Source organism: Macaca mulatta, chromosome 2 (assembly GCF_049350105.2).
Source record: "Macaca mulatta isolate MMU2019108-1 chromosome 2, T2T-MMU8v2.0, whole genome shotgun sequence".
Lineage (NCBI taxonomy): Eukaryota > Metazoa > Chordata > Mammalia > Primates > Cercopithecidae > Macaca > Macaca mulatta.
Genome location: NC_133407.1, coordinates 53073363 through 53217541, shown reverse-complemented (window position 1 = coordinate 53217541; position 144179 = coordinate 53073363). Strand labels below are relative to the sequence as shown.

Here is a 144179-nt window from a genome sequence, read left to right as displayed (position 1 = left end):
AAGAAAATGAAAATTCAGAAAGGAGAAGTGTTTGCCTTGGGATTTTTATTGATTTAAAAGATGTAGGCCTAGAGGTGGAGCAGTACTTTTGTTAACTTTGAGGAGCAAGGGGCTAAAAGTTGGAGTAAACGGTTTGTCAAGACAGGGCCTGTGTGAATATTCACATTTTGATTTGGGACCAAAAAGACTATACCTTGGAACTAAGAGTGAGCTTGAAATAAAGTATCACTCATAGACCTCTTGCAGGCTTCACACAAATAGTTCAGTGTTGCTAGGATCTCAGATGCTTGGCAGAGCAAGCCAAAATGCTCTCTGAAAAAAATATAATATCACTTTGGTCTCAAATAATTTTAATAAATAATTTTCCAAATGCAATGTCTGGCACACAAACAAAGAAAAGTGGGCATACAAGAAGGTAGAACAACATAAACAATAATCAGTAAAAATAACGGCAATGGAAAGAGACTTGTGGAAGCTCCAGATATTGGAGTTATCAGATACTGACATTAAATATACTGATGGCATATGGTGGCTAACATCTGTAACCCCAGCACTTTGTGAGGTCTAGGTGGGAGGATCACTTGACATAGGAGTTTGACATCAAGATCAACCTGGGTGACATAATGAGATCCTGTCACAAAAAAAAAAGGCCAGACGCGGTGGCTCACGCCTGTAATCCCAGCACTTTGGGAGGCTGAGACGGGCAGATCACGGGGTCAGGAGATCGAGACCATTCTGGCTAACACGGTGAAACCTCGTCTCTATTAAAAAATACCAAAAATTAGCCTGGTGTGGTGGCGGGTGCCTGTAGTCCCAGCTACTTGGGAGGCTGAGGCAGTAGAATGGCGTGAACCCAGGAGGCGGAGCTTGCAGTGAGCCGAGATTGTACCACTGCACTTCAGCCTGGGCGACAGAGCCAGACAGACTCCATCTCAAAATAAATAAATAAATAAATAAATAAATAAAAATTAGCCCATTGTGTTAGTATGCACCTGCAGTCTCAGCTACTAGGGAGCCTGAGGTGAGAGGATTGCTTGAGCCTGGGAGGTCAAGGCTGCAGTGAGCTGTGATCACACCACTGCACTCCAGCCTGGGCAACAGAGTGAGACCCAGTTTCAAAAAAAAAAATAAAGAAAATAGGCCGGGCGCGGTGGCTCAAGCCTGTAATCCCAGCACTTTGGGAGGCCGAGGCGGGTGGATCACGAGGTCAGGAGATCGAGACTATCCTGGCTAACATGGTGAAACCCCGTCTCTACTAAAAATACAAAAAACTAGCCGGGCGTGGTGGCGGGCGCCTGTAGTCTCAGCTACTTGGGAGGCTGAGGCGGGAGAATGGCGTGAACCCGGGAGGCGGAGCTTGCAGTGAGCCGAGATCAAGCCACTGCACTCCAGCCTGGGAGACACAGCAAGACTCCGTCTCAAAAAAAAAAAAAATATAAAAAATAAATAAATATGCTTCCTATGTTCAAGAAGATGAAAGATAAAATGAAAATATGGTTAGAGAATTGCAAAATTAAAAAATGTATAGCCAGCTAAACAAAAAAATAGAAATTTTAAAACTAAAAAAATACAAAAATGGGCTGGGTACAGTGACTCATGCCTTTATTCCCAGCACTTTTGGAGGCCAAGGTAGGAAGATCCCTTAAGGCCAGGAGTTTGAGACCAGCCTGGGAAACATAGGGTTTTGCAAAAAATAAAAATAAAATATAAAAATAAAAATAAAAAATAAAATAATAATATATATTATATATAATAATAATAAGAGACTGCAAAACATAAAAATAAAATATGATAAAATAAATAAAATCAAGCCAATTATTCACAACTGAAGAAAAATTAGTGTACTGGAAACAGGTAAGAAGAAAATATACAAAATGAAGTACAGAGATACAAAAGGATGGAGCAAAGAGAAATGAATATAAGAAACATAAGACAGAGAGAAGATCTAATTTACTGACATTGTTGGATGTTTGTTTTCTCCAAATCTCATGTTCAAATGTCATCCCCGATGTTGGAGACGGGACCTGGTGGGAGGTGATTGGATTATTGGGGAGGTTCCTTCGTGAATGATTTAGCACCATTCCCTTGGTGATAAGTGAGTTCTCACTCTGAGTTCACAGGAGAGCTGATTGTTTGAGTGTATGGCACCTTTCTCCTCTCTCTTGCTCCTGCTCTCACCATGTGACATGCTTGCTCCCCTTCACTTTCTGCCATAATTGTAAGATTCCTGAGGCCTTCACCAGAGGCAGATATTGGAGCCATGCTGGTATAGCCTGCAGAACTATGAGCCAATTAACCCTCTTTTCTTTATAAGTTACCCAACCTCAGGTATTTCTTTATAGCAATGCAAGAATGGCTTCACACATTTACATAAATTAGAGCTAGAAAGAGAAAAAGAGACAATAGGTAAAGTAATATTTGGAAAGATAATGAATGAGCATTATCCAAGACTAATGAAAGATATTAATTTACAGAATCAAGGATCCAAATGAATTCCAAGCAGAGTAAATACACAGGAATACATATACAGGCACCTAGCCCAAACAACAACAACAAAATCAAAAGAATGGCAAAAAACTTAGGTAAATTACTGAGAATACACAATCAATCTGAGTGAAGTAAAAAGAAGGATTATATGAGGGAAAAATGGTACAAGCAGTAACGGAGATAAAACCATGTATGTCTGTCAATTACAAGAACTATAAATGAATACATTTTTGAGTGAAAAAAATTATTAAATTGCCTTTAACAATAATTGTACTTCCAATTTCCAGATTGGCACCTAGTAGCTTGGGAATAGTCACTTGTCCTAACAACAGCTAAAAAATTGAACAAACTGAAAAGTCAGTAACTCTTTTTATATCTGTTGGAGAAGTGAGGTCACAGGGCAAGCCACTGCCCTCAAAGTTGTAGAGACAATTAGGTAAATACAGAAAATTACAATTTACCAGAGCAAAAACCCACAAGCAGAAACTCCCATGGAAACCAACCCCAGGTTCCTTTTACCTAGGATATGATATCTATCCATCAAGAAAAAAATTACAAGGCATACTGGGGGGCAGGGGAGCACCCACAGTGTGAAGAGACAGGGCAAGGATAAAAAACAGACTCAGATGGTGTTGGAATTATCAGACCAGGAATTTAAAACAACTGTGATTAACATGCTAGAGGCTCTAACAGGGAAGTAGACAACACGCACAAAAAGATGAACAATGTAAACAGAGAGATGAAATTTCTAAGAATAAAAAAATGCTGGAGAATAAAACACTAACAAAAATAAAGAATATCTTTCATGGGGCTGGGTGTGGTGGCTCATGCCTATAATCCCAGCACTTTTGGAGGTTGAAGTGGGTAGATTGCTTGAGCCCAGGAATTTGAGACCAGCCTGGGCAACATGATGAAATCTAATTCTCTACAAAAATATACAAAAATTAGTCAGGTGTGGTGGTACACGCCTGTGGCCCAGGCTGCTCGGGAGGCTGAGGTGGCAGGATCACCTGAGCTTGGGGAGGTTGAGGCTGCAGTGAGCTATTATTACACCACTGCACTCCAGCCTGGGTGACAGAGAGAGACCCTGTCTCACACACACACACAAGAATATCTTTGACGGGCTTATAAATAGACTGAAGACAGCTGAGGAAAGAATCTCTGAGCTTAAGAATATCTCAATAGAAACTTCCAAACAAAAAGCAAAGAGAAAGAAAAAGTCAAAACAAAAACAAAAACAAAAACCCAGAGTATCCAAGAATTGTGGAAAAAACAACAAAACGTGTATCTTATGAATAACAAGAATACCAGAAAGAGAGGAAATAGAGAAAGAAAAAAACCAATATTTGAAACAATATTGACTGAGGATTTTTTCAAATTAGTGTTAGACATAAAATCACAGATCCAAGAAGCTCAGAAACAACCAAGCAAGATAAATACCAATCCCCTTCTTCCATTCAAAACAAAACAACAAACAAACAAACACACAAAAAACCCTATACCTGGGCATATCATATTCAAACTGCAGAAAATCAAAGATTAAGAAGAAATCTTGAAAGAAGCAAGAAGAAAAAAATGCCTTACTTATAGAGGAGCAACAATAAGAATTACATTTGACTTCTACTCAGAAACCATGCAAGCAAGAAGGGAGTGAAGTGGAATATTTAAAGTGCTGAGGGGAAAAACATGTCAACCTATAATTCTGTACCTTGTGAAGTTATTCTTCAAAAGTGAAGGAAAAATAGAAACTTTCTCAGACAAACTAAAATTGAGGGAATTTGTTGTTAGTAGACCTATGAATGTTAAAGAAAGTTCTTCAGAGAGAAAAAAAATGATATAGGTCAGGAACATGGATCTACATAAAGGAAGGAAGAGCATCAGAGAAGTAATGAATGAAGGTAAAATATAAACCTTTATTTGTAAAATGTTAAATTGATCAAAATAATATTCTTGTTCAAAATAATAACAGCAACAATGTATTCTGTGTGTGTGTGTATGCTTATATACAAGTGAAATGAATGACAGAAATGATGCAAAGAACAGGAAGAAGGAATTATGAATATATTGTTATTATAATTTACTTGCATTAACTGTGAAGTGATACAGTGTTATTAGAAAGTAGACTTTAATTAGTTGTAAATGTATATTGTAATCACTAAAAAGTTTTTAAAAGAGGTACATTTGATTTGCTAAGAAAGAAAAAAGAATAACATAATATATATTATTTAAAACATTCATATCTTTATAACATAATACTTATATAAATACTAAATGTAAATATTATATATAATATATTTATTAATTAAAACCATAAAATGGATGCAAAGAGCAGAAGAAAAAAACAAGAACAAATAATAAGGGCCACAAATAGAAAGCAGTAACAAATATGATAGATATTAACCTAATGATATTAGAAACTGCTTTGAATGTCAATGGTCTAAGTGCACCAATTAAAAGAAATTTTCAGAGTGGATCCAAAAACAAGACCCAACTATATGTTGTCTATAATAAATCTACTTTAAATATAGAAACACAAATATATTAGAAATACATGGATGAAGAAAGATATATCATGCTAACACTAATTAAAAGAAAGTGGAAGTGGCTATATTAATTTCAGATACAGCAGACTTCAGAGCAAGGAAAGTTATTAGGGATAAAAAGGTATATTACATAATGATGAAAGGGTCAATTCTCCAAAGAGGATACATAAAAATCCTTAATGTGTATATGCCTGACAATAAAATGTCAAATACACAAGGTAAAAGAATAATAGAACTGCAAGGGGAAATAGATGAATTTCCTATTATAGTTAGAGACTCTAACACTCCTCCATCAGAAATGAACAGATCCAACAGGCAGAAAATCAGTGAGGACATAGTTGAACTCAACAACACTGTCAATCAACTGGATAAAATGGGCATCTATATACTGCTTAATCAAACAATAGCAGATTATACTTGCTTCTTAATCTCACATGGAATATTTACCAAGATAGACCACATTTGTGGGTCATAAAACACTTTTTAATATAGTCAAAAGAATAGAAATCATGTGATGTCTACTCTCATACCACAATGGAATTAAATGAAAAATCAATAACAGAATGTTAGACTCCAAAGTATTTGGAGATTAAACAACATGCTTCCAAATAACACATGGATCAAAGATTAAATCTTAAAAGAAATTTTAAAATATTTTGAGCTAAATGAAAATGAAAACACAACTTTAAAATGTGTGAGATGCAACAAAAGCAGTGCTGATATGGTTTAGATCTGTGTCTCCACTCAAATCTCACATTCAACTGTTTTCCCCAATGTTGGAGGTGGGGTCTGGTGGGAGGTGATTGGATCATAGGGGAAGATTTCTCATAAATGGTTTAGCATCATCCCTCTTGGTACTGTCCTTGCAATAGATAGTGGGAGAGTTCTCATTATATCTGGTTGAAGTGTTTAGCATCTCCCCCACTGCTCTCTCTCTTCCTCCTGCTTTGGCCATGTGACATGGCTGCTTCCCCTTTATCTTCCACCATGATTATAAGTGGTCCAAGGCCTCCCCAGAGGCCAAGCAGATGCCAGCATCCTGCTTCCTGTATGGTCTGCAGAACTGCAAGTCAATTAAACCTCTTTTCTTTATAAATTACTCAGTCTTAGGTATTTATAGCAATGTGATCACAGCTTAATACAAGTGCTTAGGGAGAAATTTATAGCATTTAATGTGTATATTGTATTAGAAGAGAAAAATTTCTAAAATCAGTAATCTAAGCTTCCACCTTAGAAAACTAGGACAAGAAGAGATAATTAATCCAAAGTAAGCAGAAGAAAATAAATAATAAAAGCTCTATCTGAAATCATTTAGATTAAAACCAGGAAGTCAAAAGATGAAATCAATGAAACCAAAGGCTTGCTATATGAAAGGACAATAAAATCAATAAGCCTTTAGCCAGGCTAAGAAAAAAAAGAAAAAAAATTGCTAATATCAAAAATGAAAGAGGGAACAGCACTACAGATCTCTTGTACACCAAAAGGATAATGAATACCATGAAGATTTCTATTCTGCAAATTTGATAACCTATATAAAATACACCAATTCCTTGAAAGACATAATCTGCCAAAACTCGCACAAAAAGAAATAGACAATATGAATAAGCATATATCTATTAAAGAACTTGAATAGATAATTAAAACCTTCTAGAATAGAAAGGACCAAGTTCACATGGGCTGACTGGTGAATTCTACCAAGCATTTAAGAAAGAAAGAAATCACAATTCTCTACAATCTCTTCCAGAAGATAGAACAGAGAAAATACTCCTAACTCATTCTATGGGGCCAGCATTATCCTAATACCAAAACCAGGCGAAGACATTACAAAAAATGAAAACTACAGATCAATATCTCTCATGAACACAGACACAAAAATCCTCATCAAAATATTATCAATACAAATTCAACAATATTCCAGGTATACAAGGTTAGTTCAACATTCAAAAATCAACTAACATACTGTATCACATGAACAGGCTAAAGAAGGAGAATCACATTGTAATACCAATAGATGCAAAGAAAGCATTTGACAAAATTAAATGCCCATTTAGAGTAGATACTCTCAACAAACTAGAAATAGAGGGGCACTTTCTCAATTTGATAAAGAACATCTGCAAAAAACCTACAACTAACATTATATATACTTAGGAGAAAATAGAAGTTTCCTGCTATAATCAATAACAAGCAAGAATGTCTCCTCTTACCATTGCTTCTCAACATTATACTAGAAATCCTAGCTAAGGCAATAAGACAAGAAAATAAATAAAAGTATACAGATTGGAAAGGAAGAAATAAAATTCTGTTTACAGATCACATGATTGTGTCTGTAGAAAATCTGAAAGAATCCATAGAAATCTCTGGAAACTATTAAGTGATTATAGCAAAGTTTCAGAATACAAAGGTAATACACCAAAGTTAATCACTTTCCTCTATACCAACAATGAACAAGTGGAATTTGAAAACCAGAACACAATATTATTTACATTAGCACCTTTCATTAAAAGGAAATACTTAGGTATAAATCTAACAAAATATTTACAAGATCTATATGAAGAAAACTATAAAACTCTGATGAAAGAAATTAAAAACTATATAAAAGGAAAGATATTCTATGTTCATGGATAGGAAGACTCAATATTGTCAAGATGTCAGTTCTTCCCAACTTGAATTATTGATTCAATGCAAATTAATCACAATCCCAGCAACTACTTTAAGGATATTAGCAAATTATTTTAAGGATATTAAAAGACCCAGAATAGCCAACACAATAGTAAAGGAGAAAAACAAAATCAGAAGACTGACACTACCCAATTTGAGTTACTATAAAGCTACAGTAATCAAGACAGTATAGTAAAAGTAAAAGAATGAAATAATAGATCAGTGTAACAGAATAGAGAGCCCAGAAGGAGACTCACTTAAAAATAGTCAACTGATCTTTAATAATGAAGCAAAAAAAATAAAATGGATAAAATATAATCTTTTAAACAAATGGGGCTGCAACAATTTGCACATCCACAGGCAAAAAAAAAAAAAAAAAAAAAAAAAGAAAATTCTAGACACAGATCTTTCACCACTCATAAAAATTAACTCAAAATGGATCATAGACCTAAATGTAAACTGCAAAACTATAAACCTCTTAGAAGATAAGATAGGGAAATATCTAGATAACCTTGGGCATAGTAATGAGTTTTTACATATAACACCAAAGGTACAATCCATAAAGAGATAACTGATAAGCTTGGTATCATTGAAATTAAAAATGTCTGCTCTGCAAAAGAAAGACACTGTCAAGAGATGAGAAGACAAGAAGACAAGCCACAGACAGGAAGAGAACATTTGCTAAAGACTAATCTGAGAAAAAGTTGTTATCCAAAATACATGAATAACTCTTAAATTCAATAGTAAGAAAACAAACAGCCTGAATAAAAATGGGCAAAAAACTTGAACAGACATTTCACCAAAGGTATACAGATGCCAAGCAAGCATATGAGAAGATACTCAATATCATAAGTCACAGAGAATACAAATTAAAATAATGAGATACTACCACATGCAGTTAGAATGGCCTAAATCCAAAACACTGACAACACCAAATGCTGGTGAGAATGTGGAGCAACAGAAATTTTCATTTATTGCTGGTGGGAATTCAGAATGGTATAGCCACATTGGAAGACAGTTTGGCAGTTTCTTACAAAACTAAACATACTCTTACCATATGATCCAGCAATTGCATTCCTTGGTATTTACCCAAAGGAGTTAAAACCTTATGTCTACACAAAAACCTGCACACAAATGTTTATAGCAGCTTTATTCATAATTGCTAAAATTTGGAAGCAACCAAGATGTCTTTTAGTAAGTTAATGGATAAACTGTGGTACATCCAGATGATGAAATATTATTCAGCGCTAAAAAGAAATGAATTAAACCATAAAAAGACATGAAGGAATCTTAAATGCATATTGTTAAGTTAAAAAAGCTGATCTGTATGATTCCAACTGTAGAACATTCTGGAAAAAGCAAAATTATGTCAACAGTAAAAAGATCAATGGTTGCCAGGGATTATAGGGGAAGGAGTGGTGAATAGGTAGAGCACAGAGGTTTCTAAGTAAGTGAAAATATTCTGTATGATACTATAACTGTGGATACATGTCATTACACAATTGTTAAAACTCTTAAAATATACAATACCTAGAGTGAACCCTAATGTATGGATTTTGGGTTGTAATAATATATCAATGTAGGCTCATCCATTATAAAAAATATAGCATTCTGGTGGGGGATGTTGATAGTTGGGAAGTTTGGGGGCAGGGAGTAGGGGTATGTAGGACATCTCTGTACCTTCCACTCAATTTTGCTATGAATGTAAAATTGCTCTAAAAGTATTCTATTAAAAATATTTACAGAAGCATAAAATATGAAATAATTAGAAATAATTCTGATAAAAGATGTCCAAGACCTCTATGTGAAAATCTTGAAGCATTATTGAGAAAAATTAAAGACCTATGTAAACAGAAAGACATGCCATGTTCATATATTGTATACTTAATATTATAAAGATGGCAAGTTTTCTCCTATAGTCTACAGATTGAATGCAAACCTGTGATTCTAAATTTTATATGAAAATACAAAGGCTTGAGGATGGCCAAGATACTCTTGAAAAACAAATGAGAGGACTTGCTCTCCAGGATATGAAAACATATTGGTTCTACTAATTAGGACAGTTTGATATGTTTTTACTTTATTACAAATTGACAGTTTCTAATTGTATATATTTATGGGGTACCAAGTGATGTTTTGATTTACAAATACAATGTGAGAAAAATAAAAATAAAGCTAATTAACATATCCATCACCTCAAATACTTTAAACTTTTTGTGGTGAGAACTTTTGAAATTTACTTTTAGCAATTTAAAAATGTACAATATACTATTATTAATTCTCTTCACCATGCTGTGCAATAGATATTTTGACAACCTTATTCCTCCCATCAAACTGAGATTTTGTTTCATTTGATCATCATCTCCCCATTTGCCCCATCCCCCAGCCACCATTCTACTCTCTGCTTCTATGAATTTGATTGTTTAGATTCCACAATTTTCTTCTTCTTAAAGGCTGAGTAGTAGTCTATTATTTATATATACTACACTTTCTATATTCATTCACCTGTTGATGAACACTTAGGTTGCCTCCATAACTTGGCTATTGTGAGTAATAGTGCTACAATAAATGGGAGTCTAGACATCTCTTTGACAAATCTTTTGGGTAAATACCTATAGGTGAGATTGCTGGGTCATACAGTAATTCCATTTTTAGTTTTTTGAGAAACCGCCATACAGTTTTCAATAATGGCTGTACTAATTTACATTCCCACTAACAGTGTACAAATGTTCCCTTTTCTCCACATCCTGGCAAACTTACTCTTTGTCTTTTTTATAATAGCCATGCTGACAGGTGTGAGAGCTGAGGTTTTAATTTGTATTTCCCTAATGATTTAGTAATGTTGAACATTTTTTCATATATCTGTTAGACCTTTGTATGTTTTCTTTTGAGAGGTATCTATATAAGTTGTTTCCCCATTTCGTAACTGTTTTTTTTTCTTGCTGTGTAGTTGTTCAAGTTTCTTAAATATTTTGGATATTCACCTTTTATCAGATGTATGACTTGCAAGTATTTTCTCTCAATCTGTAGGTTGTTTCCTTTGCTGTGCAGAGCTTTTTAGTTTGATGCAATCCCATTTGTCTATTTTTGCTATTATTGCCTATGCTTTTGGAGTTACATTAAAAACTCATTGGCCAGATTAATGTCATGTAGGTTTTCCCCTATGTTTTCTTCTAGGAGTTTCACAGTTTCTCATCTTACTTTTAAGTCTTTAATCCATTTGAGGTGACTTTTTGTATATGGTGTGAGATAAGGGTCCAATTTCATATTCAGTTTTCTAAACACCATTTATTGAAGAGATTAACCTTTCTCCATTGTAAATTCTTGTCACTTTTCCCAAAAATCAATTGACCATAGATGTGTGAGATAATTTCTGGGCTCTCAATTCTACTCCATTAGTCTAAGTGTCTTGATTTTTGCCAGTACCATGCTGTTTTAATTACTATAGCTTTTTGGTATGGTTTGAAATCAGAGAGTGTGCTGCCTCCAGCTTTGTTCTTTTTGCTCATAACCTATTCAGGTTTTTTGTGGTTCCATATGAAGTTTAGTATTTTTTTTAATTTCTGTGAAAAATGACATTGGAATCTGGATAGGGACTGCATTGAATCTATAGATTACTTAGCTTTATATTCAGGCAAGGTAAAACAATGGAACAGAGTAGATCATTCTCAAACTCACTCACAAATGAACACGATTTATGACAAGGGTGGTACTGTAGAACAGTGGGAAGAGGAGTGTCTTTCCAACAAATAAACCTGGGACAATTGGAAACCCAAATGGAAAAAATAAAACTTGACCAGAATCTTCTGTCCAATAAAATGCCAATTCCAGGGGACTAGGCCTAAATGCAAAAGGCAAAACAATAAAGCTTTGAGAGGTAATATAAGACAATGTCTTCCCTCAGGGTAGGGAAATAGTTTTTAAATAAGATACAAAACAAAAATCATAAGAGTTATACATTGGGTTTCATAAAAATTAAAAATCCCTGTTCATAAAGAGACACCAATTAAGCAAATGAAAAACAAGCCTTGACTGAAGGAATATATCTCAACATACGTAACTAATAAAGGCCTCTTAACCAGAATGTATAAAGAATGAGTACAAATAACTGAGAAAAAGGCAGACCTTGGGAAATTGGCCAACAGACTTGAATAAGTAATTCTCAAAAGAGGATATCTATGTAGCCAAGAAATATATGGGAAGTGTTTGACTTCACTAGTAACTAAGAAAATGCCAACGAAAACACCATGAAGAATCCTGACCCCACCCATCAGAATGACAAAAATGAAACTGGCTGACAATACCAACTTTTGCAGAAGGTAAGGAGCAAAGGGAACCATCACTTAGTCTTGATGAGAGGGTAAACTGTTATATTTCCCTTTGGAAAGCATTTAGTCATTATTTACTGAAGTTGAATGTATGTGAAACCTAAGACCCATGAATTACAAATACATGCAAAATGTCCCCAAAGTCGTAATGTACAGGATCCCATTTATGGGTCTCCCCAGATCGCTCTGGGCATTGTCAAGTCCCCAGATCTTGATTGTATAACAACAAAGAAGCCTGCGCTCCTGTCCTAGGAGGAAACATTTCATGTGTAGTTACTGATAAGCAAGACCTTAAGATAACTTAGTCTTCTTTCCGTTCCTGGATTCATTCCCAGACAAAGGTGTTGCCAGGCTCCTACTGTGCGCTAAATTCCCATAGCCCAGCGGCTCTGACTTTTTCGGTAACATTTGTAGGCGGAAGATAACGTGCGTTTTTCATTTGGTACTCGCCCTTCAGAGAGGACCTAACTGTTCAGGATGTCGCTGGTCTTGTTTCGTAACAACGCTAGATGGAGCTCCTTCTTTTCGTTCCTTCTTGACTCTCGCCAGCAGCGTGGGCCCTGCCGTTTCTCACAACGCTGAGCGGGTGCCCTTGCACTTCCCACAGGACAAGGACGTCGCCGTCCACCACCCAGGAATTAATTCGCGATGTCTTTACTGTGGGGGAGGGTGCCGTGCTCCTTTCCCTCAGGACAGCTAAGAGGCTTAAGGGGTGTTCTAGTCAGCTTCATTCTACTGCTTCTAGGCAAGCGTGAGATCAAATAATTTCGAACCTACAGTTCACTGCCTTTTCCTTAGAGACCGGAGGGAAGTGGCATCCATGAACTCCCACTTCAGCGACAACCTTGATTATAACCTTCTGAGTAGCAAATATCTCCCCCTAGCATACAAAGAAGAACTCAATACATTTTTTATTGTTCACTGAAAAAAATAACATTACATCATCGTAGGGAAAAGGAAGAGAATTAGCAGGAGGAATGAGTAAATGAATGGTCTGTAATCCACATGTACTGGGGTCACTCTGCTCCTGACCAGCCTACACCACCACTCCCACAAAGCTGATAGTAAATTTCTGATGGGAATAGTCTCCGCTTCAGTGCTGCCTCTGCAAGGCAACCATTCATTCTCAAGTAGAGCCTCCATTCATCATCATATCCTCTGCTTTATTTTTCTCATCTATTTATCTGTTCAGTTATTGTCTGTCACTCCACTAGATTGTGAGTTCCCATGGACTTTGTCTATCTAGTTCCAAGCATGGTCCTCATGCCCTGGAATAGTCCTAGGCACATATTGGGTGCTCAGTGTTTGTGGAGTGAATGGTCCTGTGATTCCAAGCTCCATCTGGATCCATTTTGTTTATGGGTCTTCTCCCGCCTGTATATGCTGTCTGCGTTCCACAGTTTGTCAACTTGTCTGTGGAACTGTAGCCCTTCCTTAGGTGCCTCTGAAAAACCTCCCATAGAAGGTGTCTTTGATGTGAAAACCTCCACTAAAAAATTGGGTAGACAGGGAGAGCTACATAGAGGTGACCAGATAGTCTAAAGCTCAACATTCCTGTTTCCTGGATGTAACAGTCTCGTCTCCCTCCCCATCACTGAGACCATCCATAATGCCCCATCCCATGGACCCCTCTGGCATCTGAGGATCTTGCTGTCACCTCTCTCTTTTCATGTCTTTACCTTTTTTCAACTCTCTTCATGCTTTTATGCTGAATAACTCAATTCAACTCTTCCTAGATCCTTCTCTGAGCCGAGGTTTGCCCATCTAAAACCCAACAATGTACTAGCCAAACGAAAGAGCATCCTCCCTTAGAAAACCTAAAGTTCAGAGATAGAACAGTGTTTTCTTATAATAGCGCCCCCTTTTCTTTACAACTAAGATGTTCACCAGTTTATCTGATTCTGTTACTTTACTTTTCTGTCCCCCAAAATAATTAGAATAAATACTCAGTGTCCTTCCTATCCTCCAACATTTTAGCTAGAATAAAAGTGATTTAAAAGATGACAGATGGAGACCTTGAGGTAGATAATAAACTACTAAAAGTCTGGAGCCTAAGGCTAAGTGTAGAAGTGGCGAGAGACAGGGAAATTTGCCCTTACCTTGCCTTGACGATTGCCTAAGACGTAGGTGGGCTGTCTGTATTTATCAGACTAAGATCTTTATTCATAGGTGGGAGGAGTTGAAAAGAGTCATCATGTAGATTCTTGAATTTCCTTTGCTTCCCATAAGCCTCCTCTGGCCTTTTATATGTGTTAAGTAAAACTAGCTGCTGAAATAGATACACCTAGAATCTCAGAGATTTAATAAGGTTTATTTTCTATTCACATCAGAGTCCAAGATACATTGTATGGCCTTCCATGTGAACATTCAGAGGCCCAGGCCCCTTCTACCTTGTGGTTCCTCTTCCTCTTCATCCTCTCAGTAGCGGGCAGTTAGGGAAAGAGACCGTGGGAAATACGTCTGCTTCTTACCCACTTGGCCATTTACAAAGCTCTTCTGCTTACATTTTATTGCGTGAACCAATTAATTGGCCCATATATGTGTAAAGGTTGATGAAGTTGGGAAATGTAGCCCCTGACTGGCTAGGAAGACCATGGCAGTCAAATAGCTATGTCTGTCACACCCCTGAAGGCAAATTTTCATCTGGAGATTAGTCTCACCTCATCGGACTTCTTACCTTTTCTAGCATCATTTTTCATTGTTGTAAGCGTGAGGCCTTTCTCCATCCCGTATAAGCCCCCCAAATGCTTTCCTTTCTCCCAGACTTGCACCCCACTTAACACCTTTCTTCTCCCTGAAAAAGTTCATTTATTTGTAGGGGGGACGTCTATACATTGACCTGTTTCTGGACTCTAGTCTTTCTCTCATTGGCCAAGATTGTGTCTCTCTGTTTCTGACGCCTCTTCATGAATGCACTGTCGCAGTCTCAGGAGTCCTCAGGACTCAGAGAATCCTGATTCCCCCCGCTCAGTCAGGGGCTACATTTCCCAGCCTCCCCTATCCATACACCCACTTATGGCTAGTTGGGCGATGTGACTGATTCTTACCAATGGAATGTGAGCAGAAGAGTTCTGTAGAAACCCACATAGTTATGAAGCAGATGTGGCTGGACGCAGTGGCTCATGCCTGTAATCCCAGGACTTTGGAAGGCCGAGGCGGGCGGATCACCTGAGGCCAGGAGTTTGAGACCAGCCTGGCCAACACGGTCAAAACCCGTCTCTACAAAAAATACAAAAATTAGCCAGGCGTGGTGGCGCATGCCTGTAGTCCCAGCTACTCGTGAGGCTGAGGCGGAAGAATCGCTTGAACCGAGGAGGTGGACGAAACGCTTGAATCCAGGAGGTGGAAGAAATGCTTGAACCCAGGAGGTGGAAGAAATGCTTGAACCGAGGGGGCAGAGGTTGCAGTGAGCTGAGATCGCGCTACTGCCCTCCAGCTTGGGCGACAGAGGGAGACTTGGTCTCAAAAAAAAAAAAAGGACAGAAGCAGATGTACCTTCTCCGTAGTCACTTTTCCCATCTTCCAGCCACTGCGAGGAAGAAGCCGCTAGGTAGAAGGGCGGGGGTCTGAATGGTCACATGGGCCATGCTAGAGCCGTGGCCTGCTGCCCCACTTTCACGAGGGCGGCTTCACAGAATGGCATCGGATATAAGAAAGTTAGCCTCTGACACCACCTCATCTCCTTTCTGACTTCTGTTCTCTCATTTGGCCACTGTCCCCTGTTTTTCTAGATTAACCACTAAAACCTTAAGGTATGAGCCTTTCAAAATTGTTTCTTTAATAAAAGACTTGAAATTGGAAAAGACTTCAAAACTCATTCATGATATGGAATTATAGGCACTGTGATAGGGAGGAAGATAAAAATATTTTTGAAAAAGGTACTGGCCATAGCCTCTTAAATCTCCTACAGTGATCAATATCTATCATTTATTGACATTACCATACACTATGCTAAGTACTACTACAAGCTTTAATTGAATTTTTTTCTACAAACTTACAAGGTTGATTTAATGTTTGTCTTCTCTAACCTTTGGACATCTGAAATGAGGATTATTGCTGGGAAATCTGCCAAGCTGTCTGTCTCTTCTTTCTTTACTTGGTTTAAGACATCTGCTTATTTTCCTCAGGCATCGTAGTTGCATTCTTTTCTCTCCATTCCACTGAACTATAAACTGGTGTTTGAGAACATCTCTGTCTGCCACCTATCTGCCTACCTATCTAGTTCTCTGTTCATGTTCAAAGGGATTTGAGGCCGTCTTCTTATACATATTTATAAATCCCACAGAACTTAACTGAGCCACTTTTCCATAGAATATGCTTAATAACCATATATTTGAATAATGGATGAATTCCAATTTTCTAAGTTTTACATTCAAACTACTCCTGTAGTTACTAAACCTAACTGGGTATCAGAATCAAGTAGGAGAATTTATTGCTATATCAAGATTTCTGAGGTTGGGTTTTAGAAATCTTTATTTTTAACTACCACCCCAAGAGTTTCTGAAGCAGCCAGCTTGTTTCCAGCCTGCAGACTGGCATTTGAAAACCAATGGACCACTTTATCGTTCCTCACCCCAGAATCCTATAATATCTCTTCTTCCCTCCAGTATCCATCCTGCCCTAGACTTCTCTTAGCAACCAAAAACCAGTAACTGAATCGGTTTATCCCGAGCTTCTCACCATGAAACAAAGATATGTTCCCAAAGTCTTCAGTAAATAGCTCTACTGGACATCAAAATGTTCCCCTGCCAATCAGTTCTTACCTGCAAACAGGTGACCATTTCTACAACTCAAATAAAAACCTGAGATCTATTTCCAGGATACTTTTCACCATATTGCTTGTTTTGCCCAGTGAGAGACTCTTTCAAGTCCCCACACTGAGCTTTGCCTCTAAGCTATCCTTCATATCTACTTAGTATTTGGGAATCCCGCATTCTCAGATGACCTGATTCTGCTGTTTTCTCATGCTGATCCCACCTGCAACATACTCTTCTGGGGAGCTTTTTGTAAAGAAGCTTTTAAAGTAGAACAAGCAGATTCAAGAAAACTGCCATCTGGTTTCCACGCTGCAGATGCCCACATGAGCCTGGAAAAATCTGGCTGGGGAGGAGGTGGAAGATCCTGTGGGCTGGCTGGTAAAGGAAGAAATGAGAAGGGGACTTTTTTCTCCCTTCATGTTCCTACAGTTGGACCTAATCACCATAATTTGAGAGAGAGAGAGAGAGAGAGAATGATCACTATTAGGTGAAGAGTGTGGAACATCTAAAGGCTTAAGACAACAACCTTATTTTTATATTCTATAGTCCAGAGACACACATTGTATGGCCACCTTCGTAGCTCTTTAGAGATCCCCAAGAATGGAATTCTTATCTAATCATTCCCATTTTTTTTTTCCTCTTGCTTTTGCTTTCTGGCCAAACTCCTGGTGTGACTAAAGGAACAAGATTTTCCAGCTATATGTATGCATGTATATACCATTTTAATTATATATATAATGTATATATGAAATATGGGATTATTTTCTACATTTGCAAAGAAAAAGTAGAAGTCAGACTATTAAAACTTAGTTTGATTCCTAAAATTTAGAATTTTAGAGGTAAATGAAATCCTAGCGATTATCCAATCCAACCAGGCCTCTTGTAGGGGATAAAGTTGAAACTCAGAGAGACAAGTACATACTTGTTAGGTAGGATTTGATACATGGTGGCCTCAGTGATGGGCCCCTCAGATCTCTCTTAAAGTAGGAAGATCGTTGCTCTGCCACTGCAAGGGCAGTTGGCAGACAACGTTCAACTGTCAGCCTCCTTAGGGTTCGCCTCAGCTGCAGAGAGTAGCCTCGCCCAGGATCAGGCGCTCCCTGGGGCAGTCCATACACAACAACTGATTGAGGTGAGAGTATAAAGGCCCAACATTTTGACGGAATGAGGGACACCTTTATGGGCCTTTTTATATCCCAAGCTCCCTGTGGGGTTGGCTAAGGCTATCAGGCAGTCAGTGGGCCTGCTTCATGGCTTGACTTCTCCCTGTGCTTTCCTCCCTAACCCCCACCCAGTGTTGATTGCAAGAGCACTACTCAATAAACTACTTGCACACCAACCTTTATCTTAGAGAGTGCTTCCCAAGGAACCCAACCTGGAATAAGAACCAAAATAAAAATTGTGTCTCCTAGCTCCTGCTAAAACGTTCGTGCTAGAAGTACGTGTGTGTGTGTGTGTGTGTCTGTGGGTGTATACATGTTCGTGTGTTTGTATGACTTTGTGTCTGCACGCATTCCCTGTCTCCATATTTCCCAAGAAACTTCCCATTTTGGGGGTGGAACTATATCTCTTATTTTTCTCCATCATTCACTGCCAGGCTTTTGCCTCTCTAGCAAGATGGTGGTCATCTGGTCTAAACGAATGATTCCTGTTGCTTAGCTCAGCTTGTACAAGATTAATAGCAACCTCACATCCTAGCAGTGAATGAGTGACTCATTGAGAAAGCAGAGATCACAAGAAGAGAACTGTAAGGATCCCTGTAGTCTTCTAGCTCATCTGCTGACAGTGACCCCAGAAAACCAGTGGATGGTCACCCTCATTGTAGCCAGAATACTCCATCAGACATCATAAAAAATGCTATATATCTTTATGTTTTCCCCACCTCTACCTCCTTCACGGTTTTGAAATTGCCTGTCCTCTCTATGAGCTAAGGCAGCAGTAGGAAAGCCGTCACTCCTTTGTGCCATCTTAGCTACCAGCCTCTCTCCTGGTTCCTTAGCTGCCCCTTGCCTCACCCCAAACAAGCTTGACTATGAGTCAACGACAATTGCCCCCACACCCCACCAGCTAACCCTGGGCAATACTTCTTACTTTTTCTTTATGCCTTTCCCATTTCACTGAGTATCATTGACTAGCTGAATGATCTCAGATAGTTTGCTTAAGTTCTCTGACCCTCGGTATCCTCATCTGGAAATGCGAATCATGGTACTACCTTGCAGGGTTGCTGTGAGGGCTAAACAAGATCATGGTGTGAAAGGTCAGGGCCCAAAGCTTTGGCCACAGTGGACGTCCAACTCCTGCAGCTCTTCCTTACTGGCAGGGAGTCTCCTGATCCAGTGTGTCTATGCCGTTAAACGTCCTTTCTCAAACACTGTCCTACCCTCTTCCAAACACCCCCTCTTAGCAAAGGAGGAATAATATTCATAATGCTTTCTCCATTTTCCTAAGTTCAGAAGAAATGCCCAGGTTATATGAGCAACTGGAAAATAAACATACATGTACAGCACATTACTTCAATAAGACCCAAAGTTATCCAGAATTCTATTGTTCTTAAGGGTATCTGTATCAATTATGCACATATAAAATAGCCACACATTTAAAAAATATTCTCACAAGTGTGAAAGGGAATTCTAAATGTTTACCACATTTTTAACCACTTTGCTGATTACTTAGCTATTTTCACCTCTGTCTGCTCTTGCTGTTTATTTCCCGTAAACATTACATCGAAAGTATATTGACACACAGACATTTTGAAGTCTTCTCATTTTAAGCCATTCTTCCTTGAAGATTTCTCACCACCATCCCCTGTCTACTCCTCTTAAGAATGAAAATATCAGAGGGATAAAGGAGCAAATCATGCAGCTAAAAAGAAAGTTACATATTTGATGAACAAATAGCATTGCTGGGTTATAGAAAAGACAAACTACTACTTTCAAATATGTGGCTGTATTCTATCTCTAGAAGGCCCTGAATCTGTTTTTCAAGTGAGAATAATGATGGAAAAGAAGAAAGAGAAAAATACTGAGGAATGAAACTAGAGGGAAATATTTTAAAATTTGCTATGTATTTTTGGAGTAAAATCATAAAACTGAAAGTTGATAAATATGTCAGAGAAGAAAAAGAGCATATTATGAAAGATTTTCCTATGGCCTTGGTAATGCCATCTGCCTTATCAAACATATTTTAATACTGGGACACTTTTATTTTTATTTCTAAGTTACTATCATTATATTATATGTTGGAGAATTTATTTAACAATATCACAGTTATTTTGGATCAAATCCTATCCTCCAAATTTCTAACAGGAACGTCAGAAAATAAAGAAATACGATGGTTTTGACAAAATCCACACAATGAGAATATAGGACATCCTTTTCCTATACTATAGAGTTTCAATGCATTTGCTAAGAGGAATGAACATTTATGGAACACTAACTCTGTGCTGAGCACTGTTCTAAGAACTTACACATATTAGCTCATTTATTTTTCACAAAATTCTTGTGAGCTGGGTACTTCACTTTACAGTTGCCTTACATTTTGTACATTATAGCTCTTCACTTGACAGTAGAAGAAACTGAGGTAGAGATGACTCTGATCTGGCAGGCAGCCATCTCTGCTTCTGGTTTTGACTCTGCCATGACTTGGGACATGACTTTGAGCCTCACGGTTCTGGACTGTTATTTTCTCATCTGTAAGATGGAAATACTTCATCGAATCATCTCAAAGAACTCCTCTTCCTTGAAAACACCCTGATTTGGGGCTTCTATGTTTTGTTGCTAGAAAACTACATTTTGGAATTCTTAAAACATTTTTTGTTTTTTTCTTTTAATGGAAAATTAAGACTATTGTATTAAAACCTCAGCATTTGTCAAGGTACAGAATGGTGTTGCCTGCAGAGTTTGTCTTGGGAATGATGAATTAATTTGTTTGTTTATTTTGCCCTATTCTACTATCCAACATTATAATTTACAACTTCTGGGACACTAACTGTATGGTTTTTCTCCCCATAAGTTACTGGGGTACAGGTGGTGTTTGTTTACATGAATAAGTTCTTTAGTGGTGGTTTGTGAGATTTTGGTGCATCCATCACCGGAGCAGTATACACCGCACCATATTTGTAGTCTTTTATCCCTCGCCTCCCTCCCACTCTTCCCCTCAAGTCCCCAAGATTCATTGTATCATTCTTATGCCTTTGTATCCTAATAGCTTAGCTCCCACATATCAGTGAGAACATACGATCTTTGGTTTTCCATTCCTGAGTTACGTCACTTAGAATAATAGTCTATAATCTCATCCAAGTCAATGGAAATACTGTTAATTCATTCCTCTTAATGGCTACATAGTATTCCATCATATGTATGTGTATATATATATATTCTTTATCCACTCATTGATTTCACAGTTTCTTTATCCACTTGTTGATTGATGGGCATTTGGGTTGGTTCCATGATTTTGCAATTGTGAATTGTGCTGTTATAAACATGTGTGTCCGAGTATCTTTTTCGAATAATGACTTATTTTCCTCTAGGTAGATAGCCAGTAGCAGGATTTTGGGATCAAATGGTAGTTCTACTTTTAGTTCTTTAAGGAATCTCCACACTGTTTTCCATAGTGGCTGTACTAGTTTACATTCCCACCAGGAGTGTAGAAGTGTTCCCTGTTCACCGCATCCACTCCAACATCTACTATTTTTTGATTTTTTGATTATGGCCATTCTTGCAGCAGTAAGGCAATATCGCATTGTGGTTTTGATTTGCATTTCCCTGATCATTTGTGATGTTGAGCATTTTTTCATTTGCTTGTTGGCCATTTGTGTATCTTCTTTTGAGAAGTGTCTATTCATGTCCTTAGCCCACTAAGGGCTAAGGGATTTTTTTTTTTTTTCTTACTGATTTGTTTGAGTTTGTTGTAGATTCTGGATATTAGTCCTTTGTCAGATGTATAGATTGTGAAGATTTTCTCCCACTGTGGGTTGTCTGTTTACTCTGTTGACTGTTCCTTTTGCCATGCAAAAGCTCTTTAATTAGGTCCCAGCTATTTATCTTTGTTCTTACTGCATTTGCTTTTGGGTTCTTGGTCATAAAATCCTTGCTTAAGCCAATGTCTAGAAAGGTTTTTTCAATGTTATCTTCTAGAATTTTTATAGTTTCAGGTCTTAGGTTTAAGTCCTTAATCCAGGAAATGATGAATTTATATTTCAAGCAGGAAAGAATAAGAAATTGGGTCAATGTACTTCAAAAGGGAAAATATATATAAAATCTTAGAAGAGGGTGGGAGGTGGAAAATATTTCAAGGATAGGTAAGTGAGGGATAAGGGAGGGGAGTTGAACACCACAACATATTTTTCCTTTGAGAAGACCATCTGCTGAAATTCTGAACATGAGAACAAAGTGGGATTTGAAGGATCTGGAATAAATGAAGTGAAAGAAATGCTGAGAAATCTTTAGACTGAGCAATTTCTAGACAAGTGAAGGGGAGTCATGTGACTTGTCCTGCTGGTCCACCCAAAGTATGTGAGTTCTTAGACAGCAAACTATGCTGAGAGCTCTCTGAATGAAAGGATGTGATCCAAGGACCACAGCAACAGAGAGCCCCACAGCAAGGGGCTTGAATGGATGTTGAGGAGTGTAGGCATTTGGCACGTAGGAACTGAAATAGGAGCAAAGAGTGTGGATTATATTACACAGAATGAAGCAGCATTTTGTACGAGTAAACTACAGAACATTAAAACTCCTGAGATCCTATACACCATTTACTTCTCCTGCTTCCTCTCGCAGATGAGAACACTGACGCCCAGTAAAGTGAAGGGACTTTACAAAGATTATTGTCCTTGAAACCGATGTATTGAGGATAAAAAGCGGCATGAATTTTAGGAACAGATTTAACGTTCAAAAAATACTCTCTTTTACTCTCTTAAATATAGGAATACATTTTTCTCAAAGAATGCACTAAGTGGTAATCCTTGGACCCTTCAGCAATCATTTTGAAGGTTATAGTATTAATTTATCATGTCTTCTAAACTGCCAATGTGTTTTCCTTATGTAAGGAATTATGAATCAGCTTAATTAACAAGCTTATCTTTATTGTTTTTATAATGCCTAATTTAGGGTAACAGCAAAAACAAAACTATTTTAAAACACAAGAATTAAAGCAACAGAAAAACATTTATTTGAAAAATCTACCAAACACAAAAACCTTCCCTAGAAGAAAGCAGCAATGATACAAGGGCCTGAGAAGCTGAAGAAAAGGAAAAGAAAATCTACCAATGGTTATTTTTAGCATTTGTAGTTTTAAAATTTTATGTGGCTAAAGTTAAAAAGTAATCCATCAGAATGGAAACTGATTAATCACTAAAAAATAAAAAATGAAATGGTTTGTGTTTTCAGTAACTTAAAGAATGTTTTAATCTAGCTGCCAGATCTACAACCTACTATAGTTCTTCACATCTCATGTTTTCAAAAATGGCCAAATCTGTAAAGAGGAAAATAAAAAATGCTTTGAAAGCATTTTTTTATAATCAGAAACTCAGATCTCAAGCGAGGCCTCAGAGTCTATCTCCAATAGCCAGTGTAGAGTCTATGACATGGGTCTAAGGGATGGAGCTGGGGCATCTTTCATTTCCTCTTCTATCTTAAATCAGACTGTCACTAACATTTGGTCCTTGCCTTTGCAAGAGGAGCCAGTTTCCATCCCTGGTTTTTGGCTCCTGATTCTTCATGAGGGCTCTTGAAATTACATGCTGCAGGCACTGTAAGAAGGCCAGGAATGAAGGGCTTTGGAACAGAAAAGGGGCCTTTGTGTTTGCCTTAGTTTGTTCCTGCTGCTGTAACAAAATACCCGAGACTGGATAATTCATAAGCAGCAGATATTTATTTCCCATGGTTTTGAAGGCTGGAAGTCCAGAATCAAGTGCCAGCAGGTTCCATGTCTGCAGAGAGTCTGGTCTCTGCTTCTAAGATGGTGTCTTAATGCCACATCCTCTGCAGGGAATAAACACGGTGTCCTCACAGGGCAGAAGGGATAGAAAGGCAAAAAGGACTGAACACTGTGTGAAGCCTCCTTTCATAAAGACCTTAATTCCATTAACAACTGAGGAGTCCTCATGACCTAATCTCTTCCTAAATGCTCCACCTCTTAATACTATGGCTTTGGGGGATTAAGTTTCTACATGAATTTTGGAGGAGACAGAAACATTCAAACAACAGCAGCTTTCTTTCCCTTTGATTGAAGAAAGAAACTAGCAGTCCAGTGGCCTCTGGCATGCAGAGCCTGTGGGCAGCATCTGCCCCCGTGGAGAGGAGAGGAGGGAAGATGTCATGGCTGACATTCTTTTTGTCCCTTGAGGCTGCTCTTCACTGCGCTGGTATTTCTCCTGGTCAGGCCAAAAACAAAGAGCTGACCGCAATCAGCTGAACAATGGAAGGAGGTGTTTCCTGATGGCTTTGAGGACCCAAGTGGAATGAGTATCATAGGCAAATGCTCTAAGTTGGGATTTGGGCCATTTCAGAGCATCAGCTACCTCTTGCACATATCCTTTTTGAGAGCGGCCTTAAGTGCCACGTTACCCCATCTGTAGCTGCCCAGTGGCCCTTGGGGCCATTCAGACAACAGCTATCCCTGCAGTCAAACTCTTTCCTATTTGAGAAGAGGGTCCAGACATACTGAAGAGTAGTTTTGAGTTTGTCCTTTGCAGGGCTTACTGAGAATGTCAAAATTATTTGGGAACTGGCCTGGAGAGTTTACAGCTAAGAGTTTTAGTAAAGATTTCTCCTTCAAATTCATCTCTTTTTCTCTACCATAGCTTTTTTCAGCTACCAGTGTTTCCCCTCTGGATTACTGTGACACTATTAATTATCTTATTGCCTCAAAGCCCTTCTCTTCCGTACCACCTGAAGAATGTTCTGGAATCACAGATCTGCCTCCTGCGCTCATAGCCTTGCACTTCCTACCCCTTGTTTTCTGCTGGGCATCAATGCCCTCTAGAATCTGGCTCTCTTCATTACCTCCTGTTCCTACTTCTCACCTCGCCACATGGGCCAGCCTTTCCCCATTTGATTTTCTGGCACATAGTGCAGACTTGTTTTCAGATGTTAGGCCTGATGTCACCTCCTGTGGGACAACTGACTCCCTCCATCTGGATTGAGCATCCCTTTCCAGTAGACTTCGCTGTGCACACGTTCATTGCCCTCACCAGAGTGTGAGCCCCTGGAGGCCAAGCGCTGTGTCTTACTCTCGAGTCCCCAGAGCCTGGTCCAAGACTTGACACTTGCAACAGCTCAACCCATGTTTGGGGAATGAATGAAGGGTGTCAGTGACTCTGACAACCAGAGAGGAAGAACTGCCTGCCACTCGTAGCTAGATCTTGCTGCTTCTTCCATTTTCCTTTCTTCGCTGAGGTTGAATATGCCAAGATTCCCCAGTACCCCTCGGCAGCCAGGAGGAGGGTGAGGAGAGGGGAGCTTTTGTTCCTCCTCCAGATGGCTGAAGCTGGGATGGAGCCCAGCAGCTGTGTTTGGGTGGAAGGCGAGAGGGCAGATGGCCTGGTGTCTGTCTGCAGACAGCCTGAGAGGCTACAGCCCTGGTGCAAGGCACTCTTTGCGGTGAACTCCACAGGGCAGTGGTGGCATAGAGCAAACGACAGGGCAGGGCACTGTGCTAGCATTCACCGATCAGCAATGGCTGGTGTGAGCTTGAGGCAGCAAAAAGAGAATCCTTTATGCGTGAGACCCTCATGTTTCTGGTGGTGGCTTTTAACGTTTCAATCTAAACAAAGCCTTTTCTATATGAAAACTCTCTTAATTACTATCATTTAAACATTGGTTTAATACAAGCAAGCCTCATTAGGTTTCGATTTTGTTTTCTGCAAATTTTGGCAGCTGTTGAATTATTCACCCAACGAATGCTGGTGGTGGTGGGGGCAGCTGGCAGAGGAGGGGGCGTCTTCATTCATTGCTGAAAATACTTAGAACCAGAATATGATACCGGGCCTAAAAATTTGTACTAGGACAGTAGTCACATGCTTAGACCCCAAGGTGCTCACTGATGTCCTCCTATCATCAGGAAATTCTTTCTTTTTTTCTTTCTTTCTTTTTTTTTTTTTTAAACAAAACAAAACAAAACAAAAACAGGATCCTTGGAGGAGCAGAGTGAGAGCTAGAATCAATATTGCTACCACCTTTCTGACTGCCCCTTCTCTCTTGATCCAAAGCCAGTCAGTCCAAAAGGCAAGGCACAATGTCATACCTGTGTTCTGAGGATATATGGGTGGCTCCTTAAGATGACAATTTGTAATGAACACATTTATGAAATAAATTCCAAATCCAAGATTCTGTAATCATCCAATTGATAATATTTTTCCTAAACATTCAAGCTAAAATGTGACTTAAAATCACATTTTAGTTTCTGCACATACTAAAATCGAGCATTTGAAAGATGTGATGTCATGGTGCTGTCACATTGCATAGGTATAAACTATCTTCCCCCCAAAATGATTTTTTTAATTATCATACTTTAAGTTCTGGGGTACATGTGCACAACGTGCAGGTTTGTTACATAGGTATACATGGAATATTATGCAGCCATAAAAAAGGATAAGTTTATGTCCTTTGCAGGGACATGGATGAAACTGGAAACCATCATTCTCAGCAAAGTAACACAAGAAGAGAAAACCAACAACAATTCTTAACAACAATAAGAAATTAAAATCTATTGAGAATTAACTGGGGGCATCCTGGTGAGGAAAGTGGAATTGTCTTCTTTCCTGCCCGCTCCCCCAAAATACACATTCCCACATACCACGGGGAGAGAACCCCAGCATTAGAATATTCGTGATTCTTTAAGACATCTGTTAACAAAACAGTTGTGGCCAGAGGGTTCCTGGATTTCCTTCTTGTGCCTGACACGTTGGCATTCCCTCACCAAGGGTTCCTGGCTGCCAGCTAGGCTTTGCCTGAATTGACCAAATGGCAGCCAGGAACCACATGAGGTGACTAAAATAAAAATGTAAACTAAGTAAAATTAAATATGTTAAATTTTCAGTGCCTCAGGCACACTAGTCACATTTCAAGTCACATTTCATGCGCCTCTCAGGAAGCGCACGCGGCTACCAGCTACTGTATCAGACAGCACACATATAGAGCATTTTCATTATCACAGAAAGTTCTATCAGACAGTGCCGCTTAAGACTCACTAGGCAATTCACTCCAGTATCAATTCAGGCTTGGTTGATTTTATGATTAAATTGATTCATTGTTTGAATTTATTAATCAGTTCAGTTGGAATAACTGTGCACTCAGGCAGCTGTTGAGATGACAGAAGTGATTTGTTCCATAAAATGTTAATGGCAAGAGTGCAAGTGTGAACAATAGTAATAGCTGACATTTATTGAGCACTTATGCTTCAGGCACTGTGCTAAAGACTTAACCTGCATTATCTCACAATCTTGGCAACAACTTTATTATTATCCCAACTTAACAGGAGGGAAAAATTAATAGCAGAGGTGGAAAGGGTCTTTAGCATTTATCTCTTTGACCATCTCAGTTGACAAAGCTCAGACTCTGAAGTCAGAGTGCCTGAATTTGATTGAGTGGCCTTGGGCAAGTAACTTAATCTCGTTGTGCCTCAGTTTTCTCATCTGTAAATGGAGAAAATAGTAGGCCCTAGCCGACAGATTATTGTGAAGTTTCAACATGAACAGTTCATGTGAAGTATTAAGAACACAGTGAGTGTTAACTGCTTTGATTATTTATTATAGGTGAGGAAAATCCAAGGAGATTAATGCCCAAGGTCACATAGTCTATAAAAGCCCGGTACTCTTTCCATTATACAAACTCTTCTTGCACATAAGTCACATTGTGCCCTCCTTCCTTATCTCCACAAGCTTTCACTAGCTTGGCCCCTTTTATCTTAATCACTTGGCAGCCAACTGCTAGTATGATGAGTGACATCAGCACTTTTGCCTTGGCAAAGTCTGCGATGACTGTCCCATGGAGGCAGCCAATTTCCAGAGCTTTCTGGCTTGGTGACATGTGGAGAATAACCTAGATGATCTCCAAGGTCCCTGTCACTCCCAACGTTCTCAGATGATTTAAACTAAGAAAGCAAAAGCAGGTTTCCCTATGAGGTAAAAGAGAACACATCTTTTGACCCAGTTGTCTGGATCTTAAGGTTTTTGTTTTATTTTTTCTTTCTTTTTTTTTTTTTCTTATTTTTTAGGAGAAAAATAGTTGAGAGAAAAAAAGACAGAAAAAAATTAGTTCACTAGACTAGCAATATCCTGGTGGTCACTTACACAGCACTTTTTATTTGTATGGAGCCTCAGTTACCCACATGTGGGTTAGGGTGGTCCTAATGCCAGGCACTGCCTGAGATACTCTTTTTGGTTCACCCTTGTGCTGACCCAAGATGCTCACATTAGAGTACTTGGTTTTCTTAAGAGGATGTCAACTCACTGAGGGTTCATGTGATTGGATCTGTCTGTTCCTACCTGAAAATTTGAGTACTGAAGAGAAAAATTCTCTTTAACCTCAGCACCAGGAATGGCTGTACACTCTTGAGCAGCTGATTGGTTTTTATCTTACAGACACTGAATACATAATTCGTAGTATTTTTCTGATCTTGTTGGCTGCTATAGCCAAATTTGCAACCTGTTTCTAGCAATATGGGACGTATTTGGTACACAAAACCTACCCCTGGTGGCTTTTTCATATTTTTTCCTATCGTCGTTTCAATTCTTCAATTATTTTCAGCACTATGCAGGATATAGGATATAAATAATAAAGGTAATCTTTGGTCCCATTTCAGGACCTGGAAAAAGCCCCAGGCATCCCAGTCTATTCAGTTTTCTCCAAAGGGCTTAGGTCTTCTCATTTTTTAATTGCACAAAAAATATAAATTTTGGACACCACAGATGCTATTGTTCCCTGTGGTGTGGTGAAGTGTTGCACATCATGTTGTTCTATAGGAGAGGGGTAAGACAAAAAGGTACTGGTTATAAAAAAGAAAAAGGCAAAAGGGGGATCCAAAATATAAAGGAAAGAATTAGAATTGAGGGGGTTAGCTTGGAGACACTGGAGATAAATTTGCCTGCATGACTGTTTTTCTATGAGCCAATCTTCAGCACTCATCAGCTCCATCTGGCACAGGTACCCAGGGAGGCCTTCTGCAGTGCAAGTTTTAAAATCTACTTTAAGCTTCTGTGGCAGTAATTCTCAAGCTATTTGCATACAGATCACTATAATTCTTATCAGAATTATTTCGATTCAGTAGATCTTGGATGGGGCCTAAGATTCTGCATTTTTAACAAAGTTCCAGGTGATAGAGATGCTATCAGTTCAAGATCCACACTTTGAATATTGAGAATCTACAGGTCTTATATGGCAGCAGTTGGCAATTGGGGATTTCTGGACTCACAATCTTCTGGGTCCAAGCCATCTTTTCCAGTCTTGCTAGTGAAGATCTTGAGGCTTAAAGTCAGCATTACTTGGATTTCCATACATAGATGATCATAATGTAAAATAGTGCAGCCACTTTGGAAAACAGCCTGCCAGTTCCTCAGAATGTTAAACATAGAGCTATCATCTGACCCAGCAGTTCTACTCCTAGGTATATACCTAGGAGTAATGAAAGCATATGTTTCTGAATAAACCTGTACACAAATGCTTATAGCCGCATTAATTCATAGTAGCCCAAAAGTGGGAATAGCCCAAATGTCCACAAACTGATGAATGGATAAAACTGTGGGTTATCCATACCAGAGAATATTTTTCAACAATAAAAAGGAATGAATTACTGATAGATGCCACAACTTGGATGAATCCTGAAAACACTATGCTAAGTGAAAGAAGCCAGTCATAAACAGCCAGGAGTTATATGATTCAATTTAAGTGAAATACCCAGAACAGGCAAATCTATAGAGACAGAAAGGAAATTAATGGTTGCCAGGGGCTCGAGGGAGGTGGAATGGGGAGTGACTGCAAATATGTACAAATTTTTTTTTCAGGATGATGAGAATGTTCTAAAATTAGATTGTAGTGATGGTTGCACACCTCTATAAATATTAAAAACCACTGAATTGTACACTTAAAGTGGGTGAATTTTATATGTGAATTATATCTCAAAGCTGGTAAAAGTCTTGTAGAGGTAGAGGGGTACAGAGTATATCTTAAGAAAGCCCTGCATCCACTGCTTTCTATCCAAGCAGTAGTTCTCTGCCCTATCTGGGGGTTCATGCTTCCCCTTCTTGTTGGGAAACCCTACGCCTCATTATATGCTCTCTCAGGTCTTGGTGATGTATCTACATTTAAAGCAATCTCACCCAGCTTTTTTGAGTGTGCTAGAATATTGGGTTATTAAAAATAGGCTGTGAAACCTCAGAAAAATTTGAAAATTTTAATGCTCTAATTTTAATTTCTAATTAAATGAACACTTCATCTGATGTTGCAACAGAGCGCACTCTTCGTACTGTCAGTAGTGTTGTGACAACAAGACTGAGTTAGAAAAGTTATGGAAGCTCAGGTCAATTTACTTTTCCTGTTTTGCTTATAAGACCTCAGTTCCCACTTAGAGCCCATAAATATCTGCAAAACCACACCAGCGAGAACATTGCTCAAACTTTGCTTTTAGAAGAACAATAATTTTCTTTCATTTAATAAATACGGGCATTTCCTCTTCTGTATCCGTTCTCAAAAAGCTGATGCTATATTATTTACTGATAAATAAAATTTGGAAATCTGCATCAGACCTAGTGGATATCAATACCATTAATTTAAAGGTGGATTTTCTGTCATAAATATACATTTTAAAATGTAAATAAAATTAATAATTTGTGCTTGCAATTTAATGGATTTACCACAATACAAAAATATCCTCAACTGATGGGGATTTTTCTGACAATGCTAGCTCTGCATGTGAATGGAGAAGCTCATTCCTTACAGGGTGTGACTGGCAACTGGCCAATTGCCCTCTCCTTTCCCATCTTCTACCCACCCTTTCCCAACAGTCTCCATTGACCATGACTGAAGTTACACAGTTAAAGGTTTAGTTATTTCACTGGCTTAGTTATTCCTCTACTGATCTTTTTAAAAAATACAAACACCCTTGGGAGAAGCATATTTAACACTTTTGAACCACCAATACCTTGGCTAAATAGATTCCTTATCAGATATTTTCACTGTGTTAACTCAGAGCAGCACTTAGCAAAAAGGGAATCAGAGGCCTTGTGCTTCCCCCAGGGTCATCATTACTTAGTTCAGAGCCTTAGTTTCTTTAGTTACAAAAAGAGAACAATGAGCCAGGCTCAGAGGCTCATGTCTGTAATACCAGGACTTTGGGAAGCTGAAGGAGAAGGATCATTTGAGCCTAGGAATTTGAGACCAGCCTGGGCAACATAGTAAGACCCTGTCTCTAAAAAACAAATCTTTTCAAAATGAGCTGGGTGTGGTGATGTACACCCGTAGTCCTAGTTATTTAGGAGGCTGTGGCAGGAGAATCACTTGAGCCCAGAAATTCTCTAGGTGGCAGTCAGTCATGATCATGTTATTGCACTCCAGCCTGGGTGATAGAGCAAGGCTCCGTCTCAAACAAAACAAAACAAAAAACCCAGATATAAAAATGTTTAATAAAATTTAAGCACATCCAATTTGACATTATATAAAAAGAATAGTACTTTATAACAAAGTCAGGTTTACAAGCAGCTTGTTCTCTAAAAACAGCCTTCTTCCTTACCAATAGATTGTAAGTCTGTGTTTGTAAAGTCATGATTCTCTGTGAGAAGATGAATTGTATGCGTGACTATTTTACTCTTGGTTACTACTGCATCTATCAACTTGGGGAGAAATGTGTTAGAGACAAAATAAAATGGTTTTAATCTTAAAAGAAAAGAAAAGAGAGAACAATGGTGGTGGTAACATCTGCCTTGCCAGCCTCCCAGGTAGAATCACAGGTGGTGAGTCAGACGACTGTGAGTTTACAAACATGCAACACAGCAGCATTTGATGAACCTTCATGATGTGCTGGATGCTGTTTAGGGACCCAGATAGACCATTTCACTGTAACTGCATGCAGATCTGAAAGCTCCTATTTTCTACATGCTTCCTGTGGAAAACATAAAATGGGTTAGATTTTTTCCCCAATCTCTTGTAAAAAATTTTCAGTCGGATATAGAAGTTGAAAGAAATTGACAGTGAGCACACCTATATCTACCACCTAGATTCTACGATTAACATCTTACAATATTTGTTTTATCATACTTCTCTCCATCTATTTAGGATTAAAAAAATTGTTTTTCATTTTTTTGCCTTATGTGATACTTATTAAGATAATTTATTCAACATCAACATGTTCAAAGAAGGAAACCAAATAAGGCTTTTTGCATGGGTGAGGGCATCCCACTTGGGTCTATTATGTCTAACAAAAACCTTGGCAGTTTTTGCCAATTCTCCTCACCATCTTCCAAAAAAAAAAAAAAAATGTACAGTTTCGTATTTAGGTAAGAACCCAAAGGAAGGAAACAGGAGGATTGTTTTTGCTTTTGTTTTTGTTTAAGCACCATTGACATGAACAGACAGGGAGAATGTATTTTTTTTTTTTTCAAAAAAAAGAAAAAGGAAAGAGAAAGACTGGGTTGTTATTAAAAGCCCTAAAATAGGCTGGGCGCAGTGGCTCATGCCTGTAATCCCAGCACTTTGGGAGGCCGAGGCGGGTGGATGACCTGAGGTCGGGAGTTCGAAACCAGCCTGACCAACATGGAGAAACCCCGTCTCTACAAAAAATGTAAAATTAGCCAGGTGTGGTGGCATCTGCCTGTAATCCCAGCTACTCGGGAGGTTGAGGCAGGAGAATTGCTTAAACCTGGGAGGTGGAGGTTGCGGTGAGCCAAGATCACGCCATTGTACTCCAGCCTGGGCAACAAGAGTGAAATTCCAACTCAAAATAAATAAATAAATAAAATAAAAGTAAAAAATAAAAGCCCTAAGATAAAACAAATACTACAAAATAAAGTTTAAACAGCTCTCATTGCTGGTTTCAGTTGTGTGCTCTATACCTGAAGAAATGTCCAAGGAAAAAGATATGAGCTTAAAACCAAATAAAGATTCGTCTCCCTGAGGGGCCAAAGGTTTCTGTATCAAAGGCAGAGAAGGCACTGGAATATTATAATCTGGAACAGAAGCTTTTTGGAAGATAATAATAAACACCTTGCAATAGTACTGAATTGCATGTTCCAAATGTAGTCATTCAAGTATCCTTTCACTGTACTTGCCTCAGCATATTAATAGTTTTCTTTAAACTAACTTGTCTTTTACTTAGATACATATATTTTAAAAAGAGATCTTATATCATGAGTAGAAAACCAGGAGTATTTGCCATAAACAGAAACTAACTTGGAAAATTAGTGCCATGCAAACCAATGTTGTTAACTTTTAGCTCCATCCTGGCGCTTGACAAAAGCTCTGAACCTGGGCCTGCTCTCTGCTTAAAAAAGAAAAATAGCAAGATAGGCAAGAATTAGAGAACTGTTAAAACATTCAAGTGGAAACTCTTCTTGATTTAATTAGAAGGACTGAAAGATAATTTAAAAGAATAAGTTTCTTAGTATGTGATTCAGGGTAATATAAAATCAAGTCCTTGTACTATTTTGTGTACCATCATGGTATACAACCCAGACCGGGTTTCCGTCTCAAGAAACAAGAAAAAGAAATACAAATGAAACAGACCAAAAAACAAAAAGACTGGAAATAAAGAAAAAAAGAAAAATTGATGAAATAGAAATGGAGGCAGAAACAAAATAGGAATAACACAAAAAAATGTTTTAGTGGAAAGATGAATAAAATTGATAAATTCTGACTATACAATTAAGAAAAAAAATCATAAATTACCTATATCAGGAACTTTAAAAGAGGTATAACTACAGATCCTAAATTTTAAAAACAAAATGTCAAATAATTTTACAACATTGTTGAAATGAACAAATTCCTTAAGAAATGCAAATTATTTAAACTGATGCAAGAGGAAATAGGAAAAATAAGTAATCCTATATTGATTTTTAAAACTGAATCGGTAATTAAAAGCCTGCCCCACCCCAGAAAACAGAACAAAACTGTACGCTAGGATGGCTTTGTTGATAAATTTTTCTGAATACTTAAGGGAAAATTAATATACTTTTCAAGAAGAACGAGGAAACAATTCCAAATTTGGGGCATTTATGAGGCCAGCATAATTCTAATATCAAAAACTGCCAAGTACATTCTAAGAAAGGACTATTATAGGCCACTATGTTTTAAAAGTAAAGACATTACAATCCCAAATAAGATAACATTAATACATTGAATCTATTAATAAAGAAAGGAGATTATACATTGACTAAGTGAAGTTTTAAGAAACTATAAAACTTATTTATTATTCAAAAATTGATCAAAGTAATTCACCAAATTAACAAAATAAAAGAGAAAAATCATAGTATCACTTCAATAAATGCAGAAAAAGCATTTGACAAAATTCAAGTTATACATGATAAAAGCTCTTAGTAAACTAGGATAAGACAGGAACTTCCTTAATCTGATCAAGAGTACCTGTAAAATTCTTAAGGTTAACATTACATAAATGGTAAAATATTGATCTCCTTACCCCCAAGGCTAGAAATAAGACAAGAATGCCCACTATCACCACTGGTATTAAGCATTATGTCGGAGGAACTAGCTAGTTCATTAAGACAAGAAAAATATACATATAAAGGTTGGAAATGAAGAAGTGACACTGTTTTTAATCAGATAATATAGTGGAATGTACATAGATTTATCGAGTAACCTTGCTAAATTGAATTATTCAATAGCGTGAAGATGTCAATTCTTCCCAAATTAACCTACAGATTCAATGAAATTTCAATCACAATTCTAGTAGGTTTTTTGTGGAAATTCATAATATTTTTATGGAAATGCAAATGGCCTAGAATAATCAAGACAACCCTGAAGAAAAACACAAAGTTGAAGGATTTACACAACCAAATTTCAAGATTTGCTATTCATACAGTGGTACTGGCCTGAAGACAGGCAAATACATCAACAAAATAAACTAGAAAGCCTAGAAATATACCCACATACATACAGTTACTTTATATGCAATAACAACACAAAGGCAAAAGTAGAATCTTTTCAGTAATGGTTTTATAGCAATTATATATCCATATAGAAAAAAGAACTTTGCCTTCTACATCAGACACAAAATATTATTTTGAGATGGATAGTAAAAATCACATGTGAAGGATGAAAAAAATAAAGCTTCTAGAAGAAACATAGAATAATATCTTCATGAACTTGGATTAGCAGAGATTAAATAGGACCCAAAAAGCACTAACTGTAAAATGTTAATTAATTGGACATCACTAAAATTAAGAACTTATACTCATCAAAAGTCAGACACCATTAAAGGAATGAAAAGGCAAACCATAGCCTGAGAGAAAATATTTGGAATACATGCATCCAACAAAAGACTTACATCCAGAATGTATGAAGAATTCCTATAAATCAATAAGAAAAAAGACCAACACCTAAATAATAAATGAGCAAATAAATTAGTTGGTGTGGTGGCACACAAGCACCTGTAGTTCTAGCTACTCGGGAGTCAGAAGCAAGAGGATCACTCGAGCCAGGAGTTTTAGGCTGTAGTGAGCTATGACTGTTCCACTGCACTCCAGCCTGGGCAACAGAGTCAGATCCTGTCTCTAAAAACGAAGAAAAAAGACAGGTCAGAAGACATGAAGAGACACATGGCAAAGGACGATATTCAAATACCTAACTGTCTAATAAAGCTATGGGAAAGTGCTTAACATTATTACTCATAAGGGAAATAGAAATTAAAACCACAATGAAATAACACTATATACTCATCAGAATGGCTAAATTTAAAGACTGATGATACAAACTACTGATTAAGATATCAAGCAACTGAAACTCTCATATTGATGGTGACAGTATACATGCCTACAAGTCCTGGGAAGTTGTTTGGCATTATATAGCAATGTTAATACATAACTATCTTTTGACCCTGTGATCCCACTCTTAAGTGTATATCCAAGAGAAATGAAGCCTGTGTCTACTAGAAGACATGTACAAGAATGTTCATAGCAGCTTTCTTCGTAATAACCAAAAATTGGGAACAATTCAAATGTCCACCAACAGAAGAACAAGTAAATAAATCCTGGCCTATTTATACAATGAAATACTATACAGTAATGAAAAATACACGGAATGACATATGTGACTCTCACAAATATTAAACTTAGCAAAAGAACCCAGACACAATAGAGTACATACTCTATGATGTCATTTATGTGAAAGTCAAGAAGAGGAAAATGGTGTACTTCATTTCATCACAATTCATCTCAAATGTACACAAAAGTTACATGTATAGAGTACATAAAAATAAGAGAATCTCTGTTCTTTTAGTAAATAGACATTATCAAAAGGATCAATTCCATTAACCCTTCTGAATGCCTGTCTTATAATCTAATCACTGTTAGCTGGGAAGACTGGGTAGGAGCATGATGTTCTTGGAAATTTATAAAAAGCCAAAAAAAAAGAAAAAAAACCCTCAGCAGTACATTACATATCAGATCCCTGTTGTGAAATAATGTTTTAAGATAACCGCTGGGTGCCCACCCCAAACCAGGATTTTCCTGCAGCTCTTCCTCCCACTCCAGCTTGTGGGGAGTTCGGTGCACTTTGTCTCAGGGTAGGAACTACACAGCAGAGAGGGAGAGAAGCTGTTTTAGGTCTAAATGCCTTAAGCCACAGCAGGGTCCAGAAAGAGCACAGGATATAGGACAAAAGATTTCAAAGAACACATAATGGCTCAGAGCCAGTTTTACCCACCCTCCAATCTAGCTCTACATAATTCCTGGATTAATGGCAGAAGAGGACCGGAGGGAAGTATAAAAAGCTGGGCCCCTGAAGAGGTCCCCCTGCCATTCTCCCACCTCCCACACTCTCTCCCTCTCACCCCTTCCCTGCCTTCTGTGGGGGTGGAAGGAGGAGTGACAGAAACCCAACTAGGTTTGAGGAATCCACGTGCAGAGGGCATCTATTCTTGCTTTCCAAGCAGAATCTGGGGGGTGGTAAGATTCCCCGGTTGATCCTGCACTAGCAGGACACAGAGGTGACCAGTAAAGATGGTTCTATGGGGTGTCCCAGATGAGGGGCCTAAAGCAGCCTCATGGAATTCCCGCATGCTCACAAGTAGAGACGGGAGATACATGGAAAAGTAGACAAAAAAGTTGGCTGAGAGAATAAAAAAGAGCCACACTCGGGGAGACCCAGATGTCAGAAGTGGGGATGGATAACAGCACACCTATGGACTGAACAGGAGAGAAAACGCTGTGAATCTTAGCAGATGCCAGCCTCACAGATGATTCCCAAGAGCCAGATGTCCTTTCCCAAAGCTGTGACATAAGCCTCCTGGAACCTAGCCACAAACTCAGGGAGAAAAGGGAACCCTGAATTGGCTGAGATTAAGTTTCTGCCACCAGGCAGGATGAAAGCTAAAATATGAATTCAGTTGTCAAAGAAAAACAAAGAAAAGTATTTCTTCCGCAATCGGGAATGTATCCTGGGGTTTCTATACCTTATGCTTTTCTAGAGTGTGAGTGTTTGGGCTGTGGGTACTCCAATCGTCTGCTCATCCTGCTCTCATAAGCAGCACAACAAGGCTATATGGAGACTCTGGATTTCCCTGTGCAAAACCCATTCTACTTCTAGCTATAAGGCAGTGTGAAGCAGCAGAAGAATGGGGGAGGTGGCCTCATTCACTTTTAGAATATGTGACAAAAAATTTATATACATATGCACATTCTCAGATTTCCTCTCCAAGCTCGTTCAAGTGGATTCTGCCTTTGCCCGTTCAATATTAACCATTTTAGTGCCACCCGTAAGAGAATTCTGCCTTTGCCAGAGAGGGTCTCCTGAGGTTTGTCTACAGAAGAATTGAGAGGGCCAGGGAAAAGGTAGAAGATGAAGGAAGTACCATTATAGTCTTGGGAAAGAGAGTTGGGGGTGGGGGGGTTATATGTGTTCAAGGTGTGAATGAAGTACCCAAACACTGATGGCTGCAATTTCAGTTCATAGTCAGAGTTTTTAATAGTAAGCAACAGCACACCATCCACTTGGTGGATTTAAACTGAACTGTCAAAAGGGTTTTGAGTAGCTCACAGAAATGGCAAGAAAGCAGGAGAACTGGGTTTGGAGCGATCTATGTCTAGAATGATCCTAAAACCTCACCCCAGGACTTCTCTGGGAAGGATGCTGCCAGTACTGCCGCTTGGCCCACTGAGTCACAAGATTATCACAGGGCTTCTCTCAGGTCTGCTGCTTTCCTTCACTAACTTTGGTTCCAAGTGTGGGGCAGGTGTGTCTGAGAGGCTAAGCCTAGGTCATTTACCTGAGATCTGGGAACATGTGTGATTGTTATTTTTCAGCTTCTGTGGTGTGTGGTGGTGTAAGATACAAAAGAAGGGAGAATGTCCCCAAACATCAGATGAGGTCATGGGCAAGAAAGCCAGAAAGATGGCGCTTGTCTATCACTGAGGCTAACAGCCTCATAAAACTGTGGGCACAAGTTTGTTCTTTAGTATTTGTTGAATACAGATTCCATGTTCCTTTCCCTGCACTACTGAATCACAATCTAGGAGAACGGGGTCCTGAAACTGGCATTTTAAAAATCAGCACTTCAAATGATTTTTATGTGCCTCAAGCTTTTATATACACCATCATCAGCCCATGGGTATAGCTAACAATCACTCTAAAAATCACCATATTTTGAAAGCATTCACATCCTGGGAAATAAAGTATAACTCTCTACAGGTGGTTGTAGAGTCTATGGCTTTAGAGTGTAACAGGCATTGGATTAGTTCCAATTTTACCCTGTATAAAGTTCTGCAATTTTAGAAAAGTTGCTTTTTCTCTGATATGGCTTGAATCTATCTCCTAAAGTTCATGTGTTGGAAATTTAACCTCCAATGCAACAGTGTTGGGAAGTGGGACCTTTAAGAGGTGATTAGGTCATGAAGGCTCTGTGCTCATGAATGGATTAATGTCGTTATCTAAGGAGTGGGTTTGTTATCATGAGAGTGAGTGTTATAAAAGTGAGTTAATTCTTGCTTTCTCTCTTTCTCTTTTGCCCTGTCTCACCCTCTTTCATTTTGCCATGGGATGATGCAGCAAGAAGGCCCTCACCAGATGCCGGTACTGTGATCGTGGACTTTTCCACTTCCAAAATTGTGAGAAATAAAGTTATTTCCTTTATAAATTACCCAGTCTGTGATATTCTATTACAGCAATACAAAACAGACTAAGACAATCTGAACCTTAGTTACACCACCTGTAAAATGGGATAACAATAATATAAACCAATTAAGGAAGGATAGGCTATGCTGCTGAAACAAACAGCTTGACGTCTTGATGGCTTAACATAGTAAAGGTTTATCTCTTTTTAATAAATTGTCTTTAGAGTAGCTTTAGGTTCAAAGCAAAATTTAGTAGAAGGTACAGAGGTTTCCTAACAACCCTGGCCCTGAACGTGCATAGTCTTCCCAATTATCACCATCTCACTAGAATGGTACCTTTGTTACAATTGATAAACCTACATTAACACATCATTATCGCCCAGAGTCCATAGTTTACAATACAATTAATTTTTGCTGTAGTACATTCTATGTGTTTGGACAAATGTATAATGACATATACCTACCACTATAGTATCATACAGAGCAGTTTCACTGCCCTAAATACCCTCTGTGGTCCACATGTTTATCTCTCCTTGCTCCCCAACCACTAGCAACCACTGATCTTTTTACTGTCTCCATAGTTTTGCCTTTTCCAGAATGTCTTATAGCTGGAATTATACAGTATATAGCCATTTTGGATTGACTTCTTTTCACTTAATAATGTGCATTTAAGTTTCCTTCATGTTTTTTCATGGCTCACATCCTTTTAGCACTGAATAATATTCCATCATTTGGATGTACCACAGTTTATCCTTTCACGTACTGAAGGACATCTTTGTTGCTTCCACATTGGCAATTATGTATAAAGCTGCTATAAATATCCATGTACAGGTTCTTGAATGGATATAAACTTTCATTTCCTTTGGGTAGATACCAAGCAGCATGATTGCTGGATCATATGGTAACAGTATGTTTAGTTTTGTAAGAAACTGCTAAACTGTCTTCTAATGTGGCTGTGCCATTTTGCATTTCCAGGAGCAATGAATGAGAGTTCCTGTGGCTCCACATCCTTGCCAGCATTTGGTGTTATCAATTGTCTGGACTTTGGCCATTCTAATAGGTGCATAGTGGTATTTAATTATTGTTTTAATTTGTATTTTTCTAATGATATATGATGTATAGCATTTTGCCATATGCTTATTTGGCATCTGTATATCTTCTTTGGTGACATGTCTGTTAAGGTCTTTGACCCATTTTGTAATTGGGTTGTTTGAGTTCTGATGTTGAGTTTTAAGAGTTCTTTTACATTTTGGATGATAGTCTTTTATCTGTCTTTTGCAAGTACAGTCTCCTAGTTTGAGGCTTATCTTCTCATTTTCTTCAATTGTCTTTCACAGAGCAGAAGTTTCAAATGTTAACAATGTCCAGCTTACCTAATTCTTTATTTCATGAATTTTGCCTTTGGTGTTGCAAAGTCATTACCGTATCCAATTCATCTAGATTTTCACCTACATTACCTTCTAGGAGTTCTTTATTTTTGCATTTTATATTTAGGTCTATAATTCATTTTCTGTTAATTTTTATAAAAGTGTAAGGTCTTTGTCTAGATTTTTTGCATGTGGATGTTCAATTATTTGAACATCATTTGTTGAAAAGACTGTCTTTTCTCCATTGTATTGTCTTCACTCCTTTTTCAAAGATCAGTTGACTACATTTATGTGGATCTATCTTTGTGTTCTCCATTCTGTTTCATTGATCTGGTTGTCTATTCTTTGTTAATACCACGTTGTCTTGATCACTGTAGCTTTACAATAAGTATTAAAGTCAGTATCATTTCTCTGACTTTGTTTTTTTCCTTCAATATTGAATTGGCTATTTGGAATCTGTTGCTTCTCAATGTAAATTTTAGAATTAGTTTGTCAATATCCACAAAATAACTTGCTGGGATTTTTATTTCAATCGTGCTGAATCTATGGATCAAGTTGGAAAGAACTGACATCAACATTTTTACAATATTGAGTTTTCCTAGCCATGAACATGAAATATTTCTACATTTACTTAATTCCTCCTTGATTTCTTTCATCAAAGCTTTGCAGTTTTTCTCATATAAACTTTTCACATATTTTATTAGATTTATACCTAAGTATTTCATTTTGGGGGGTGCTAATATAAATGGTAGTGTGTTTTAGCTTCAAATTCCACTTGTTCATTGTTATTATATAGAAAAACTATTGACTTTTGTCTATTAACCTTGTATTAAGCAAAACTGCTATACTCATTTTTTAGTTCCAGGAGATTTTTTTGTTGATCCTCTAAATTTTCTACATAGCAAATTACATAATCTGTAAACAAAGACAGTTTTATTTCTTTCTTCCTAGTCTTTATACCTTTTATTTTCTTCTCTTGTCTTATTGTATTAGCTAGGACCTCAAGTATGATGTTGAAAAGGAGAGGTGAAAGGGTGTATTCTTAGCTTATTCCTGATCTTAGCAGGAATCTTTGTTTCCCAGCATTAAATATGATGTTTGCTGTGGGATTTTGTAGATATTCCATATTAAGTTGAGGAAGTTCTCTTCTATTTCTAGATTACTGAGAGTAAAAACTCTTATAAAAATAAGTGAGTGCTGGATGTTGTCAAATGCTTTACCTGCATCAATTGGTATGTTTGTGTGATTTTTCTTCTTTAGTTTGTTGATGTGATGGATTACATTAATTGATTTTCAAATGTTGAACCAGGCTTGCACACTTGGAATAAATACTCCTTGGTTGTGGTGTATGATTCTTTCTACTGGATTCTATTTGCTAATATATTATTGAGAATTTTTGTATCTATGTTCATGAGAAATACTGGTCTGCAGTTTTGTTTCTTTGCAATGTCTTTATCTGGTTTTGGTATTGGATAATGCTGGCCTCATAGAATAAGGTGGGAAGTAGTCCCTCTGCTTCTATTTTCTGCAAAATATTGTAGAATTGGTATAATTTATTCTTAAATTTTTGGTAGAATTTACTGGTGAGCTCATCTGGACCTGTTTCTTTCTGTTTTGGAAGGTTAATAATAATAATAATCATTATTATTATTTGAGACAGAGTCTTTGTTGCCCAGGCTGGAGTACAGTGGTGCCATCTTGGCTCACTGCAACCTCTGCATCCCGGATTCAAGCGATTCTCATGCCTCAGCCTCCCAAGTAGCTGGAATTACAGGCATGTGCCACCACTCGCTGCTAATTTTTGTATTTTTAGAACAGACAGGTTTTCACCATATTGCCCAGGTTGGTCTGCAACACGTGGCCTCAGGTGATCTGCCTGCCTCGGCCTCCCAAAATACCGGAATTACAGATGTGAGCCACTGCACCTGACCTGGAAGGTTATTAATTATTGATTCAAATTTTAAATATATATGTATACATATAGACACACATATATTGTATGTGTATATATACATATATACATATAAATATCTATATACACACACACACACACACATATATATGCCTATTCAGATTGTCTATTTCTTCTTGTGTGTGTGTTTTGGCCACTCGAGTCTATCATTGAGTTGGTACATTTAATCTAGGTTATCACATTTATAAGCATAGAGTTGTTCTCATAGTACTTCTTTATTGTCCTTTTAATGTCCATGGGAACTATAATAATATTCCCTCTTTCATTTTTGGTATTAGTAATTTGTATGATCTCTCTTTTTTTATTTGCTAATATGGCTAGAGACTTCTCAATTTTGTTCATCTTCTCAAAAAACAAGCTTTCAGTTTTGTTAATTGTCTCACTTGATTTCTTCTTTTCCATTTAATTGATTTCTGCTCTAATTTTTATTATTTCTTTTCTGCTTACTTTGGATTTCTATTGCTCTTCTTTTTCTAGTTCCCTAAAGTGGAAGTTTAGATTATTTATTTTAGTTCTTTCTTCTTTTCTAATATATGCCTTCAATGCTATAAATTTTCCTCTAAGTACTGCTTTTGTTGCATCCCACAAATCTTGATGAGTTGTGTTTTCATTTTCATTTACTTCAAAGTATTTTAAAATTTCTCTTGTGATTTCTTCTTTGACCCATGTGTTATTTAGAAGTATGTTGTTTAATCTCTAAGTATTTCAGTATTTTCTACCTATGTTTCTGTTACAGATTTCTAGTTTAATTCTATTGTGTTATGAGAAGACATTGTACAATTTATATTCTTTCATATTTGTTAAATCATGTTTTATGCCCCGAAATGTGGTCTCTCTTAGAAAATGTTCCATGTGAGCTTGAGAAGTATGTGTACTGTGTTGTTGTTGGATGATGTAGTCTACAGAGGCCCTTATATCCATTTGATTGATAGTGTTGTTGAGTTGGACTAGTCCTTGCTGATTTTCTGCCTGTTGGATCTGTCCATTTCCTTTCCAGATTGTGCATTATAAGTGTATAGAAATGCAATTGAGTTTTGTTTGTTACTTTGCTGAACTCAGTTATTAGTTCTAACAGCATTTTTAAGAAATCTTTAGGGCTTTCTACATATAAGATTATATCACCTGTGTCAGTGATAATTTTACTTCTTCCTTTCCAGTTTGGATGCCTTTTATTTCTTTTTCTTGCCTAATTGCTCTTGCTGAACTTCCAGTATGCTGTTGAATAGAATGATAAAAGTGGATATACTTCTTTTGTTCCTGATCTTAGAGGAGAAGCTTTAAGTCTTTCATCATTGAGTATGATGTGTATTGTGAATTTTTCACATACGACTTTAATATGTTGAGAATTTTACATATGTTTCATAATTTTTCCTCCTATTCCTACATTGTGGAATGTTTTTATCCGGAAAGGGTGTTGAATTTTGTCAAGTGCTTTTCCTTCATCAGTTGAAATGATCATGTGACTTTTTCTTCATTTTGTTAATGTGGTATACTACATTCTGTGGAAGTCACATCAGCCAAGGGGGAAGGGACTTGCAACAATGCTGGGAAATGCAACAGCAATGGCTTCTTCTTTGTCTGCATCTCTGAGATCAGAAGAGCACCAATCCACGATATTTGAGAACAGAATCCTTTTAGCCCAACCTGGCTTCTGCAAGCTGTTTGCAGGCTGTTCCAGGAACATGTGCACAGCTGCTTGTCCCAGAGCTGAGGCATGGGGGATGGGTAACTGCTCCTCTGCTAAGAGCAGAAATTGACTGAAATTAACCAGCATTTACCATCCAAGCCTTCCCCTGAAAGTTTTAAGTCTTCAGTAGACTCCTGAGTTCCAAAACCATTACATTAGCCAGATTCTGCCAGTGCCTTGGTGTTTAGGTGAGAAGACACGTTCCTGGTGCTTTCTACAGTGCCATCCTGCCATAATCCTCCTCCACAGTTCTATTAGCTTTTTCTCACATATTTCAATTCCCTCCTGTTAGGCACATACTCACTGAGGATTGACGACCCTTTTATCAGTATGTAATTCCTCTCTTTATCCCTGATAACTTTCCTTCCTCTGTAGTCCATTCTGTCTGAAAATAATATATAGCTATTCTTGTTTTCTTTTCATTAATGTTAGTGTGTTATATATTTCTTCAACTCTTTATTTTTTATTCTTAATTGTTCTAACAGCTTGTTCAAAATAATAACAGAAACAATGTATTCATATATACATGTTTATGTATAAGTGAAATGAATAACAACATGATAAAAGGAATGTGAGAGAGGAATTACAAATATTTTGTTACTATAAGGTACTTGCACTACAGAAGTATAGTGTAATTTAAAAGTACACTTGGATTTGTTATAAATGTCTACTGCAAACTCTAGGGCAACCATAAATAAAAGTAAAAAAAAAAAAAAAAAAGAACTATTTGTCCCTGTTTGCAGATGACATGATTGTATATTTAGAAAACCCCATTGTCTCAGCCCAAATCTCCTTAAGCTGACAAGCAACTTCAGTGAAGTCTCAGGATACAAAATCAATGTGCAAAAATCACAAGCATTCTTATACACCAGTAACAGACAAACAGAGAGCCAAATCATGAATGAACTCCCATTCACGTTAGCTTCAAAGAGAATAAAGTACCTAGGAATCCAACTTACAAGGGACATAAAGGATCTCTTCAAGGAGAACTACAAACCACTGTGCAGTGGAATAAAAGAGGACACAAACAAATGGAAGAACATACCATGCTCATGGATAGGAAGAATCAATATCGTGAAAATGGCCATACTGCCCAAGGCAATTTATAGATTCAATGCCATCCCCATTAAGCTACCAATGACTTTCTTCACAGAATTGGAAAAAATTGCTTTAAAGTTCATATGGAACCCAAAAAGACCCTGCATTGCCAAGACAATCCTAAGCCAAAAGAGCAAAGCTGGAAGCATCACACTAACTGACTCCAAACTACACTACAAGGCTACAGTAACCAAAACAGCATGATACTGGTACCAAAACAGAGATATAGACCAATGGAACAGAACAGAGCCCTCAGAAATAATACCACACATCTACAGCCATCTGATCTTTGACAAACCTGACAAAAACAAGAAATGGGGAAAGGATTCCCTATTTAATAAATGGTGCTGGGAAAATTGGCTAGCCGTAAGTAGAAGGCTGAAACTGGATCTTTTCCTTACTCCTTATACGAAAATTAATTCAAGATGGATTAGAGACTTAAATGTTAGACCTAAAACCATAAAAACCCTAGAAGAAAACCTAGGTAATACCTTTCAAGACATAGGCATGTCCCCTTTTGCTGCTGCGGCTGCAGCCATGAGTATGCTCAGGCTTCAGAAGAGGCTCGCCTCTAGTGTCCTCCGCTGTGGCAAGAAGAAGGTCTGGTTAGACCCCAATGAGACCAATGAAATCGCCAATGCCAACTTCCGTCAGCAGATCCGAAAGCTGATCAAAGATGGGCTGATCATCCGCAAGCCTGTGATGGTCCATTCCCGGGCGCAATGCCGGAAAAATACCTTGGCCCGCCGGAAGGGCAGGCACATGGGCATAGGTAAGCGGAAGGGTACAGCCAATGCCCAAATGCCAGAGAAGGTCACGTGGATGAGGAGAATGAGGATTCTGCACCGGCTGCTTAGAAGATACCGTGAGTCTAAGAAGATTGATCGCCACATGTATCACAGCCTGTACCTGAAGGTGAAGGGGAATGTGTTCAAAAACAAGCCTATTCTCATGGGACACATCCACAAGCTGAAGGCAGACAAGGCCCGCAAGAAGCTCCTGGCTGACCAGGCTGAGGCCCGCAGGTCTAAGACCAAGGAAGCATGCAAGCGCCGTGAAGAGCGCCTCCAGGCCAAGAAGGAGGAGATCATTAAGACTTTGTCCAAGGAGGAAGAGACCAAGAAATAAAAGCTCCCCTCTTTGTCTGTACATACTGGCCTCCGTGACTACATAGATCAGCCATTAAAATAAAACAAGCCTTTATCTGCAAAAAAAAAAAAAAAAAAAAAAAGACATAGGCATGGGCAAGGACTTCATGTCTAAAACACCAAAAGCAATGGAAACAAAAGCCAAAATTGACAAATGGGATCTAATTAAACTAGAGAGCTTCTGCACAGCAAAAGAAACTACTAGCAGAGTGAACAGGCAACCTACAGAATGGGAGAAAATTTTTGCAATCTACTCATCTGACAAAGGGCTAATATCCAGAACCTACAAAGAACTCAAACAAATTTACAAGAAAAAAACAAACAACCCCATCAAAAAATGGGCAAAGGATATGAACAGACACTTCTCAAAAGAAGACATTCATACAGCCAACAGACACATGAAAAAAGGCTCATCGTCACTCACCATCAGAGAAATGCAAATCAAAACCACAATGAGATACCATCTCACACCAGTTAGAATGGCAATCATTAATAAATCAGAAACAACAGGTGCTGGAGAGGATGTGGAGAAATAGGAACACTTTTACACTGTTGGTGGGATTGTAAACTAGTTCAACCATTGTGGAAAACAGTGTGGCGATTCCTCAAGGATCTAGAACTAGAAATACCATTTGACCCGGTCATCCCATTACTGGGTATATACCCAAAGGATTATAAATCATGCTGCTATAAAAACACATGCACACTTATGTTTATAGCGGCACTATTCACAATAGCAAAGACTTGGAATCAACCCAAATGTCCATCAGTGACAGACTGGATTAAGAAAATGTGGCACATATACACCACAGAATACTATGCAGCCATAAAAAAGGATGAGTTCGTGTCCTTTGTAGGGACATGGATGCAGCTGGAAACCATCATTCTCAGCAAACTATCGCAAGAACAGAAAACCAAACACCGCATGTTCTCACTCATAGGTGGGAATTGAACAATGAGATCACTTGGACACAGGAAGGGGAACATCATGCACTGGGGCCTATTGTGGGGAGCGGGGAGGAGGGAGGGATTGCATTGGGAGTTATACCTGATGTAAATGACGAGTTAATGGGTGCAGCACATCAACATGGCACATGTATACATATGTAACAAACCTGCACATTGTGCACATGTACCCTAGAACTTAAAGTATAAGAATAAAAAAAAATCACCATCCATTTCGATCCCCTAGTACTTTTAAAGCTAGGCTTTTAGAAATAATGTGCAATTATATTATTTAACTTGTGAAGAACCTTTATTTAAATGGCCATGTATAAAAGGCACTATTAAAAGCACAGTTGCCCAGGGTTAAAAAAAAAAAAAAAAAAACTACAAATGATATGTTGATAAAAGAGATAAAGTGCTCATTAAAACCACAAAAGGCAGCAAAAGTGTGAAAGACAAAAATAAAAGCAAAAATCAAGGGCAACAAATAGAAAACATCACAAATACGTTAGATGTTGATGCAGTTATATCAATAATGACTGTGAATATCAATCGTGTAAATGCACTGCCTTAGACAGTTTGGGGGGCTGTAAAAAGTTCTTACATGCGGTAGCTTACAAACAACAGAAATGTATTTCTCACAGTTCCAGAGGCTGTAAGTGTGAGATGAGTGCCCGTGTACTCGGGTCCAAGTGCGGGCCCCCTTTCAGGGTGCAGACTGCCAACTTTTTGTTGTATCCTCACATGACAGAAAGAGAGAAGGAGCACAAAGTGGCTGAAGATAGGTAGCTTTCCTGGGCAGCTATCTTTGAACATTTGAGCTCCTTTAATTGGGCCACGAGTTGGAGTTATTTGCCTTTAGTGTGATGAAGAAGAGAAAGAGAGAGAGAGCAAAAAGCACTGTAGGCTATTGCAAGGCCAGGCTGGAAGGGGTTCATAACTCTTGTCTATATTTCATCTGTCAGAAGTCTTTTATATGACCCAATCTGACAGCAAAGGAGGCTGGAAATGCCATGAAACACACGGATTTGGGAGAACACTGATGGTTTTCACCACACCATCTGATAGGACTTGTGTGAGAACTAAGTGAGTAACACGTATAAAGCACCCACAAATATTTTATTCTTTTATTTAGATTTTCTTGGTTTTGGTTTTTGTATGTTTTTAACGGGGAGGATGCCAGATGACAGAGTATTTATAGCTTTATTTAACGCAAATAAAATGTGTACATGAGCTGTCTATTAATTTTTCTTGCTGTGCAGCCTGGCACTGGGACTAGTGACTCTGGTGGGCTGCCGGGCTACTCTCTCCACAGTGGCTTTAACTGTTCTTGGAGAAACGTGTTGAGCAATCTCAGCACAGTAAGATTTGTCGCATATCAGCAGCACTTCCAGCTTTTTGATATTTTGGAACAGGAATTTTTGGAAGCCACTGGGGAGCACATGCTTTGCTTCTTTTTGCTCCCACAACCAGTGTTGGGGGTCAAGGTCTTGCCTTTGATTTTTCTCCACATCCTGTTTTCAATACCTCTGGGTTCCTGCTATGTGGGTACATTTAATTTTCATATGTCAGTCTGACTGGTGAAGGATAAACTTCTTGGTCCATTTTTTATGATCTTGGGCTTCACGAGGGGTCTAATGGTAGCCATGGTGTCAAGAAGGAGATGGCTTTCACCTCTATAGGCAACACTCAGGAAGAGAGGGGAAGATAATTTCTTTTTAACTTTTGATATAAAATTAATAGATCTTCACTATAGAAAAATTAAATAGTATACATAAGCAAAAGAATAAAACAAAAGTCCCCAACAATCTCAACCTCTAAAGATAATACCTATTAAAACATGAATCTTTTTTCTTTTACAATAATAAGATTTTATTATGCATATAATATTAGAAGCTTTCTTTTTAAAATTATCATTTGCTGTGGTATAACTCCCTTGTGTTATTATATTCTTTTATAGATCATCCTTTTCAATAACGATGAAGTAGTGAGTCTTACAGGTGTACTATAATAGTCAAACACTTTACCAAATGTTGGGCATCCTTACTATTTTAATTAACACTGTGGTGAATATTTTGTGCTAAATCCTTGCACATCCTCAGCTCTTCCTTTATTAACATGGGTTTTTTTCCACTTCATTTGGCTCTCTGTGTTTGAGCTGGGCATACATAGCAGAGAATGACTGGCTGGTCATGCTGGTCACTTAACCAACCATGCAGATTGGAACTGGTGGAACAGGTTGGGTTTATTGCTGTAAAAACCAGTCAACCATAGCTTTGACTTTTAGAATTATTACCATTCCCTGGAGATTATGCCCCAACTCAAACCTTCTCTGGCATACATATTGCAAGAACTGCCTCATGCATTATCTCATATTCTTAAGAGAATACACTGTCATCTTTGCCTGAGTCAAGAGGAGGCCCTGGCAGCATGGTCTATGTTACTATTTATAAAGCATGTTTTATACATGCTAGAGGGTGCCAAATGTATTAAGTCAATGAGAGTCATTTGCACAATGCATATGGGATCAGGATATAAAATGATTTGAAGTCCTTTTTTGGTACAGAGAATATTTTTATGTTATATAAAATCTACAGATCAGCTTGCAAACAGAATTTTAAAAAATCTGGCAAAAATGTTTTTGTAAGGACCATTCCCCTTCTCTTGGATCTTTTTTTAATACTCACCTTTGATTAAATAGGGTTCAGACAGCAGTTAGTAAAACCCTTAAATGATTGTGCCACCAACCACTATTTTAAAAACATCTCAGCTCCTTGGTTGCCTACATTGCCTACACAGGATAGAGTCCCAACCCTTTAGCACTTGCAGTTTCTGTATCCTTTCAAGTCTGGTCCCAAACCTCCCTTTGCAACTTTATCTCTGCCTGTCAATCCTTTCTTAGTGTCCACTATGGATTATAACACTTTACATCACGATTGGTTTAAAACTATCTTTCCCTCTCTATAACTTCTTTTTTTTTTTTATTAACCATAATATCCTGTCCCTCCCCTCTGCCTACATCTAAGAACCTTATACCTGAAATATAGTAAGTAATCAACAAATGTTTGCTACTAATAATAGCTAACAAGATAATAATGGCTAGCATTACTATGTTCTAAGACCTTTGCTTATGTTATCTCATTTAATCCTCACAACTTTATGAGAGTGACACTATTATTATCCCCATTTTATAGATGAGAAAAGTAAGGCACAGAGGTTAATCAACTTGGCCAAGATTCTAACAACAGATGACAGAACTGGGATTTGAACCTAGGCAGTAGCAAAGCTCCAAAATCCTGGTTCTTAACCTACACTAAATGAAATTCATTGCAAAATGAAAAGTATTCACCATGTCATTGGGACAGAGACCATATGAAGGGGAGCAGTATAGTTTTTCTGATAGATGCACAGCTCCACAGATGGACTATTTTGGTTTAAATTCTGTTTTTACAATGAGCAGCTTTGTGAGTTTGTTAAATTTTACTTAAATTTTCTAAGCCTTTTTTCCCCGTGCATTAAGTGTGGAGAATAGCAGCCCCAATCTGATAAGATCATAGTGAACATTAAATAACATAATTAATACTGTGTACATATAGATATGATTACCAGCTCAAAGACCTGAATTTATTGCTTTTTGCTGTCTTGGAGTGAATATTCCAAATGCTTTGGCAAACAGGTCATTCGTTCCCCAGTCACCTGCTTCATGCGCAAATCTGTACATGTGTGTATATTGGTCACACGCACAGGTGACATGAACATGGAATTACAAGATTCCTAATTCAACTAGATGGCCTTCCAAAGTGCATTCTGCGCTAGTTATATTTGTTAGGGCTTTTCAGGGAATCAATAAACAGTGCTTCAGTGTCACAACACAACAGCTCTTGGAGACATTCTGGTTTCAACGTTCCGTGAATCAAAGATCAAGGCCTCTCCTAGCCCTTAAGCAGTCATGAGAATTTAGAATTAGAGAAAAGATTGGAGCTCCATCCAGAATCTAGAAAAACACCCTCCCTTCAACTGATCCACTATGACACCAGCACCCAGCATCCAGCCCACAAGCCTGGCTAAGCTTGACTTTCCAGAGACTAAACTCTCATTGGGTTCTTCTCCTATCAGGAGGGAGCTGGATGGGATTTGCCCATGACCTCATATGTACTCTTGTTATATTTCTAGTGGGTCCAGGCAGCTGTGCCCTGAAAATACAGCTCTGACTAGAGGAAATATGATCTCTTTTCTTTCATCACCAATGCTCCAAGCTAAAGCTGAAGGTAAACTGAACTTCTGAAAAGGAAAAGAAGAAATCATCCAGCCCAATTCAGAAGAATGCTGGGAGAGAGAGAAAGGCAGAGTAAACAGTTTTTAAAGACGAGGCAGCAATAGACCATGGCAATGATCACAGTGGATAAATGCAGAGCCCCCAGCCTACGCAGATGGGGAGCTCACCTCCTCCACCCCCAACTGCAGGCAGGACAGTTGCTAAACAGCCTTAAATTCAGTCTGATACTAGTCAGGCTCTACTGATGAGAAAGGGCTTGGAGCATATCTTAAGCTGCCTGGGGTCATGTGAGTCAGCTGTACTTTCGGAGGAAGTGGTCACTGGGAGGGGAATATAGAATCATAGATGTTAGTGTTGGAAGGAATTTACTCAGTTCTGCCCCCTCATTTTGCCCAGGGAGGAACCAAGGGTCATATCAGAGTGAGTCCACTTGCCCAACATCACAAAGTGAATTTAGAGCAGAGCATGACTGTTAATCCATCATCCTATTCTGTCCCTTTCCTCCTGATACCTTCCCCCTCCTGCAGCTTATGTGTGGCCCTTCCATCCTACCCTCTAGTCAAGCCTTTAACATAACGCAGGCTGCGTATTGGAGCTGTGCCACCCCGGTGTGCTGCAGAGTGGAGGAGAACACATGACGGCATTACATAGGAAATGTCATGGCGTCTGTTTTTCCTCCCACTTGTGGAAATTAACTTCATTTTGGATCCCATATATGGGGTTAATTTTCCACCCAAAGGAGAGACTACAGAGCTCCCAGATCAAAGACAAGAACTGAGGGCTACATCACTCAGGGAGCTTTGCCTAAGCAAGCAGACGGAGGTACCAAATATGTTTCCAAACACTGGACACAGTCATTCTTTTGTTACATATGACTAATGCTTATCAACATTTTCTTAGCAAGAAAAGAAAGAGAATCAATGTCAGAATGCTTCTAGTAACTTTTATCGAGTACTTATTGTTTGCCAGGTAGTTTTATTTCATCCTCAACAACACCATTTAAGGAAAAAAAAAAAAAAAAAAGGAAATAGAAGCACAAAGGGGTTAAGTAACTTTCCCAAAGCCATGCAATTAGTAGTCTGACTCCAGGACTTGATTCTTCATCATGCTTTCAACTCTCTTGTAAGACTGCATATAATTCTTGCTTTAAAGCATGGGTTTAGTCATTCTCTTCAAATTTCTATTCACTTCGTGAAGTCTTAAGTAAAGAACCCCTCTTGTTATTATTATTGATCAATAGCTGAACTAAATCTAACAGTTCAGATGCTGGTGTTCTATTGATTTGCAGTTCTCACAAAATGTTCCTTTGACAAGACTTCTTTCTGTTTAAATGTGCTACAGGCTATGTAACCAATGTTAGCATGTTGGTATATTTCCTTCCAGTCATTTTCTTTTTTTTCTAATATGATAAAAACCACAACCACATTCAATTTCTTGACTGCTCCTTTACCATTTTTTAATGAATAAATAAATAAATAACGTTTCATTGAGTAGCTCTTTCATTATAAGCTTATGATGATACAAAAGTAGGGCACATAAAACCTTGTGATGAGATGTTTGGGCTGTTTCAAAATTCCTTATGTCATCCACAACTGCAATACATTATTATTTATTTACTAGATATATTTTATTCCAGGTTAACAGAGATTTTATTCTCTGAAGGAGGCTCAAAGCAGCGTTTGTGTGTTTATGAGTTCAGGTGGGAAGAGTTGAAGGAATGCATCTGGATCATGAGCCAACCCAGAAGTCTCAGTAAGTTCAGTGAGCAACATGAAAGGCCTGCGTACGTCAGAAGCAGCAACAGAAGCAGTTGCCACACCAACCAAGAGAATACGTTCAAGAAATTTCAGAAAGCCCGAAACATCACTAGGTCTCAATGTCCCAAGTAAAGAGAAAACTCTCATATTTCAGGAACACTGACTACCAATCCACACGGAAGCAGTTTTTCTGGAAGTGAGATAACAGTTGTGTTTTCCAGATTACTCAGGGCATTCTTAGCTCTTTGCGATCAACAAAATTGACAGCATGCATGCACATCCTCACAATCCAGAAGTGATCACTTTCTGCTCATTCATGTAACTGAGGTGGGAGACCTTGGGATGATGAGGCAGAAAGGCCCAGATTAGGATCTCAGCTTTACCTCTTCCAGCAATATGACTGTTAGTCAACATGACTGTTTCTCAGTTTTCTCACATGTAAAATGGGAATCCCATTTAAGAGAATGAGTAAATAAATGAATTAAAAAAAATAAAAACAACAAAACATTACATAAATGTCAGCTCTTAGATATTGTTAGAGAGCATGTAGAAATGCTGACTATTTTATAATCCTTATCCATCTTGGAGGCTTAGGGTGGAAGTGGTTACCTAAGTATTTTATACTCATTTAATAGGGTAGGTTGAGATTTTTCAATGGGAGATATTGATAAATGTTTTATTTCCTCTGCTGTAGGAGTCTCTTTTGAGACTCCTATCTCCCTGCCCCTAGACATCCTAGTGGTATTCGAAGTCCGAGCAGTGGTGTCTCCAGAGCCCTGAGCAGCTTTTCTGTTGCTAGGCCCCAGGAATGCCCCCTGCCTTCCTATTGTGCAATATGCTAGCCCATTTTTGCCCAGTTACTTATCTACAGGGTCACATTTGAGCTTGTGCTCTTCCATTCTGGGCAGTCATGATTGAAGCTTGACATTCTCATTTCATTGTTCATCCACACAGTAAATTCAGTTACCAAATTTTTTGGTTCCATTTTTTCAGTTGAGTGTCTCCTTTCTATTCTTACTGCTGCTGCTAAATTCCGTCCACATTACCTCTTGCTTTACCTGTTGCTATCACAGATTTGCCCTTCCTGCTTCAAGTTTTCCTTTTTTCAGTCCCTCCTACAGATCACTGGAAGATGGATTATATTCCTAAAATAATGTCACATTTTTGCCTCAAAACAATTTATTGTCTCCATATTCCTTTATGAATTAAATACAAACTATTCCAACATGATAGTTAAGGCCCTTTATACAACATCCATGTAGCAGAAACCAATAATTTGTTCTCTCCCCCTCCTTAATAATAGATACGCTTTCCTTTGCTGAATGTTAGCCAGACACTTGGCTGCTCTGAACAAGGACTGCATTTCCCAGCCTCTGTTTTAGTCAGGTATAATCACGTGACTTAATTCTGCCAATGAGATGTGAGTAGAAGGGACATGTGCAACTTCTGGGAAGTGCCTTATGGAGAAGATTCCTGTCTTCTGCTCTCCCTTCTTCTTCCTGCTGCCTGGAATGCAGAAGTGGTGGCTGCATGAGTCTTAAACTATAACGTGGAAGCCACATGCTGAGGATGACAGAGCAATGGCATAGCAGGAGCCTGTTCCCTGGCCCCATGTGTCACTGCACCAAACTGGTGTCCACTTGTCTGGAGCAGTAAGACCAAACATCCACACTGAGGTTTGCAGCAGGAGAAAGGAGCGTTTTTATTTGCAGGGCATCAAGCAAGGAGAATCGGGCAGCTCATGAACCTAAATATACTTTGACTCTGCGGTTAATAAATCTTAGCAATTCTGTTTTGCAAATGAGGAAACTAAAGCCCAGAATAAACAGTATTATTTCAGGAAATTGTGCCTCATTACTAGATATTATCTAAAGATTTTCATCATAACCAGTTTCCTGCATCCACAAGGGTCTTATTTCCCCTATAATCATTCAATATTTCTCAAAATATGGTCTGTAAAAGACTATAGACTTAAGATATGGATCTGGGGCCCTATATTCTATGTCTATGAATTAGACTCTCTGGGAATGGGATTCTGAAATCTACATTACAAATAAACTTCTCCAATGATTTTACATACACTGAAGTCTGAACACCTCAACTATGCTGTAATTAACAAACATTAATCCAGAAGACCTCAGCTCTTGACTAGGCACCAGAAACTCCCATGGAAGTTGAATTGCCCTATTATTGGGCCCCAAATTCTGAGGCAGCAGCTTTGGGGACTACTTCATTCCACTCTCAACTAGGACTCAACCATTCACATTGAGAGTATTGGAACTTTAGAGGACTACATATTTGGATAAAATATTCATATTTTAAATGATCACACAGGGCACTGAATAGTGTGTTCCACTAGGCCATCCTGCTGTGGAAGAAAGAAAGTTGGAATACTACATTTAGGGAAGATTTTTCATGGGATTATGTGTATTTCCCAAAAAACTACCAGAAAAACCTGTTGATCAAGCAAGGCTAAGCTTTTCATCCTATTGTGGAAAGAGAAAACACCACCTTGGCAAAATCTTGGTTGTGTCTCAAAAGGGGAAAGCCGGGAGAGGATATTTATAGTATTTTAGTACCTGGGATGGATGACTTTTATGGCAAGTCTTGCAAGGCAGGAAACTAGGATTGGGCAGAGTTTATAATACAATATCTTTGGGTTGTTGGGCACAGTGAGGAGAGGGTATAGAAGTGAGTATTGATGAACAAGCTGTTACTCTTGGTAAGTCAGTCGTTTAATTGGTTCTCAGTCAGTCTCTGGGAACAAGAATTTCCTGGAGCAAGTAGGTAAGTTATTTGGTCTGGTCCCAGGATTGTTGAACACAGAAGAAAAGTATGTTTATTTCCATTCTAATTGAAATAAAAAATATTTGTGCTGAAGCCTCAATTATCCCTAAAAGTCTATTTTCTGGAATTTTACTTTCTGCAAGCACTATGGTAGAAATAACATTTGTATTTTATTTAACAGTTTACAGAAAGAAAACACACACTTCGTGTTTTTTGATACAACCTGTGAGGTAGTAAAACCAGGTGATTTAAAATGCCCAGTTTACAGGTGAAGAAATTAAAACTCAGAGAAATTATGTAATTTGCCTGAAAAGTAAAGTGTTTTATATAGGAATTGTGTCCTGGTATTCAGACTCCAGTATTCATACCCTTTAACAGTACCACGAATAGGTTTGATTATGTCACAATGTGTTTTGTTGTTATTGTTGTTTTGTTTTATTAATGTTGCAGAATCTGGGGAGAGTTCTTTAAGCTTGATTAATGTAATTTGGTTATAGGAATGCCGAAAGGAATTCATTATAACTTGGCCACAACTACAAACTTTCAGAATCACGGATCCTAGAGAAGAAACTATAACTGGCCAAGAGTAGAGCAGTAATTAGCTAAGTATAAATCAACCAAGAAATAAGAAATAAACGATGACTTCCTGAGTGCAAAAGGCACTGTCTAGCACTTTAGTCCTGGTTGCTACCAGCTTGTTAATACAGACAACCTAGAATCAAGTACTGTGAATTCCAAATTATTAACTCCTACAAACTGAAATGTGTTTTTTGAGTATGCAAAGGCCCCAAGGCTGACCAGGAAGTTATAAAGTTTTTCAAGTAGAAACTTACTGGTGGGGCTTAATGAGCCATGTCACTTCCATTAATGAAATGAAATATGCCACATTTCCAAATCTCCCTTTAAATTGCAAATCCATCTAAATGGGTCATTTCAGATAAACAAATGCCACAATTTCCCTCTGGATTGGAAAGCACAGTCTATGATGATCTGGGGAAAAAGGCCACAAAGTCAAATAAGGGAATATATCAGAGATATAGTAGATGTAACATACATAATGAACTATATCTTGGAAACTGAACGTCCAAACAGATTAAGTAAATATCCACTGCCGCTTGAAGGGAGAAAGAAATAAATTGTCCCATGTGCTTTTCTCAAGCAGGGCTCATACTGTAAATCAGAGTCTCCCAACTCTCATTGTATTTTACAATCACCAGGAAAGCTTTGAAGATTCCTGATATTCAGGCTTTACCCCAGACCAAGTGGGTTTTAAAACTCCCCAGATGATTCCATTGTGTTGCCAGAATTGAGAACAAGTGGCCTAAATCAGTGGTCCTCAAAGTGCAGTCCCCAGACCAGCAGCATTGCCATCACCTAGAAACTTGTTAGAAATGCAAATTCTCTGACCGGACACCAGCCCCTCTGAATCAGAAATTCTGGGGCTGGGACCTAGCAATCTGCATTTTAACAAGCCCTCTAGGTGATGCTGGCATATGCTAAAGCACTTTTGAGAAGTACTTCTCTAAATAAAAGGGCAGTGTTCCTCCACCTGCGGCTTAAGGGAACATAAGCCTGACCTGCCCCAAACACTGCTTGGGACGTGTGGTTTTTGTCTGACGACAGATGCCACTATTGACACAACACCCAGGCCTCTGGCTTTAAAGTAAACTGTGAAGTGCCATGTTATCTATAAAGTGTGGAGCTTAAAGGTGGAAGGGAACAACAGAAATCCCTGGCCCCAATTCCAGGGCTGATCTTAGGCAGGCTGGTCCCAAATAGTGCACCTACTGGGACCACGGTCAACATTTGGGGTTTGCCTCCCAGCATACCCTTTCTTCTGACTATAGGGCCAGATTTTTGTTGATGAATCCATCCTCTCCCACTTTTAGTCCCCTTGGTGGGTCCCATGAGCAAGGTTGTAAGGTACATGGATGTGCTTTGGTCAAGGAATAGGCCAAGGCGAATATCCAGGCATGCATGACTCAGTGAGTTTGGCAAGCAAGCACACACCTCCGCTTGTTATATAATCTATTTGTGTAAGCTCATACTTTGCTCTAAGTCACAAAGGTATAATTGCCCTGCTAACGCTGTACAGGGACTCTTGGGGCTCAGCTAGGTTCAACATGGCTTAACATGGTGGGTGTGCTGGTGCCCAGAGAAAGAGAGAGGGAGCCAAAGTTGTCTGTCTTGCAGACAGACAGAAGGAAGCCACACAGCTCAGTGCGCTGGTGCCCAAAAAGAGACAGCGAAGCTGCTGACCCTGAAGGCAAGGGAGAGCTGGCCATGCAGCTGCAGGCGTGGGGGGCTGTAGGAGCCACAGTGTCAGAGCAAACAGCTGAGATAAAGGTGGACAATGTGAATAAGCTGCTGAGAGAGCTACTGCTGAATAAAACCACATTCACCTGCCTATGCCCCCACCGAGTGTTCTTTCTGCTCATCCACCCACTCCCCTCGGACTTCAGCATGGGCTGGACCCAGACCCCAGGACCTGACAGAGGCCAATCGGGGAAAGGCTGTGAGGACTGCAGGCCCGCCTTTTTCTCTACTCCATCTCCTGCCATCCTCCTAGGCAACACCAGAATCACACTGGATGGCCATCTGATTCATTGGTCATGAACATTCTGAGTTTCTTCGTTCCCGATGACCTTCCCTTATACTCCATCTCACCCATTCCTGCCCACAGATCTTTAAATTCATGAATTCAAGTATTCTTTCTTTGGTCCTCAGCCTTCTCTCTTTTCAGTGTTTTTGCTTGGATGCTCTGGTTTCAACTCTTTTTTGACCTCACAAGCCCCTCTCATCTATTGTCCCTCACCTTCTTCCTCTATTGCTCCTCTTAATAAATGAATGTCCCCAGTCAATGGTAGGGAATAAAGAATGCATATGTTTTAGATCTTAAAGCACTCTTCCTGTAATTGTTACTTAAAATTCATCATTCTCTGCAAATCCCTGCCACCCTGCTATGATGGATAAAGTGTCCTTTCTGCCATCAAAGGCAAAGGTCCCCATTTGTGCTCTGGTCCCTCTCTCCAACCATCTTCTAAGAAACCTTATGCTACTTATTATCTGCCCTTATTTTCTCCTACCTTTTCAACCTCATTCTAGCAACTGGGTCCTTCTCATCATCTGTTAAACACGTTCTGACAATTCTGATCTTAAACTGGATTTTTCCCTGTATCTCCTCCATCACTATTCTCTTCTCACCTATCTGGCTCAATCTCCCCATGAGATTTGTCTATATTTCCTTTCTCAACTGGTTCATCATTTGTTCCTTAGGACTTTCTGATCTGATTTCTGTCTCTACCACACTAATGTGTCCAATAATATCAGTGTGGTTTAATTTAGTAGACATTCTTCGGTGCTCATTGTCATTGACTTATTAGAAGAATTTGACACACTAACCATGTCCTTCCTCCACTTCCTTCTTTAATACCCCCAACTGTTAACCCCAACTAGAAGATAAACTTCATGAAAACAAAGGCCTTGTCTGACTTGTACCTGCTGTATCTGCATCCTAGAACAGTTCTGGCACTGTTCAATGAACAAATGAATCAATCAACTACGTAAATATTCATTTCATCTTAGTACATGAGGGAAAGTACAACATGAAAAGAAGGATAATAGAGGAATCTAAATTCATATTAGGAAGTGGCTTATGGGTCAGCAAGGCTTCTCCTGGTTTCCATGAGCTACACACTCTGACTTTTCTTTCTACATATCTGTCCTCTCATTTCCAATCTCCTTTGCCAGATGCTTTCCCCTTCTCTCTCCCTAATGTTTCATCATTCCTCAAGAATTATCTCCAGACCCTCTTCTCACACTACATTTCCTCTCTAGGTAACTTCATCGCTGTCACTGATGCCTTTACAATGCTTCCTATTTAGATGTCCCCAGTCTAGTCCTTCCTTCTGAGCTCCAGACCCATACAGCCAATATACCCCTGCCTGCCCAATGTCTAACAACCACCTCAAATGCAACATATCCAAAATTAAGACACAAATCAGTGCTTTCCAGTCCTCTATATTTGCTTCTTTTTCATGATAAGTGATACCACATTATGCCTAGTTACTCATACCTAAAACTTATAAACATGAAGGAAAGTAAATGTGGAAAAGAACACAGTAGAGGGATCTAACCTTATATTACTTTTACTATCTTGGAATCAAGTATAATGATTTTAGACATTTCTGTAACTGGGATACTATCTTTCTTGGACTCATTCTTTTTTCCCTACATACTAGATATAGGTAATCTCGATTATAGTTCACATGTACAATTTTCAAATGTTTGTTTTAGCTGAAGTTATTAATTGCCTCTTTTTTTGACTCACTAGCTAGGTCTTCTCATACCTCTACTAGCTCTGTAAAGCATTTCTAAATACAACATTTTTATTTTATTATAAATTGACAATTTATAATTGTATATATTATGGGTTACAAACTAATATTATGATTTATGAATACAATGTGGAACAATTAAGTCTAGCTAATCAACATATCCGTTACCTCACTTATTATTTTTCCTGTTGAGAACACTTGAAATTTACTCTCAGCAATTTTGAAATGTACAATACACTATTAACTATATTCACCATGTTGTGCAACAGGTCACAAAATAAAACCTCATTCCTTCTGTCTGAAATTTTGTATCATTTGACCATGATCCCTTTATTTCTCCCACTCTCTAGCCTCTGTAACCATCATGCTACCCTCTGCTTCTATGAGTTTGACTGTTTCTGTTTTAGATTCCACATATAACTGAGATCTTTCTGTGCCTGGCTTATTTCACTCAGGATAATGTTGTCCAGTTCATCCATGTTGTCACAAATGAGAGAATTCCCTTCTTTTTAAAGGCTCAATAATGTTCCATTGTATATATAAACCATATTTTCTTTATTCATTTATCTGTTGATGGACACAGATTGATTCCATAACTTGGCTATTATGAATAGTGCTGTAATGAACATGAGAATACAGACATCTCTTTGACAAACTGATTTCAAATATTTTGGGTAAATATCATTTCATGCATTAAGTGGAATTGCTGGATCGTATGGTAATTGTATATTTAGTTTTTTGAGGACCCTCCATAAAGTTTTCCATAATGGCGGTACTAATTTACATTAACAGTGTAGAAGGGTTCTCTTTTCTCCACATGAACTCATTGTTTTAATTGTATTTTATTTTAAATGTTGAGGTTGAGAAATTTACTGCCATTCTGATCTCTAACACTTATGTGACATGTTTTTTCTCTGAAAGATTTTGAACTCCTTGATTTAGCTTTGGAGATCTTAAATTTTATGATGATGTGCCTTGATACATATTTTTTGTGCATTTCTGAGACCCTTTCAATCTGGAAACTTAGCTCTTTCAGTCCTGAAAATACTTCCTATATTATTATTATTAGAATTTTATATATTAATATAATTTTCTCTTTACTATTTTAAAATTCTCTCTTTCTGCATCTAAAGTCTTGGGGCTTTTTTGCATCATCTCTTTTTCCTCTAAGTTTTGGCTTTCTGTTTAATTTTGACCTCTCTCTTCTATACCAGAGAGATTTTCTTAAAGGCTGATCATCCTTGGATATCATAATTCAGCTTAAGCCATAATGTGTGTTTGGGTGGAACTTGTTGGTGTGTGAGCTTTAGTGTAGGGCAACTGCGTGGTCATCTTGCTTTCTCACAGAGACCTCCATTTGTCAGTTTCTCGGTAATTTCTCTGTGGCAGTTCAGTTTCTCCAGAAAGGATCCTCCGATCTCCTGCCTGGGTATGGTCTACGAGTTTCCTTTGACTTCCTGCAGCTGGTGATTGGGAGTTTCTGTGGTTGTACTATTCAGTTAGCAGACTCACTCAATTTTCTTCTAATTCTGTGCCTTGGTTCCTAAATACAGTACCCTTCTAGCTCAATCTCTCCAGGGACTCTAACTTTTGTCTACTGTGAGGTTACCAGAGGGATAGTCTAGTTGAGATAGTAGGGGGAGGTCCAATTACTGCTTATACAGATCTTCAATTGCAATGTTTATAACCCTGTGCTCTACTTCTGCCCTTAGTGATAATGTATGCCTCCCATTCTGGAGCTTCTTCAGGGTCCCATGTGGTCACCCAGCTTGCTCTTCCTTGGTCTGTCTCTCTACAGGTGCTTAGGTTTGACTTGCATCCACTCTGCTAAGCCTCTTCCCACCTCTTCATTTGCTTTCTATCTTTATACTTGATGGTTCAAAGTCACCAAGGACTTTTGGTTTTATTTAAAATGGAGGTTCGCATTCCTTTGTTTTGTTCTATTCTAGTAATTTAGGGGGCAGTTTTTGAAAGAAGAAAGGCAGAAAGGGCTTTGCTTTACTCAGCAATCTTGAAACAAGAAGTCCCCACTTCTCCATTTTTGACTTCAGCAACTGGGTTAGATGTATCTGGCATTTGTCAAAATGAAGAAAGCTAAGAATAAAATAGGTTTGGAAAGAACCACCAAATTTTTTTTGGTCATGTTGATTTTAAGATGCCTTTTAGATATTTTAATTGGAGATGCTGAGTAGAAAGTTGGATATAATGAATTTGGAGTTCCGGAAAGAAAGGACATAGACTCTATTTAAATAGAGTCACAGGATCAAATGTGATTACCCAGACAATCTGTACAGATAGTGGCGGGAAAAAAGTGCAGGCCCAGCATATAAACATCAAGCAAAGAAGGAGATATCAGCAAAGGAGACCGAGAAGGCACTGTTGGTGAGAGAGGCAGAAAATCCGGTGAGTGCAGTATCTTGGAGGCCTAGAAAGAAAAGTGTTTGAAGGAGTTCAACCATATACTGTAAGAGTGAAATAGGATATAAACAGAGAGGTGGCCATTGCATCTGCCAACACAGAGGTTATTGGTGACCTTGACCAAGCAGCGTTACAGAGCAATGGTATCCAGAGAAGCTTGAAAGGAGTGGCCTGAGAAGAGAATATGAGTGAAGATGTGAGACCACAACTGTAGATGACATGCTCACCAACTCTCCTGCTATGTATGCCTTGTTCATCATTAAATCTTTAGCAACTAGCAACCACACATAAAATATATGTGGATCCACTGAAAGAATGAATCTGCTCCAAGTGTTCCTACAGTGCTAGGATCTTTTCTAAAGCATGTTCTTCCATTGTCTCCCACCCTTAAGCAGAAAAACCACCGTCTTTATCCCCTCTTTTGTGCAGACTTACCCCAATCTAATTTTCTTCTTTCCATTAAAACCAATCTCAAAAAGCAAGCAAGCAAGCAGGGGGCCTAATTAAGAGCAAAAATAATATGATTATAATTGAGTAACTTACTAACTCATCTTGGCAAAATAAACAGAGAATTAAAATTCAACTTAGGATGGTGGTGCTATTATTTTAAAATGTCAACGCAAAATTTTTATGATATTTTGATTACATATATCAGTCAAACAATAGTGAAAGAAGAGGGAAAAAACTTGATCTCTAGAAAGAATCCAAGATCAGTCATCTGCATTTCAGCGTGGCTGGCTACATGTAAGGGATGACATGACTAAAGTTGCAGAAAATCTGTGCCACAGAAACATAATATTAATGGTAACTAGAGTCAGCTCTTCATATATCTTCGGGTTCTGCATCCACAGATTCAACCAGTTGCCAATATGGCCAACCACAGACTGAAAATATTTGGAAAAAAAATTTAAGATAATACAACAGAAAAAAATAAAAAAACCCATATAGTATAACAACTGTTATATGCAATATTTGCATTATATTAGGTATTATAAGTAATCTAGAGATGACTTAAAGTATGCATGAAGCTAGGCATAGGTTATATGTAAATACTACACCATTTTATATAAGGAACTTGAGTATCCACAGATTTTGGTACAGGGAGGGGATGTCATGGGGTGGGGGGAAGGAGGTCCTAGAACCATTCCCCAGCAGATACCAAAGAATGACTGTATACCTGATATGTAAAAAGGACTGACATTTGGGCAGAAATTTTGGCATCTGATCTTTCTTAGAAGCTAACACAATCTCCTTAGAGAGAAATGGCAGTGAGTGACTGGATATTGGTATGACAGGGTTCCTGTCCTTCCCATGACCTCCAGGTTCAGGGTGGCTTTACTAATTCCTGCATTTCTTTTGTCCATAGTATTTTATGTCCTATAGAAATCCAGCCTTGCTTGAATATAAAATTTAGGTAACCTGACTCTTAGACAATAAGATAAGACATTAGTGCTCAGTGGGGCTCAAACCTCCATTATGTGCATTGTTGGGCTGATGGGAGGTGGTAGAAATAGGAAGCAGTTGGTGAAGAAAATGTAATGTTGTATTAGTCCATTCTCACACTGCTGATAAAAGTGAAACTGGGTAATTTATAGAGGAAAGGGTTTTAATTGATTCACAGTTCTGCAGGACTGGGGAGGCTTCAGGAAACTTACAGTCAGTCATGGCAGAAGGGGAAGCAAACATGTCTTTCTTCATATGGCAGCAGCAAGGAAAAGTGCAGAGTGAAGGTGGGAAAAAGCCCCTTATAAAACAATCAGATCTCGTGAGAACTCACTCACTATCATGAGAACAGCATGGAGGTAATCGCCCCCATGATTCAATTACCTTCCACTGGGTCTTTCCCATGACTTATGGGGACTATGGGAACTCCAGTTCACGATGAGGTTTGGGTGGGGTCGCAGAGCCAAACCATATCAAATGTGTATACTTAAGACATCTTTGTGAGATTCTTCCTGTGACCAATATCTCTTGCCTGGCTTCTAGTGCAAAGCTACTGGGTAGTCATTGCCCATTTAAAAAAATCTCAGGAATTTTAAAGTTTGTCCCGAATTGTGGCAACAAAAAAAGCTTGGTGTCTCACTAAAAGGACTTTAGAATTCATCCAAAAAATTTTTGAAGGAATGTAGGAAAGGAAGCTGGAGACTCTTAAACTTGAAATAAAACCTCTAACACAGCACTGTCCATTATTAAGACACATGTGTAACTTTAAATTTTCTAAAAGGCTCATTAAAAAGAGCAAAAAGAAATTAATTTTAACAATATGAAATTAATTTTAACAGGTGAAATTAATTTTAACAATATACTTAATTCACTATATTCAAAGCATTATCATTTCAACATGTAATCAATTCTAAAAAATCTTGGAGCTATCTGACATTTTGTGTGTGTGCTAAGTCTTTGAAATACAGCATATGCTATACTCTTCCAGTACATGCCAATTGGAACCAGCTACATTTCAGCTTAATATAGTCAGTGGCTATTGTTTCAGCCATATTAAGTCATTCCTTTTCAAAGGGAAGCAAAAGTTGTGACTATAATCTGTGAGCTTCAAAAGGTCACAAATTGGTTTACCCAAACCATTCAAATGCAAAGCAAGTTTGTTTGGCAACAGGAATTGCACCGCTCAGCTGAGAACGTTCTGTAGCCTGCTGGACAGAGGCCTTTGGGGCCTGTGAATGGAAACAGGCTTTCTGCCTGAAAGACCAACTCCCATTAGCTATGAAGTCTTGGGCATTTTCCTTTCCCAATGCATCTAGTATTTTTCCTCACTTTACAAATTAAGACTTTATTTTCCGGATGTCCAACATGTCTCATGTAGCAACTAAGATGTGTTTATGAGCCTTTTGGGAATCTCTGGAATTTACATGGAATTCCATTGATGGTGTGATGAGATGTAAAACAGAATGAACTCTATGTGCTCTGTCGCATGGATAGGCCTGAACCCAGTTACAACTAATTTCTGCATTAATTGAACTTGAATTCAAATAACATATTCCTCTGCCTCACAATACATTAGGTTTCTAGAGATTACAAATGCATTAGCAAGATGGCCTAATTCATTCTTGCTCTGTAGACTGGTTGTTTTGGTAAATACCCACTTTTATCTGTGTTTGCTTTATTCAGTGAGCTAGAGCTTGTTTCTCCTAAGAGAGACCTGATTGAAGGCAGGCAGGAGGGCAGGCTCCCACTACAGACCAGCTGGCTTCCCAGGTCTAAGACCCTCCTACATTCTGTGAAGCACTGTCTTTCATGCTGTTCACAAATTGGTCCAAGAGGCATTCTTGAAGATTAAAATTCACACAGAAACAGCATGTTTGGCTTTCAGAGGATCAGCCATGTCATTTTTATGTCTGCACGAAGGATGGTAACTCAAAATTTTCCGAGCTGGGCCAACTCTGCAAACAAATGACCTGCATGTTGTCAAATCACCAGCTCAGGCCACGCGGATACTCACTGTGCCTGGCCCATCCGACTCCCAGCAGTCCTCTCCAGCAAGCTTGTCACACTTCTGAAAGGTGACATTTTAGCAGTCTGTTTATAAAACTGCCAAAGGAACATTTATCATGAGGTGCAAACAAAACAGGCACAGGAGAGAAATGTTTTGCACCACATTTCCCAGAATTCTGAACATGTCTCTTAAACACTCTGAGATACCTGTGGTTAACCTGTGCAGTAAGTATCAGAAGCAAGTATCAGAGGAATACATGGACCAGGTGTGGTGGCTCATTCCTGTAATCCCAACACTTTGGGAGACAACGGCGGGAGGATTGCTTGAAGCCAGGAGTTCAAGGCCAGCCTGGGCAACAAAGCAAAACCCCCATGTCTAAACAAATTAGCTGGGCATGGTGGCATGTGCCTGTAGTCCCAACTACTCGGGAGGCTGAGGTAGGAGGATACGCTTGAGCCCAGGAGTTTCAGGCTGCAGTGAGCTGTGATTGCACCGCTGTGCTTCAGCCCAGGCAATGGATCAGGACTCTGTGTATTAGTCAGTTCTCACACTGCTAATAAAGACATACCTGAGACTGGGTAACTTATAAAGAAAAAGAGGCTTAATGGACTCACAGTTCCACATGGCTGACGAGGCCTCACAATCATGGTAGAAGGCAAAGGAGGAGAAAGGCACGTCTTACATGGCTACAGGCAAGAGGGAACTTGCGTAGGGCAAGTCCCCTCTATAAAACCATCAGATCTCATGACACTTATTCACTGTCATGAGAACAGCTTGGGAGCCTCCTCCCCACCATGATTCAATTACCTCCCACAGCATCCCTCCTGTGACATATGTGAATTATGGGAGGTACAATTCAAGATGAGATTTGGGTGGGGACACAGACAAACCATATCACAAAACAAAACAAAACAAAACAAAAAACCCATATGTCCTGTAATGTACACACATTCTGAAGTGAAAACAAGCTGGGAAGTCCAGTATGGCTAAGAGTGTCAGAATCCTACACAACTGTGTTCAAGAGATTATTAAAAGAATATACTGAGGGGACATTTTTCTTATTATAGCAGAGGTGACATGAGTTCAAGAGGTCAAGGAATTGCTGAGTTAAAATACTCTTGACTGACTGTATTAGCCCCTAGCATTATATTAAAATTTGACAAGCCACTCATGATTGGAAAGCAAATAGACACTTGCTTCAACCCGATGGTTATAAATCAATCACTCACCAGGAGCAGTAGCCACTGACACACAGACATAAGAGTATTATGCAGTTTTCTTTAGTGATTTACCCAGCTTGCTGTCTGCCTACTTGTTTGAACATCTTTGGGGAAATACCAGAATTGGAAGTTAATGTACTGAAGAAGCTACCATCAGAACATTATTCACTAAGTGAGAAAACCTGAAAATAATCAGAAAGATCTGGCTGCAGGCATTGATGCCAGACAAATATAGAGCCTGCTTCTCACTTCCCTGGAGGTCACAGGCCAGGCCATCCATGACACATTTGGGAAATTAGGGAAATAAACTCTGATGGACCAAACAGTCTTGTGTTGTACCACTCAAACCCAGAAGGGTGTAGAGCTAAAAGGTGCTCTGAATACCTAAGGATGCCCCCAACACTAACCTCAGTTAAATGTATATGACAGGGGTGTCCGATCTTTTGGTTTCCCTGGGCCACATTGAAAGAAGTAGAATTGTCTTGGACCACACATAAAATACACTAACTCTAACAATAGCTACTGAGCTAAAAAAATAATAATAAAATCACAAAAAACCCTCATAATGTTTTAAGAATATTTATAAATTTATGTTGGGCTGCATTCAAAAGGTCTCATAATGTTTTAAGAAAGTTGATACATTTGTGTTGGGCCACATTCAAAGCCATCCTGGGCCCCATGTGGCCTGTGGGCCACAAGTTGGACAAGCTTGATCTATGGACAAGGCACAGATCTTATCTGTCCTAGATCTAGTGCTGGACTAGATGCCATTCCATCTCTCTTTGTCCCTCTTTGTCTTCTCCTCCTTCCCTCCCCTCTCTCTCCCCCTTCCCCCTTCCTACACAGCAGATTGAAATAGAGAAGTAAGGGCTGGGTCAGAAGTAGGTGTTAGACGATTTTCATGGTGTCCTGCAAAAGAATAAAGCAAAGTCTTGGCCCCTATCAATTAAAAGGCATTTTGAGGAGCCACTTTCTGGCTTGAGTAGGAGGTGGGTAAGGGACTGAAAGTAAGTCTCACAATGATATATTTGTTTAGGTGACTTCCTCTTTCCTAGGTTATGGGCATCTTGAAGGCAGGAGCCACATCTTAAGATTGACTTTTAAAACAACATGTATTTTTATTTTCCAATTGTGAAAGAAATACATACTCATTGTAGAAAAAAACTGAAACACATTTTTTAAAATCTCATTTTACACCTAGCTTTTAGAATGGTGTCTGGAACATAACAGGCACTCAATAAAACTGTGTTGGAGAGGGAGGAAGAAGGGAAAGTGACATCAATCTCCTCATTAAAATGCACATAATTCAGCAGTGGCCATGTGGGGGACAGTGAGTCAGGAGGTGCTAAAGATGCACTGTGTGGTACAGGAGCACAGGTTGCCTGCAGCTCTGGCTGCTGCCTCTAATCTCAGAGGTTTATCGGGGGTAGATGTGAATTTACCAGACAACAAGGACCTGAGATTACTTAGCTGGAAAAAAGAAGCCTTGGAAACAATTTAAAATTAGTATGGTAATAGTATTTCCATTATACAAAGTCATACATGCTTCTGAGAGACAAATGGAAAAATGTGAATGAATCCCCTAGAGTTCCAGTCCTGTTGATATTTTGGCACATTATCTCCAAGCACGTTTTCTAGATGTTACGCTTTTGTCATTGTTCTTTTCTGTCACTGGGATCATGCTCAATCCATGAGGGGTCATGGCCCATCTGTGGTCATGAAACCTATGTGGTGGGTCTAACTAGCATGGAAAAAGACAAATTGGAAGAGCATATAAAATGCTAAAATGTACTGTCCCCAGGATAGGCAAGCATTGTCTCATGCAACCTTTGTTTCAGTGATAAAATATGTATGGGTGTCCTGGGTCAAGATGCAAAAACAACCATTTACCCTGGTTGTGGTCAAAAGGTTTGAGAAACAGTGTACAATATTTCTTTCTGCTTGTTCCCCTGACTAATTTAATTTTAAAAATGCTTATGTACTATTGCATTTTAATGACAATATCATTGTTAGTAGTCTAATAAGTCATTAAGTTGATGTACTGTAACTTACCTAACACTTCCCCTCTTGCTGGGCACTTATTTCATTTCACAATTATAAATAATATGGAAATAAAAAATATTTTTACACAGTTTTTTTCCACTTATAAAACTAGATTCCAAAAAATGAAATGATTATATCAAAAGATATCATTTTCTATGTAACAGAGATGAAATTTAATAGGCTACATAACTGGGAAATGCAGTTTGTAAATTTCTTTCCTTTCTGTAACTGAATTTAACTAGCTCCTACTTCCCTGTTTCTCCTCATTAGCAGAAAACTTAATCTCATCACTTCGAGATAAATTAGTCCCTCTGGTTTAAAATTCTGTTTGTTCTTGGTAATTACTCCATCAATTTAGGATTCTTGCTCCTCTCTGCAGCTTTCCCAGGTGAAGCCCTCAGATGGGTGCAAATCTGGTCCAAAGTTACCTACTGGCCTTGCTAACCTCCCCTGTGTGTACCTGGTTCTACCAGTTCTTGGGCATCACTCCATTCCTGTTTCATCATTTCTGCCAGTCATTGGCAATCCAGTCTACACAGTCTGCCTTCTCCTGGCCCTGCCCAAGACTTCTCTAGCCTGCTGACCTTAGCTGCACTGCTGTCCCCCTCCTGGGAGCACAGAAGCTCTCAGCTATTTCCCTTGACCCATCCAGGGAGTATAGGATGCTGTGAAGCTAGCCACGGTTCATCTGCTTCAGTATCTCCACAGCTATCACTACTCTGACATTCAGGTGCATGGATTTTCCACAATGCTTTCTCCCTTCCAGGCTTCTCCTGGGAAGCCAGGGAATGGTATCTTCTGCTGTAGGATCCTTGTAAATTTATCTGAAGGATTTTCATTTCCCCAGGTTGTGCCAGCCATGGAGGTGTATAGCTTGCCTCTCCCTTTAAGAAAGTGACTTGCCATTCCGATGCAAGAATGTCATTAGCTGACAGGCCCCAGCTATGTGTTTCTTCAGGTTCTTCCTCAGCTTTTGAGCTGAGGCCACACTCTTCCCAGGCAGGGCCCAGTCAACAATTGAGCAGAGCAGGGATCCTCAGGTATTGCTATTTCTGCCCAACAAAGAACTCCTCTAAGAGGCTTTCTTGGCTCCAGAGTTCCCAGGAGTGGGCAGAGACAGTCAGATCTGGATTGCAGTTGTAGACAGTCCCTGCTCAACCCTCCCCTTTCATCTATTGCAGGCACCCTGCCCTGACACTTATCTCACCCCATAAACTTCTTGCACTCCTAACTCCATCCCAAGGGCCCAAGTGACACAAAGGCCCTTTTCCCCAGAGCCATGGGCCCTATGCCCCTTCCCAGAAACTATCCGCATTTAAACCTTGATTACTTCACTTGAATTCTCCCTTTGCGATTAGTCAAGGATATGTTTCCCTTTGGTGAGAAAGTGGATTTGACCTCATATCCCCTTCATATGCCATAAATCCCTGCTTCCATCGCTGCCAGGCACTCACCTCACCGAGCATCTCTGCATGCTGGGCAAGTGCTGGGGACTTTCCCTCATATTCAGAGTCTTTGGAACCGCCATCTCCATTCTACAGATGTAGGATATTAGATTCAAAGTCCCTGAGGTCCTATGTAGATCGTTCCTGAAGAACAAGTGCAAAGTGAAGCACAGAGAACCCAGCTAGTGGGAAGGAGCTCTGATTTTGTCTTTATTTATTTATTTATTTACTTATTTATTTATTTATTTATTTTGCTTGCATTCACCTAGCCATTAGCTGGCTAGTGGTATGTAATTTACATGACTATTAACTGTAATATTAAGAGAAAATGAATTTCTAAAGCTTCATAGAGTCATGAGAGCTCCTGATGGAACATTTCTTCAGGGCAGCCCAGAAAGTACTGCTTATAAAAGGTCTCGGGGAAATGCTAATCATCATAATAACTTTGATAAAATGTCTGAAAAGATGTGGTTTACATGGGACACAAAGGAGTTTAATCCATGTTTGAGTTAATGAATGAATTTTTATATATAGAATATAGGATATAGAAAATTTAATAACAAAGTAAAGAAGCTCAAAGGTTTTCACCTGGCCCAGTATCTGTGACTTCTATAACTACGAGATGAGGATGTTCGCGATGGACTGAGATATACTAGTATTAAGTAAACCCCAAGGAATTCTCGGAAACTGGTTCTTTTGTGCAGATGACCTATCAGTTGTAGAGGAAACTGAAGGGAAACAAAGCAGACAGTCTTGGGCTAGGAACACAGAGCTGGTATTCATGGGTCGAAGCAGGTCTCTCTGAGGCCAGGCTGTGCACACAACAGCTGTTTATGGTCTAAGCAGCATTCAGCTGGTGACATGCATCCTAGAACAGTCCTTCTCAAAATTTAATGTGCATACAAATTAAAGGGGCATCTTGTTAATAAACAGATTCTGATTCTGTAGGTCTGGGTCAGGGGCCTGAGACTCTACATTTCAATAAGCTCTAAGGTGATGCCATGGACACTGCTAGTTCATTGGCCATAGCTTGAGTTCCAAAGGATACAGAATATGCTCAGACAGCTTCATGCTTAATGCCAGAGGCACAGACACTGTTTGAATAATTTATTCCCCCCCATCCCCAGCCCTCACTTTCAAAGATTCCTTTGGAGTTTCTTGTTAAGGAAAGTCACCAAGAAGCAAACATAAGCCCCTCATAGCCTACTGCTGCATTGTTTCTGTGAAACCATCATCTCTCCCAGCCTAAGACAAATATTTCCTAAGTAGGAGATATAAGCCCACAAAACTATTTTATTTGATAGAAAGGCATGGTATTAAATGACCTTGAATCATAAGGATATTACTTCCTTTCCAGTTCTCTTTCCGTCCTCCTAAGTATGTCAAAGAGAAAGTCTCTGTTAGGTGCTAGTATGTCTTTGAATGCTTGCTCTTCTCCTTGTGATTGGTTGCTAACAACAGAAAACCCAGCTAAAAATGCCCTAAATAAATGAAATAGCCTAGAGGGTGGAGGAGGTGCTCAGGCTGGTCATCTCATCTGGCTCTGGAGCCTCCGAAATATTGGCCTTACTCTTGGGCTAGAAGTAACTCTTCCAATTGGCTGTGGCAGCTCCAGGCCTTGCACTTATACTCAACATTGGCTAACAGATATTTTGAACTCCTAAATAAAGAAGGTTAGTTGTTTAAGAGACGTCACCTGCTACTCAGTTCCTGTGGGTTGTAGTCTGGTGGATTCTCATCCTAGACTGGATTAGAATCACATGGAAGTTTTAACAAAGCAAATGTCTGGGTTCCACCCTCCAAAGACTATAGATGGTTTCCCGTGGGGTCTGTGTGTTAGCATTTTTTAAAAGCTTCACAGGCTATTCTAACATATAGCCAAAGTGAGAACCACTGTTGAGACCTCTGAGAAATTATTGTGAAATGCAAATGAACAGGAATTTAGTTTGGCCCCATTGCTGCGGCCATCTTGTAATTGAGCAGTTTAGCTTCAAAACACATTTTTCAAACTTTTTTCCCCCTTTTTCTCTTTTCTCCCTAGTCTCAAGATGTAGCCTTGAAGTAAACTGCAAAAACCTCTTTTTTTCTTCTTAGTCTTAAAATATAGCCTTGAAGTATACTTTGCTTCACATCTCTCCATCTCCCAACATACACTCTTACACCATGCACATTTATCTAACTACATGCTTGTTATGAAGATTCAAGGGTAATCTTGTGACAAACCAGGCACAGAGAGCTAGCTGTGAAATTCCAGAGATGATCTCAAGGTGATTAGTCTACAACCCAGCCACCGCTGAGATGACACCAGCACATGCTCCAGGTGGACCATGACTCAAGACAGCCACCAGAACAAGGCACACAGGCCTCACACCCAGCACCACCCCCACGTGCCACCCTCTCCAACTTCTTCTTTTAAGCCCCTCTCCCCAGTCTAAAGTTTGAAATGTTTATTTTAAGGAATGAACCTGGCCATTTCCCCAACAGCTAGCTTTTGGAATAAAGTCACTTTCCTTTCACTGCATCTCGTCTTTGTTCATTTGGCTTTACAAGCAGTGATCAGCCGAGTTTGCTTTTGGTTACAATCTCAAAAATTATAACTTGTCTTATGTATCTACTATCAATCCAGTTAAGAAGAATTTAAAGATGTGCACTGCTGTTCAGAGACCAAAGGGGCAAAGGCATTATTTTAGTAAATACAATACATTTAGGAAATACTGTTTTCCAAGTAGTGTTTGCATAATAAATTTACAAGGACAATTAAAAATGCAAGATGTTAATGTTAGATTATGATATGTCTTATGCGTGCTTTGGAAAAAAATGTGTGCACTAAAGCTTAGGGTATTTAACAGCTATTTTTAAAAGTTAATGTACATTTTCTTATATTCTTGTTAATATAAAAATATTAACCTAGGGGTGTACAGCTTCAAACTTCAGATGCTCATCTGTTCCAGATTTAGCTAAGTGTTTGAAGATGAGTATAGTCACTGAGATCTAGAGTTATCATGGTTTCAACATATAATCACCATCAAATGCATGTGAAAGATCATATATTTGTACATGGGTGATTTTATGCTGCTTATGGCATTTATAAAATAAGGTACCTCACTCTTCACTATTCAATAGTATGATCAATGCAACAATACCACAGTACTAATGGGGTTGCTAATCTACTTCCATATTTCCTCCACGTGAAATTTTACTGGTAGCTTTGGTCTTCCTTTTGTGTCATAGGAGTGTTGACATTTTTAATCCAACTACCTTGTAGCATAAATGAATGTTAACAAAGGTACTTTGAGTTTCTCTGTAAGAGTTAAGGGTGAAATGCCAAGAAAGGCTCACAATATGGAAGTAATCCCGGCAAGGATAGAATGAAACTCCTGCAATTCTGAAAGGTGCCTGATTTGCTAAGAAGGTTCCTAAAATGGCTCTGGTGCTGGACGAAGAATGAACAATTTGTTGTAGATGAATAGAAGAGAATGTGTGACCATCATTTGCCCTATTTTCCCATCCTGCTCACATTTTTAATTCAACAAATGCTTATCAAGCAGCAATATGTGCCAAGCCCAGACACTGAGGTAATGAATGCAAGCATAGAGATCTCCACTGGAGGCCCAAGTCAGGTCAGAAGACAAGACTTTGCCTCTAACTAGACAGCTCTTAGGGGAATGAGGTTGACATCCAGTTCAAGGAGGACTAAATGTGCCATAAACAGACATGGTTACTCTAACACAGAAGGCCTACTGGGGATCATGACAAGCAAGTAAATCTTAGTTTGGAAGGATAAAGGTCCTTTAGAGGGTATCAGAGTAATTTTTCTCCTGGAGTGAATTCATGTATCTGGACTACCTCTGCTCGAGCCCCCAAGACCTTGACTCACATTTTTTCTCCTCCCCTTGCCCTTCTGACCACCACCACTCCTCATGCCATCCCCTGGCACAACCTTTGCCTACCGTCACTAAACCACCATCTGCTCCTGACCGCTTGTCCTATCTGGACCTTATTGCAGGAGCCCATATCCTTGGTATGACCCTCAAAATTTATATCATTATTACAAGCCATTAACATTGACACTTTAATATTCCAGAATCATCTCTGAATTTTACTTTTATATTCCATACTGAAAAAAAAGCTTCGCCTAGAAATTTTGCTTAAAGTGTAAATAGAAAGATAATTCATAATTTAAGTCATTAGTATTTCTTAACACAACTGTAATAAGTTCTTGTAAGATCCTATGCCAAGATGCCCAAACACTTGGATTTTGAGCTAACAAATAATATGACTATACGGTATCAACAATATTTATACTACAGAGGGAGAAGGGTATATTATATAACCTTATTTCAAATGGTAAAACAAGTGTCTGAGCCTGGCATCATTTCAAGTGTGAGAGCAAGCATTGGTGCTTGCTAACTAGTCAAGTTGTGTACATGTTTCAAGCGAGTGCTACTTTTATTCCAGGCTTGCTTTTTGACAAGTGTCCATTTAAATGTATGTCTTAATTTGATTTTTTTTTCTTTGCTACTTACCAAAAACAATGCTCTTGAACGCCATTACAGAAAGAGTGAGGCCTGACATGTTCTCCCTTTAATTTGTCAGTATTGATGATTTTATGCTTAGACCTGCGTGCAGAGAAAACAAAGGGAGAAAGTCATGCAAAACAAATTATTACCTGCCAAACTCTTTTTTTTTTTTTAATTTAACATTAGAGATTATAGCCCCAACAAATGGATTTTTTTCCTTCACTACTTAAAAGCACTCTCTTCTGATTGATATTTAATGCTTACAGTGACCACACGGGACATGTATTGTTTGCAGCCATGTAAGCTGCCTTCATTTAAAGGGTTCAATATAAAAGCCCAGAAGGATGATTCATTTATTTAGTTGCCTTTGGTCAAGACTGAAACAGTTCCTGGGCACTTTAAAGGAATATTGATCATTCAGCCCACTATGCTATTTGCAGAAAGGCAGATGAAACCACTTTGTGCCTTTCATAAAAATCCTTTCAATTATAGTTGAAAGAGCTTTATTTACACCCGCCAATGCTGCCTTTTATGTCTCTGCTTTACTTTCTGCAGAGATAATCTTTGTTCCATCATGTCTTTTAAAAGTGTAGCTCACAGTGACTAATGATAAAACTCATGAGGAAATATGGGACTCCACGGGGGACAGTTTCAGTTCCTTCTTGAGATTGTCATTAGGGCTGTTCCCAAATACTCCACACACATGGTAGGATTTCACCTCTGCCCACAGGAGGTTAGGAGTGGTCATAGGACTTGCTCTGACAGAGAGGGGTACATGGAAGTGATGTGTGTCACTTCCAGACAGGCTTAAAAGCCAGTGTGTACATGGCCATATTCTCTTTTCCCACTGCTGTGACAACCTGCCATGGTCTAGAGAGCAGTTTCTTCAGCCCGAGTCCCAGAGAGAAGACATAAAGCAGTGGAGCAAAGCTCCTGCTGGCAGTTGATGGACAATGGCACAATTGTACACCTTTGCTGTTTCAAACCATCGAGATTTAGGGGCCAAGTCCCAAGGAGAAACTGTCTTGTAAGTGTCGATTAGAAGGAAAATTTCTTTAGAAGTCACAATAACCACATGAGAGCATTGTCTTTTATATAAATTGAATAAATAAGCTAAAATTCTGTATTTATATAATGATTGACCCAGTCCCTTCTCCCTCCCAGCATTATTTTTATTTTTAAATAGGAAAAATCATGTGACCTTTTGGGACACAAACTGCCGTTGCCACTTTCATTTTGAGATGTATTTCTTTAACGGCAATTTTATTACTAAAGAACATGTGCCCCCCGCAAAAGAAATGACCATCAGAGGGAACAGGCAACCTACAGAATGGAAGAAAATATTTGCAATCTACCCATCTGACAAAGGGCTAATATCCAGAATGTACAAAGAACTTAAACAAATTTACAAGAAAAAAACAAACCCATCAAAAAGTGGGCAAAGGATATGAACAGACACTTCTCAAAGGAAGACATTTATGCAGCCAACAGACACATGAGAAAAGGCTCATCATCACGGATCATCAGAGAAACGTGAATCAAAACCGCAATGAGATACCATCTCACACCAGTTAGAATGGCAGTCATTAAAAAGTCAGGAAACAACAGATGCTGGAGAGGATGTGGAGAAATAGGAACACTTTTGCACTGCTAGTGGGAGTGTAAACTAGTTCAACCATTGTGGAAGACAGTGTGGCGATTCCTCAAGGATCTAGAACTAGATGTACCATATGACCCAGCAATCCCATTACTGGGTATATACCCAAAGGATTATAAATCATGCTACTATAAAGACACATGCATGTATGTGTTTATTGTGGCACTATTCACAATAGTAAATACTTGGAATCAACCCAAATGTCCATCAGTGACAGACTAGATTAAGAAAATGTGGCACATATACACCATGGAATACTATGCAACCATAAAAAAGGATGAGTTCATGTCCTTTGCAGGGACATGGATGCAGCTGGAAACCATCATTCTGAGCAAACTATTACAAGGACAGAAAGCCAAACACCACATGTTCTCACTCATAGGTGGGAATTGCACAATGAGAACACATGGACACAGGGTGGGGAACATCACACCCTGGGGCCTGCCATGGGGTGGGGTGAGGGGGGAGGGATAGCATTAGGATAAATACCTAATGTAAATGATGAGTTAATGGATACAGCTAACCAGCATGGCACATGTATACCTATCTAACAAACCTGCACATCGTGCACATGTTCCCTAGAACTTAAAGTATAATTTTTTTAAAAAAAGAACAATGTGCCCCTGAAAAAGCCACTTAATTTCTCTAGGCCTCAGTTCCCCTACACACGGAGGAGGAAGGAATTGGAGTAGACATACCAGACTTCCTTCCTGTGGTCTCCTACAATATGTTAGCTCATTCGGGCTTTTAAAACAACATACCATAAACCAGGTATCTTATAAACAACAGAAATTTATTTCTCATAGCTCTGGACACTGGGGAGTGTAAAGCCAAGGCACAGGCAGTTTCAGTGTCTGGTGAGAGCTGCTTCCTCACAGATAGCTATCTTCTCCTTGTTTCTCATGGCTGAAGGGGTGAGGATCACTACAGACTCTTTCATAAGGGCACTAATCCCATCCATGAGGGCCCCACCTTTGTGACCTAATCACCTCCCAAAGGGCCCGCCTCCTAATACCATCACCTTGGGAGTTAGGATTTCCACACAGGAATTTTGGAGGAACATAAACACTCAGTTAAGCAGTAGCATTCTGTGTTTAATATGTAGTTCACAGAAATTAATAGAAAATCAAATGAAACTTAAAACTCAAATCTTTTAGCTCTTCTTCCAGTTCCTGAAAAGTGTTATTAAAGCTTATAGCAATTTTGTTATGAGACTATATCTTCCTGTGAGAGAGAAGCCTAAAGTGAAAAAAGGAGAATTTTCGAAGAAATGAAAGAGTTTAGGAAAATTTTGGTTTTGATTTGTTGTTGTTGTTGCTGTTCATTGGGGTGTGTGTGTGTGTGTGTGTGTGTGTGTGTGTGTGTGATGGAGTATCTCTCTGTTGCCCAGGCTGGAGTGCAGTGGCATGACCTAGGCTCACTGCAACCTCCGCCTCCAGGGTTCAAGCAATTCTCCTGCCTCAGCTTCCCAAGTCGCTGGGATTATAGGTGCCCACCACCATGCTCGGCTAATTTTTTGTAGTTTTTCAGTAGAGACGGGGTTTTGCCATGTTGGCCAAGCTGGTCTTGAACCCCTGACCTCAGGTGATTCACCCACACTGGCCTCCCAAAGTGCTGGGATTACAGGCATGAGCCACTGTGCCTAGCTTTGTTTTGTTTTTTTAAATGAACTTTTGATTGAAGTATACACCTACATATGAAAAAATGCACAAATCAAAAGTGAAGAGCTTGGTGAATTTTCTCAAAGTGAAATACATTCTTGTAACCAGCACCCCGAGCAAGAAACAACATAATCAGCACCTAGAAACCCTCCTCACACCACCCCTTGACACAAAGGCTGTCACTATGCTGACTTTCTCTAGGCTGACTTCTAATGGCAGAGATTAGTTTTGCTATTTTTTAACTTCATTGTTGAATATCAGATGTACTCTTGCATCTTCCTTCTTTAGTTAACAATGGATTTATCCATATTTTTGCATGAAATCACAGTTTGGTCCTTGTCATTGCTATACAATATTCTGCTATGTGACTTTATTAAAATTTAGTCACTCTACCGTGATGAACACTGGGATGTTTTCAGGTCCGGGCTACTATTAATAGTAGACATTTTAAGTATTTGGTTAATATTTTGTCCCCTACATTTTCAAATTGAGGGTTCGGGGGTAGATATCTTTAGACATAAGTAAGAGGACCTAGCTCTGTGGCAAAGATTGCATGTTGGAGTATCTCCCTAGGGTTGAAGGAGAGAAAGCAGTTCTAAAGTCCCAGGCAGGAAAAGGAGAGAGGAGAAAAGGAGAAAAGGAGGGAGGAAAAGAAGGAAAGGGAGAAGCAGCAGCAGCTCTGTGGAGCCAGAGGATTCAGTACTGGTAAATTCTGCTCCTTCTAGCTAGGAGATGCCATTGTCCTTCTAGTTTAATCCTTTGAACCAGCGAGCTATACTGTGTGGAATTCCCTACGAAGCATTTTTCTGGAGCATCATTGTTACGTCAATGTAGCGAGTCAGCAAAGATGGTAGATGCTTAGAAGGAAAAATTTTTTTTAGACTTGCTATTGAAAGTTGAAGTAATTGGGCCAGGTGCAGTGGTTCACACTTGTAGTCCTAGCACTTTGGGAGGCCAAGGTGGGCAGATCACTTGAGGCCAGGAGTTCGAGACCAACCTGGGCAACATGGTGAAACCCCTTTTCTACTAAAAATACAAAAATTAGCCAGGTGTAGTAGCATGTGCCTGTAATTCCACCTGCTCAAGAGGCTGAGGCATGAGAATTGCTTGAAACTGGGAGGTAGAGGTTGCAGTGAGCCAAGATCATGCCACTGCACTCCAGCCTGGGTGACGCAGTGAGACTCCGTCAAAAAAATAAAAAATAAAGAAAGAAAAAGAAAGAAAGAAAGAAAGAAAGAAAGAAAGAAAGAAAGAAAGAAAGAAAGAAGAAAGAAAGAAAGAAAGAAAGAAAGAAAGAAAGAAAGAAAATTGAAGTAATCTTGAGCACAAATACAGTATGTCAATTACTAAATGAAAATTGCATTAAAATTCATAATGGAGAGGGAGAGTGAGCAATTGCCAGTTCACCTGCTCCCATTTTTGACAGATCTTGAAACATCCCCCATCCCCAACTTTGACTGTGTAATCCTATTTAAAAAATAGCAACTGATCCTTAAGCATGACTTTGCCCTCTTCTTTTCTTTATAAAACCATGAAATTAGGAGAAAATAAATAAGAGGTCGTATGCCCATAAGCTTGTCACTTCAAACAGTAATACTTGTTTTTATTACTGAATGTGGGGCTTTTTTTTTTCTTTGCCTTCTAGAATGCCAAAGCCTGCTGTCATATAACCCATACATTTCACCCTGAATATGCAATATCCAGCCCCTCCCTTCAGTTGTGTTTCTCTTTATGCATGTTTTGGTGAGTTAACCCACTAGTTATTGGCCGGAAGAAAGCAGTTGAGTTGTTTAGATAATGTAACTTGTTGACACACACACACACACAAAAGCCGAACTCTAAAATATTTAAAAAGGTTTATTCTGAGCCAAATCTGAGTGACCATAACCCAGGGCATAGTCCCAAGAGGTCTTGAGACCATGTTTCCAAGGTGGTTGGGTTACAGCTTGGTTTTATACATTTTAGGGAGACAGAAGTTACAGGTGAAAACATAAATCAACAAATCAATACATATAAGGTATACACTGGTTCAGCCTGGAAAAGTGGGGCATCTCAAAGGTGGCGAAGGAAGGTGGTGCTTACAGGTCGTTGGTGGATTCAAGGATTTTCTGATTGGCAATTAGTTGAAAGAGTTCAGCTTTGCCTAAATGGTTGAAGTCAGCAGAAAGAAATGTTTAAGTTAAGATAAGGGGGAAAGGTGGTTGTGGAAGCCAATGTCCTTGCTATGTAGATGAAGCCTCTGAATAGCAGGCTTCAGAGACAGTAGATGGTAAAGCCTCTTTTCAAACCCTAAAAGTTATCAGACTCTCAGGCAAATCTCTCCTGGATCAGGAAAAGACCTAGATCCCTCCTAGGGAAGGAGGTTCTCTACAGAATGCAAATTTCTCTCTCAAGCAACAGCTTTGAGGACCATTTCAAAATATGTGAATGAAATATATTTTGGGGTAAAATACTTTGATTTCCTTCAGAGTCTGCTATCTACCATGTGATACTGTACCTGAGGGAGGTGTGAATTTGGTTTTGTATTGCCACAGAGAGTCTGTGTTGTCAGTCTTATGATCTCTGTTTTAATGTTAATGCCAGTTAGTTGTGCCTAAACTCCCGGCAAAGGGAGGGAGTTATAACATATCTCCCTTCCCCTCATAGCCTGAACTAGCTTTTCAGGTTTCTTTGGGACTCCCTTGGCCAAGAAGGAGGTCCATTCAGTCTGTTGGAAGCCTTAGATTTTTTTTTGTTGTTGTTGTTATATCTGCCTATTAACATTGACCAAAAAAGAGCCAAACTCTGTAAAATATTTAAAGAAATTTATTCTGAGCCGAATATGAGTGACCATGGCCCAGGGCACCATCCCAAGACATGTGCCCTGGGTCATGGTCACTCATATTTGGCTCAGAATAAATCTCTTTAAATATTTTACAGAGTTTGGCTTTTTTTCAATCAACAAACTTAGTGAATACTTAATATACATTCTCTCTAATCCTCCGCACAATTTTGGGTGTTATCATCTCTGTTTTGCAAATGAGAAAACTGAGGCTCAGTGAGGTTAAGACCTGTGTTTATAAGACTCAAGATCATTATTTAGATATGTCCTTGTCTTTCATCTTTCCACCTGGAATATGTGTGTGCTGAGACTTACATTCTCAACGCAAAGTTATAGAGATGTATTAAATGGTGCCTGGTACCCTTAGAGTACTCATTCTTATTGGGAGGTTATTTTGCCCCCCAGGGGACATTTTGCAATGTCTGAAGACAACTGAAATGAGGAAGGTACTATTAGCATCTACTGGATAGAGGTCAGGAATGATGTCAAATATCTTCCAACACACTGGCAGCCCCACACAGCAAAGAATTACTCATCCCAGAATGTCAATAGTGCCAAGCTTGAGAAACCTGCCTTGCAGTGTGTTTGCGCATCATAATGGTGTTTATTAAGCCTATGAGAGTGTTGAATTGTATTTGAAGGTGGCAATGAGGAATAGTTGAAAATATATCAGGAATCAGAAGTTCTGTGTTCTAGTTCCAGATCCAGGACTAACAAAACCTCAATTTCCCTGTGAGTAAATTGGTGACAATAGTATCTGTATTATCTACTTATTAATTCATCAAATTTTTATGTATTACCTTCTATGCATGAGGCAGTACTCTAGAAATGGAGTGTGCAACAAGGAAGAAAACAGGCATCATCTCTGCCTTCACGTAGCTTAGCGGAAAACAAATAAGTAGAACTATGGGGTACTGTGGAGCACTCTGGTAACCTAGCAAAGAGACACCTAATTTAGTATTGTATAGTCAGAGAAGTAACCTCTTAGCTGACAATCAGGAAAAAGAAGTTAGGCAAGCAAAGGAGAAGGAGAAAAAGTAGAGGATAGGACAGTGTTCACAAAAGCACAGGTGAGAAAGAGCATAGAACAATCCAGGAACTGAAAAAATACACAGTATGACCAGACAGTAGAATGTGAAGGGAGGAAAGAGATGTGCCCGGGGAGGAAAGCAAAGGTCACCTCTTGGGGGGTTTTGTGGGTCAGCCTAAGGAGGATGGAGGCAAAGGGAAAAAAAAGGAAAGATTTTAAAAGCAGGGAGCTGGCGTGATCAGATTTGAGTTTTAGAAAACCATTTAGGCTTCAAGGTGGAGAATGGATTCTAGAGCCTGTGAGACCAGTTGGAAGTTTGTTACTGCTATCTCAGCAAGAGGTCATGGTAGCCCACAACTCAGGTAGAGGCAATGGGATAGATAGAAGCGAATGCATATGAAAGAAGTTCAATCAATTCTTACTGCTGAGGTGTTGACAATGTTGACAAGATATCCCTGTCTTAGAGCAGCAGAGTTTCCAGAACAAGGGATGACTGCCACTGCTGTGTCTGAAAGCTGGACGTATCTCCAGTCCACGCATCAGGTTGGATTCTGTGCAGGCCTGTGTCTTTGCCTCATTAGAGTGAAGTTTTGTGCTGTCTGAATAGCAGGACCTAGGTCACATGTCCCCACTCAAGCTGCAAGGGATGTTGGTAAAGTGAGTCTCTGGCATCTCCTTGAGAAGAATGCCCTAAACTTAGAAAGGATGCTTCAAGAAGAAAGGCAAATGTGCCCCTACAGTAGACATGGAGAGTGATTTGCTGGAACCTATTTAGAAAGCAAACCTGAAAATACCTTACAAATTAAAAACATTCTTTCTCCTAAAAACCCCACTTCTTGGAATCTATGCCCTAGAAGTAAAATTATCCATACTTAAGAACATATGTGCATTGAGATATTATAGCATTGTTCTTTGGGCAAAAATTTAGTAAGAAAGTGGATGTCTTTCAATGAGAAAGAGTTGAGTAAATTGTGCTGCATCTGTGCCACTAAATATGTACTCAACCTAAAAAAAAACTGAGTTGGAGTTAAACCCAGTTGGGACTGGGACTCTGAAAATCTGAGAGGGACATGCTGAGCCACTTAAAAAAAAATCTCCTCATATGTAACATAGATCTTGATGTGTACCATCTCTCTAGGAATGAGGTGAGAGGGGTCTTCTTAGTAACACTGGCTCATCCCTCGTCCTCATTCAACACTCTGGTCCAGATTCAGATTGCTGCAAGTCTAGCTCATAACTGCTGTTTCACTTAGGAACACATGCTACCCAAATAGGGTGGCCCACCGATGATCTCAAAGTTACTAAGCTTCAGTTTACTCAGCTTCCCATGGAAGTCTGGCTCCTGGTCTTGAATCTATTCTCCATCACAACTGGGCCAAGTGGGCTCTGTGACTCAGCCCCATCCTTGCAGGAAGCAAAGTAGCAGAGAAGCACCTGAAATAAATTCCTGTATCTGAGCTAAAAACGCCTCTTCCTAGAATTCCTGGGTAAAAGCTTAATTGTATAATAACAGCTTGGTGGTCTGTCTCAATCTGCTCAGGCTACAGCAATAAAATACCATAGAGTGGGTAGTTGATACAACAGATATTTATTTCTCACAGTTCTGGTGGCTGGAAGTCTAAGATCAAGGTGCAGACAGATTCAGTTCCTGGTGAGGGCCCTCTTCCCTGTTTGCACATGGTTGTCCTCACATGGTGGGGGTGGGGAGTGTGCTCTGGTTTCTTCCCCTTTTTATAAGGGCACTAATCCTATCATGGGGAATCTGCCTTTGTGGCCTCATCTAAACCTATCTACCAAAGGCTACGTCTTCAAATACTATCACATTGAAGGATAGAGCTTCAACATGTGAATTTGGAGGACACAAATATTTATATCTCTGAGGCATTACAGCATGGTCATTAAGAAGACAGGCTCTGGAGCCAGACTAAATCCTGGTTCTGCCACTCACCAGCCATGTGACCTTGGGCCAATTACTTAGCCTTTGTGTGCGCCAGTCTCCTCATATATAAAATGGGATAGGAACAGTACTATCTCATAAGGTTGTTATGAGGCTAGGTTAGTTAACACATAATACATCTGTAGAGCATGTCTCAGACATACAAAGAGCTCAATAAATGTTATCATCATCATTCCCTTCTGGATCCAGGTATGACTCAAATTAATCTCTTCTCAGAATACTCAACCTGCAGGTAACCCAGCAGCTTTCTTTCTCTCCCAGCCTTTGGTAGAAACTCCCAGTTTAAAAACTAAACAAAGCTGTATTTATTATACAAACAATATTACAGTAATGGGGATTTATAAAGGACGTGGCTGAAATTCCTGGGGGTGGGAGAGCGAGGGAGGGATTTTAGAAGTTCACTACAGCCACCCCAGTTCGGAGGGTGCTCTACCCCAGTAGCGTTCTGTACTTGCAATGTTGCTATTTTCCATTTTCTAAAGCTTTATTTAACCATTGTAATTTGTGGCTTTCTCCACGACTAAGTATAGAGCAAAACATAATAATGCAAACTGGCTCATGCTGAGCTGAAATGAGTAGTGTTCTCTCACCAAATCCTCTTGTGAGCTTTAAGAACTTCTTTAATTTCTCTGTTATTTTCCAATATTGTATACCTATTCCAGAAGTACTCATTTTGTCTTTCCTAAACCAGCTTTCCTCTGCTGGGAAAATGACCAAATTATTCGACTCCTGTCCTCCTTCCACACCTCTAGTTTTTGGTTTTTCAGCTTCCATTCTGGGGTTTACAACCAATTTAGCAGTTGTTGATCATGGTGAAAGTGTATAACTGAGTCAGTACTGGAGATGAAATGACTTGTCAGAACAGTTCATGAGAGGGAAATCATTTTCAGGACAAGGGGAGAGAGAATGGGCAAGACTGTACATATGCATTGTACTTGCTTGTGGGTAATGGAGTGGACTCCAATGTAGAGCGAACTTGGGTCATTTTCTTTGATCCCCTGACACACTATTCCTTTTTTAAAAAATTAAAGATTAGTCTCTAACAGAAGGTAGGGAAGTTTCTTGTCTAGATTGAGTTGTGGAGACTACATTTAGACTATAAGCTCTTAGAAATAGCAAAATATTAATGCGGAGTTTGTCATGGGAACTCAGAAAATATGAATTAAAATCTAGAGACAGAAAGAAAGAACCATGCTTAAAAAAGATAGTGGGTTGATCAGTGACTACTTACGGCTGCTCTCACAGATTACGTGTAGTAGCCATGTCCTTTTCTGTATTTAGATTTTCCTACCAAAAGATGACTGACTATGTGGACGTTTCAGAGTGCCAATATGAGTAGGGTGAGTAACTTGAGCTGAAGTTTAGGATGAAAGGAGCAGGAGAAACCTGGCTCCTTGCTGGGATGCACAGGGCTTTGGAGTACCTTCCAGGAGAGTCTGAGATGCCCCTCTACCCACACTCCTGCCAGACCCAATTGCTTACATTTCCTTGAGCACTCTGTGTGCTTCAGCTCCTCTGTGCCTGAAGCATCTCTCCTTTGCACTTACTGCTCCCACCCAAACCCAATTCAAATAATGCCAAGTCTTCTCCAGCTAGAATTAATCCCTCCTCCCCTGCATTCTCATAGCCTGTCTTATCCTGCTCAGTTCTAATGATGCTCCTAAAAGCAGACCCTGAGTAAAGGATTTGGGTATGAGAATTTATTCAGGAGAAGATCCCAGGAAACACTGTGAGGGAGTAGGAAGTGAGACCAAGAATGGAGAAAAAGCCAAAAAAAGAGTGCTTTAATGTGCAGATTACTGCTCTGAGCAAAGAGGGCTCAGCACCATTGGGAATGCTCTGAGAGTCTGAGTGGAACATGCTCAGTGTCCTACTGAAGAGCAAGGAATTTGCCACCTTCATCGGTGGTGAGTTGTTCTGGAGACTAAATCTCTGGCACTTACAATCTGCCTATAAGGCACTGAGCTGCTCTAAAGCTAAAGAATGCCTTCAGGTCAAAAAATGCTAGAAGCGATAGCCTCTAGGGGCCTTCCCACCTGTGAAGGGAAGGGGGTGGTTAAGGGGATTGGAATTTGACAAGGACATCCTGCTATAACGATTGCCTTTGAAGGCAGAGAACAAACTTTACTCATCTTTATATATCCAAAGTATTCAACCTGCAGCCTTATCCCAAGTAGGTGCTTAATAACTTAAATAAGTGAGGTTGGTTCACACTTAACACATCTGATGAACCAATGGTACATTCAACACGTATATTTTGAAATGCCTATTATGTGCCAGAGAGTTCTCAAACAAGCCTTGTCTCTGTTCTTCAGGAGCTGACAGTCTCACAGCAAAGTCAAGCAATCAGCAAATAATTACAATGTGGGGGGACAGGTATATTAACCCATCTTGTCAATGTATGTTTCACCCCTTGATACTACCACTATAGCACAAAACCTATCATTTAATTTTCAGCAGATTAGATTTTTATTTTCAAAGAAAGGAGAGTTTATTTCTCCTATAGAGGATAGGAACAGGTATAATATTGATGACATTGTTTTTGGTACGATTTCTGGGTTAATGAACATGGATTTGAAATAGCCTACTGTTGACTGGAAGCCTTACTGATAACATAAACAGTTGATTAACATGTATTTTGTATATGGTATATATTATATACTGTATTCTTACAAATAAGCTAGAGAAAATAAAATTTTATCAATAAAATTTTATTAAGATAGAGAAAACACATTTAATATATATTTATAGTACATTATTATACTGTATTTATTAATACCATAAGTTTATGTTATCTGTTTATAAGATGAATTATCTGTCTGAAGCAGTGGGCAAACAGAGCTGCAGACCTCAATCTTATACCAAGTGATTCAACTTTTTTGTAATGTCATGACCTCTCTGTGCTTCTTGGGGACACTTCCAGTATCTCTAGTGGCACTTCATACGAGTCTCATGGTATTATTCAAGATTTACAGTATGCACTCAACAAAATGAAAAATATGTGACAACCACAAAAGATCACTTTTTTACTGTAATACACAATTTACTGGAAAGGTGAACTGCTCACGTAGAGATGATTAGCATCACATGATGTTTTAAGTGGACACACGCAACACTTGTGCTCACCATGACAGCAATAGGAAATGGCAATGAAATTATTACAGTAGTATAGTATGTGCTACAATTAATTTTATGTAGTTATAATTTAATACTGCATCTTTTTGTTTGCTTACATTTCTCCTGACTAAAAATGACATCATGTACAGTCTATGTAAGTTTTGATAAATTTTAATATTTTATAATATATTTATGTATATTTTATAGTAATACATGACAAAATATACTAGTATCTACATATATTTTATGCATTCATACCATGCCTAACTTTTTCTTAATTTTAAAAATATTTCTAGGCTACAGAATTCATCTGCAAGTTTCTTCAAATTGTTGCAAACCTCCAAAAAATTGTCCAATATATTTAGTGAAAAAAATTTATGTATAAGTGGACCCCTGCAATTCAAACACATATTGTTCAAGGATCAGCTGCACCTTACCTACTGAGAAGCAAAAATAAGAATTACATCCAACACTTCCTCAGAAACTAGGCAAGCAAGAATAAAATAAATTGTTGAGTGTTGAGAGAAAAAACTGCCAAACCAAAATTCTTTACCCTGCAAAATTATCTTTTAAAAGTGAAAGAGAAATAAAGGCTTTCTCAGAGAAACAAAAACCAAGGGAATCTGTTATCAGTAGACATGTCTTACAAGAAATGTTAAAAATAAGTTCTTCAGAGAGAAGGAAAATAATGTAAGTCAGAAACTGGGATCTACCTGAAGAAAAGAAGAACTTCAGAGAAGAAATAAGTGAAAGTAAAATGAACATTTTATTTTTCTTACTCTTTTTTTTTCTTCTTCTTCCTTTTTTTTTTAATTTGAGACGGAGTCTCACTCTGTCCCCAGGCTGGAGTTCAGTGGTGTGATCTCGGCTCACTGCAATCTCCACCCCCTGAGTTCAAGCGAGTCTCCTGCCTCAGACTCCTGAGTAGCCGGGACTACAGGCACCCGCCACCACGCGTGGCTAATTTTTTTTTTTTTTTTTTTTTTTTTTTTTTTTTTTTGTATTTTTAGTAGAGACAGGGTTTCACAATGTTGGCCAGGATGGTCTCCACCTTTTGACCTGGTGATCCGCCTGCCTCGGCTTCCCAAATGCTGGGATTACAGGTGTAAGCCAACTTGCCCAGCCTATTTTTCTTATTCACAATTGATCTAACAGTTAGTTCAAAATAATAACAGCAACAATGTGTTCAATTATATGCCAATATATAAGTAAAATGACAGCAGTGGGCCGGGCGCAGTGGCTCACGCCTGTAATCTCAGCACTTTGGGAGGCCGAGGCGGGCAGATCATGAGGTCAGGAGATCGAGACCATCCTGGCTAACGTGGTGAAACCCCATGTCTACTAAAAATACAAAAAATTAGTCAGGCGTGGTAGCGGGCATGTGTAGTCCCAGCTACTCGGGAGCCTGAGGCAGGAGAATGGCGTAAACCCGGGAAGCGGAGCTTGCAGTGAACCGAGATTGCTGCCACTGCACTGTGCAGCCCCGGCGACAGAGCAAGACTCCGTCTCAAAAAAAAAAAAAAAAAAAAGACAGCAGTGATACAAGAGGCAGGACGGAAGAATTACAAGTATTTTGTTATTATAAAATATTAAAATTCAAAAATTAGCCAGGCATGATGATGCATGCCTGTAGTCCCAGGTACTTAGGAAGCTGAGGCAGGAGGATTGATTGAGTCTGGGAGGTTAGTGGAAGTTGTAGTAAGCCATGATTGCACCACTGAACTCCAGCCTGGGTGACAGAACGAGACCCTTTCTCAAAAACAAAAATAGTTATTCACACTATCCATGAATTGGTATAATGTTATTTGATAAAAGTATAATGTATATGCTAAGAAGGGGAAAAATAGAATTATATACAACGCTCAATTAAAGCCATAAGAGGTAGAAAAGAGAGGAAGATAAAAATAGAAACAAAGAACAAGAGAAATTAATAAAAAATTGTAATAAATATGGTAGATATAATCACTTTAAATGTCAATGGTCTACCTACACTAACTGAAAGACAAAGATCCTTAGAGTGGATAGAAAAAAGGACCCAAGTATATGTTGCCTGTAAGAAACTCACTTAAAATATAAAGATACATGTAGATTAGAAGTAAATAGAGAAAGATAAACCATGCTAACACTAATCAAAAGAAGGAGGAGTTGCTGTATTAACTTCAGAAGGAGCAGACTTCAGAGCAAGGAAAGGTATTAGGGATAAAAAGGGGCACTGCATAATGATAAAAGGATCAATACTTCACAAAGACATAATGATCTTTAATGTGTATGTGTCTAACAACCAAATGTCAAATACCTGAGGCAAAAACTGATAGAAATGCAAGAGAAATAGATGAGTCTGCTATTGTAGTTGGAAACCTTAACACCCATCTATCAGAAGTGGACAAATCAAGCAGGTAGAAAATTAGTAAGGATATAGTTGAACTCAACATCACCATGAATCAATGGGATATAATGGACATCTACAGACTACAGTCATGCGTCACTTAATAATGGGATTATGTTCTGAGAAATATATCGTTAGGCAATTTCATCACTGTGCAAACATCATACAGTATACTTACGCAAACATAGATGGTACAGCCTACTATACCCCTACATTATATGGTGTAGCCTATTGCTCCTGGGCTGCAAATCCATAGAGTATGTTACTGTATAGAACACTGTAGGCAACTGTCAGACAATGATAAGCATTTGTGTGTCTAAACATACCTAAACATAGAAAAGCAATGTGTTGTGCTATGATATTACAACATCATTAAGTGATAGGGATTTTTCAGCTCCAGTATAATCTGATGGGACCACTGTCATATATGTGGTCCCTTGTTGACCGAAACGTCATTATGAGGGGAATGACGGTACTTCTATGGGACATAAAACACACCATAACAAATTTAAAAGATGAGAAATCATACAACTTCTACTCTCAGATCACAAAGGGAATTTAAACTAAAATCAATAACAGAAAGATGACTGAAATCCAAAATACTTGGGGATTAAACAACGCACTTCCAAATAATACATGGGTCAAAGAAGAAATCTTAAGAGAAATTTTAAAACATTTTGAACTAAATGAAAATTAAAATAAAACATCAAAATGTGTAAGATGCAGCAAAAGCAGTGCTTAAAGGAAAATTTATTGAATTGGACACATATATTAGAAAATAAGAAATATATAATAAAGGACTGTTATATTAAATATACAAAGAACTCTTAAAACTCAACAATAGAAAAAAACAACCTTATTAAAAAGTGGACAAAAACCTGAACAGACCCCTAATCAGAGAAGATAGACATATATGTAAATAGTCTGTTCCATATATATGGAAAGTGAACATACATAAAGATGTTCATCATATTTCATAAGAGAGTTACAAATTAAAACAAGTATTAGAATGGCCAAAATACAAAACAAAACACTGACGACACCAAATGCTGGTGAGGATGTGGAACAACAGGAACTCTCATTTATTGCTGGTAGGAATGCATAATGGTACAGCCATATTGGAAGACAGTTTGGCAGTTTCTTATAAAACTAAACATATTCTTACCCAAAGATCCAACAATCACACTCCTCAGTATTTACTCAACGGAATTGGCAACTCCACACAAAAACCAGCACATGGATGTTTATAGCAGCTTTGTTCATAATTGCCAAAAGTTGGAAATAACCAAAATGTTTTTTAGTAGGTGAATGGATATCAACTGTGGTATATCCTCATCAAGAAATATTATTCAGATCTAAATAAATTATCGAGTTATGAAGCCATGAAAAACGTTGAGGCAACTTAAATGCATGGTACTAAGTGAAAGAAACCAATCTGAAAGGCTACATACTGTATAATTCCAACTATATGACATTCCAGAAAAGGCAAAACTATGGGGACAGTTAAAAGATCAGTGGTTGCCAGGGTTGAGGAGGGAGGGCAACGCAGAGCATGGCAGATTTTTATGGCAATGAAACAATTCTGAATGATACTACAGCAGTAGACACTGATAAATATCATCATACATTTAACAAAACCCATAGAAACATAACACCAAGAGTGAACCCTAATGTAAACTATGAGCTTTTGGTGCTAATGATACATCAGTGTAGGTTCATTGATTGTAATGAATCTATCTCTATGGTAGGGAATGTTGATAGTGGAGGAGGTTGTGGGACAGGGGGATATGGCAACATTCTGTACTTTCTGCTCAATTTTTCTATGAACCTAAAACTGTTTTAAAAATTAAATTGTATTAATTAAAAAAATAATGTCTTTGATTGAATTGTTAGAAACACAAACCTATATTTTGCCAAATTAAAAATAATTCTTTTTTTGTACCATAGTATAACTAATTAACTTTCGGGTGACATAATTTGACATGAGAATTCATGGTGCCTTTTTACATTTATATTTAAACTAAATATAATTCAATAAAGTACTTATTATGGATTCTACTGCCACTCACTTTGACAAGTACTATTGAGAAATATTAATCTTAAAATACAGAGTTCAGAGATGCTAGATCATCTTTATTCATGAAATTATGTTCCCAGAAACAGTCTAGATTTCATTTACACAATTTGTGCTGCCCTGCATTTCATTTCCACATTTGTATTCTCTGCCTCCCCTCCTAAGCATCCTAAGCGCTCACATAATGGTATATGATTTGCAATATACATAGAGAATGTTCCTAAATTGCTTTGGATTTTAAGCTTAAAGTATATATTGGTAGGTAATTGTTAAACTTTTTACTATATTATTCCAAATACCAGTAATAATTGTTCTCCTAATCTTATCTATCAACAAAAGAAATTTTATCCACAGAGAGATTAGGGAACTGCATGATCACCTTCTGCCAGACTCTGTATGAAGACAGTAGTGAATTTAGGGGCCAGTCCTCACCTAACATCTCTTTAGATTCAGAGGACATTTCACTGACACTGCTGCCTTCTCCTGCAGCTTACCCTGAACACACACATATTTCTCAAGTGGGATCAAGACTTTTTGTTTTGTTTTTGTCTTTCTTCTCCCTACTTTGTCTTTATTGAGCATGTATTATGGGTGTAATAAAAACATTTTTTAAAGCGGTAGGATGTTTGCTTGTTTGAAAAGCTTCTAGATGAGAGCTCTAACACAGGAATTCTTAACTGCTTTTTCTCTACTCTCCCCTTAAGTAGCCTGGGGAAGCCTGTGACAGCTTCCCAGTAGCACATCCCCTCTAGAAGGAGAAATGCCTGCTGATGTGAATAGAATGTCAGCCTGGGTCACACCATGAACTGAGTTGGGGCGGTAAATGGATAGACAAATGCACAAACAAAGGAAAGGAAAGTGGTAAATGTTCATTATGAACCTCATGAAGCGAATGAGAAGCTTCAGGTGCAGTGCCTGCTGCCTTAGTACAACACATGCCCTTTCAGGTGACCAAGCCCATCTTTTTCATCATGTGAGCATTTCAATCAGGACGTTTTAAACATTAAACTTCCCCACTTTCCATAAGGCTGGTTTAATTTGCAGACCCTGACAGATGACATTTCTCACAGTGTGTCCCTCCCTGTTGGGGGTGGCACAGGACTCCAGGCCTAGCATCATCAAAGCCCTGCCAGAGGCTTATGGCTTAAGCGCATCAGAATGACCTGGCCCTGCCATTTGGCGGGGCCCCAGGGCATTTGGGGGCAACACAGGAATTCACAATGAGAAAGTTACTGTGGCCTCTGTTGGAGATCCTTTCAATTAAAGCTTTTAACATTTTTCACAAGCAACCCCCAGGGATTCATTCTCATCACCAGCTTTAATGGATGGCAGGCTAACACAGCAAATGACTCACCCAGCTCACTGCAAACACTATCAAAACCCATACACTCTTCCTTCTCCAAAAAGCCCTGTAGGCTCCTGACAGGCCAGATCAAGAAGCTCTAAGAAAAGTTAGTTTTACTTAAATAAATGCTGCTTTCAGCAAACATTGCTCATCGCTTGAAGTTTTTGTCTTTGAATCATTAAAAAATGAAGTGAACAATGTCCTGTAGTCTCGTAATAGATGGCACGTTCTCTTCATAGACTGGGCAGCAATCTGGTATCAGGAAGCAAAACAGGCGTGATTAAAATTCCAGTCCTGATACTGACTGTGTGACTTTAGGAAAGTTACTTAATTTCTCTACACTCCTATTCCTTCATCTCTGCAATGGGGCTAATAATACTTACCTCATAGTTTTCATTCTGATTCAAAAGTGGGACCTTGTTTGTACCCAAGGTATTGTTTCTTTTATTCATGGGTCTACATATGAAGAACAGTATGTATGCATGATGTATGTATCTATCCATCTATACCCACACATATGTATACATGCACATAACACCTAACATCTAAGACCTGAATAATTACATACAAATATTTCAGATTTTCGGTTTCTCTTGGAAATAAATCAGAAGATCTGGCAACATGAGGTTGAGTTTGATTGGCAGCTGTCCCTCAAGTCATGGCAGGTACACATGGTCCCACCACTTCATTTAGTTTGTGAACAGCCTGTCGCCTTTGGTCATTTGACTGTGCCACTTTCTGTCTGCATCAGCCCCTATACCACAGGTCTTAATGGCAAGAACTCTTGAGAAAAGCAGAAGCAAACTCCAGTCAAATAGATTGGGGGTGGGTAGGCTGGGAGTTACTTTCAATGAGGGGCCTCCTTTGTCTTTCACCTTGTTGAAGAGTTAAACTTGGAAGAGAGGAATTCAGAAAAGATGGGTCAATTTTTTTAATCAATAATTTTTTGGGGCACAGCCCTGGTCAAGAAGGCCCTCTGCCTTTCTCCACAGCTGCCAGGCTGAGCAGATGATTTTGCAGGAGGTGGGAATAAAGCTATGGGTCCCAAACATATTTCGGCAGTAACAGTGCTTCTCCTTGTGGGCACTATCCATCCTTAGGGAGTGTATTAACTTGTCAGAGTTTTTTTTTGGTTGTCACAGTGGTTGGGAGGACACCACTTGCATTTGGTAGGTAGGACTAAGGTGGTAGAATCCCTGCAATGTGCAGAAAAAATCCTCACAATAAAGGATTTGCTGCATGCCCCACAAATTTTGGACATCCTGCCAGATATTTGTATATTTATAATTATCATATTAATAATTATCTGAAAAACATACTTACAATTGTCTTAACTAAAATCCAACCCCCATTATGCATACAGTGTTTTCAAACAGTCTTAAAAAGCACTGAATTTTCTAGGAGTTCAGGCATGGTATAAAGTGAGGAAAGAGTGTACTTTCTTTGTTCAGAAATTTACTAAGAGCTGGTTCCCAGTTCAGAAACTAGCTGAAGCCATCACTGTTTAAGGTATTCTGGCTGACCATCCGGCCAGTGGAGTCAGTCTGCCTGTGCAGATGCCTCATTCAGCATGTTTTTACCTGTGGTTGCAAATGTCTGACTATTTCATTAGCGATAATACAGAGTGTGCTGCGGTGGAGAACTGTGCACCATCTACAGGACACCCCTCCAGGTTATCTGGTTCTAATTCCATGGAGACTATGCTACAACTTTGTAAAATATAGATAACTGACAGCAATGCAAAATAATTTTTGTCTGCAGACATGCAAATTCTGACCTATTTGGTAAATGTTCAATTGACCTCTCTACCCCACTATTAAAGAAGTTAGTTTTGCCTTCATTTGTACATTCATTTCAATATTCCTGATCTATAATGTGTCCATTATTTGGTTAGTCTCTTAAACAGGTTATAACATTTGCCTGGTTCCTCATTTTGAGTTAATTAAAATATACAACATATGCTCATTTTTATATCTGGGTGAGAGTCATGATTTTATCTTTTTTAAAAAAATTATCTTTTAATGGTAGTCTTGTCTTGACATTTGCAAATTGAGATACATATCTTATTAAAAATGACTTTCTATTTTGTTCTCCTGTTATAACAGGATGTTATATTTATTTTTAAATGTGTCATATATAAATTTCATTCCAGTATACTAAAAGGGGTGTTCAAATATTTGTTATAAAAGGAAGCGTGGAACCTGACAGGGTTTAGAATCACAGATTCCATCAGAAATTCTCTGAACAAACCCACATATGTAACTGATGAGTTGGGTCATTATTTTTCCCAGTCAGACAGAAAGATCCAGAGCTCCAAGTAATTTACAGCAACCACGGGGCTGTGAATTGTTTTGGGAACTTCTCACCTTTCCCCCAAGTCCAGCTTCATTTAGATAGAACAATTACAAAATAGCTATTTATGAGTACCACTGACCTAAACTTCTTCCCCCATCATCAAATGCCAAGGCTATTCCATACAAATGGCATTGTCATCTGGCCACCTTAGGTAATGTCAGAAAAGATTAAATGAAGACATTTTATCTTACTTCCCCTTCTCTGATTCATAGTTTTTAATCCCAAGATGAGAATACCCCAGAGTGTTCATTCTCCACATCACATACAGGGAAGCCGGTCCTGACTTGCAGCCCTATGGTAAGTCTTACGACCAACTATTCTAATACATTCATATGTTGCCACATTTTAGAATCCAAAAGGAATAGGATTTCAGGCTGAAATTTCTTTAACTCAGAAAGAAACAATAAACCAGCTCACCCATCTTGGTACCATTTCACCCCTAGCTGCTGGCTGGGAATGGTCTCAGCTGACAATGATGAATGAAAGAGAAAATAGATCCACTCACGGTTGTATACTACTAAAATATCCTTATTTCAAGATATCACCATACTTTTTACTTAATAAACACATTTACCCCCAGAAAAGTACAGAAAACTTGGCAAATAAAAATAAACTTTAGAAAATTTGCAAGCCTGGCTTATATATTGCCTTATTTAGAGGATAATTCTCACATTTTTTTCCTTCCACCTACCAAAAGGAACATGCATAATAAATGAAACTAAGCTTGGCAGGAAACCCATCAATAAGGTTAATTTAAAGTGTAGGCAGAATAGCAAATCTCCATATGGCTATCAAGGGGTTTGTTCTTGTTTCAAAACCAATTGACTTCCAAACAACAGAATATGCCTTTCTGAAGAAACCAGATAGAAGGAAATCCCAGCCACCTAAACATCCACATCCCTGTCATGATAATACAGCTCCTGGGAATTCATTTTTAGGGTCACTTAAAATATAAGAACAAGGCTGTTTGGCTTCAAACTCTGGCTTCCTCACAAGCTTTATGATGTGGGTTAGATACAAAAGCTCCATAAGTCTCAGTTCCCTCACCAGTAAAATAAGGAGAATATACAATGCTGTGTAACATTACATATTATACACATGGTTCAGATGACTGCATTAGATAATCCATAAAAATGTTTAACAATGTGCCTGGTATTATTGTAATTGTGAAATATTTAAGACTGGATTTTTTCAATGATGTAAATTGGTGATAGGGTGAGTGCTGTAACAGGGAGAGTATCATTTTAGAAATTAATGATTTGAAAAGAACAGCCCCTTCAAAGAGAGGATCAGGAGATAAGACCTGGGCAAATGGTAGGCACTTTTGTTTTATAGCATGAATGAATTTGGTTCTCACTAAGGGTTTACTCTTTTCTTGGCCCAAGTCCTCCACCAAAAACTATACTAGGGGACGGCCCTGAGTCACAATGAAAACAAGACAACTTTCCTGTTGATTCCATTTGGAGTTAAGTATGCACACACAACACAAAAAATGGGAACCTTGGGAAATGAAGGCTTTAAATGTCTGCAGCAGTGAGGTGTTAATACTGGTTTTTTGGTAACTAGTGATACTATATGTTGCTATGGAGTTTCAGTCATTACAGGGCAAATGGTGTCTGAAGATGTTAGTTGAGTCTAGGGATATCTTTTCAATAAATGAAACTCACTCAAAGCACACAGAATTTGTGCTTTTTCAGAGTGGATTAAAGGCAAGTTGCAGACCCCTGGGTACAGTATGATACCATTTTTTTTTATTATTTTGTAAAAAAAAAAAAGAAAGGACAAAAATAATATCACAAATGTGTGCGTGTGTGTGTGGTATATGTCTAAGCATAGAAATTAAGTCTAGATGGAGACCCATCAAATTTTAAATGTGGTTTTACCCATGGGAAGATGAATGGTGAAGATGAAACCGGCATCAAAGAGGAGGCAATTCCTTCTTTAAATTATGTTGCTTTATAAACAGTTAAGCAGCATGTATTACTTCTACAAAAGGAAGGAAGGAAAGGAATAAGGAATGGAGGAATGGAGTACTTAAGTTGTCCTTTTTCCCCTTTTGTTTCCTCTCTAAGGTCTCTTCCAGCTCTAAAAGTTGGAATCTATGTGTAAAGAAAAAAAAAAACACTGTAAGAATACAAATGACTATCAAGTGTATATTCACAAAGGCAACTTTTACAGTATGTTCATTGCCAGTACAGATTTATTCCATTTAAGTCTGCTGTTTGAACTGACCCTAGAACAAAAATTGTCTTCCAAAACATTAAAAAACAAACAAACAAACAAAAAAGATTGGGAATGGTGGCTTACACTTGTAATCCCAGCATTTTCAGAAGCCAAGACAGGAGCATTGCTTGAGCCCGGGACTTCAAGACCAGCCTGGACAAAGTAGTGAGACCTCATCTATACCCAAAAAAAAAAAAAAAAGAAAGAAAAAAAAAATTAGCTGGGTGTGGTGATGTAGTCCCAGCTACTCAGGAGGCTGAGGTGAAAAGATTGCTTGAGCCCGGGAGGTCCAGACTGCAGTGAGCCTAGATCATGCCACTCCAGCCTGGGTTACAGAGTGAGACCTTGTCTCAAAACAAACAAACGAAAAAAGAAAATTATACTCAACACAGTTTTGCTTCAGCATCTTTGAGTTTATTGATTGGAATGTGGCAATCTCTAAAAGATATAGAGGATCATATTAAACAAGTCAGAATCCATCTGCCCAAAATGCTTCCACCCTTCCCATCTCAACCAGGTAAAGCCCTACTCAACACTATTGATTAAATTCCTAGCTGTAGAGTTCAAAAGTCATGAGTTTTTATTGTAACTTTTGCTGCTTAACTGATTACCTCAGGCAAGCTAATTAACTTCTCAAAGCTTCAATTTCCTAGTCCATAAAATGAAGAGAATTAAAGCCTGAGCAATCAGGCAAGAAAAAGAAATAAAAGGCATCCAAATGAGAAAGGAAGAAGTAAAATGATCTCTGTTTGCAGATGACATAATGTTATCTGTACAATGTCCTAAAGATACCATATACACCAAATAAATAAATAAATAAAGCCTTATTGGAACTAGTACACTAATTCAGCAAAGTTGCAGGATACAAAATCAACATACAGAAATCAGCTGCATTTCTAAACATTAACAATAAGCCAAAAAAATTAAGAACATTTCATTTCCAGTAACATTAAAAAGAACAAAATACTTAGAAATAAACGTAACCAAGGAGATGAAAGACTTGTGCACTGAAAACTATAAAACAATGCTGAAATAAATTAAGGAAGATACAAATAAATGAAAAGATATCCTATGTTCATGGATTGGAGGACTTAATATATATATATATATATTTTTAGATGGAGTCTCGCTCTATTGGCAGACTGGAGTGCAGTGGTGCGATCTTGGCTCACTGCAACCTCTGCCTCCCAGATTCAAGCAATTTGCCTGCCTCAGCCTCCCGAGTAGCTGGGACTACAGGTGCACACCACCACGCCTAGCTAATTTTTGTATTTTTAGTAGAGATGGGGTTTCAACATGTTGGGCAGGATGGTCTCAATCTCTTGACCTTATGATCTGCCTGCTTCGGCCTCCCAAAGTGCTGGGATGACAGGGGTGAGCCACTGTGCCTGACCAAGGAGGACTTAATATTGTTAAGATGTCATACTACTGAACGTTATCTACAGATTCAATAGAATCCCTATCAAAGTCCCAACGGCATTTTTTGCAGAAATAGAAAAATTTGCCCTAAAATTTATATGGAATCTCAAGGGAACCTCAATAACCAAAACAATTTTGAAAAAGAACAAAGATGGAGAACTCCCACTTCCTGATTTCAAAACATTACAAAGCTTCAGAAATCAAAATAATGTGGTACTGGCATAACACAAATGGACCAATAGAATGGAATAGTAGCTCAGAAACAAACTCTCATATATATGGCCAAATAATTTTCAACAAGGTTGCCAACACCCCTCAATGGGGAAGAAAAAAAATCTCTTCAACAAATGGTGTGGGGAAAACTGGATATCTGCATGCAAAAGAATGAAGTTGGGTCCTTATACCACGTACAGAAAATTAACTCAAAATGGATTAAAAACATAAATGTAAGACCTAAAATTGTAAAATTACCAGAAGAAAACATAGGGGAAAATATTTGTGACATTGAACTTGACAATGATTTCTTGGATATGAAAAATGATTTCTTGGATACAACAGAAGTGTAGGCAACAAAAGCTAAAATTAGGCAAATAGAACTATATCAAACTTAAAAATTTCTGTGCATCAAACAACACAATCAACATAGTGAAAAGGCAACCTATAGAATGGTAGAAAATATTAGAAAATCATATCTCTGATAAGGAATTCATATATAGAATTTATAAAGAACTTCTATAACTCAACAACAAAATAATCAAATAACTCTTAGAAAATGGGCAAAAGACCTGAATAGATGGTTTTCTAAATATGATATGATACTCAAATGGCTAATATATGAAAAGATGCTCAGCAGCACTAATTACCAGAAAAATGCAAATCAAAACCACAGTGAGATATCACTTTACACTCATTTGCATGGCTGCTGTCAAAAACCAGAAAATAACAAGTGTTGGTGAGGCTGTGGAGAAATTGGATCCCTTGGGCACTGTTGGTGGGAATGTGAAATGTACAATCACTATGGAAAACAGTATGGAGGTTGTCAACAATGTAAAAATAGAACTACCGTATGATCCAGCAACTTCATTTCTAGATATATACCCAAAATAATTGAGAGCAGTATCTTGAAAAGGTATTTACACACCCATGTTCATAGCAGCATTATTCACATAGGCCAAAAAGTGAAAGTAACCCATGTATTCCATTCATTGATGAATAAATGGATAAACAAAATGTGGTATATACAAACAATGGAATATTATTCTGCCTTAAAAAGAAAGGAAATCCTGTTACATGCTACAACATGGATGAACCTTGAAGACATTGTACTAAGCGAAATAAGCCAGTCACTCACACACAAAAATACAGTAGGACTCCACTGATCTCTGGTATCTAAAGTAGCCAAATTCATAGAAACAAAGTAAAATGGTAGTTACCAGGGGCTCGGGGGAGATGAAAAGGGGAGTTGTTATTTAATGGTTATAAAGTGTCAAATTTGAAAGATGAAAAAGTTCTGGACATCTATTTCACAACAATGTGAATATACTTAACACTATTATGCTGTGCAATTAAAAATGCTTAAAATAGTAAATCTTACACAACATCTTGTTAACACAACAACAAAAAAAGAAGAAAGTTAAATGAGGTGCATGTGAAGGACTTAGGAGGGTGCTTGGCATGTAACAAATGTACATTAAATACTAGCTAGTAGCTATTAATGGGATTATCAAATGCTACCCTTCCAAGACAATTCCTTCCCTTCCATCCTCTCCTCAGCCTTTTCCCCACAGATACAATGTTATTTTCCAATCTGTACTTATATTCTGTCCTGTTTTTTTTTTTTTTTTTGAGACGGAGTCTAGCTCTGTCGCCCAGGCTGGAGTGCAGTGACCGGATCTCAGCTCATTGCAAGCTCCGCCTCCCGGGTTTACGCCATTCTCCTGCCTCAGCCTCCCGAGTAGTTGGAACTACAGGCGCCCGCCACCTCGCCCGGCTAGTTTTTTTGTATTTTTTAGTAGAGACCGGGTTTCACCGTGTTAGCCAGGATGGTCTCGATCTCCTGACCTCGTGATCCACCCGTCTCGGCCTCCCAAAGTGCTGGGATTACAGGCTTGAGCCACCGCGCCCAGCCGTCTGTCCTGTTTTATAGCTTACACTTTTGTACTGTCAATGCAGGAAGAGTGGATTATTCACCATTGTGTTCCCTCCTGGGTCCTACCTGGTGACATGCATATAGTAGGTCCTCACTTATTTAGCAGTTACATTTTTTTCTCTTTTCACTATAAGTACTGTACATCATTAATATAGAGAATGTGGACAATAGTAAAATAGAAAATGGGGGAAAAAATCATCCCAAATCCTACCACTTGAAAACAATCAGAGTTAATATTTCTTTTTTCAGTAAATACTTCTTGAATTAAACACTTAAAATAAGATGCTAACTTGCCTTAAAAGAAAGGTAGGATATGGATATAAGTTTGGAAATTATCTTCCTTGGGGGTATTTCAGGATAGGATGAGGCACCTGGTAGCCAAGAGCTTGACGGGGAAGTTGAAGTAAAGGAGATCATATAACTATGATAACACAAATATAGTTCTTTTATTCAGTATATAATGTATGTAAGTCAGAGATTATTTACCTAATTAATGAGGGAACAAGTAGGATGATAAAGCTGATTCAAAAGAAGGTATACAAGATGAATACATACTTAGAAAGAGATAAGATGTTGAAACCACCAAGTTCCAAAGGTAGATATGAAACAAAGCAAAAACAAAAGCAATACAACTATAGCCTCTACGGTTATCTGTTCTACTCAACAAAAATGATTCACATCCTCTAGTAGACCAAATCATATGCAACTTAGTTAGTTAATATCTAACTTTAGGGGAACTGGATGCAAATCAATAGCCAATTGTGCCAGACAAAGTTCCTACCCTACAGTGTCACAGGACCTGGGGTAGACCTATTGGACAGCTCTCCACTATGACATTGAAAGGCACACAGTCATTCATCCTCTTGCCTTATTTCTGAAGTTTTGATAATTTTTCTATACTGGGAGCCTCAAGTTATTGAATAATTATTACTAACAAATATCAAACATTTATCATGGACCAGGATTGTGCTAAATGCTTTCCATGCAATATCTCACTGAATTCTCACCACAACCCTGGAAGTAGTACTATCATTATCTGCTTTTACAGACTCTTCAATAGAAGTCTCAGAAAGGTCATTTCCGTGAGGTTATACGGGTGAGAAAGTAGCAACCCAGCCTCAGTTTTAGCGCTGTCTACCCATCCCTAATTATTAATACAACAGGAGTCTCCACGGTGGGATGAAGGCACTGCAGAGACAATATGAGAGAAGGCATTAGGGTGTAGAGAAGAAAGAGTAGAACTTCCACTGAGGGTGACTTAAACTGCTATTCTTTATATTCCCCATTACAGGTATGATTTAAGATGTATATATTAATATATGAGGGTATCTTAGTTCAGTCCTGCTACTATAACAAAATTCCACAGACTGGGTAATTTATAAACAGAGTAAATGTAACTTACAGTTACGGAGGCTGGGAAGTTCAAAACCCAAATGCCCGCAGGTTCAGTGTCTGGTGAGGGCCCAGTCTTTACTTCCAAGATGGTGCCTTCAGTGCTGTCTTTTCCAGAGAAGACAAACACTGTGTCCTCACATAGTGGAAGGGCGCAAGAGCACAAACAACCTAGTTAGTTTCCTCTAACACTTTTATAAAGTTCTAATGCCATTGGTGAGGGAGGAACCCTCATAGACTAATCACCTCCTAAAGGCCCTACCTCTTAATACTGTTGCTTTGGGGATTAAATTTCAACATTAATTTTGGAGGGGATGTAAACTTTCAAGCCAAAGCACAGAGATACATGGATAAACATACATGTGACAATCAAAAAATCTTGGAGCCTTCTGCTGTAAAGCCTTCAGTTCACTGAGGCTGTGATTTACTCACATTTTCACATCTGCTACTTGGCATTTCTGACTCACTTCTCTAACCTTACTCATCTTGTTTTCTTAAAACATTTACGATTTTGATATCCAGCTGTGTGGATTGAGAGCCTCACACCTCTTCCTTGCAGTGCGAGGCGGATAGAGCATTTTCATTTCTAGAGACATTAGGAGATGCTGGGAGGCAGCACTGTTGTCCTTCTGTGCCCTGGCTGGGAAGTCCTGGGGAAGGCAAATCCGCTTTCCCATTCCTTTTTGTCCCTGGCTCTGGGCTTTGTGAGGGTGGAGGGAAGAGAGGTCTACCATGAAATAGAGAGTGGTTTACACAACGTAATTCTCAAATTTTCACACAGTGCTTTCAGAAATCACATTGATGGGTGGCTGAAGTGATCTGAAGATGAAAGAAAGCAAATAGCTCAGGTCCTAGCCTTGGAAAAACCAAAGAGCAATGCAAGCTTGATACAGAGTCCACAGGAATTAAGGAGATTTGTTTCTGAAGCAAAGTGCCAGGATTCTCCCCAGTGCCAAACAGAGGAAACGCTTGGCATTTCTGGAGCAAAGCATGCCAAGTGTGCTGTAACATCAGTATTATTGGGCATTTTTTGAAATTACTAGTTACACTTACTTGAATAAGTGCTCCTAAATGCAATTAATGTATTATATGTTAACTTCATGGATGAGCTAAGAAAACTACTCATTATCTTGTCTCTCTAAGAGATACTACAAAGCAATATGCACATACTGAGAGGCTTTGTGTTGTTGCCACAGTTGTAGGAGACAAACAAGGAGAGACCAGAGCTCCCTGGCCCAGCTAGGGATGTCCCTTCAGCTCCCCAACACCCACACACAGACTGCCTCATGCATAGCCCTTGCCCCAACTTGGAAGCCCCCGTTGAGAAGCTGTGTTTGGTTAAGTTGGGAAGTGCAGCCTCCTGCCTGGTCCCAAATGCACCCCCAAAAGCAGACGACCTTCATGGACCTCCCCAAAGGTGGATGATAGCACAAAAGTAGAGTCTGATCCCAGGAAAAAAGGAGGAAGCCTCCAGAAATAGTGTGGCTTTGACTCTCAACCTCCCACTGCAGCTCTCCTCAAAACAATCCTCATCGTTTTTTTTAGAAGGATGAGATAAGCTCACCAGATAATTTCCTCTGGGCTTCCCTCTTCAGGATTATAAGGAGACTCCAGAGTGGATTGTGGGTACTGAGTCTCAGCTCCCCTTTGCAGAGAAGATTTACCATTTGCTTGACAATTCGTTGTGCCAGGTACTGCACTTAGAAAGTTTCACTCCTTTGCATAGCCACTAGCAGTGGCTTGTACTACCTCCTTGTGAGGTCCCTTGTCAGCAGCATAGCATAATTTGGGGGATTGTTAGCTATGTAGAACCTCGCCTGGCCCAAACCCTACTGAAACAGAATATGCATTTGAATTAGATTCTTCAGGTGATTTGGAAATGCATTCATTGGGAAGCACTGATTTGAACTGTTTGAGAAATTCAACTTTATTTAAAGGATCTGAGATCAAATTCCAGCTCCACCACTTGTGTGACTTCAGCAGAACCACCCAGCTAAACCACTCTTGAATTTTTCTTTTTTTTTCTGAGACGGAGTCTCGCTCTGTCCCCCAGGTTGGAGTGCAGTGGCACGATCTTGACTCACTGCAAGCTCCGCCTCCTAGGTTCAAGCTATTATCCTGCCTCAGCCTCCTGAGTAGCTCGGACTACAGATGTCCACCACCATGCCCAGCTAATTTTTGTATTTTTAGTAGAGACGGGGTTTCACCATGTTGGCCAAGATGGCCTTGATCTCCTGACCTTGTGATCCACCCGCCTCAGCCTCCCAAAGTGCTGGGATTACAGGCATGAGCCACCGTGCCTGGCCTGAATTCTTGACTTGCAGAAACTATGTGAAATAATATTTATTACTGTTTTAAGTTACTGCAGTATAGGATTATTGGTTATGGCACAATAGGCAATTAATATGCCCACTATAGTAGCCAAATATATATACAGTCTTTCCCAATAAAATTTTTCATACCTAAGATCAATCAAAACAAATAAAAAGAAGGAAATAAAATTCTCTTTCACTGGCACTTGATAAAGCATTCCAACAGTTACAGAAAAGCATAAAGCACACAGGTCCAAGATAAAAAATGTTAGCAGAGGGGACATATCCTTTCCATGTCCCCTTAGTTTTCCATCGAAGGGTTTGATTAACCATTCCATTCAGGGAGGGTTCCCTTAGTGTTTTCTTCCAGGAGCATCTTTATGTCCCTTCACACTCTCATCCCTGGGGGAGCCAACTTAACGGAATGCTGCATTTGGGAGAAGAGACTGAGAATACTCAGTTCTGTCTGGTCCTCCCAGCTACAGAGGGAGGCCGACTCTGCAACTTCACACATAAGCTTATGGAAATGGCCCTTGCAGGGAAGGCCTGCAGTGGTCCAGCACGTCCAGAGAATCTGTGCAGGGTCTTAAATTGAGTAGAGTGTTAGGACCCATGTGTTCACATGCTTAAGCCCTGTCATCCAAGCCGGCTTTTATCAGTAGCAACATGTCACTTTGATTTTTTGATTTGGGGTTTTAAATTTAAGTCTTTAATCCATCTTGAGTTAATTTTTGTATATGGCGTAAGGAAGGGAAACAATTTCAATTTTCTGCATATGTGTATCAGGTCTCTTTAAACTGTTTTCTCAACTAATCCTAATTCATTCCCATGAGGTACATCATTGTCTCCATTATGTAAAGTAAGAAACTGAGATCCGTAAGTGTACATTCATTCTTTCAACAAATACTTATTACGTGCCAATAATGTACCAGGAACTGCTCCAGACAATACATCAAAATGATGCCTCTAGGTGAATGAGCTTGCCTAAGTAACAAAGTGGTAAGAAAGAAAGGAGCCTGGACTCAACTTCCGACTGACTCACCCTGCACTTTCCTGAGCAGCTGACTGTCACACAGCTGGGAGGTTCAGGCCGGTACAGAACAGGCACCAGGCAAAAGGTTTCATGTTTCATCTTTCATTCAACCCTCAGCCTTCAGGGGGCGCTAGTCACATTGCATCATTCTACCTGAATATGTCCCCAGAGTTGAGCAAGCCCTGCCTTTTCTGTCACTGCCATTTTACAGATGGGGAAACCAAGGCACAGGGACGGTCCTAGGATCACAGAAACAGCAGGTACCTGCCAAGCTTCAGGCTGTTTTGTAATCTTTGTGAGGACAAGATGTCCATTTCTGTGTGGGCCATTGCTGTATATGCTACAGGTATTTGAGCCACAGTAAACGATGGCTGAGCAGTGCCTGGCAGGGCCCTCCTGAGGGAGTCAGTGACCTTAGGAACCAGGGCGGGTAGCGAGTCTCATAGTTGTGGGTTCCAAGCAGATGCCAACCCTAAGCATGGGGTGATTGTGCATCTCCATGATTATATTTAGCTTGTATTGCATCACACACGAACCAAACCTATTAAAACATAGTGTCTGCATCTAAAGAACTAACAAGATGAAAAACCAGGGAGAAAATGATGTGTACCAGGAGGAAGGGAGTGAGTCTTTCCTTTCCATGCTGTTTCCAGGTTTGCACTGAGAACTGATATCAGATACGGAATCAATACTTAATGCTTTTTGTTTTTACTACCCAGTAGCTTCAGTGGAAAGACATGGCCTGATAATGTGGACCTCTGTCCACTGATTGCTTGGGTACATCAACACGTGAATGGCCAGCAGCCTTGATCAGGCGGGACCCCAGCCTCATTCACAAAGTTTAGAACTCTGGATCTGGATGTGCATCAGAAGGACCCAGAGAGCTTGTTAAAGCATGAATTGCTGAGCCTCATCCACCGAGTTTCTAATTCTTTGCCTTTCTAACAAGATCCCACTTTATGCTGATGCTGTCCATCCAGGGACCATGCTTTCAGAACCCCTGGTATCCAACAAGGTAGTTCTGTGGATGCTAGAATGGGCCCAAATCCAAGAAATATGACTGTTGAGCAATAAAGAGCAAGAGTGGGCAGGGTGGGGCAGGTAGTCGGGGAAGAGTTTCCTACTATTTTGTAGAGAAAATGGGTTGGCATAGACATTGTAGCTTGTACATGCATTGACTATTTCTGGATGGTTACAAAGAAAATGTGAATATAGTTCTCTCTTAGTATATGTAAGGGATTGTTTCAAGGACCCCACATGTATACTCGAATCCTCACACTCTTCAAGTCTCGCATTTGGCCCTGCAGAACCCTACTATACCAAAAGTCAGCCTTGTATACACTCACATTTCTAATCCCACAAATGCTGTATTTTTGATGCGCTCAGTTTGGGTGAAAAAACATCTACATATAAGTAGATTCACACAGTTCAAACCATGTTATTCAAGGGTCTACTGTAATTGCTGCCTCAGGGGACTGAGGGATAGGGGAGTGCTATGTTGGTTGTTCTATGGGTCCTGCCCCAACCCCACACCACCCCAGATCACATTCCTGCCCTCCTCTCTGCCCTGTTCAGAGTGTCCTCCAAAGCCTCCATCACCCTTTTTCCTCGGGGTTGACTTCCTCTTGGGTTTGACCAATGGGATGCACCAGCAAAATATCTGAGAGTGAGAAAGACAAGCGATTCCTTCCATGCTCCCTCCCTGCTTTGGTGCCATGTCTCACAATAGCTGTGTCTGTCCACGACTAGGTCCTCCAAGGCTCCGACTCTCACTGGGCTCCACTAACACTCTTTCCTTCCTCAGGCTGTTGCCAGTCTCTGGGGCCTCCACATCTCTTGTTTTTCCCCCTTAACCCTGCACCTCTGTAAGCAGTCCCTTCAGTAAAGGCTCTTAATTTGAAGCTTCTGGAGGTAAATTTGGTTTTCTGCTAGGATCCTGACTGATAGATGTGGGAAACTTACTATTTGCTGTCTATCCTTTTGTATCATTTAAACACTTTGACACCAGGTGTGGTGGCTCACATCTGTAACCCCAGCACTTTGGGAGGCCGAGATGGGAGGATTGCTTGAGGCAAAGAGTCAAGACCAGCCTGGGCAACATAAAAAGACCCTATCACTAAAAAAAAAAAAAAAAAAAGAAAAAAAAAAAGAAACCTGGGATGGTAGCACACACCTGCAGTCCTGGCTACTCTAGAGGCTGAGGCAGGAGGATTGTTTGAGGCCAGGAGTTTGAAGCTGCATGAGCTATGATCATACCACTACACTCCAGCCTGCATAACAGAGCAAGACTCTGTCTCTAAAAAAACACAATAAATACTTTGCCCTGTGTTTGGAATATCTGTTTGAAAAATATAAATAATAAAAACTAAATAGTGGAAATGCAAATTCGATCTCAAATAATCTAGAACAGTAAGTTTCAAAGAGAATCACTGGAGAATTGGTTTTCTTCAGCACTTAATGTGCCTTCATCTTGTTTGGCTTTAGTCTGATGCCAATCAGAGTTGTTATTTATCTTCTCATGTTTCAGCCTGTCAGTACAGCTAAACTGAAAACTCCTGGAAGACAAGAACCATAGCTGATGCCTCTTTGCAGGGCACATAGTGTCTAGGTAGCCAAGGCATAATATGGTAGAAAGAAATTTTTTAGTATTACACAGACTGAATTCAAATTACATCTATACCATTTGCTTGTTTTGATTCTTCCAGACTCCTGTCTCTCCTGGGTACCTTAGGGGACTCATAATATCACAGAAAATGTTTATACTGTTTGGGCATGGCCTCTTGAATGCCATAAATATTAAAACTTTAATGTCATTTCATGACCCTGAGAAGTAAACCATTAAACTCTTAGTTGTTTTCATACCGGTATCTGTGCAACATCCGCCCTTACCCCATGCCTGAGCTGTACCCAATCTCTGGCTGGAGTAGGAGGGGAACAGGAGCCAAACATTGGAAAAGGCTTGTACCTAAGGCATGAAACTTAGATGACACAAAAATTGTAAATAATGATTTTGAAAGCTTAACATCTATTTAGCAAGAATAATGATTTAAAGTGGGAAGCTGCCAGATGGTGCGCACTGTTAATAATGCCCATCTGTGAGCCCTATCATGAATTATAAAATTGATTTGGAGAAGAACATCGCCTGCTGTTTACCCCAGGTGCCAAAAATGTCTCTTTATAGCTCAAAGGGTCAGGAATGTGTGAGGCAGGCTGAGGTGCACATTGCTTAATAGTATATGATATTTTTACATAATAATAGAAAACAACAAGAAAAGAATGCTATATTTTTAAGGTTATAAGATATTTGTGACATCCAGGAGACCATGTCAGAACTTTCTGCTTCACATGCAAGCCTGCTTCCAGGAGCATGGAAGAGCCTGACGGTAGGCAGGACTTCTGTCTCCAGTGTTGGGTCTGAATAACTCCTGACCTCTGCCCCAAGTCTGGTGGCCCCAGCTTATCTGAGTCTTTTGATCCTCATCTGGGATCCTGATGAGGGCTTCAGATTCTCTCACATTACAGGTCAGTTTGCTGCTGCTTCTCCACTTTGCCCCTGCAAACGCTCCATCCCACTGATGTCACAGCTGCAGATAATTTGAGTTTTCCGACCTTCCCCCTTGGGACCAGGTGAGACTGACGACCTCCACCTGGATTTTCTGACTGAAAGGGGAACTAGACCCTGAGCAAGTTACTTATGCCTTGAAGGCCCAGTATCTCAGTATCTTCATCTGTAATGATACATCACAGAGGAGTTCCTGTAAAGATTGATGTAAAGTGCTCAGTGGAGGCTGGTAATGAGACTAGAATAAACCAAACCTAAACCACAGCCCCAAGACAGTCCACTAGCTCTTCCCTACACCCCCAGCACACTCTTTCCTTTGCTTTCTGTCTCACCTGCAGTGAATGCCCCCTTCCTACTCTCCACAAAGTCCTAAGTCAACACTTTCCCTGTGAAGCCTCTAAACCATCCTCCCCTACCATGGTCTTTCCTCCCCAGAATCGCTGTGGGTATAATGTCCACATGATTAGATATTGCCTTATGCTGTTCTCAGCTATTCTCCTGTGTTTATCTTGCCTCTGATATAGATTACAAAACCCTGTAAGAGCCATTCCTTCTATGTCTTTGCACATTCTCCCATGATGTGTCTTATATAGAGTTGGGGAGACAGAGGCAGCTTAATTATTCCTATTCCTGCATAATGTATCTTGTCCTGTATCAGCAATTCTTAACCCTCATAGTGCATCAGAATCACCTGGGGAACTTTGCAATATGCTAATTCTCAGGCCCCCTCCCAGGGATCCAGTTTCCATTGGTCTGGAATAGAACCCACCTATGGGTGCTTGTTTAGAAGCTCCCCAAATGATTCTAATGTGATATGCAGCTAAGAGCAAGCACCACTGCACCATATTAGCCAGGATGACTTTGTCCTCAGCTGTACTTAATTCCCTATGCCATGTCAATTTGTCTTCTGGCTGCACTTTCTCCATTTAAAAATCTCAAATTATATCTTACAAGTTAAGTTACAATCCTCAGCTACTTTCTGATATAATACACAAGAAATCATCTTTAGGCAAGTGAATATTTTCTGCCATTACCTCATTGGGCAGAGAATCAAGTGGTAAAAAACCCAGCCGAGTAATCCCCTTCAAGATGAGACTCTCATTAATCAATGATCCCTTCTGCAAGCACCTGTGTGAAGCCAGCAGTCACTATTTGTGACTTCCTTCCCACAAATGTATCAGACAGGAGAGCCAGCAAACAATGACTAAAGCTGTGCTTATGTATAAGTTATAAGAGAACAGGAAAAGGAGCACAAAGCAAAGATGATGAATTAATGAGGCTGCTGTGACAAAATGAGTTAATGGCAAATATGTAAAAGTGAATTCATGAGACTTTGATGGTGTTTACAAGTTTCATTTCTCTTGAATATCTCAATGAATTCAATATCTTCTGAAAAACTTTAAAAAACATTATCCTTTGATGACTTTCTGCTAACGACAGGAAAAGCAACCTGAGGAATATTATTCTTATTTGCCTCTTTTTGGCTTTCTACAGTTTTAATTACTAGGTGAAGTAAAACCATGAGGTGAAAGGAAAATAACCCAACAACCCACAGAACTCTTCAGCAGCCAAGGTGCTTTTAAATGCAAATTTTTATAAGATTGTTAAAACAAAGAAAAGAAGGAAACTGTGAGGAAGTGTACACTATACCCACAAATTTGTCTTCAAATTATAATATTTTTCAAGGTTTTCCAAGAGGCACCAATGAGTTTTTAAATATTCTGTCAGATTCATTTTCTCCACCGTCACTTTAAAAAGAGCTCTGTTTACCTGCTTAGAACGAAGAGAGCTTTTATACTTTTTTATAAACCATGGAGCTGCTTTACTGAGGATCTACCACTTCAACTTTTTCTCTATGGTGTACAGTTAAACTAGATTCTAGAATTCAATAATTTACTTCTGCATCTACCCACTCATTCTTTTCATGACCAAAATTTTTATTATTCATGAATCTTTGGTATTGAACAGGTTACTTTTTTACTTGAAAATCATTGCATGACATTTTAAAAAATAAAATTTGCCATTTTTTTCTTCTTGATAATTCAACAGAGAGGCCCACTGGGTGATACGTGCAGTATATATATTTTTGCATATTTTAATTCCTCCCTCTAAAATATGAACAAAGGCCAAGGATCACCAACAACAGAAAAATCCTCCAATATACAAGAAAGTGACACCGGAACAAGTGTGCAGACTATGGGAATGTATATGAATGACATGATGAAGTGAGAAGAAGAAAGTATAGAAACAATTATAATTTATATCCTATGGGAGAAAAGAGAAGTTGTTTGTATTCACTAACCAAGTCAAGCCTAGGAAAAAAGATACTTTCCAATAATAAGGAAAAGCTCATAGAAATTTAAACTATGATAGCCAAAATAAAAGCTCAGTGATTATTATCACTAAAAATGAGATGAAAAAGTCAAGGGCAGAATGATAAAGTCAAGAAAATCTACTATAAGTAGAACAAAAAGTAGCAAAGAAATGAAATAAAAGAGAGAAAGAAAAGTAATAACCCAGGAGGTCCAACAGTCACCTGTTATCCAGAAAGGGAAAATGAGGGATGTGTGGGGCTGAGATGGAGGAAATTGTAGATATTTTTCAGAACTTAAGGATGTGAGTTTTGGATGGAAAGGGATGGATCCTGGAAAGTCCATCATGGTGAGAAAAAGAAAAAAGACCCAAACTAAGGTTGATCATTTAAAAATTCTAGAACACCAGGGACAAGAAAAGATCATAAAGCTTTTGGTGATTATTTCAAAATAGACTTCAGCTTTCTCAGCAGCAACACTAGATAGTAGAAGACAATGGGGGCCCCAGCACAATGGTGGCTCACGCCTGTAATCCCAGCAGTTTGGGAGGCTGAGGTGGGTGGATCACTTGAAGTCGGTTCAAGACCAGCCTAGCCAACATGGTGAAACCCCATCTCTACTAAAAATATAAAAATTAGCTGGGCAAGGTGCAACAAACCTGTAGTCCCAGCTACTCAGGAGTCTAAGGCAAGAGAATCACTTGAACCTGGGAGGTGGATGTTGCAGTGAGCTGAGATCGTGCCACTGCACCCCAGCCTGGGCAACAGAAAAACAAAAAAGAAGATAATGGATAAATACCATAAAAATTCTAAGAGTACTCAAAAATTTAACTCTTATCCATCCTTTCTTAGGAAAACATCAAAGAATACAGATACCAGCAAAAATAGAAAATAAACTAAGAAATACAAAGTCACTGAGTGGAAGAAACAAGGGATTCTTCATAAAAGAATGGTGATAGGAAGTCCCAGAAAGTTGCTCCCTATCCTTGCCAACACTTGATATTGTCAGTTTTTTGTTTTTTGTTCTGTTTTTATCCTCACCATCCAGTTGGTGTGTACTGGCATCTCATTATGGTTTTTTATTTGCATTTTTCTGATAACTAATGGTGCTAGGCACATTTTCATTTGTTTATTGACCACTTGGACATCTTCTTTTTGCCTGTTCAAGCCTTTTGCCCATCTTTCAAATGTTGCTGTCTCCTTTTTCTTATTGATTTGTAAGAATTCTTGTATATCTTCTGGATATGGGTCCTCTGTCAGGCTTGCCCCATATTCTGTTAAAGGTATACGCTTTTTTCAAAGTGTGAATTATTAGTCTTTTCCTTTATGGCTAATACTTTTAAATATTCTGTTAATATCGGAGTTTTCATTCCCAAATTGAGAACATTCTGAACATGCTTTTGTAACGTTTTAAAAATTTACCATTGTATCGCAAAGCATTTGACGTCATTATATTTCTGAAAGAACACTTTTTTAAATAGCTACATATTATTTCCATTATATGAATGTATTATTCCTTAAATAACACTTACTGTTGTACATTCAGATTGTTTTAGAGCATTACTTAAGTAAAATTATAAAATTAATAAATGTGCTATAAATTAAAAACCTAAGATTTTTAAATGCAAGTTTGACTGTTTCCAATCTTCATTACCCAGTGAGTATATATTGAGTACCTAATGTTTCCTCCGCATTGTGCTGGAGATTCTGGAGGATATAAGAGAACGCATAAGGTGGGCCCTGTTCTTAAGGAGGTGACAATATATTTAGGGGTCTCAAATGTCACCTGTTTAGCAATTCCTTAAGGAATAATTGATAACTCAACTAACTGTTAATAGCTATATTTGAAATAGGAAGAAAGTTAGGGGAAAGCAAGATGGGAGTGTACTAAAATAGTTGGCTTCAAGCAGAAACGGGTCTTGAAGGGTCTTCTTATGTTGGGGTTGAGTACTTCGCAGAGTGGGGACTGCATGATCAAAGGTGTGGAATCAGAAGGAGTAAGAAGGACATATCCGAAAGGCAGAAAGGAGTTGCTCTAGATTGAAAGCTAGGGTATATGTGGACAAATTGAAGGAAATAAGAATGGATAAGTAAGATGAAACGACATTAATGAGGGCTTTGACATGAGGAATTTGGATCCAATCCCATAGGCTCACTGCAGCTGGGGGTGAGGTGGCAGGGAGCCAGGCCATTGAATGGAGGTTTCCATAACAGCCTTCAGGTGAGTGGGAGGGTAGGCAGAGTGGAGTTAGAAGACAAATTAAAATGGATAGGAATTGTCCAAAAGGCAGGTGATGTTATCTTCAAGATTTACAGATAATACAATTTTTTAATGAAACAGAAAACTAGATATTTACTCCATAGTCTCTTGTTTCTCTCTAAATAATATCTTGGGTTTTTTAAAGTGGCATTTCAAAAACAAAGTATCTTGACAATCGTTATTAGAGCCACTAACAAGTGTTCTCTCTAAAAAGAAAAAAAAAAACCTTTCTATACACAGGAATAGTGTGATTCTGTCACTATTTGGCAGTAAAAGGCAAATAGAATTCATTGTACGTGGTTTGGGGTTTTACTTACATGGAGAAGCATTAGAACATAGCGGCCTGGGTTCAAATTCCAGCTATGCCATGTTAGAGAAGTCATTTAATCTCCCTAAACCTCACTTTCCTCTCTGCAAAATGGGTATAACAATAATTAGAAAAATGCTTGACACATAATAAATGTTAACTATGATTATCCTGGTCTCTGAGGTAGATGTTATCATTTTTATAGATTAATTGATCAAAATATTGCCTATATAGAGATAATTTATATTGGAAAAATACTGTCATTTATTACAGTGGTAAACAAAGGGTTAAAGTTTGTTGTAAGAAATAAGTAATGAACAATGGGAACTTTCATCAAAACCACTAAGGACAAAGTACCATTCCTTGGCTCTGCATCTATTATAACCATAGTATTATTAATAGTAATAAAGTGCTTAGTTTCTATAGAGCCTAAGACTTGGAAACAAAGCCAAGCGACATATGTATATATTTATTTAATTGTGGGAGACCCAGCAACATTTGGCGGCAGGCGCGGTGCTCCACTCAGTGGGATGAAATGCGTGCTTCATGCCAGCTTCTTTAGAGGGACTGTTATTCATCACAGCTGTAACGTTCCCTTCAGAGAGCTCCCACCGGAATGGAAAAGGCGCACTGGCAATTTATATACAAAAGCCAACCCACGTTTGGCTTTGAGAATTCACTGGGAAAACTGTATGCAGTCTGCTAGTTATTCACGGACATGCTCTGATTTCTGATGGAAGTGCTGTGGTTTCATTTTGTTATCATCACAGTAAAATTAGAAAGCAGCAAAGAAAAATTAAAGGACTAGCATGTAGACATCTTCTAGCTGACAAAATGTTATATGGTAAGTTTTCAGAGTTCAGTGGCCGTGTAAAAATAGTCATAATTGGCACGGCCCTGTGTTTGGAGTGTGCACCCTGGCATTTGCCCCTACTATCCAGCCCTGCCCCCACATCCCCTTGATGAAGTTACACAGTTACCCTCTTCCCTAGGAACATGGAACAAGCCTGCAGAGACACGGCAACACCCTGCCTCTCAAAACAGTGCCATTTATGTGAAATATATTGGGACATCTCTTAACATCTAATGAATATAAATTTCTTTACAGTTGAATCTTGATTCAAAAGGACTAATATCTACAGTTAACCTTGCAGCTAGAATAGTTCTCTACCCCTTATTGGAATAGATGTCTAACTCCAAGATTTCTTTCCAAATAATATATTATTTCACATCACCAGAGCTGTGATCTACTATTGTAAAAGCACGTTCACATCTACCAACACATCTGATCTTCACAAGAAATGTGAGAGGGAGACAAGGCAGGTACCACAACACCCATATTACAGATGAGGACACTGAAGTCCAGGAAGATTCACTAATTTGCACCAAATCTCACAACTAGGAGGGGCAGTAGTGGGGCTCAAATCCAGTGACCAGTAAAGGGTTCTGTCCAACACTTTATACCACTTTCCTGAAATGGTTTTTATTTTGCAAGAGAAATAGGGCTTCATCTCCTGCAATGATGAGTTAAATCTCAATTTATTTAAATGACAAAGAATAAAAATAAGTAGTTTCTTTTAGTCCCAACCAGAAAAGCAAGCATGATACTGGATTGTTTAAGTATGAAATATATGAGAATGTGATGCTGTCATTTTGTTGGTTGCTTTTTTTCCCCCATGGAATCAGTTCTGTACTCATTTTAGTTCAACCAGCATTGGACTGAGCAACACTATATAGCAACCGATATGTTCTGGCTCTTGTCCCAACAGTCCTTTGTGGAGACAGACAAGTAAATAGATAACACCTCACAGTATTCTGAGTCCTATGATCGAGAAGTATGCACCGGCTGCTAGGAGAGCCCAGGGGAGGCAGTGTCAATTAAGAAAGGCTTTCTGCAGGGGGAGACATCTAAGATTAGTTGGGAAGGATGAGTAGGAGTTCTTCAAACAACAAAGGGTGGAAGGAAATTCCAGGCAAGTTCAGAGATGTGGAGATTGGAGACAGCAATAATAAACACAGTTTCTGCCAAGGGGCACAGTTTCTGGAAAGTAGCGGGGAGGGCCATTTTAAAGGGGAATGGCGTGTAATCATAATAATCACTAATGCTCACATAGTGCTTGCCACGTACCAAGCTATATTCTAAGCACTTTACATATACAAATGCATTTAATCCTCACAGCCACCCTGGGGGGTAGGCGAAATTATCACCCCCAATTGCAACAAAGAATTGAGGCACAAAAATGTGAAGCAACTTGGTCAATATTTCATGGCCCATGCTTTCAACACTGTGCTATTAGACTATCTTTCAAAAATGTGTGTGTGTGTGTGTGTGTGTGCATGTGTGTGAAAGAGAGAACACGAAAAACTCCAAAGACAGAAAGAAAGACGACCAAAGTTTGGGGAAACATAAATTTTGGAAAAAATTAAACCAATGGACGGGCTTTATTCTAGAGAAGAGGGCTGAGAAGGCAGCATGAAGAAAATGGGCCTCAGTAATATTAAGGAGCCTGTATGTTAAACTCAAGTAAGAATTTTCTGCTGATTAGAAGTAAGCTAAGTCAGACGCGTGTCACTCAGGGAAGCTGCCAACTCTACTTCCTGTGGGTTGCGCTCCTTGGAAATGTTTTGAATTGGTCTGAATCCTGCCAGCTGACTTGAGCAGGATGTGAAGAAGACACACAAGTTTGTTGGAATGTGTAAACTCTTTGAGTGCACATGTTCGATAAATATTAATTGATGGCAAACCAAATTTAGTGCTACAGCTAAGATGAGTAGCATTAATTGAGAACACTTCTCATGTTATGCATAGTTGTTATGTTTCATGGCCAACAGGTAAAAATTCTATGAGGAAAGTTTTGCATTTTCTATCTTCTCTTTTTTAAGGACTTTGGTATAGATAAGCTATCACTGGTTATTAAGAAGTTCAATGTTCAATGTGCAATCCACTTCTGGCAAGGTGAAAAGAACTTTGTGATATTAGTTTAATTACTAATCTTGTCCCCATTTCATCTTGTTTTTTCAGTGCTTATTTCCTCCCCATATTCACTATTTAAAAATAAATTATTGCAGTATATGTATCTTTGAAAATGACCACAAAGTCTTTTGAAATAAGATAGGGTATAATTAAATACACATGTAAACCAGATGTTACTTGGACCGACTACTTGCAGATTAGGTAAAAATTAGTTTATCCCCAACCTCAGGACTTCAAAGTATCCCCATGATTTCTACACTCCTGTGGGCCATGTCAGTTCAGCCCCATTTATTCATTTTTTAAGTTCATTCTTTCAACAAGTATTTACTGACCCCCTACTACATCTCAGGCATTATTATAGGTAATAACAACACAATGGTGCAAAACACAGGCAAGTTCCTGTTCTGGCAGAATTTAAATTCCAGTGGGTGAGAGGCAAACAAACGAAAGTAAGGAATTCAATGCAAGAAAAGAGATTTTCAGATAGTGAAAAGTTTGATGAGGAAAGTGAAACAGGATCCTGTGAGGTCCTGAGACGTAGTGAATTTCCTCTTGGGGGTTAGGGAAGTCTTCCCTGGAAGGTGGCTGCTGGCTGAGGCCTGAATGGCCAGCTTGGCAGCCTGTCGATCTGGAGGAGGGGTTCCAGGCAAAGGGAACCACCAGGGCCAAAGCTTTGAGGTCAGGCTGAGCTGGGCACATTTCAAAGGCAAGGGAGGCCTGAGTGGCTGAGATTAGCTGCACTCAGGAGAGAAGGGGTAGCTATGAGGGGTGAGCAGCCGGAAGGGGCCAGATCCTACAGGGCTTTGTAACCAGGAGAAGGAGGTGGACATTTCTTCTAAGTGGGAGTCCTAAGGTATCTGACTGCTGATTTTTAAGAGGTCAGTGTTTCTGTTTTGTGGAGAAAAGGTTGAACAGAAGCAGAAATGAAAGCAGAACACCCATTAGGAGGTTCTCGCGCTGAGAGCGAGGCTGCTTGAACTACGAGGTACTGGACATTCAGGCAGAAGTAGACGGAGGCAGTTTCCATTGTAGAGATACTGAGAGAGGCAAACCTCCCTCCTCAATCCCCCACCTACTCCCTTTGATGGCTTCTGCAAGAAACTCAGTTGAACCAACTGGAATGTTTGGAATTTTACAAAAGATTTGCAGGGCCTTGGGGAGGGGTTCACTTTGGGGAACATGTGGGTATCTTGGATACTGCCCCCTTTGTCTCACTCTGCGCTTTTTAAGGGTCCCTGGTGCCTACCCATGGCCCTCCCCTCTATGCGAATCCTCTAACATATGTAATCCTGTCCCCACAACCAGCTTCCTCCAAGGGAGCAGCCCCTGTGCATCAGTGTCAGTTTCAGATCATTGCAAGCATATTAACTCACATGGAAATCCACCCACATTCCACATTAAATATTATTTACATGAGTTGACTTGTGGCTGACTGGATGATACGGTATTATGGTTTGCAGACATTTAATTAGGCATTTATCTTTATTTTATGATTTACTTTTCTGTTGCTGTAATCTATATATATTTTTTCAGACCTCAAACATTTTGTAGGCCGTTACAAAGTTCATGTCCCCCATGTCTGTGGGGCCTAATGATTCAAACAGCCATGACCAGGCCTGCCTGTGTGGCCCAGCCTCGCTGGCATTCTAGTGAATAACATCATCTCCATCTCACTGCACAGAAGTATGAACTGCGGTGTCAGCAGGTTTCCATGACACCACCCGCGATGTAGAGCACACATCTCTCCCACACTCCGCTGGTTACCAGGCCCTGGCAGTGCAGACCGGGCCTCCTGGGCTGCCTTCCTCCCTCTGGCTCGCAGGTTCCTCTTCACTCCCACGCTCTGCTCCCCAGACCTCTGGCCCAGAAGGTGCGACCCAGAGCCTGAGGCAGGAGAAATTTCGAGGCAGAGACTGGATCTGAGGGTGAGGCCCAGGCCAGGCTAGAGAGAAAACACTGTGAGAAAGGACTGAGGCCCCCACATGCTGGAATCTTGTGGAAAGAGGTGAAGGCAAAGCTGGGGATGAGAGAGAAAAGAGGGAGCAGGAGCGTAGTGAGGAAATGAGGTGAGGAAACAGCTGGGAAGACACACATGCATCTGGAAGATTCCAGAAGAGGCCATTTCATCCAGCCTTGCTCCAGCAGTTGTGTTTCAGCAGCCACACGGGACACCTAGCCTTTCCTCTGTGACATCATTCTCCATCCGTCCAGCACCTCTTGGAGATCACAAGGGGCTCTCCACATGAGGAGACTTTTGAAACTAAGAAACAGATTTGGGTGTTGCACATGTTTGCTCTGGAGCCACATTGCTTGGGCTCAAATCCCAGATCCATGGCTTCATCACCTGTGAACCTTGGGCACATTTCCCCACATGCCTGTCTCAGTTTCCTCAGCTGTGAAATGGAGTGGTAATTGTTCCTACTTTTACCGAGTCATTGTGATGTTTCTTGTGAAAGGCCTAGCATACAAAAAGCACTCCATAAATGTTTAGCTATTATTATTTCAAGGAATTGTAAAAACAGGATCACAAAGTTGTGGAATATCATTAATGTTTACATTTAATAAATTATACCCTTTAATTCAAAAAATGCAATGGCATATAACTGTGATATTTACAGGTAATATAGAAGTTAGGGTTTTTTCTATATAATTAATTTACAGCACCCTAGAGGTAGGATGCTTCAATCATGGGACGTGAGTTTAGAGTTGAATGAGAAGCATCTGTGTTTTGACCATATTTATAACCTCATTTGGAAGCAACGTTAAAAGCCTAAATTTGAAGTCCTTTGTAAATGTTTGTCTCCAAGCCGAATGCTTTTCCTGGTCGCCTTCCTGACTCCTGCTCCCACCCCCGGGTTCATATCTTAAAATGATTAGGGCAGAAAAGGGTGGAGGAGTTGGAATAGACTCTACTTCCTGTCTCTCTGATTTTACCATTAGATTAACAAGGCATAAGGCCTTTATCTCTATAACTGGATGATTTATAGGTTTATATATATTACACACACAGACACATACACACACACAGAGAGAGAGAGACAGACAGACAGAGAGAGATATTCAGCTTAAGATGTCAGTATAGATCCTTCTGCAATTCATGAGCATGATGATGGCGTATCACATTCATGTGTGAGATGTGCCTCCCTCAAACCTTCTTCCTACAGGTTGGCACTTTGCCCACCTGACATGAAAAAAAGAAAGTCAATGTAGAAGGAGAGGTAATGCAAGACTAAGACTCACTTGTTCTGTAAACAACTGAAGGCAAGCCAGTCTTTGAGAGGATGGAAGCCTGCAGGTGCTAGCCAAAAGAGAAGGGTGGGGAGGACAGGTAAACTTTCCCTACCTCACAATTTTGTTTTTACTCATTATATGCCCAATAGAAGCTGTGTGTAATACAAGTGAAAAATGAATGACTTTCTACCAAATGGCACTCTTCATGGCTGCAAACGTGACCCTAAACTACAGCAGTCTATAATGTGGCAGACTCAAGAGGGACACGAAGTCAATACTGCCCCATGGTTTCCCCTGGAAACACCAATGCCATGCATGAAGGGCTTTGTGGCTGCTAACCCAGGGAATATTGCTTGTGAACTTTAGAAACAGGAGCCGTGCCAGCTCTCAGGGAAGCTCAGATGAAAAGTCTACCTAGAGTACAGCAGACTGGCTGACCTTTCAAAGGCTCTTTTATCCTCGGGAGTCTGTGGTTTTGATGTAGTGTTGAGTATTTTTTAACTTCCTCTCAAGAAGTGTCAGTAAGTAGATGAAAAATAAAGTCTGCTTCCGCACGAATGCACTAATTCCCCCATGCCTTTTTAAAGATTGTTTAAAATAGAGAAATTTTATAGTCGCATAATGAGTAATAATCCAAACATGATGAGAAATTTAATTTGTCTGCTTTGCAGATCTAAGAGTTCAAAATTGCTATGAAGACATATTTTGGGGGGATACTATTTTATAAACATGGGAGACAAGTCATTGTTGTTCTGCACATAGTAGGAAGACAGCACTTTTTTTGAGTGAGGTTTTTTTGTGTGTGTGTTTTTTTTTTTTTTTTAGATGGAATCTCGCTCTGTCGCCCAGGCTCCAGGCTGGAGTGCAGTGGCGTGATCTTGGCTCACTGAAACCTCTGCTTCCCAGGTTCAAGCAATTCTCCTGCCTCAGCTTCCCATGTAGCTGGGACTACAGGTGCTGGCCACCACACACCGCTAATTTTTGTAGTTTTAGTAGAGATGGGGTTTCACCATGTTGGTCACGCTGGTCTCAAACTCCTGACCTCAGGTGATCTGCCTGCCTCAGCCCCCCAAAATGCTGGGATTACTGGCATGAGCCACCATGCCCAGCTTTTTGAGTGAGTTTTTAAGAAAGTTTTTCACATCTTCATGTTAATTATTTTAGAGGAAATAAAGTCATTGGATAATGATGCTAACTTTTAAAAATAGCTAATATTTATTAAATGCAGTCTATCTCAGTTATCTATTGCTATGTAACAGGCCACAAAATTTAGTTGCTTAAGACAATATTTTATTATTTCTTAGGGTTTTATGGATTGATTGGGCTCAGCTGGAAGGTTCTTCTACTCCACATGGTGTCTCCTAAGACTAGAATGTACAAGATAGCTGTCTAATACCTCAGTTGGCCTGGATAAAAGAGCTTGGGTTTGACTGGGCATTTCTATCTTTCTCTCTCCAGGTGGTCTCTCCAATAGGACAAACTAATAACTCTATGTGGTGGTTCAGGGCTCTAAGAGCAAATGTCCAAGGAGGATAAATCCCTATTTGCAAGCACTTATTAAGACTCTGCTTCCATACCATTTGCTAGAATCTCAATGGTCAAAGCAAGCTACTCAGCCAAGTCCAGAGTCAATGGGAGAGGGAACTACATAAAGACTTAAATACTGGAAGGCATGGCTCATTGGGGTCATGTCACCAGTGTAACAGGCAACCACAAAAATTATACACCACATCTTGGATTGGGCACTTTACATCCATTTATCTTCTTTAAAAATCAAAACAATCCTATGAAGTGGATACTATTTACAATTTTCATTCTAAATAGATACACAGAGGTTAGGTTACTTGAACAAAGTCACACTAGTATATCAGGGGAAACAGCCCCCAATATTTCAATGTAGGTTCTTTTCTATTTTCCCTAATTGTTGACTGGTCTGAGAAATAAAGGGAAACAGTACAAAAGAGAGAAATTTTAAAGCTGGGTGTCCGGGGGATACATCACATGTCGGCAGGTTCTGCAATGCCCCCGAGCCATAAAACGGGCAAGTTTTTATTAGCAATTTTCAAAGGGGAGGGAGTGTACGAGTAGGATGTGGGTCACAGAGATCGCATGCTTCAAGGGCAACAAAAGATCACAAGGCAGAAGGTCAGGGCAAGATCACAAGGTCAGGGCAAAACTAGAATTACTAACGAAGTTCCATGTCCTGCTGTGCATGCATTGTCACTACTAAACATCTTAACAGGGTTCAAGAGCAGAGAACCGGTCTGACTAGAATTCACCAGGCTGGAATTTCCTAATCCTAGCAAGCCTAGAGGCACTGCAGGAAGCCAGGGCATGTTTCATCCCTTATCTGCAAATGCATAAGGCAGACACCCCCAGAGAGGCAATTTTAGAGGCCCTCCCTGGGAATGCATTCTTTTCCCAGGGCTGTTAATTATTAATATTCCTTACTGGGGAAAGACTTCAGCAATATTTCTCTTACCCGATTTCGGTAATAAGAGAAATATGGCTCTGTCCTGCCTGGCTGCCAGGCAGTCAGACCTAATGGTTATCTCCCTTGTTCCCTGAACATCGCTGTTATCCTGTTCTTTTTTCAAGGTGCCCAGATTTCATATTGTTCAAACACACATGCTTTATGAACAATTTGTGCAGTTAATGCAATCATCACGGGTCCTGAAGCGACCTATATCCTCCACTTACAAAGATGACAGGATTAAGAGATTAAAGTAAAGACAGGCATAGGAAATTATAGGAGTACTGACTGGGAAGTGATAAATGTCCATGAAATCTTCACAATTTATGTTCTTCTGTCACAGCTTCAGCAGGTTCCTCCATTCAGGGTCCCTGACTTCCCGCAACACTAGCAAAAAGGGGCAGAGCTGGGATTAAATCCAAGCCATCTAATCGCATAGCCTGAACTCACAAATCTGAAGACACAAGCGCAAGAATAGGAAATTATTAAGTTCTAGAAGTAAATGATATTCCAGAAATACTGAGGTAATAATTGGTTTCAGAATTTATACATTCTATAACAATTATAATATTTTTGTCCTGCTCTTTTGAAGAGAGGGCTAAAAGCATTGTGAATCACAGAGGCAAGAGTGGTAGCTTGACCTGGGTGACAATTGTACTTCTCCTTATTCATTGAGTCACTCAATGTCTTAATTTCCTCAACTATAAAATGAGAATAGTAATAATATCTAACTTGCAAGTCTGTGATAAGGTTAAGTTAGATAATATAGTGAGCATAAAGTACCTAAAATATTATTGATGCATAGAAGATGCTCATAGCCATGTGTGAGGGTGCCTGGTAGATGGAGCTGAGCATGGTAGGACACGTGGGAAGCCAGTCTCAGGGGATTCATGATCTCCTCCATTACTCTCTGGAGGATGATTAGGGTGTTGAGTTTAAACTACAGGATAGGCTATTACCCCTGCCCGTGGGTGGGAATCATGGGTCAGAGCAGGGTGGGAGAAATTCCTGATTTGTGACACCTCACTCTAGGAACACTGGAAAAATAGACGCCGTGGTTCCTGGAAGACTTATAACTGCTATCACCACAGAACTAGTCTAAGTAACCCATCCCAACTCGACCAGGCTGTATTATCTGCAAATTTAATCTGGCTCTAAAAATGTTTCAGGACACTTCCCAAATTTGGCATGTACTAACTCAGTAAGGATCAATTATCTAGCTCTCATTACCTGCCAGCAGAAAAACTGCTTTGATGTTAGTGAAGATGTGGGAAAGGGAGGAAAGAAAAAGCAATTTGTCATGGATAACTTTCCAAACCTTAGTTTCCATTGTCTAGTTATGCCAGCTGCTGTCTGCTGGTTTTGAGGCAATTTATAGCTGGAAGAAACAGGACTCCACATTTCTTCGTTTGGGGTCTGAATGATGGCTTTTTCCATGATATTGTAGTCACAGTTCTATATATGAGTTATGGCAGCCACAATACTATGGGTAAAAGGATAAATCCCTCACAGCCACAAGACTATGGGTAAAAGGATAAATCCCTCACTGCCTTCTCTTATCTCCAAAGCAGTCGGGAGTGGGGAGGAGGCCATTTACCCCAAAGCAATAAAATGAGGGTGGGAGATGTGCCTGTGTCAGAAACGGCAGCTGGAAGCATGCTTTGCTGAAATGCTCTCAGATGCAAATGCGTTATTACACAAATCTCTCTTCCCCAGTTGCAGAAGGACAAACTGAGAGAGGATGATAGAGGAGAAACCCTCGATCTTCAGGGCAAGCCCTTTTAAGACCTGCTCATTCCACGTATGTCCCTGGTAGCATATTGCCCAAACATCACTCTCCAAGGACTCAAGGAAACTTTTCCCAAAGCTTTGTTTTGAGGTTTGTTTGTTTGTTTGTTTTGTTTTGTTTTGTTTTGTTTTTGTTTGTTTGTTTTTTTGTTTTTTTGTTTTTTTGTTTTTTTTTTGAGACGGAGTCTGGCTCTGTCGCCCGGGCTGGAGTGCAGTGGCCGGATCTCAGCTCACTGCAAGCTCCGCCCCCCGGGTTTACGCCATTCTCCTGCCTCAGCCTCCAGAGTAGCTAGGACTACAGGCGCCCGCCGCCTCGCCCGGCTAGTTTTTTGTATTTTTTAGTAGAGACGGGGTTTCACCGTGTTCGCCAGGATGGTCTCGATCTCCTGACCTCGTGATCCGCCCGTCTCGGCCTCCCAAAGTGCTGGGATTACAGGCTTGAGCCACCGCGCCCGGCCTGTTTTGGGGGTTTTTAAAGGTAGTTTTCCATAATTCATTAAATGTGTTCTTTCTCCCGATCTCACATGCTTGAGTAATTCCTGAGTGCAGCACCTCAATATTGTGGTACAGTTTCTGTTTCATTAGCTGTGTAAACTCACATAAGTTTCTCTACCTCTTTAATCTCAGTTTCATCATCTGTAAAATGGACATAATGACCCCTATGTCACAGTGTTATTGTGGGAGTGAAATGAAGTCATTTGCACCCTCTTTCCTCTCACCTTTCTGCTGGACTTTATCAATTCTGCATCCCACATGTCTCTAGGATGGATTCCTTTTTCTCCATTGTCCTGCTGACACATCATCTTTCACCTGGACCCTAGCAGGACCCTCCATCCCCCTGCCACAGATGCCAGAGGGATTTTTCAGAATGCACACTGACTCTCCTCCACTCAAAGTTCTTTGCTCACCCTCATTGGCTCTAGGCTAAGGTCCAAACGGGAGCAGAACACCCATGGCTTGGTGACCCCACCCTAAGGATCCCCCCACCGCCGGCTTTGGCCTCCATCCACCTCACTCTCCATATACAGTTTCCCACGTCACATAGCAAACGACAGCATTTGCTTTTCCACCAAACTCTCTGTCTCTCTTTGTCGCTCTCTTTTTCAAGTCTATTGGGTCTTTACACAAGTTACTTTCTCTGCACAGGGGGCTCTGGTTCCTTTTTTCCACCCAGAACATTCCCATGCACTCTTCAATACTCGGCACAAGAATCATCTTGTCCACAAAGTTTCCTTCTCCATCTCCCAGGAAGACGTGGGCTCCCCTTTCTTTGCACAACACCTCCTGCCTCCATGCGGGCACTTTTCATTTCATTGTGTTACAGTCTACCCCACCTTGCTGTCGGCTGCAGCAACTGTCTTTGTTGCCTCAGGGTACTGCACAGGTCTGCGGAGAAGAATGACTCAAAATATGTTGGCCTAGGGCCGGGCGCGGTAGCTCACGCCTGTAATCCCAGCACTTTGGGAGGCCGAGGCGGGTGGATCACGAGGTCAGGAGATCGAGACCATCCTGGCTAACACGGTGAAACCCCGTCTCTACTACAAAATACAAAACATTTGCCGGGCGCGGTGGCGGGCGCCTGTAGTCCCAGCTACTCTGGAGGCTGAGGCAGGAGAATGGCGTGAACCCGGGAGGCGGAGCTTGCAGTGAGCCGAGATCGCGCCACTGCACTCCAGAATGGGCGACAGAGCCAGACTCCGTCTCAAAAAAAAAAAAAAAAAAAAATTGTTGGCCTAAAGGAACTAATAAATGCAAAATATCCTTCCTTTTAAATCATGACTTTCTTATCTCCCTCCCTCCTGTCTCAAGAAGTCAAACTCACTTTCAGGAACAATGACAAACTGCATGGATCTAGCTGAGCTCAAAGCAGACAAGACAGGGAGGAGTCATTATTTTCAGCACAAGCAAAATAATAGGGGGACTCAAAATGATAAGAAATACAATGCTTAATTCTCATAACATTTATTTTGTCAATGACACTCCATCTAGTTCAAGAAAGCATCTGGGTGTAGTTCATAAATATTAAAGCATCTTTAAAACATGACGAGTTAAAGAAATAAAACCCAGAACAAAAATATTTTAAAGGGAGTAAAGAATGAGATGCCTCAGTCTCCTGGAATATTAGTGGTCTGTAAGAGTGGGGCTGGGGAGGAGGAAGGAATGTGCCCCTGACTGCTCTGGTAGATTCTTTAGAAGTGAGAGCATCCACGAGTGGTATGGCCTTTGAGGGGGGGACAAAAGCTACTTATGAGATGGCAGAATTGAGAATCCAAAAGATGGTTACAACTGTGTGGTCACACGTGCAGTGGACAAAGCTGAGATTTTTGGTTTAAGTTTTTGTATGGAAATTGTATTTTAGGCACATCTTTGTCCTTGAAAGACTTTTAGCAGCCTAGGGTTATTTCTGAACAAACACATTCCCTCGTATTCTTTTCGTGGTTTAAAAATTTGTCTCTTAATTATATTGAAAATACAATAAAAAGGGAATCCAAGCAGTACTTCTTTCCTTTGATTAGACAATTCCTAGGACTTCTAGTCCTGGGAAGAGATGAGGCACTTGGAGGCTCGGGAGCCAGCTCTGTGAGCGGCTCTGACGCAGCAGCGTGGTACAGTGAGGACGTCTCTGGGGTCATGCACCCTCTTTCCTACTTGTGCCTCTGCAATGGTGTTATCAGGGCTTCAATCTCAGCATTTCAAGGAAAAAAGAAAATTATTTGAATGGACAGCTTTACAGTTTATGCAGAAAAGAAATTGGAAGCTGAAGGATGACGTCGAAAACTACCACAAGAGCAATAGACTCCACTCTGTAATAAAATGAAACAAAATACTGATGTATGCAAAAGCACAGATGAACCTCAAAAGCATCAGGCTAAGTGAAAGAAGGCAGCCACGAGAGATTACACACTGCATGACTCTGTTTATATGATATTCTGGGAAAGGTAAAGCTATAGAGACAGAAATCAGATCAGGGATGGGGATGAGGGGAGGGGATTTTCTGGAAAGGGATGCAAAGGAATTCAGTGGGTGATGGAGCTGTTCTGCGTCTTGATTGTGGCATTATTACAAGACTGTTACTACAGTTTTATTGTATTGAATTTTACTGTATGAAAATCATACCGCAATAAACCTCGCTTACATACATACACTCAGGACAGTCCTGCTGGAGATTATTGGAATCAGGGTCTGTGGAGGTGTCTGGGAAATGGCCACTTGGATTTTGCCTGTGTTATCCATTAAAACTCTGTGGCAGATTTTGTCTGGAAAAAGAGTTCTGCTGCTAAAAACACTTGGAAACCACAGGATAAGATGAATGCCAGTGAGGGGCAGCCGAGGTTTCTTAAGAGAGCAATGCCTGTCTTCATTGTTGTTGTTGTTTTTATATGTATCTTACTAGGAGACAGAAACCAGAAGAGGAATAAAAAAAGACTATGTGTAATTACTTGCCCTGAGTAACCCCACAAGTGTTTTCTTTCCTTACAATTTAGTCTTAATAAGGACTCTGCACTCTCTAAATTTAGGACCAATGGTATGGAAGCCTTCTATTTTTGCCAGCTTGGAAGAGTCACCTAAACGATGCCCCTCAGAGAAAAGAGGTGCAAGTCAGCGATGCCTTTGTTAACCCTAGACAAGCCCCTGATGGGCTTTCCTGGCCCCCAAACAGCAACCATAGTACAGCAATAAGAGGACTTTGGAAAGTTTTGCAAGCTGGGAAGCTTGCTGAATAAATCATCTCCGAAGCTGCAGTTTGTCCCCAGGAACCAGACTGCTCTCCTGAATTCAGGACTGTGTAATGCTTCCATCTGAATGCCCTTCAGTGGAGCCAGCCTCACCCTTTCACCACTGCCCACCCCCCGCTCATTATTGGTTTTCGCCTGAATTCCTCACAGGTTCCTGACTGAGCCCTGAAGGCGTTAAAGTTTATGGAAAGAGTTACAGTTTACTAACAAATATTTGGACTAAGGGTATTGATTGGAAGATGTGAAATTCTTTCTTTCCAGCTTCTGTAATTCATGTCAAATGTTCAGATCGTTGTGTGCTCCATTGTCCTCAGAAGTCCAGACCTGCCATGTCCCCCATCCGCACCTGGACTCTCACCCCATGATAAGAGCTTCTCTCTGTTGCTAGTTCCTGGATGCTTCACCACCCTTTATTAGTTTCCTAATCCTGCCCACATTTAAGTAAATAATCCTCTCATTGCATTGTCTTCAGTTAAACCCTTTGATTGTATCATCTAATTTCTGTTAGGATAGTGACCATCACAACTCCCTACCCAAATCCTACAGTAAGTTCTCCGAGTCCTAATGATCAAATCCAAACTCCTTTATGCCCTTCCTCCCTGACCTCATCTCCTGCCACTCTCCCACTGTCCAGTAGGTACCATTCTGTTCCAACTTTTTCCCATCCGGGGCAGTTTGCATCAGTGTTCCCCACTCTAGATTGTTCTCTATATGCTGGTGTGGCTGTCTCATTCTCACTGTCATCGTGCCAGGTCAGATGTCACCTCTTCAGAAAGGCCTTTTCTGGATACTTAACATAAAGTAGCCCTCCTCCCTAGACCCTCTCCAGCCATTCCACTACTCTAGGGTACTTTTTTTTTTTTTTAAAGTTTTTATCAGTATCTGAAATTACATAGACTGTATTTGCAAACACATTTGTTGTCTTTGTTCCACACTAACCTAAGCTCCAAGGAGGCTAGGGCTTTATCTTATTTACCACTGTATGGTCAGAGTTACTGCAAAAAGAGTTTATGGCACTCTCAAACTGAGTCAAAGGAGTTTAATAAAGGAATCATTTAGAAAGATGAGGGCAACCGCAGATAGGGCAATACTCTGGGGCTAATAACATCAGGGTCATCAGAGTGTTTGCCTGAACTCTGAGAGGACTGTCTGGTGGGCAACAGCTGCTGGTAACAAACCCATAGCAAACTGGCAGGGAGGTAGGTTCACTGGTCACTCTCTTCCTTCTCATCGTCCAACCTCTTGCCACAGGTCCCCATTATCCAACAGGAAGTTGGAGTGCAAAAGACTCGATGCAGCCCATACCAGTCGGCCTGCTGGGACACAGGGTAAACGGCTGAACGCCTCTCAAGGACCACAGCATCATCTTCACTAGGCTCAAGACAAAGCTCAGCACAGCACCAGGCCCACCATAGTTTCTAGCCTCAGGGGCACCATTCACCCAGATTTGTGCAAAATGGTGGCTGTGCCTGGCAGTAGGATATCAGAGAAGGAGACATAGAATGAATCCATGAGTTTCATGGGTTTGGCCCTGGTTTCTAGCTACTGGTTGGGGGGACATTCACTCCCTCCCTAACACAGGGCAATCAGGACAAATGAAGGTTCCCTCCCCAGTGGGCTTCCTGAAAGAGTTCCCAAGACCTCAGCCATTGCCCTGTAAGACAGAGAGAGAGAATTCCTATGACTGATAGACTCATACATTCTGTGCTAAGGACATTTCTGAAGTTGAAGAACAATCTCTATTTATGTGCAGCATGGAAACCGGAGCTTGTTTTGCATTGTGTTTGGAGGCAGAGAGGAATCAGGTAGCAGGCTGGCAACTCTTCTGATTTTTTCATGGGCTACAGAGCTCTCCAGGCTTTGTGGGGGTAGGAACAAAATCATCCATCTATAGGATTAGTGGCTGAATGCGGAAGAAGCCAAGTCATTACACACTATGCCATCAACTTTTAGCAAGGTGTAGAGTTACCATGGCGACATGTATGGGGTAGGTATATCTAAGTGGATTATTAATCATAAATCCCCCTTGAGTGCCTACTAGGTATGGGAATGGTGAGAATTCACAGCAATGTGAAGACAGATGTCTTCCCTTTCATAATAAGCAATGAGAGGAGCTATAGATGCATGATTGAGAAGCAATTACAAGGGGACATGTTACAATACTAAGAGTGAAGTGGAAGCCACTTGTCAGAAGAGTTTGAACATAAGGCTGGAGAATAATATGATGTGATGAAAATTGCTGCCAGAACAATCTTCCTCACTTCCTCAGTATAGGACAGGTTGAAAGAGGAGGTGGCCTGGGATGGCTGTGAAAATGAAGAAGCTGGAACAGACGGGACAGACTGCTAGAATGTACAGCCCAGTCATCCTGAGTATGCCTGATGGCTAGGCTGTGTCATCCCATAAATACAACTGAGCTATAAACAGCTGTGAGCTCTCTGTGGCTGTGTTTACCTAGTAAATTTAATTTCTCAACACATCTTTATATTTGATCCAGCCTATGCTATTTGGATGAAATAATGTCATTGCTTTCAATTACTTTGCATTACTTTTGTTACAAAAGGAAAATGAATCCCCAGCACGTGTTAATTTCTGGTACGAATTCTGGTTCCTTGTAGAGGAAGCTGCTGCATACTTGTTGAGTGATGACACACTGATCAATAAAAAAAAAAATAATAAAACCAGTGAGTACATGTCCTCTGGGGGCCTTTTAACTTCAAGCCTATAATGCAGAAACTTGTTCTTTCTTACCATAAACCACTAAGGCACCAGTTGACAGCAGACTAAGAAGTTTACCTTCTATGTGAAATTTGCATTTGAAAGGAGGATCTTTCTTTATTCAACATTTATGGAGCCTTTACCAAGTGCCAGGCTCTGTGTTAGCTATCAAGGATATAAAGATGGCTAAGATGTGGCAGAACCCCCTCAAATAACTCACCCCCCTAAGGGGGGCAGATAGAGCAATGCTTGACAGCGAGAATTACAGGGTTTAGGAGGCCCTAACAGGAGAAGCTGCTGACCTAGACTGGGGTTAGGGTTGGTCAGGGAAAGGGTTGTGGGTGTCTCCCACTTGCCTCTCCAGGCCCACACTCCATGCTCCACACTGCCCTGTGCCCTGGGGGCTGACTGCAGGGACTGCCTCAATGGGTTCCTGTGCCTGCTGCTTCTAGTTGGATTTGGCCAATGGGGAGCTACAGCAAAGATGAGCTAGAGGAAGGAGAAGAAGGCTGAGGTGTTAATTCTCCAGAATCCCTCCTTTCAGGATCGTTGTAGATGGGCTGTATCCCCTACTGAAGGATGCAGCTCTGGTCAAGTGGCCCTTTCCTCTGACTCCTTCTCTGGGTCCTAGTAACCTTCTCTCCCCTGGTGCTTTCCAGCCTCTCAGCTGGTCACAGGACTACCAGCCATTGGGTTCAGTGCCATCGCTTTTTTGTTTCCTTAAACCCTGCTCTCACCTTTATAACTAGTCCCTTTAACAGGCTCCTCAGTTACCCAGTGATACTGTGCCATGCCTTTCCTGTGGAATCACAGGATGTGACCATCCTGTGGATAGTCAGAGAAGCTTTCCAGGGAGGAGTGATGCCCAAATCGAGAATGGAATAACAAGGCTTTATTTGGGTAGAAAAGTGGAAAGGGTTCAGTCAGAAGCAACAAGAAGCCAGCAGAGGGAAGAGATCATGGGGTGTTCCAGCAGCCGGGGCATGATCCTTGAACCCTCCTTCTCCTTTACCCCCAACATCCACCTGGACGCCAAGTCCTGTCCATGCTACTTCCTCACTATCATCCAAGCTGCCCACTTCTTTCCACCTCTGCCATCCTCTGGATTTCTCACCTCTCTTACTACACCAGCTTTGCAGTCATTCTCACACTCCTGCTGAAACCCCTTCACTGTTTCTTCATAAGCTTCAGGGTAAAGGTGAACTCCTCAGCACGGTCCTCACAGCCCTGCCCACTGCCCTTGGGCCCAGCCTCCTGCACTTGCTGCCACAACTCTGCCTCATCAATCCACCTCCCCCAACTTGTTCTCTAGGCTCACTCTGCTCATCCCATAGAACAAACAAGTAGCACAAGAGTAAAGAGCACAGGCTTTGAAATCAGACCAAGGATGGTGCTGCATGAGGGCAGCTGCTTTGTTTTGCTCACTTCCCTAATGTCCAGACAGTGCCTGGCACACAGCAGATGCTCAAGAAAATTTGTGCAATGAGTGAAATCCCAGTTCCACCAAATACTAACTCTATGACTGTGAACACATTAGGTCATCTCTCTATGCCTTAATTACCTTTACTATAAAATGTGGAATAATAATAGCAATTAACACAGAGATTGGTGTGATAATTACATGAGATAATACACATAAGAAGACCGCTTGGACTATAGTAAGCTCTCAATGTGTAGTGCAAACATAAAAAGCCCTGGCCAATTGTAAGTGAAGAATTTCCTCCTAGAATTGTATTTCTTTTCCCTTCGCTTTCGAAGTACAGATGAGTACTTTATCCATCAGACACAATGCCTGGGGCCCATGGAAATATTTTATTTCTTTTAAAATTAGAAGCAAAAGGAATATAATAAAAATGAGTATGTAATAATAAACACAGCCTGGATTATATTCACTGTTATACCAATGTGGTTATAAAGCATAATATAATTTGTTTTGTTTCGATGAAAGAAAGACCCCATGAAAAGTTATAATGTGTTCCTGTTTCTTTCCATCATCCTATTCTTATTATTCCAATGGATAATATGATTTAAAGCTTTATACATTAAGCTGCTACTGTAGATCAGACACTGCCCTATAAAGAACAAAATCTAGAAAAGAGTGGGAGGGGCTCTCTGTGTTTGGGGCGCTCATCAGGCACAGTATTAGGTAATAGAGAGGCAAAGAAGGAGGGTGATAAAGAGATGCAGTAATCCAGAGAGAAGTATTGTTTCCTCAAAAAGTCGATGATGTGGGTGGCTAGGAAGTTCCCAACACATGATCCCAGCATGATGAACTCTGTGTATCAAGAGGAAGGTGACACAGCACTATGGCATCATATCATTTTTCCAAGTCGGGAGCATGAAGCTGAAAATTTTTTTTTTTTTTTTTTTTTTTTTTTTTTTTTGAGACGGAGTCTTGCTCTGTCACCCAGGCTGGAGTGCAGTGGCCGGATCTCAGCTCACTGCAAGCTCCTCCTCTCGGGTTCACGCCATTCTCCTGCCTCAGCCTCCTGAGTAGCTGGGACTACAGGCACCCGCCACTTCGCCCGGCTAGTTTTTTGTATTTTTTAGTAGAGACGGGGTTTCACCGTATTAGCCAGGATGGTCTCGATCTCCTGACCTCATGATCCGCCCGTCTCGGCCTCCCAAAGTGCTGGGATTACAGGCTTGAGCCACCGCGCCCGGCCTGAAAAATATTTTTTACTGACAAGACATGGAGAAGTTGAGTCATGGTTTTCCTTCTTGGCATTTGTAATGTATCATGTCAGAATTCATCTTGATTTTGCTGAATACCCAATAAATAAGCTCTGAAAGAAGAATAGTAGTAATGTGTAAAACGTGAAGACATCAGTAGGTTGTTACTACATGAGTACCCGATAAAATTTCAGCCATTTGGGCAAAGAGGAAAATAGAAGGAAATTATCAGAATTTTGCAATAAATGTTCTGTCAACTTGGGGATGGAGTGCCATCAAAATCTAGCTGAGTTTATCTATGGGTAATGGAATTGTGAGTTATTTTGAATTTTGTTTTATTTTATTTTTTCTTCTCTCTCTATTTTTTGTTTTTACAACCAACACCTGCAGATTTTGTCTCTAAAGGTCAACATAGTTTTTTGAACTCAGTTATAAAAAAATAATGTCACATATTGAGGAACTGAAAGCTGGCCATAAGCTAAGTTTTATCAATACAAGATTGATTAAATACATATAGTGTAGCCTTAAACAGACATTAAAAATTATTATTTAGTCAGGATTTATTGATGTAAATGACATTCACAATACAGTGTTGAATATAATGTACTAAAAGAGTACATATGACATAATCTTCTTTTTTAAAAAATTAAAAATATCTTTTTAAGGCCAAGAAAGACACACATTAAAATATCCATAGCAATTTCGAGGTGTTGGAAATAGAAGTCATTTTAACTTTTTCTTTATATCTTTCTTTCTAGTCTTCTTTACAAACAAAAATGTAAAAAACTACGTGTATGTGTTTTTTCTAAGAAACGTTTTCCCTGAACAACATTTCTCTAACTGAAATTCATGTGATTTTGAAAGAAGGAACAACAATGAAAATGCCATTGCCACAAATTCAACATCTCCAAGATGTACCGTATTTCCCAACCAACCTGCTTCTCCTTCCTGCTTGACTTATTGGGACCATCCTTGAACTCACAAACCCAGACATTTGTTTCCCAAACAAAGTTGTAGTGAGTTGCAATGACTATAAAGACCACATGGCAAAAGTGAGGTTAAATTTAGGATGGGCTGAGGGGCCATGCATTCCAGGCAGGGGGAAGAGCATGAACAATGGCATTTAAGAATATGCACATCGTCACTGAAAAACTGTGAGGAAACACAAGTGGATGGGTGGAGAGTTTGTGAAGCGTATAGTAGGAACTAAGATAAAGTGGGCCAGATTAGAGGGTCTTAAATACCAGGCTGAGGGGTCTTCAGTTTATCCAGGAAATGATGGGGCCATTGAACTTTTGAGCAATAAAATGACTAGAGGTAATTGGAATCTTTGAAAGACTCATCTGAAGGCAGAAAGCAAAAAGATCAGTTTTACTGCTGCTGTTCATATCTGGGATGAGAAGAGCCTGGATTAAAATAATTAAAATAGCAGCAGTGGCAGAAGAAAAAGGGACAAATGAAAGACTCCCAAAGGAAATAAAATATCTACAATTTGGATTCAAGATGTCCACCTACCAGGGGTACACCTACAGGCTTGTTCCAACTCTGGGAAGAGACACTTCCTGAGCTCTCAGACATACAGCTGACACTCTATCATCCAACAGAGGGGACAACTGTGACAATGGCCATCGAGCCATCAGGCAGGTCTCACTGAGGTAGTCATTGCCCACAGCCACAAGCACATTTGTCCAGGCACAGCTCAGAACATCCCAGTGAGCAGGTATTACTGGTGTGTTTCCCCTCCTACCCAATTTAAAGATGAGGAAAATCTTGGCCAGGAACATTGAAATGACTTGTTAAAAGTCTCACAGCTATTAAGTGGCAAAGCTAGAACCAGGGAGGAAAATAAACTATTGCACACCCATGGTGGATTAGGCAATGGCTGCTCATATACTTTACTGGGATTAATCCTCACAGTAACCCTAGGTGCTATTATCCCCATTTTATAGATGAGGAAACCGAGGCTTATGGAGATTAAGAATCCCTCCCAAAGTAGGCAAAGAGATTCAGGATTGGAATTCATGTCTGTGTGATTTCGAAGCCCTGTGCTGTAGACCACTGCTATACAACAGATCACTCAAGGACAGAGGAGAAAGTGAACGACCACCAAGGGCAATGATCCAGCCCCAGTCCAAATTACTGGAGTAAATGAGCCTAGAAATTTCAATTCACTTGTCAGTATGTATAAGGATGGAGTCTGTTTTCCCGCTAATCAGCCTTGCAGTTTGGCCCAGACCTGTCTCCTAGCAGCTTTCTCTCCTCTAAGCCACATACAGGCCTGTGAACAAATACTCAGTGGTGCCTGGAGTCACAGAAGGGCTCGACTTTCTTGATTGTGACAGAGAGGAGCTCAGTGTTAGCAAACTGAAAGCAGAAATCCCAACTGCCAGAGAGATCCTTACACTTTGTACAATGCCTGTTTCCTTAAAAACCAAGCAGTCCTAACTAACCGTCTGTTGTGACTCATTGCCAGAACGTTCTTTGGACAGACAGAGCTCAGAAGCTTCCAACAAAAAGTAAGATCGGCCCTTTGGAACAGCTTTTTCTCCCTTACAGGTGGAAACTTCCAAACAGAAAGCTTTAGGGTCAGGTTTCACTGGGACCTTAAATATAATTTCTTCACTGTGGAGAGATCAGTGGATGAAGAAAAACCAGAGGCCTGGAAAATGCCATGGAGGTTCTGCTCATCCTTTTCCTGGTTTCACTCCTTTGCTACCTTGCAGGGGAGGGACAAAAACCTAAAAACGGAGTTTGTTAGGACCCTATTGTTTAGGTTTACACTGAAGTAAGACATTATTTGTTCCATATCTCACCTACATTTACCTAGTTTCCTGGAAATTCCTTTCATGATCCCACAGTCTAGCCACCCCAAAAAGTAAAAACTAACCTCAGGTAAAATTTATATGAATGAAATGAATCCGGGTAGCAAAAGGTATTCTGTCCTAGCCTGTGGGGGTCTTGTATTCCTGATACACCCAGCCATGTCCACATTTGTCTACAATTTTCCCATAAACCTCCCAAGGAATGATCTGTAACCTCCACAAAGAAATACCATTTTCTCTACCAAAAAAACTTAGCTGGGCGTGGCGGCGGGCGCCTGTAGTCCCAGCCACTCGGGAGGCTGAGGCAGGAGAATGGCGTGAACCGGGGAGGCGGAGCTTGCAGTGAACCGAGATGGTGCCACTGCACTCCAGCCTGGGCCACAGAGCGAGACTCTGTCTCAAAAACAAAACAAAACAAAAAACAAAAAACATTTTTTCACATCACACCTCTGATTTGGCACTCATATCCACACAGACATATGGAGAGACCAGAGAACATTGAAAAAAAAAATGTATGCCTTTAAGAGAACGTCGTTGCTGCTTAATATTGCTGTGCATATTCCTCTCTCTCTCCAGCTGCTTTGTCAAGTCCCTGAGGGTAGAAACCATGCCCTGTGCATCTTAGAGCCTCCACATAGAGTCTAGCTTGTGGTAGGTATTCAATGAATAGGTCAGAAGATGCAGGTCAGCTCAGAGAGCAGGTCAGGGAGACAGCCAGGAGGAAGCAATGCCAAACACAAAGGAACATCTAAAATCTGAGAATAGGCCACTTCTGCAGTGCCCATGATAACGCTGAGTTGGATCTGATTTTGCCACTGAGTTCCAGTGGTACAGGCATGAAGCCCAAAGCGGTGTCAGGTGGCGGCCACAGGGAGATGAGGCAGCAGCCGGTTGGCAACTTCTGAACTGGCCGGAGTGAAAGGGGAGATGATTCAAAGGGAATCTCAACTGTCACTCCAAGACCTGATATGCCTTGGAAACAATTCGGTGAAGCTTCAACAATTACCAGAAGTCCTCAGCCCTTTGGTTGTGGGTGGCACTGATCTATGACACAGCCTCTAAGTCCTGGCAGGCTTTGAGAGGGCAGAAAGGACACTGCCTGCGCAGAGATTTCTATATTTAAGATGGTTGTCTCAGCCTCTGATTTGGAAACAGTTTGTCGTAACTAAACCATGAGTGCTTCCCTACCGGGTTGTTTCTTTGCAGTTGACACCCTACATTGAAAAAGTCACTTTTTGTTGTTTGTTTCAAGAGGTAGCCCATCTGGATATTATCCATGTTTGTAGTAATAATATAAAACAGAAGGATTGTTTAATTTATAGTTAAGCAAAGAAGCTGGGGTCACTGATGCTGGCTTCGAAATAGAGATTATTTTGAAGAGTACATGCTTGTTGCAAAAACATGCAGCATCTTATATGATGGTTAGTGGTAAGAGAACTAGAATTTCTATAATGGAGGGGTTTAAGGTACTCATATGTTTGGAAATAGAGAAGGAGGCTGGAAGCTGCTTTTACATGGTAACTTTCACAATATTGAGAAAATCTCAATTTTCTATACCAACGGTGGCATGAAGACTAAAGTCCCCCGAACTACACTCATCATCCCTTCTACCCCTGAGTTGTCATTGCTTTTGGCTTAATCCTGCATTTCATCATGATTTTCAATCTTTTCCCACTCCTTCCAAGGAAAGCCTTGTTTAGTTTTGGCATTTTACTCTGAAATGTTCATTTCAACCTATGATTTATGTAGCAATATGGGTTATTGTTGACTCCTCTCTTTTGAACCTACCCTCTGTGGGTTCTCCCACAGTCACAGCCTAAAACCAGGACCCCATCATCTCTCTCCCAGACTGTTGTAAAGACCTCCTGCCCTCCTTCTCATTTATCCTGCTGCTTGATGGACTTTCTTAATGCATATTTGAGTGTCACTCTCCTTCCTTAACAGTTGTCTGCAGTATCCAATCTGACTTCCTCAGCATGACATCTCTAGGCTTTTATGACCTGACCCTTGCCTACCATTCTTATAAAAATGAAAATAGTTCTTTCTGTTGTTGCAGAGGTTAATAATGTAATGAAGGCCTTTGTAACGGGTCTTCATGATTAGGGATTACTGAACCCTCTGCAGCACTTTGTAGCTGCCCCCCTGTGACTTCTGCTTCCAGGGAGCAATCTCTGGTCAAAAAATAATGACCACCACTGGAATCTGTCAAAAAATGAACTCTCTTAGGCTTTTCCCAAAGACAGTCGTATAAGGGAGGGTGAGTTCAAATCAGGGCAGGTTACATATGGCATTCCTTTCCCAGGTAAATATCTTTACCATGGCAGCCGACAAAGGTTTACAAATATTTTTTTAGCATTCTGAAAGCTTTGAAGAACTAAAATAGAAATAGCCAATCTAATTACCAGCACTATTCAGAAGCTGTTGACTCAAGGACACGCCTATTAAATGACAAGAGAAATAACTCCTTGTGGACCCAATTGAGCCCAGGACTGCTGGGCTGTTGATTTGTGCTAAAAAATTACTGGTGTACTTTACTTTGTACTTCGCAACTGAGGTCTGCTGGGGGATGTTTACTCTTTGGGCTTTGAGATCCGTATTAGTTTATTATTAAAGATGAGTGGGGTTGGTGGCAGGCAAATTCTGACACTAAGGGAGAGACCCTAGTTGCCCTTAGAACCAGTCAAACTGGAAGAAGCCAGCCTTGGAAAAAGGCTCAAGAAGATGAGATTTGCCTCCTGGGCCCCAGCCTCCCCTTTGGGGGCCCTCCATGGCACCTCATCAGAGTCATATGGTGATAAGGTTAACATAAAGTCGTCAGGCCTGTGTTCAAATCCCTTAAGATACATGGCCTAGAGTAGGGGGTGTCAAACTAAGGCCTGAGAGCCAAATCCAGCCTGCCATCTGATTTTATAAATAAAAGTTTTATTGGAACACGGCCATGCTTACTATTGAGATGTTGTCTATGACTGCTTTTGTGCTCCAGCGGTAGAGTTGAGTAGCCACAAGACAGACCACATAGCTCTCAAAGATTAAAACATTTCTCACCTGACATTTTACAGAGTTTGTAGATCCCTGGCTTAGAGCTAGTGACTTAATCTCAATTTATTTATCCATAGAATCCTGATAATAATATTTCAAAAGATTTTATGATAACGCTAATAGGTGTTAAACAAAAATAAATAAGTACACTTGGAAAATGCTAGGTTAACAAGGATGTGTGCTTTTACTACAGGCTCTCTTGGTTTTTTTTTTTTTATTTTTTTTTGAGACAGGGTCTTGCTCTGTCACACAGGCTGAAGTGCAGTCACAAGATCATAGCCTTGACCTCTAAGCTCAAGCAATCCTCCTGCCTCCCACTGAGTAGTTGGGACTGCAGGTATGTGCCACTGAGCCCAACTAATTTTTTCATTTTTATTTTTTTATAGAGACGGGGTCTTGCTGTGTTGCCCAGGCTGGTTTCAAATTCCTGGTACCAGTTTGTGACACATATTCAAGCAGTCCTCCCACCTTGGCCTCTGAAAGTGCTGGAGTTACAGAGGGGTGAGCCACCACATCTGGACCCTCTCAGAGTCTTTAAGAAGCCAGTCAGGGAATCTGGTAGACGTTTCCCAAATTAATTTAAACTTGGAACCCTACTGTCATGAAGAATGTACAAGAGTTGTCTTCATGCATACATGCGTGTGCTTCAGGGATACACAAAGACTTCCAAGAGATACAGATAGAGTAAAATGAACTGGTTTCCAGTTCTTAATTCCATATGAATTTTTTCATAAAACTGACCCACCGAAGGATCAGCCTGCCTTCCCAATACTGCGGTCTTCTTCCCCTTATAAGAGAGAGTCTGGCTCCACCCTTATCCCATATCTTACCATAGGGACCTGCACCTACTCTGGATTTCCGACTTCTTTGATGATAAATCATGAAGTCCCCAGGGCCCACTGTCTTACACAGATTTTTGTTAAGCCTGAAGGCTTGCATTAATGACGTGTTTGGGGCCTGCTGAGATGCTCTGAATTCAGAATAGCTAAAATGGTACGGGTTTGTGACACATATTCTTAAGCCTATAACTGGAAAGTTCTCTGATACTACCAAATTTTTCAAGATACATCAAAGAAAACCCTCGGTGAAAATTCTACATCATTTATTTTAGATTTAGTCCTCTTTATTCAACAAGCTACTTAAAACATTTTATCAAGTCATATTATGAAATGTTTATGTCCATTTTGATCCACCCCCACCTGATTTCAAGTTATCAAACATTTCATCTTTTCTACTCCTATTATTAAAAAAGGAATCTTTAGACTTGTAATGAAAAATCTTAGATAGTAACTTAAAAATGTGTAAAAGGGTATGTGAGTCCTAAATTCTTTTGTGAGGTAAGTGAGCAAAAAAGTTTGGATACTTGTCTCTTGCAAGACTAGTTTTATCAGCACTCTCTCTGGGAAACACTAAATTAGACAGGTATATGAAGAGACCCAACCCAACACACAGCAGCTACTTAACAACTATCTGTTCTCTCCTCCTGGTCTCTTCCCCAGCCAGTCTGATCAATACATTCATGCTCTTTCTCCTCTCTCCAAAACACCAACCTTGCTCCCAGCAGAGGGTTGATAAATTAATTTATACTAAGAGATGATTTAATTTAGGGTGCTTGCTCGTAGATCACCCAGCACCAGCAGGTTCACATTCAAGAGAATACAAGCCAGTGGAAGAGGCAAGGCAGTACTGGGGAGTTTCTCTGCTCTTGATATCAGGCAGCTGAAAAGGACCGCCTATTTGTACAGCTTTTTTTTTTTTTCTTTTGCAGGTGATTTTTCACTGGAACGAGTATGTGCTGTTTGAGCCCCAAGCAGAATGCTTCACAAGAGCAGTTTCAGGGCTGGGCTCCCGCTCCGTGGACTGTGACGCTGAGGCTGACAGTGACTTCCGGGGCCCCAGGAGCACATTCCCTCTGAAAGGTCCCATGGGGGCCGTCTACCAGGAACACTTCTGCGCCTTCTCCCGGCACCACCCACGCTCTGCCAGCTTGTGGTATTTGGGGCTGTCTTACTTTCTCAGAAGTTAGAGAACAATCTGGAAGGGCCAATTTTGTGAGTTTTCTCTAACCTCAGAGATGAGATCAGTTAAACGATTAGCAGAGCACAAGAAATTCTGACACATCTACCCTTTTAGGAAAGCCCTGAACAAAAATCAACCCAAGGTGACACTATTCTCACCATTTACCTTCTGAACATCTTTCTGGCCTTGCACTGCCCTGTATTCAGTTTGTGGTAGGGGCTGCTGCTTTCAGAAAAAAGCCCCCAATCCAGGAGGACTGCCTTCAGGTAACATTCCAAACCACCGTCCCCAGAGAAGCCAGGAGGAGTTATTTTCTAAAAGCCTGATTCCTGAACTCAGAGGCCTTTGTATCCCATTATTACTCCTCCTTTAGGCTTTGCTCTCTTCTAAGACTCTGTGTTGAAAAAGCAGCAGTTAAAACTCTGTGTTGAAGAAACAGAAAGAGAAAATACCATTAAAATTGGCTGAAGTAATAGTAATAATAATAATAATAATAATATGTATTGGTTCCAGTATCTGAAACACAGGGGCAATTGGTACATCAAGTCGGGTTTGATCCAACAGCTCCGATAATTCACTAAAATCTTCCCTCCTCCTTGCCACAACAAAGGATCCATCCTCAGCTCCACGTGATGTGCGGTTGTAGCCCACCCTGCCCCATGCGCCCTCCACCCCGTGACTACAGCCACTGTGCACCTCACACATTCACACTCCACCGCCCAGAGGAAAAGAGGCTTATCAAATGGAAAAGAAAAAAATTTCTTTCCTAGAAGCCCTAGCCAGCATGTTGTTTCTTATCACCTCAGATTGGCTTATGCACCCATAAACCAATCACTAGGTTAAGTCAACAGGGCTCACCCCTGTTATGAGGATAGAATAAACCCCACCCAAACCAGGCATAGACCCATTCCTTCCCCACCTTGAGACCAACCCCATGCTAAATAGAATATGCCTGGTCATAAGCATTATACTGACTGACCTTCTGAACTCTTAACTTTTTCCTTGCCATGGCCTTTAAGAAGGAGCCCCATCTTTGTGTCTCCTGACAGATGCCTTGCCTTCTAAACATCTGCTTCTTCTAGACGCAGTACAGGTCATTGATCTCAGACTACTGCCTTGATTGCCAGCCCATCTGGGTTGGAATTTAGTTTTAAGGTGAACAGTATCTAGTTCTCTCCTCTTATTTTTCCCATGGGCTTTTCCCCTGTAACAAAGCCTCGGCATTGGCAATCTTTAGTACGGGAGTGGTTGGGTGGGTAATGGGTCCACAGCCTCAGTTACTCTGACAACTTGGCATAAACGTAAACCATCCCAGTCTGTTCTGAACCAACCCCTTTGAACCCTTCCAGTTAGTTAGCTGCTTGCTTCTAGCTCCAACCCTATAATGAAGTGAAACATTGATGAGAAACATTATCTCCACTATTACATTAAGGGCTTCTTCAATCAAGCTAGCTGTTTGCTTTTCTCTCTAGGCAGCCCAGTCAGAGATTAGTTCTAACCAGGGTAGAATGGGAATGAGCCCAAAGTATGGCAAAGATCTGATTTACTGTTCAAGCTCCTCTGGAGGCTTAGGTAGACTCCCTTTCTTTCCTGTAGGCATCTGGATTCAGGAACCTCTGCTTTTTTCCATGCCCCCCACACCTGTGTCTACATGGCACACCCTGGTCTGGACACCACTTCACCCTGACTTCAGTCCTTGGCCACATCAGAGCTCAGTGTGCCATGCTCACAGTTAAGGCTTCCTCTGACCTTGGTAATGGCTCAGCCAGCCCTAGGAACAGCTTGTTTTGTTTGTGCTGCTTCTTTGAGCCACATGACTG

At 39.8% G+C, this 144179-nt stretch overlaps 1 long non-coding RNA gene, 1 other non-coding gene and 1 pseudogene across 3 annotated transcripts; 2 read left to right on the top strand and 1 right to left on the bottom strand.

The window, feature by feature from the left end:
• Window positions 1–45521: 45521 nt before the first annotated feature.
• On the top strand, window positions 45522–46400 carry LOC710859 (large ribosomal subunit protein eL19 pseudogene; annotated as a pseudogene). The gene has a single exon (XR_001443147.3). The product of XR_001443147.3 is annotated as a large ribosomal subunit protein eL19 pseudogene (transcript).
• A 2044-nt stretch (window positions 46401–48444) lies between these two features.
• LOC114676278 (uncharacterized) lies at window positions 48445–104819 on the bottom strand. Its single transcript, XR_003727157.2, has 3 exons — window positions 104665–104819; window positions 75521–75613; window positions 48445–48936 (listed from the first exon to the last, which is right to left on the bottom strand). It is a non-coding gene; the product is annotated as an uncharacterized LOC114676278 (long non-coding RNA).
• A 16122-nt stretch (window positions 104820–120941) lies between these two features.
• LOC114676631 (small nucleolar RNA U13) lies at window positions 120942–121046 on the top strand. The gene has a single exon (XR_003727681.2). It is a non-coding gene; the product is annotated as a small nucleolar RNA U13 (small nucleolar RNA).
• The last annotated feature ends 23133 nt before the right edge of the window (window positions 121047–144179 follow it).